The 127510-nt window shown below is 47.3% G+C and overlaps 28 protein-coding genes and 1 long non-coding RNA gene across 45 annotated transcripts in view; 13 read left to right on the top strand and 16 right to left on the bottom strand.

The window, feature by feature from the left end:
- The window catches only part of LOC9633482 (vacuolar protein sorting-associated protein 27), a 1541-nt gene extending 1430 nt beyond the window's left edge, over positions 1 to 111 (top strand). Inside the window, exon 10 of the mRNA XM_024675572.1 lies at positions 1 to 111. This exon is cut by the window's left edge and continues 40 nt beyond it. Within this exon, the coding sequence (XP_024531340.1) occupies positions 1 to 31 (31 nt within the window). The 3' untranslated portion in view covers positions 32 to 111.
- Positions 63 to 8784, bottom strand: LOC9632969 (translocase of chloroplast 120, chloroplastic). Its single transcript, XM_002970803.2, has 2 exons — positions 8718 to 8784; positions 63 to 2389 (listed from the first exon to the last, which is right to left on the bottom strand). Exons 1-2 carry the CDS (start codon positions 8721 to 8723, stop codon positions 167 to 169), a joined length of 2229 nt encoding a protein of 742 aa, XP_002970849.2. The 5' UTR covers positions 8724 to 8784; the 3' UTR covers positions 63 to 166.
- Positions 7746 to 8706, bottom strand: LOC112346503. 2 transcript variants are annotated; one of them, XM_024675574.1, is made up of 3 exons: positions 8511 to 8706; positions 8192 to 8439; positions 7746 to 8139 (listed from the first exon to the last, which is right to left on the bottom strand). In XM_024675574.1, the coding sequence occupies exons 2-3, from the start codon at positions 8307 to 8309 to the stop codon at positions 7826 to 7828; spliced, it is 432 nt and encodes a 143-aa protein (XP_024531342.1). In that variant the 5' UTR covers positions 8310 to 8439; positions 8511 to 8706; the 3' UTR covers positions 7746 to 7825. The 2 variants fall into 2 exon arrangements, with proteins under 2 accessions (XP_024531342.1, XP_024531343.1); XM_024675575.1 differs by having other exon boundaries at positions 8192 to 8309; positions 8367 to 8706.
- A 4813-nt stretch (positions 8785 to 13597) lies between the features above and the next one.
- Positions 13598 to 15601, bottom strand: LOC9632970 (U11/U12 small nuclear ribonucleoprotein 59 kDa protein). Its single transcript, XM_024675573.1, has 10 exons — positions 15369 to 15601; positions 15222 to 15305; positions 15099 to 15168; positions 14979 to 15051; positions 14687 to 14915; positions 14605 to 14643; positions 14371 to 14537; positions 14227 to 14299; positions 14054 to 14169; positions 13598 to 14001 (listed from the first exon to the last, which is right to left on the bottom strand). Exons 1-5 carry the CDS (start codon positions 15590 to 15592, stop codon positions 14791 to 14793), a joined length of 576 nt encoding a protein of 191 aa, XP_024531341.1. The 5' UTR covers positions 15593 to 15601; the 3' UTR covers positions 13598 to 14001; positions 14054 to 14169; positions 14227 to 14299; positions 14371 to 14537; positions 14605 to 14643; positions 14687 to 14790.
- A 5372-nt stretch (positions 15602 to 20973) lies between these two features.
- Positions 20974 to 22720, top strand: LOC9633485 (transcription factor MYB4). Its single transcript, XM_002970652.2, has 3 exons — positions 20974 to 21435; positions 21505 to 21634; positions 21800 to 22720. Exons 1-3 carry the CDS (start codon positions 21303 to 21305, stop codon positions 22686 to 22688), a joined length of 1152 nt encoding a protein of 383 aa, XP_002970698.2. The 5' UTR covers positions 20974 to 21302; the 3' UTR covers positions 22689 to 22720.
- A 137-nt stretch (positions 22721 to 22857) lies between these two features.
- Positions 22858 to 28820, bottom strand: LOC9633486 (RNA-binding protein 25). Of its 7 annotated transcripts, XR_002992481.1 has the most exons (16): positions 28613 to 28820; positions 28029 to 28297; positions 27814 to 27966; positions 27507 to 27754; positions 27357 to 27451; positions 26739 to 27299; positions 26251 to 26681; positions 26072 to 26182; positions 25929 to 26002; positions 25759 to 25847; positions 25546 to 25686; positions 23896 to 25487; positions 23610 to 23836; positions 23473 to 23552; positions 23297 to 23389; positions 22858 to 23235 (listed from the first exon to the last, which is right to left on the bottom strand). XR_002992481.1 is itself a non-coding variant. In XM_024675774.1 (9 exons), exons 1-9 carry the CDS (start codon positions 28767 to 28769, stop codon positions 25937 to 25939), a joined length of 2091 nt encoding a protein of 696 aa, XP_024531542.1. In that variant the 5' UTR covers positions 28770 to 28820; the 3' UTR covers positions 25799 to 25936. The 7 variants fall into 7 exon arrangements, 3 of the variants coding, with proteins under 3 accessions (XP_024531542.1, XP_024531543.1, XP_024531541.1); XR_002992479.1 differs by having other exon boundaries at positions 25790 to 25847; positions 25929 to 26182; XR_002992478.1 differs by having other exon boundaries at positions 25929 to 26182.
- A 112-nt stretch (positions 28821 to 28932) lies between these two features.
- Positions 28933 to 29989, top strand: LOC9633487 (actin-depolymerizing factor 1). Of its 2 annotated transcripts, none has more exons than XM_024675777.1 (4): positions 28933 to 29069; positions 29146 to 29188; positions 29269 to 29534; positions 29618 to 29989. In XM_024675777.1, the coding sequence occupies exons 2-4, from the start codon at positions 29186 to 29188 to the stop codon at positions 29781 to 29783; spliced, it is 435 nt and encodes a 144-aa protein (XP_024531545.1). In that variant the 5' UTR covers positions 28933 to 29069; positions 29146 to 29185; the 3' UTR covers positions 29784 to 29989. The 2 variants fall into 2 exon arrangements, with proteins under 2 accessions (XP_024531545.1, XP_002970699.1); XM_002970653.2 differs by having other exon boundaries at positions 28934 to 29069; positions 29162 to 29188.
- A 44-nt stretch (positions 29990 to 30033) lies between these two features.
- Positions 30034 to 31269, top strand: LOC9632972. The gene is made up of 5 exons (XM_002970654.2): positions 30034 to 30278; positions 30387 to 30546; positions 30605 to 30685; positions 30753 to 30876; positions 30943 to 31269. The coding sequence occupies exons 1-5, from the start codon at positions 30155 to 30157 to the stop codon at positions 30994 to 30996; spliced, it is 543 nt and encodes a 180-aa protein (XP_002970700.1). The 5' UTR covers positions 30034 to 30154; the 3' UTR covers positions 30997 to 31269.
- A 52-nt stretch (positions 31270 to 31321) lies between these two features.
- On the top strand, positions 31322 to 32995 carry LOC112346547. The gene is made up of 9 exons (XM_024675776.1): positions 31322 to 31754; positions 31821 to 31887; positions 31945 to 31984; positions 32032 to 32095; positions 32162 to 32230; positions 32296 to 32367; positions 32434 to 32514; positions 32574 to 32635; positions 32685 to 32995. The coding sequence occupies exons 1-9, from the start codon at positions 31338 to 31340 to the stop codon at positions 32761 to 32763; spliced, it is 951 nt and encodes a 316-aa protein (XP_024531544.1). The 5' UTR covers positions 31322 to 31337; the 3' UTR covers positions 32764 to 32995.
- On the bottom strand, positions 32983 to 34576 carry LOC9632973 (probable E3 ubiquitin-protein ligase BAH1-like 2). The gene is made up of 6 exons (XM_002970808.2): positions 34213 to 34576; positions 33894 to 34138; positions 33536 to 33826; positions 33340 to 33477; positions 33197 to 33255; positions 32983 to 33133 (listed from the first exon to the last, which is right to left on the bottom strand). Exons 1-6 carry the CDS (start codon positions 34391 to 34393, stop codon positions 33028 to 33030), a joined length of 1020 nt encoding a protein of 339 aa, XP_002970854.1. The 5' UTR covers positions 34394 to 34576; the 3' UTR covers positions 32983 to 33027.
- A 203-nt stretch (positions 34577 to 34779) lies between these two features.
- Positions 34780 to 38252, bottom strand: LOC9633488. Of its 2 annotated transcripts, none has more exons than XM_024675732.1 (14): positions 37838 to 38252; positions 37715 to 37789; positions 37558 to 37665; positions 37472 to 37504; positions 37317 to 37406; positions 37144 to 37260; positions 36934 to 37074; positions 36483 to 36872; positions 36300 to 36431; positions 36030 to 36236; positions 35709 to 35978; positions 35517 to 35651; positions 35156 to 35458; positions 34780 to 35058 (listed from the first exon to the last, which is right to left on the bottom strand). In XM_024675732.1, the coding sequence occupies exons 1-14, from the start codon at positions 38099 to 38101 to the stop codon at positions 34864 to 34866; spliced, it is 2460 nt and encodes an 819-aa protein (XP_024531500.1). In that variant the 5' UTR covers positions 38102 to 38252; the 3' UTR covers positions 34780 to 34863. The 2 variants fall into 2 exon arrangements, with proteins under 2 accessions (XP_024531500.1, XP_002970855.1); XM_002970809.2 differs by having other exon boundaries at positions 37132 to 37260; positions 37838 to 38251.
- A 108-nt stretch (positions 38253 to 38360) lies between these two features.
- On the top strand, positions 38361 to 39978 carry LOC9633489 (cilia- and flagella-associated protein 100). Of its 2 annotated transcripts, XM_024675710.1 has the most exons (11): positions 38376 to 38398; positions 38445 to 38494; positions 38577 to 38606; positions 38663 to 38730; positions 38797 to 38974; positions 39029 to 39238; positions 39280 to 39357; positions 39414 to 39590; positions 39646 to 39790; positions 39850 to 39899; positions 39946 to 39978. In XM_024675710.1, exons 2-8 carry the CDS (start codon positions 38471 to 38473, stop codon positions 39528 to 39530), a joined length of 705 nt encoding a protein of 234 aa, XP_024531478.1. In that variant the 5' UTR covers positions 38376 to 38398; positions 38445 to 38470; the 3' UTR covers positions 39531 to 39590; positions 39646 to 39790; positions 39850 to 39899; positions 39946 to 39978. The 2 variants fall into 2 exon arrangements, with proteins under 2 accessions (XP_024531477.1, XP_024531478.1); XM_024675709.1 differs by having other exon boundaries at positions 38361 to 38494.
- A 183-nt stretch (positions 39979 to 40161) lies between these two features.
- On the top strand, positions 40162 to 43505 carry LOC9632974 (BTB/POZ domain-containing protein At5g48130). Its single transcript, XM_002970656.2, has 6 exons — positions 40162 to 40369; positions 40430 to 40826; positions 40918 to 41314; positions 41361 to 41430; positions 41493 to 42623; positions 42683 to 43505. The coding sequence occupies exons 3-6, from the start codon at positions 41196 to 41198 to the stop codon at positions 43448 to 43450; spliced, it is 2088 nt and encodes a 695-aa protein (XP_002970702.2). The 5' UTR covers positions 40162 to 40369; positions 40430 to 40826; positions 40918 to 41195; the 3' UTR covers positions 43451 to 43505.
- Positions 43506 to 43684: 179 nt separating this feature from the next.
- On the top strand, positions 43685 to 50797 carry LOC9632975 (protein CHROMATIN REMODELING 5). 2 transcript variants are annotated; one of them, XM_024675620.1, is made up of 31 exons: positions 43685 to 43964; positions 44162 to 44512; positions 44579 to 44640; positions 44695 to 45114; positions 45161 to 45394; positions 45442 to 45525; positions 45575 to 45634; positions 45689 to 45789; positions 45840 to 45891; positions 45947 to 46010; positions 46063 to 46156; positions 46213 to 46300; positions 46348 to 46482; positions 46529 to 46711; positions 46763 to 46830; positions 46881 to 46962; positions 47017 to 47141; positions 47191 to 47254; positions 47307 to 47519; positions 47564 to 47806; positions 47856 to 47966; positions 48016 to 48105; positions 48159 to 48338; positions 48393 to 48473; positions 48526 to 48753; positions 48800 to 48952; positions 49003 to 49177; positions 49228 to 49409; positions 49456 to 49839; positions 49898 to 49991; positions 50043 to 50797. In XM_024675620.1, the coding sequence occupies exons 2-31, from the start codon at positions 44200 to 44202 to the stop codon at positions 50372 to 50374; spliced, it is 4695 nt and encodes a 1564-aa protein (XP_024531388.1). In that variant the 5' UTR covers positions 43685 to 43964; positions 44162 to 44199; the 3' UTR covers positions 50375 to 50797. The 2 variants fall into 2 exon arrangements, with proteins under 2 accessions (XP_024531388.1, XP_024531389.1); XM_024675621.1 differs by having other exon boundaries at positions 45947 to 46004.
- Positions 50798 to 54002: 3205 nt separating this feature from the next.
- Positions 54003 to 55298, top strand: LOC9632976. Its single transcript, XR_002992465.1, has 3 exons — positions 54003 to 54398; positions 54458 to 54819; positions 54878 to 55298. It is a non-coding gene; the product is annotated as an uncharacterized LOC9632976 (long non-coding RNA).
- Positions 55299 to 80646: 25348 nt separating this feature from the next.
- Positions 80647 to 81311, bottom strand: LOC112346531. The gene is made up of 5 exons (XM_024675687.1): positions 81283 to 81311; positions 81027 to 81207; positions 80927 to 80973; positions 80831 to 80884; positions 80647 to 80784 (listed from the first exon to the last, which is right to left on the bottom strand). The coding sequence occupies exons 2-5, from the start codon at positions 81175 to 81177 to the stop codon at positions 80704 to 80706; spliced, it is 333 nt and encodes a 110-aa protein (XP_024531455.1). The 5' UTR covers positions 81178 to 81207; positions 81283 to 81311; the 3' UTR covers positions 80647 to 80703.
- A 3774-nt stretch (positions 81312 to 85085) lies between these two features.
- LOC9633492 (UDP-glycosyltransferase 74E1) lies at positions 85086 to 87282 on the bottom strand. Its single transcript, XM_002970813.2, has 4 exons — positions 85951 to 87282; positions 85596 to 85771; positions 85412 to 85465; positions 85086 to 85266 (listed from the first exon to the last, which is right to left on the bottom strand). Exons 1-4 carry the CDS (start codon positions 87280 to 87282, stop codon positions 85086 to 85088), a joined length of 1743 nt encoding a protein of 580 aa, XP_002970859.2.
- Positions 87283 to 91340: 4058 nt separating this feature from the next.
- LOC112346491 (pentatricopeptide repeat-containing protein At4g02750-like) lies at positions 91341 to 92702 on the top strand. The gene has a single exon (XM_024675533.1). The coding sequence runs from the start codon at positions 91341 to 91343 to the stop codon at positions 92700 to 92702; it is 1362 nt and encodes a 453-aa protein (XP_024531301.1).
- On the bottom strand, positions 92671 to 93969 carry LOC112346509. Its single transcript, XM_024675627.1, has 2 exons — positions 93656 to 93969; positions 92671 to 93576 (listed from the first exon to the last, which is right to left on the bottom strand). The coding sequence occupies exons 1-2, from the start codon at positions 93947 to 93949 to the stop codon at positions 92758 to 92760; spliced, it is 1113 nt and encodes a 370-aa protein (XP_024531395.1). The 5' UTR covers positions 93950 to 93969; the 3' UTR covers positions 92671 to 92757.
- Positions 93970 to 94027: 58 nt separating this feature from the next.
- On the bottom strand, positions 94028 to 96563 carry LOC9633493 (probable mediator of RNA polymerase II transcription subunit 26c). The gene is made up of 9 exons (XM_024675626.1): positions 95754 to 96563; positions 95603 to 95668; positions 95438 to 95520; positions 95288 to 95358; positions 95142 to 95233; positions 95052 to 95079; positions 94460 to 94989; positions 94323 to 94395; positions 94028 to 94255 (listed from the first exon to the last, which is right to left on the bottom strand). Exons 1-9 carry the CDS (start codon positions 96318 to 96320, stop codon positions 94107 to 94109), a joined length of 1659 nt encoding a protein of 552 aa, XP_024531394.1. The 5' UTR covers positions 96321 to 96563; the 3' UTR covers positions 94028 to 94106.
- Positions 96564 to 97093: 530 nt separating this feature from the next.
- Positions 97094 to 97929, top strand: LOC9633494 (peamaclein). The gene is made up of 4 exons (XM_002970659.2): positions 97094 to 97226; positions 97291 to 97317; positions 97430 to 97469; positions 97574 to 97929. The coding sequence occupies exons 1-4, from the start codon at positions 97170 to 97172 to the stop codon at positions 97753 to 97755; spliced, it is 306 nt and encodes a 101-aa protein (XP_002970705.2). The 5' UTR covers positions 97094 to 97169; the 3' UTR covers positions 97756 to 97929.
- Positions 97930 to 98155: 226 nt separating this feature from the next.
- Positions 98156 to 99000, bottom strand: LOC9632978 (gibberellin-regulated protein 7). The gene is made up of 3 exons (XM_024675667.1): positions 98795 to 99000; positions 98602 to 98719; positions 98156 to 98512 (listed from the first exon to the last, which is right to left on the bottom strand). Exons 1-3 carry the CDS (start codon positions 98882 to 98884, stop codon positions 98331 to 98333), a joined length of 390 nt encoding a protein of 129 aa, XP_024531435.1. The 5' UTR covers positions 98885 to 99000; the 3' UTR covers positions 98156 to 98330.
- A 1721-nt stretch (positions 99001 to 100721) lies between these two features.
- Positions 100722 to 103177, bottom strand: LOC9633495 (ataxin-2 homolog). Its single transcript, XM_024675711.1, has 4 exons — positions 102647 to 103177; positions 102348 to 102530; positions 102051 to 102266; positions 100722 to 101965 (listed from the first exon to the last, which is right to left on the bottom strand). The coding sequence occupies exons 1-4, from the start codon at positions 102713 to 102715 to the stop codon at positions 101255 to 101257; spliced, it is 1179 nt and encodes a 392-aa protein (XP_024531479.1). The 5' UTR covers positions 102716 to 103177; the 3' UTR covers positions 100722 to 101254.
- A 1531-nt stretch (positions 103178 to 104708) lies between these two features.
- LOC9633496 lies at positions 104709 to 106213 on the bottom strand. Its single transcript, XM_024675664.1, has 4 exons — positions 105771 to 106213; positions 105496 to 105722; positions 105174 to 105389; positions 104709 to 105120 (listed from the first exon to the last, which is right to left on the bottom strand). The coding sequence occupies exons 2-4, from the start codon at positions 105679 to 105681 to the stop codon at positions 104785 to 104787; spliced, it is 738 nt and encodes a 245-aa protein (XP_024531432.1). The 5' UTR covers positions 105682 to 105722; positions 105771 to 106213; the 3' UTR covers positions 104709 to 104784.
- Positions 106214 to 107125: 912 nt separating this feature from the next.
- LOC9633497 (40S ribosomal protein S24-1) lies at positions 107126 to 107944 on the top strand. Its single transcript, XM_002970660.2, has 5 exons — positions 107126 to 107229; positions 107279 to 107320; positions 107390 to 107560; positions 107635 to 107721; positions 107787 to 107944. The coding sequence occupies exons 1-5, from the start codon at positions 107158 to 107160 to the stop codon at positions 107829 to 107831; spliced, it is 417 nt and encodes a 138-aa protein (XP_002970706.1). The 5' UTR covers positions 107126 to 107157; the 3' UTR covers positions 107832 to 107944.
- A 1016-nt stretch (positions 107945 to 108960) lies between these two features.
- Positions 108961 to 113525, bottom strand: LOC112346506 (probable starch synthase 4, chloroplastic/amyloplastic). Of its 2 annotated transcripts, XM_024675593.1 has the most exons (17): positions 113291 to 113525; positions 113060 to 113213; positions 112904 to 112991; positions 111746 to 112823; positions 111639 to 111690; positions 111467 to 111589; positions 111346 to 111421; positions 111110 to 111294; positions 110863 to 111057; positions 110745 to 110816; positions 110467 to 110673; positions 110290 to 110415; positions 110081 to 110230; positions 109965 to 110026; positions 109810 to 109885; positions 109409 to 109753; positions 108961 to 109344 (listed from the first exon to the last, which is right to left on the bottom strand). In XM_024675593.1, exons 1-16 carry the CDS (start codon positions 113494 to 113496, stop codon positions 109577 to 109579), a joined length of 3027 nt encoding a protein of 1008 aa, XP_024531361.1. In that variant the 5' UTR covers positions 113497 to 113525; the 3' UTR covers positions 108961 to 109344; positions 109409 to 109576. The 2 variants fall into 2 exon arrangements, with proteins under 2 accessions (XP_024531361.1, XP_024531362.1); XM_024675594.1 differs by lacking the exons at positions 108961 to 109344; positions 109409 to 109753; positions 109810 to 109885; positions 109965 to 110026; positions 110081 to 110230 and having other exon boundaries at positions 110342 to 110423.
- A 65-nt stretch (positions 113526 to 113590) lies between these two features.
- On the bottom strand, positions 113591 to 116998 carry LOC9632980 (CLP protease regulatory subunit CLPX1, mitochondrial). Of its 2 annotated transcripts, XM_002970818.2 has the most exons (15): positions 115712 to 116998; positions 115549 to 115628; positions 115366 to 115439; positions 115221 to 115300; positions 115118 to 115168; positions 114988 to 115062; positions 114848 to 114925; positions 114745 to 114801; positions 114617 to 114687; positions 114467 to 114566; positions 114316 to 114420; positions 114198 to 114260; positions 114015 to 114137; positions 113820 to 113960; positions 113591 to 113755 (listed from the first exon to the last, which is right to left on the bottom strand). In XM_002970818.2, exons 1-15 carry the CDS (start codon positions 116681 to 116683, stop codon positions 113714 to 113716), a joined length of 2112 nt encoding a protein of 703 aa, XP_002970864.2. In that variant the 5' UTR covers positions 116684 to 116998; the 3' UTR covers positions 113591 to 113713. The 2 variants fall into 2 exon arrangements, with proteins under 2 accessions (XP_002970864.2, XP_024531363.1); XM_024675595.1 differs by having other exon boundaries at positions 113602 to 113755; positions 114015 to 114260.
- Positions 116999 to 117470: 472 nt separating this feature from the next.
- On the top strand, positions 117471 to 119691 carry LOC9633498 (serine/threonine protein phosphatase 2A 57 kDa regulatory subunit B' theta isoform). Its single transcript, XM_002970662.2, has 2 exons — positions 117471 to 118969; positions 119043 to 119691. The coding sequence occupies exons 1-2, from the start codon at positions 117815 to 117817 to the stop codon at positions 119415 to 119417; spliced, it is 1530 nt and encodes a 509-aa protein (XP_002970708.2). The 5' UTR covers positions 117471 to 117814; the 3' UTR covers positions 119418 to 119691.
- LOC9632981 (polygalacturonate 4-alpha-galacturonosyltransferase) lies at positions 119573 to 122887 on the bottom strand. Of its 4 annotated transcripts, XR_002992455.1 has the most exons (10): positions 122268 to 122887; positions 122188 to 122216; positions 122096 to 122137; positions 121926 to 122012; positions 121708 to 121866; positions 121292 to 121623; positions 120877 to 121234; positions 120226 to 120813; positions 119797 to 120171; positions 119573 to 119736 (listed from the first exon to the last, which is right to left on the bottom strand). XR_002992455.1 is itself a non-coding variant. In XM_024675607.1 (9 exons), exons 1-9 carry the CDS (start codon positions 122416 to 122418, stop codon positions 119899 to 119901), a joined length of 1968 nt encoding a protein of 655 aa, XP_024531375.1. In that variant the 5' UTR covers positions 122419 to 122887; the 3' UTR covers positions 119703 to 119898. The 4 variants fall into 4 exon arrangements, 3 of the variants coding, with proteins under 3 accessions (XP_024531375.1, XP_024531374.1, XP_024531373.1); XM_024675607.1 differs by having other exon boundaries at positions 119703 to 120171; positions 121292 to 121572; XM_024675606.1 differs by having other exon boundaries at positions 119703 to 120171; positions 121292 to 121575.
- Between the last annotated feature and the right edge of the window lie 4623 nt (positions 122888 to 127510).

The raw sequence follows: 127510 nt of genomic DNA on the forward strand, positions 1-127510 counted from the left end.
AAAGCTCCTGGAAAAGCTTGCAAGAAGTTGAAAGGCATTTAATTTAAAAGAGAACAATCGTACGCCAGGGAAATAATAAGGTAGCTCTGTTTACCTCATTTCATCTTTCAAGTTTTATTTGTGAAAAAGCCGGTGTTAGATCTACAAACTTTGCTTCTTCTACTGCCTAGGCGAATTCCAGAGGAAACCATCTGCTTTGGCTCCTCCAGAGCGATCGAATAACAGGAAGCAGTCCAAGCAGAGCTAGCTGGATCCGATCAGTGCTATTCACCTTGATCGATATCTGTCCGGTTCCTCGATTGTTGGCGTTGCCGCGCACCACCATCGCCGTTCCTCCCAAGTGGATTTGCGAGTGTAAGTTGATTCCATATGCAATATCCTTTGCTGTCCAGTTCATGACTGACAATCCCAGCGTGCAGTTTGTTCGATCCACGGGATAGTCGGGCCCGACCACCGTCGCTTCCATGATCGCTCCGTAAGCTTTGTCACCCCGGGTGAGTGAAGTAGCCCCGCTCATCAGGATCTTTGCTCGCTTTCCTATCACCACCTTGTCTTCCAGTCTCACTCCGACCACCGCGTTCTCTCCGACCATTGTGATCCCCATTCCCGCCAGCGTCTTGTTAGACTCGTGGTTCTTGAACGTCGTCCCTCCCCACAGGCTGTAGCAAACGTCCCTTCCCACCGTCTGGATGTCGAGCCCTCCGGTAGAAACTCTGTTGGGTCCGTGCTTGATTGCTGCAGAGCCATCGAAAGTTACGTGGTACTCTTTCTTGTCCATGACGATCTGTCCCGAGACTGACACTGGGATGTTCTTAGCGAGGTGGAAGGACCTGTCCAAGTTGGCGGAGTTGAACCCGTTCTCGTGATCCCACCGCGAGTCGAGCACCGGGCGGACATTCCAGGACGCATCATCGACGTAGCGGTACCGGTGGCTTGGATCGTCCGAGCTGAAGCTCGTCGGGAGCGCGAAGTCGGGGGAGATCCCGGGGGCCATGTCGCGGTGCTGCTGCTGCTCGTCCTCGCCGTCCTCCACGCCCCTGTTCTTCATCTCCCGCCACCTCCGGCACTGCATCTTCCACAGCTTTCGCTTGAACAGCTTCTCCCGCAGCGCGAGCTCCTCGAAGTACGACTGCCGATTGTCCTCGTCCAGAGCGTCCAGTTCGTCCTGGAGCAGCCGGCGGAAAGGTGGCAGCTGATCAAACTCGGCCTCTCCATCCTCGTCCTCGTCGGGATCCACCTCGCCATACTCCTCCTCGTCCGGCTGCTGGACCTCGGATCGAGCCTGCAGCATCGACGCTAGCAGCACCGGCATTGGCGAGCCACTCCGCCGCTCGCACAGCCTCGTCAGCGGCATGCTCTCCGGGAGCTTGAGGTACGTGTTGGCCTCGGCCAGGATCCGGGCCGAGAAGCACAGCAGCAGGAGCTCGGGCCGCCACACCATCCCGTTTGGAAGAACTCTCTCGCCGGCTCGGTTGGTTCGACACGCCGGGTGGTTCTCAATGAGCGTCACTGGGTTGAGCAGCCGGGTATCGCCCACGGCCGATCGGACAGTCTGCTGGAACATCCGGGTTCTCTGGCCAACGTAAGAATCATACCGCAGCGGAAAACCATCGGGTCCATCGGGTGGCGACGAAGCTCCGTGCGTCAAGACGATGATCGCGTTGAACCAGATGGCCGGGCCGAAGCGATCGCCAATGTAGCGCATGAGCGCCGCGTCCTTGCTCTGGGAATCCAAGCGATCCACGTAGAGGACAATGTCGGGTGGGTTCCTGCGAATGCAGCGCTTGATCGAGGCCACCACGCGCTCGTTGTAGCGCCGGTCCGCCATGCTCGCGGAGAGCCCCGGCGTGTCGATCACTCTCATCCGGATCCCCTTCATGGTTCCATCGATCACTTCCACCTTGTTGGTGCCGCTGGAAAAGGCGCTGGTGCTCGCCATGGGCTTGCCGAAGATGGAGTTGACGGTGGCGCTCTTGCCCACCCCGGATTTGCCCAGGAGCAAGACGGTGCAGCAGAAGTCCAGCTCCTCGTCGCGCGAGGAGGCCTCCTCCTCCATCGCCACCGCGCAGGCCTTGTCGTAGCCGCTGGTGCTGTTGCGCATCTTGCCGCCCTTGAGCTGCTCCGCGAGGGCGAAGCGGTAGAGGACCTGCGCGGCAATGCCGTTGTCCGCGGATTGGCCCAGGCGGTGGACGAGGCGCACGAACTTGACGCGGATGTCCTGGAGCTTCTCGCACAGGATCCTCGTCTTCTCTTCGGTGTTACCTTGCGTGATGGATCGGACGATGCCGGCGAGCTTGGACGTGACGGAGGAGGGCGCCTGGGAGACTGCTGCTGCCGATGCCGCCGCGGCTGGGGCGGACAATGGCGCTACCAGTGCCCTGTCCGCGGCCTCCATTGGATCCGGTGGGAGAGACCCGCTAGAACCCTAAAACATTGGTTCCTCGCATTGCCTGGGAAAATATCTCGCGGTGCTTTCCTCGCCACGTCTTGGATAAGGTAGATATTTTTATGAAAAATGTTTAAATGGATCTACTTTTATAATTATTCTAGCATATTCTGTAAGAGTTGAGTAGCTTTTCCTTCTGAAATAAACATAAAACACTGGAATACACATGAAAAAATATTTTAGAATGCAAAAGTACTTTATCAACTTGTGCTAGTCATACAAAAGCTATAATTATATAAAACATGTTTAAGTAAATCCATTTTGAAATGGATTTACTTCTATAATCATTCGAGCATATTCTGTAAGAGTTATAAGCCCTATTTGCAAACTTCATATCCTACGACCAACTAAGATCCTTCCATCTGGTCCCAGCCTCACAAATTCAACTGGGACCTCATGGATTTGATTCCAAAAACTGAAAGAAACACAACATCGCTAGACTTCGATGTCATATACGCGGCGAGCCAGGAGCTTGGCCATGGACGATGTTTCACACTCCTTGTTGTGCTCGAGGAACCGTTCCTTGAACTCCTCGTCGTCAGTGGGCACCGCAGCCAGGCTTGCTGCAATCTCTTCCAGTGACATCCCGCGCTTGTCCAGGAAGCCCCGCCGCAATCTCGACATCCTCGCCATGTAGCAGCCGCGGCTCTCGGGCTCAAAATTCATTGGCGTCACGTAACGTACTGTGTACCTCGCCGGATCGGCGAGCTTGCCCAAGTATTTGCTCACTTCACCCTGCATCTCGAGGACGTAGAAGGTGGAGGGAGGCTGGCCCTGCAGCTGCCGTTCGGCTCGAGCGGATCCCTCACGAATCGCCTTGTCTAAAAACCCATGCATGAGCAACAAAGAACATCGATGAGTGCTGAAGGCTCACTCACATGATCCACTATCCGGAAGGGGTTCGACAGGAAGCTCTGAATAGCTGAGCCACAGCCGCGCGTCTAACACGGCAATATAGACGTTCTCCAGGTGTGTAAGGTACGGGCACACATTAATAAGAGGAGCAAGCCTTCCGCCGCGGTCACTCAGATCTAGCAGGAGCTGCTCCAGCTCCCCTGCACTTACAGTCCCTGTTGTTTCATTGCTTTTTGTCAGTATTTTGATCTGGAAACTTACATCGCTCGAGCGACATCCGTTCTGTGTTGCCGCGGGGGATTTCATCAAGCAAGAAATCCAGCTTTGATGACCACCACCCCTCCGTAGCCTTTGGGTGTTGATCTTTATACCGTGCATATGGGTTCCTTTCCTCCAGGCCCTACAGCAGCAAATTAAACTCTACAGCGAGAGAAAGACACAGTGTGTACCTTGGGATACTCCTCCAGGTTGAAACTGGGTACGTATTTCTCCATGTACCACGCCTGGACTGTCTCGAACAGAGCTCCACCCTCCACCTCTCTCGGCTGAACACCTTTTAGGGTTGGCCATATAGGACGCCTCTTCAAGCGTAGGGCTGCGCCGCCGGGCTTGAGAGAAGCCGTGGATGCGACGCTCGAGTTGCGGAGGGTCTCCTCCTTCAGGTACAGTTGCCTCCAGTCTAATGTTTTAACGGTCCCCAGACAGAAAAATATCCATCCGTACATAAAACTGGAATTGTTCCTTGCGTCGAATTCGTTTCTCACTTGGAATTCTCCTCCGAGGAAATCTGAGAAGCCCACGGGTCTCCAAAGCGCCATTGACGGCCTTCCGGTTGGCCTGAGAAGGAAGAAGCTAGCGTTTGATCAGTTTTAAAGTTCTCTAGAGATGTTACCAGGATCTTCTCTCGATCTTCGAGAGCGTCATTTCTACTGACTCGATGCGTCCAGTGCCGCCGCAGCACCCGCAAGAATCAGTGACACTCAGCCGGTCCTGAAAGCTCCATATCAAGTCAACTAGAGATACCCGTGCTCTCGTCATTTCCATGAGTCCGAACTCTGAAATTTCCAAGATAACAACTTTAGATCGGTCCCGCTCAATGGCCTTGCACTTTCATGACCTGCAGATATACCACAATATCTCAGCTCGCTGACAAAGTTTGGATTCTAGAAGCTTACTTGGACCCTCCGTGTCAACAACTATAATCCCACCAATGTCCCGTAGCCTCTGTCGCAATCTGCACAGAGAGTTTTTACCTGTCGAGGAGCAGCGAGATTTACTTCTAAGAACACACAGAAATATAAGTTCCCTGATTACGTCCAAATGTCTTCACCTTTTGGTATGTTTGAGACGAATCCCGACAAGCGTTTCAACCTGTATATACTCACTCAAAAAACGAAGACAGCATACTATGAAAAACCTTATTGTTGAAGAGATCACCTGAGTGCCTGTCCCATGGCCCTTTGCAATAACACAGGGACCGGGTCTTTTCAACCACCACCAGCAGCAACCTCCGCTGTCTCCACACGTCTCCATGAGGCGTGCCAAATCCTTCTTGAGCTCTTCACGACTGCGGCCAACAGCCTCAGTCCTCACGGTAAGACCAAATGCAGCTCTCTGGCAAGCTGCTTGAGCCGACTTCTTTCCAGCCTGTTGATCTTGCGAGTAACTCCAATGGTCGAAGCTTGAGGAAGCAGTACTTGCACTACATCTCTTAACTTCAATACTTCGAGACACTTACCCAGTATCGTCCCGCCAAAGTCACAGTTGCAGTCAGCTGTGGTCCTTTCTGCCGAAGAGCCTCCTCCTTAACTCGTTGACTTCCCTCCAGGCACCTATCTTCTGCAGGACAGTAGCCTGCAAGCTGCTTGACGACACCAAGCCAACTTGGAAGTTTAGTTGACAGGAGCTTCTTGTTCTCGACGACCTCGATTGGTTGCATGGTGCACGGAAGTTGATGAGCTATGTTGCGAGGTTCCGGAACTTCTGGCTCTCGCTCAGGATAATGTTCTCGAGCAGCCATGTCTCTTTCCGCTTTGGAAAGAATCTAAAATTTCGGGGACTTGGTCGTGGCGTCAGTCCAGAAACTTGCCTGATCATCTTCCAAAAACCTTTTGATCCGTGAAACTCTTGCAAAGCCGCCAGAAACGGGTCTTCTTCTCCTCTCGAGGAGAGTTCTAACTTCCGAGGGCGAAGTGTCGTGTGTCGGTACCCGGACAACGTAAGAGTTCGCACCTAGAAACTCTAGAATGAATGAATCAAGCTAGTGAAAATCTCTAAAAATCACGGACGAACCTGTAAGCCATTTGGAGCTTCAACGATCCATCATCTTTTCCCACGAACCGGCACAGGACCTGTGAGAGTTCTCCAAACTCTCTGTAAGCCTGCGCCAGTCCATGGAAAAACGATCCTAGATGGATTAGAATGACGAGGAAACTCAGAGCAAAGTTGTTCTCTATCGGGACAACGGCCGGTGTTGTGTTAGTGGAGATCACTATATCTTCAACTATTCTCATTTATCTGTTTTTTCCATGCTTCTGTGACTATGAGCAATCCTTTTTTTTTTCTTTTTGTTTTCGTTATGTTGATTGATCAATCTTTTATTTTCTTTTGCAGGTGCTAGTGGCAGACGTGAACATTGGATACGAGGACATTGTCAATAGTTGTTAAAGTTTGCTCGCCCGCTGAAAACTTATGTGGGCTTTGGCACACCAAGTACTGGCATTCAATGACACGAATAGCATTTAGAAAATATGGTGGAAAGCTGAAAAGAGGAATTTGTAAAATTTGATCTCAACCATCAACAGGTTCCATATGGATTCCCGGTTCTCGGGATTTATATTTTATACGTTAAATAATACGTTATTTAGTACGTTAAGTAATACAACAAAATAAAATATTAGATTAGTAAGGATTTAAAAATTGCAAGCAACACAACTAATGAGATACACTCGTCCAGACACTAAGAATTCTTTTGGATTTTGCTGATGGAAACTCGTTTTAATTTGTGAGTTAGGTAAATGAATCTCCTCAAAGGTAAATGAAGCAACAGGGAATTATAATTCTATTTTTTTGGGGTATATGTTTTCTTTCCCCATCTCACTCCACCATATATCAGTATTTCCACTTTCGTGAGGGTTTGGGTGTGCTTGATTTGGATCAAGCAAGAGAAATTGGATATCACCTTTCATTGATTATGATAACTGGAATACCTCCATATACATCTACAAGCACAACACAGGAAGGGTCTACCTTTTCTGCAGAAATCCGAGTTAATAGGCAATTGTTAAATCTTGCATTCTACTTTTTTAGTGCACGCGACCTCACTCTACAATGCTATATAGCATTGGCACCTCCAACTACAAGGGTTTCTAACAATTTAATCCACTTAACACTTGGAGATACCATGGACCGAATTGCTGATGAAATTCTTAATTTTCGTCCTGCCCTTGGCTTTGTGGTAATTGTTACTGATATTGGGGTGTTTGGAGTCTCTTACCTGATCCGCAATTATGTAAGACCAAACATTGGCACTAATGAAATTCCAAGCAGGATCAATCTTCAATCTTGCAACCCTTTCTCGGCCATGCTTATTAGTGGTACGAGGATTAACCCCTTTTCAAGACTTGGTCCTGGGGATCAAATTCATTTAGGAGGGCATACACAAATTGGAGTAATTGTATTGTTCATGGATTATACTTGCAACTTGATCATCTACATATATACTACTAGCAAGTCACTTTGGACCTCTGAAACTCATGGATTTGGGTTCGATTGCTATGTGCTCATGCAAGAAGATGGAAACCTGGTAATCTATGGATCACATGGAACATCATTTTGGTCAAGCTTTTCTTTTTGTGTGCCTTCTCCTGCATGCATTGCTCCATCATTTGTTGCTCTTGGACCCAAATGCAGGGTTGGTGTGTATAGATATGGTGCTCCGGCAGTTGAAGTCTGGTCACCAGGTGATTTTTGCTAAATTCACATAAAAAGTGCTTTGAATAAATTTTAAAGAATAAAATGTGAACTAAACCATTGGAAGTGCTTGATGTCTTGCAATTTTGCTAGTTTGGTAGAATTTTCCTCTTCCATGCATGCGTTGTGGATCGCCATTCTCGCGAGCGTCACCACTGGGCTTCGACGCATTCCTTGGCCGATGAATACTGTTTGAAGGGACACTACTTCTTTCACAGGGAGGAAGACTCGGCTTGCAAGGGAAAGAGGCTTCTGGATCCTTTTCGGTGCAGCAATCTGTGGATTTCATCTCTTTCGAGGCAGGGAGAAGAAGGGTCGAGCGCGCCATGCTTGCATCCAGCGCGGGTTTGGCCTATTTCCTTAGAAACTTATTTCGATTCGAGGTAAGCTTCTCTCTTCTCAATTCTTACTCCACAGTCTTACTTTGGATGCTTCTTTCTGCTTCCTATTGTCATCTTCGGGGCGTGGCCACTGGTCGCAAAACAATGAATGTTTTCATCTTTGCTGTATTCGAAAAACATTTGTTCTCTAGGCGATCACAGCCTTGCTTCTTCACGTCATTGCTGGACTCTTTCTTACGTCGTACACAGATTTGGATATCTCACAGAACTTTTGGAATTCTTCGTCTAGTTGATGCACGGATTTCTCGGCGTTGCCATGGGTGCTTTGTGGAGTCGCTCGCTCGCTTGCTAGATTTCCATTTTCTAACACGTTGCTGCTCAGATGGAGAATCAACTGGGGCGTCTCGATCCTTGCTTGTACACTGGTATGCACGAAACTCTTTGCTTTTGGCTCGATGTTCTCACTGTCTGGAGTTGCAGGTCCGTGCTGTTGGAGCGATTGGCTTTGTCTTTCTGTGCTCTTGGCTGGTCAAGGAAAACACCCTCAACTTGGTACAAAGAAATTCATTTGGCTGACCTTGACCAAATGTTCCTCTTCTCTTGCAGATCACCATAAACACCCATGCTTCGCTCTCGTACATGGTGGCCGCAATGGGGATCAATATCTCGCTTACCTCGCTTACAATGCCGACCATCTATGCTGTGTTCACGTCCTTGGTAAAGTTTCTCCCAGTTTTAGATCGAAAGCTGACCTCTAGCTTATCGTGAACTGCGCATCGCTTTGTTTTCCTCCTCCATGTTTTGTACGCGATTATTCTTCAGGGCCTGGGAATCAAGTCGTCACTGGCGGTTCCTGGCTGGATGTCGAGATCCATGTAAAATCAAAGGATGCTTACCCGGAATTCATCCTTTTGTACAGACACCATTTCTGGCGTTGATATAAAAATCGGGGATGGTGAAAATTCCAGCTTTAAGTTAGAGCACGTTCTCTCTGTTTATCAAGAAAGATGCCCAAGCCTCGCTCGAAGGAGTTACAGGCTGAACCCAGTGACCAGGAGTTCGGCTGGGGCGGACAATGGCGCTACCAGTGCCCTGTCCGCAGCCTCCATTGGATCCGGTGGGAGAGACCCGCTAGAACCCTAAAACATTGGTTCCTCGCATTGCCTCGCGGTGCTTTCCTCGCCACGTCTTGGATAAGGTAGATATTTTTATGAAGAATGTTAAATGGATCTACTTTTATAATTATTCTAGCATATTCTGTAAGAGTTGAGTAGTTTTCCTTCTGAAGTATGTTTAAGTTCGTAAGATATGAAGTTTATGTTCGTTAACAAATAGGGTTTATATTATGGAATCTCGTGGATAAAAGCTGTTTTGATTCCAACAACTGAAAGAAACACACAACATCGCTAGACCTCGATGTCGTATACGTGGCGAGCCAGGAGCTTGGCCATGGAAGATGTTTCACACTCCTTGTTGTGCTCGAGGAACCGTTCCTTGAACTCCTCGTCGTCAGTGGGCACTGCAGCCAGCCCTGCTGCAATCTCTTCCAGTGACATCCCGCGCTTGTCCAGGAAGCCCCGCCGCAATCTCGACATCCTCGCCATGTAGCAGCCGCGGCTCTCTGGCTCAAAATTCATTGGCGTCACGTAACGTACTGTGTACCTCGCCGGATCGGCGAGCTTGCCCAAGTATTTGCTCACTTCACCCTGCATCTCGAGGACGTAGAAGGTGGAGGGAGGCTGGCCCTGCAGCTGCCGCTCGGCTCGAGCGGACCCCTCACGAATCGCCTTGTCTATAAACCCATGCATGAGCAACAAAGAACATCGAGCGTGCTGAAGGCTCACTCACATGATCCGCTATCCGGAAGGGGTTCGACAGGAAGCTCTGAATAGCTGAGCCACAGGCGCGCGTCTAACACGGCAATATAGACGTTCTCCAAGTGTGTAAGGTAAGGGCACACAGTAATAAGAGGAGCAAGCCTTCCGCCGCGGTCACTCAGATCTAGCAGGAGCTGCTCCAGCTCCCCTGTTACAGTCCCTGTTGTTTCATTGCTTTTTGTCTGTATTTTGATCTGGAAACTTACATCGCTCGAGCGACATCCGCGATGTGTTGCCGCGGGGGATTTCATCAAGCAAGAAATCCAGCTTTGATCACCACCACCTCTCCGTAGCCTTTGGGTGTTGATCTTTGTACCGTGCATATGGGTTCCTTTCCTCCAGGCCCTACAGCGGCAAATTAAACTCTACAGCGAGAGAAAGACACAGTGTAGGAGTACCTTGGGGTACTCCTCCAGGTTGAAACTGGGTACGTATTTCTCCATGTACCACGCCTGGACTGTCTCGAACAGAGCTCCACCCTCCACCTCTCTCGGCTGAACACCTTTTAGGGTTGGCCATATAGGACGCCTCTTCAAGCGTAGGGCTGCGCCGCCGGGCTTGAGAGAAGCCGTGGATGCGACGCTCGAGTTGCGGAGGGTCTCCTCCTTCAGGTACAGTTGCCTCCAGTCTAATGTTTTAACGGTCCCCAGACAGAAAAATATCCATCCGTACATAAAACTGGAATTGTTCCTTGCGTCGAATTCGTTTCTCACTTGGAATTCTCCTCCGAGGAAATCTGAGAAGCCCACGGGTCTCCAAAGCGCCATTGACGGCCTTCCGGTTGGCCTGAGAAGGAAGAAGCTAGCGTTTGATCAGTTTTAAAGTTCTCTAGAGATGTTACCAGGATCTTCTCTCGATCTTCGAGAGCGTCATTTCTACTGACTCGATGCGTCCAGTGCCGCCGCAGCACCCGCAAGAATCAGTGACACTCAGCCGGTCCTGAAAGCTCCATATCAAGTCAACTAGAGATACCCGTGCTCTCGTCATTTCCATGAGTCCGAACTCTGAAATTTCCAAGATAACAACTTTAGATCGGTCCCGCTCAATGGCCTTGCACTTTCATGACCTGCAGATATACCACAATATCTCAGCTCGCTGACAAAGTTTGGATTCTAGAAGCTTACTTGGATCCTCCGTGTCAAACAACTATAATCCCACCAATGCCCCGTAGCCTCTGTCGCAATCTGCACAGAGAGTTTTTACCTGTCGAGGAGCAGCGAGATTTACTTCTAAGAACACACAGAAATATAAGTTCCTTGATTACGTCCAAAAGTCTTCACCTTTTGGTATGTTTGAGACGAATCCACGACAAACGTTTCAACCTGTATATACTCGTTCAAAGAACGAAGACAGCATACTATGAAAAACCTTATTGTTGAAGAGATCACCTGAGTGCCTGTCCCATGGCCCTTTGCAATAACACAGGGACCGGGTCTTTTCAACCACCACCCCCAGCAACCTCCGCTGTCTCCACACGTCTCCATGAGGCGTGCCAATTCCTTCTTGAGCTCTTCACGACTGCGGCCAACAGCCTCAGTCCTCACGGTAAGACCAAATGCAGCTCTTTGGCAAGCTGCTTGAGCCGACTTCTTTCCAGCCTGTTGATCTTGCGAGTAACTCCAATGGTCGAAGCTTGAGGAAGCAATACCTGCACTACATTTCTTAACTTCAATACTTCGAGACACTTACCCAGTATCGTCCCGCCAAAGTCACAGTTGCTTGGAAAGAATCTAAAATTTCGGGCACTTGGTCATGGCGTCAGTCCAGAAACTTGCCTGATCATCTTCCAAAAACCTTTTGATCCGTGAAACTCTTGCAAAGCCGCCAGAAACGCGTCTTCTTCTCCTCTCGAGGAGAGTTCTAACTTCCGAGGGTGAAGTGTCGTGTGTCGGCACCCGGACAACGTAAGAGTTCGCACATAGAAACTCTAGAACGAATGAATCAAGCTAGTGAAAATCCCTAAAAATCATGGACGAACCTGTAAGCCATTTGGAGCTTCAACGATCCATTATCTGTTCCCACGAACCGGCACAGGACCTGTGAGAGTTCTCCAAACTCGCTGTAAACCTGCGCCAGTCCATGGAAAAACGATCCTAGATGGATTAGAATGACGAGGAAACTCAGAGCAAAGTTGTTCTCTATCGGGACAACAGTGGAGATCACTATATCTTCAACTAACTATTCTCATTTATCTGTTTTTTCCTGTGACTATGAGCAATCCTTTTTTTTTTTCTTTTTTTTCTGTTTTCCTTATGTTGCTTGATCAATCTTTTATTTGCTTTTGCAGGTGGTAGACGTGAACATTGGATTCGAGGACATTTTCAACACGGGTAAAAGTTTGCTCTCCCGCTGAAAACTTATGCGGGCTTTGGCACACCAAGTACTGGCATTCAATGGCACAAATGTCGAGAACTTGAAGCATTTGGCAAATATGGTGGAGAGCTGCAAAGAGGAGTTTGTAAAATTTGATGTCAACCACCATATGGATTCCCGGTTCTGATTTATATTTTATACGTTAAGTAATACGTTATTTAGCACGTTAAGTAATACAACAAAATAAAATATTAAATTAGTAAGGATTTAAAAATTGCAAGCAACACAACTAATGAGATACACTTGTCCAGACACTAAGAATTCTTTTGGATTTTGCTGATGGAAACTCGTTTTAATTTGTGAGTTAGGTAAATGAATCTCCTTAAAGGTAAATGAAGCAACAAGGAATTATAATTATATTTTTTTGGGGTATATGTTTTCTTTCCCCATGTCACTCCATCATATATCAGTATTTCCACTTTCGTGTGGGTTTGGCTGTGCTTGGGGTGAATCAAGCACGACAAATTGGACACCGCCTATCAGAAATTATGATAATTTCAATGCCTCCATATAGGAGCACAACAATGGAAGGATCTACCTTTTCTGCAGAAGACCTTGTTGATGGGGTACTGTTTGATCTTGCATTCTACTTTTTTAGTGCACGTGACATCACTCTACAATGCTATATAGCATTGGCACCTCCAACTACAGAGGTTTCTAACCACATAATCCACTTAACACTTGGAGATACCATGGACCGAATTGCTGATGAAATTCTTTTGTTTCGTCCTGCCCTTGGCTTTGTGGTAATTGTTACTGATATTGGGGTGTTTGGAGTCTCCTACATGATCCACAATTATGGAAGACCAAAGGCTGGCACTAATGAAATTCCAAGCAAGATTAATCTTGAATCTTGCAACCCTTTCTCAGCCATGCTTATTAGTGGTACGAGGATTAACCCCTTTTCAAGGCTTGGTCCTGGGGATCAAATTCATTTAGGAGGGGATTCACAAATTGGAGTAATTGTATTGTTCATGGATTACAGTTGCAACTTCATCATCTACATATATACTACTAGCAAGTCACTTTGGACCTCTGAAACTCATGGATTGGGGTTCGATTGCTGGGTGCTCATGCAAGAAGATGGAAACCTGGTAGTTTATGGATCACTTGGAACATCATTTTGGTCAAGCTTTTCTTTTTGTGTGCCTTCTCCTGCATGCATTGCTCCATCATTTGTTGCTCTTGGACCCAAATGCAGGGTTGGTGTGTATAGATATGGTGCTCCGGCAGTTGAAGTCTGGTCACCAGGTGATTTTTGCTAAATTCACATGAAAAGTGCTTTGAATAAATTCTAAAGAATAAAATGTGAACTGAACCATTGGAAGTGCTTGATGTCTTGCAATTTTGCTAGTTTGGTAGAATTTTCCTCTTCCATGCGTGCGTTGTGGATCGTCATTCTCGCGAGCGTCACCACTGGGCTTCGACGCATTCCTTGGCCGATGAATACTGTGCGAAGGGACACTACTTCTTTCACAGGGAGGAAGACTCGGCTTGCAAGGGAAAGAGGCTACTGGAGCCTTTTCGGTGCAGCAATCTGTGGATTTCATCTCTTTCGAGGCAGGGAGAAGAAGGGTCGAGCGCGCCATGCTTGCATCCAGCGCGGGTTTGGCCTATTTCCTTAGAAACTTATTTCGATTCGAGGTAAGCTTCTCTCTTCTCAATTCTTACTCCACAGTCTTACTTTGGATGCTTCTTTCTGCTTCCTATTGTCATCTTCGGGGCGTGGCCACTGGTCGCAAAACAATGAATGTTTTCATCTTTGCTGTATTCGAAAAACATTTGTTCTCTAGGCGATCACAGCCTTGCTTCTTCACGTCATTGCTGGTCTCAAGGCTCTTTCTTACGTCGTAGGTGTTTCCTCACACAGATTTAGATATCTCACAAACGTTTGGAATTCTTCGTCTAGTTGATGCACGGATTTCTCGGCGTTGCCATGGGGTGCTTTGTGGAGTTCGCTCGCTCGCTCGCTAGATTTCCATTCTCTAACACGCTGCTGCTCAGATGGAGAATCAACTGGGGCGTCTCGATCCTTGCTTGTACACTGGTATGCACGAAACTCGCTCGATGTTCTCACTGTCTAGAGTTGCAGGTCCGTGCTGTTGGAGCGATTGACTTTGTGTTTCTGTCCTCTTGGCTGATCAAGGAAAACACCCTCAACTTGGTTCAAAGAAATTCATTTGGCTTACTTGACCAAATGTTCCTCTTCTCTTGCAGATCACCATAAACACCCATGCTTCGCCTCGTACATGGTGGTCGGAATGGGGATCAATATCTCGCTTACCTCGCTTACAATGCCGACCATCTATGCAGTGTTCACGTCCTTGGTAAAGTTTCTCCCAGTTTTAGATCGAAAGCTGACCTCTAGCTTATCGTGAACTGCGCATCGCTTTGTTTTCCTCCTCCATGTTTTGTACGCGATTATTCTTCAGGGCCTGGGAATCAAGTCGTCACTGGCGGTTCCTGGCTGGATGTCGAGATCCATGTAAAATCAAAGGATGCTTACCCGGAATTCATCCTTTCGTACAGACACCATTTCTGGCGTTGATATAAAAATCGGGGATGGTGAAAATTCCAGCTTTAAGTTAGAGCACGTTCTCTCTGTTTATCAAGAAAGATGCCCAAGCCTCGCTCGAAGGAGCTACAGGCTGAACCCAGTGACCAGGAGTTCGGCTGCAAGGAATGACCAAACAAACACCACACTTGCATCAGAAACTCAAAAAAGAAGATTCCAACGTACCTCCCACCCGGTGCAGTATGTGTCCCAGCCTCTTCGAACCTGCAAACTTGCTATAAGTACGAAATCCCAGGCGTACTCAAACCTCTATCAGCGTTCCCATGTCGATTCTGCTACCATAGTATAGTAGCGGTAGAGGTCGGGAGGCAATCGTTGATCCAGTTCCTCACTTCTTTTCGTGTTACTAGATTACGGTGGTGCTTCTTTGATGGTATTTTCATCGTCCGTGGAAGGATTCCTTGTTGTTTGCTCTTCGGCATTTGCAGGAAGCACGCTCTCCGTGAATGCATCGTCATCCTCTGGGAATAGATGGCCTGTGAAAACAAAAGCAAGAATATCAAAAAGAAAAAACCATAGATGAACGAAATGGCCCCAACCTTGCTTCTTAAGTTTCTGGACGCGAAGTGAACGCAACTCCTGGAGTTTTTCAACAACTAGCACCATTTCCATCTGCAAACGAAGACGGGATAAAGTGTAAGCGAGTACATAGGCTGCACCTCTTTCTCCAATCGCAACCTCGCCTCCTTAACGGTTTTCTTTTGAGCAAAATCGTTCATCTTTTTCCATCTGAGCAAACCTGCTGTCAAACAAGAAAGGAAGGAAGAAAGAAACTATCATACCCTCTTCTTAGCAATGTCTCTTGCAATCTCACGAGTTCTCCATTCCTCCGCTTGACGATAGGGTTCCTCGAAAAGTTTGTCCGCCTAACAACGAAGAATTGTAAGCAACGAAGCATAAAACTATAGAACAAAAGAGAAAAAGGAAACCAGAAAGAATTGTTACTCTCCAACTTGATCCTCCTTTCCCGAAATTTTGCCACAGCAGTGATGCCGCACTTCCATCCACGACGCCTTGCAGCGGCAGGAGAAGCCCCTCGCCGAGCTGCATTTACGGCCAAATACTCGGCCTTATCAATCTCATTGCTGTTCTTCCGGACCCCGAATCCCAACGATGTAGTGCTTCCTCGCATATTCACTGAAGAGGAGGGCATTGCTAGCGCGCGCCTCTCCCTGCCCCTGCCCCTCGGCTCGTCTTGCAGCGATCACTTCCACCTCCAGACACCTGTGATCGATCGGCGCCGGGCTCTCAAGAAAAGAAAATGGGATCCCTGCCCTCTAAACGGAGAGCTCCCAAAACTGTCCATAAACCCTAAACTCCTATTCCACGTGGAGCGATCTGAGCCGTTTGCTCTCAACGGTCGCGGTCTCTCTCATAATGTTAATAGAGCTTACAGATGCTCATCGAATGGAATCTCATGGGCAAAACAAGCACTACGTAGTGCGCCGACTCACCTGCTTATTAGCGAAGTGAGGTAAGGATGAAAATCTCAAAGGATACCTTTTCACAGAAGGTAGCAACACGAGCTGGAGCCAATGGAACAGGAGTGTTGTAGCTCGAATGATGAAGTGTTCCGTCCACAGCCAAGACAATACTCTTCAAGAATGGCGCAATGTTATACTAGAGTACCTGGCTTCGTTTGGTAGTTAAAGGTAGTTATTCTAACACGAAAAAAAAAGAAGCTTACTTCCCAGATATCTGGAAGAGGTCCCCCGCATTCGTCGTACGTGGCTCTCTTGGTCTTCTACGGCAGGAACAAAGATCGAATGATACTCGGCTTGACTCACGATGGGGGAGGATTACTTTGCAGACGATTCCAGTTACTCATACTTTCTTGCTTCTTAAAAAGCACTTTCAAGTCTGGCTCAAGACGTAGCATGCTGACTGCTCGGCAGCTTGTTGAATGTTACTTAGCATTCAACACCACGTCCATTAAAATCACGTTGGCTCCTGGTTGTGCTCAGGCAGGACTTGAAATTGCTCCAATTCATGGATAAGGGAGCAATCTACAGGATTCAGTAGCATCGCATGAGAGAATTAAGCATCAATCTAGTGAGGGCTTGGTCACGGCAGCGGCATGGATCGAACAGAGGGAGATGACGAGGGCAAGAACGAGAGGAATCGCGCGCAACAGAGGGACAAGAGGAATCACTTGCAAGAACGAGAGGAATTGATTGTAGCAGCAAGAGAATGGGAGTGGAATGCTTACCGAGCCTGTGGGGGTGTAGAGCGCCACTAAATCGCTCCACCTCGATTTTGCACACAAATCTAGTGGCTCCTCGAAAGCGTCACCTTTCATGCTCAGACAAAACATAACAACTGTTGAATGGAATGGATCAAAGTAGGCATCATAACCGGCGCCGAAAGGATGAGGAGGATGAGGCAACACTCCGAAGTCCTCCCCTAGTTAGAAGCTACTAGGAAAACAAACGTACCTCACCAGAAAGGTGTAGAGGATGACGAGCTTGTTGTTCGCTTTGAGCGCGCGCGATTTTTGTGTAGGGGTCTTCTGCTGGAGTTGCCGCTGATGTTGGTGTTGATATAGCCAGATTGCGGCCTGGAAGGCCTGTGCTTGTACTTGATCGGAGGCGAGAGCTGTAGCTCATGCAGAGCTTCTCCCTTCTGGAGACTTTTCAGCAATTCAAACTGTGTCACAGTCAGTCGAGAGAAAAGAAATCACTAGACTCCCTGTTTCCACATTGGTTCCCGTGCTTCGTTCGTGACCTTTCCCTTTACGATCTTGAGGAAAGCTCCCATTGTTGCAATTTGGATCCATGCCTACCATGCAAACCGGGCACCAGTTTGACTTCGAGTTAGTGTCCGCCATGCAGCTCATGTGGACTAAAACACATGAGAAAAATTTGATCTTCCACAAACGTGTGACTACAGATGCTGCAGCTGGCAGTCAAGGGACTTAATCCATGGACACTTTCAGTGTTTGAATGTCGTGAAACATGTCAGTTTCAAGTATCCGTGTAGGACAACAGTAAGTCCTTGTTAAGAATAAACTGGCCGTGACATCGTAAAGTTGGTCATTGAAGTATTCAAGAGTTATACAGAAAGCTTGTAAGATGAACAAAATTAGTTAAAGCACTGAAAGAATAAAAAGAAAAGAAAATAGGTGTTTTACATGTTCTTCTTAACAAGGTGATGGGAGAGATTACAGCCACCTGGAATTCTGTCAATGCAGTTCCCTTCAGATATCACGAAGTTAAAAGTATGGCGTGGTCAAGAAACATACTATAAAGTGCGGATACGTCGTCTCCTTTTCGTGTATAGACCAACGCGGGAACAATGCTTACCCGCATCAGGATGCCAGTCTTCCGCGGAAACCATCATATGTGGATGTCCATATGAATTCAATGGAGATTTTCTTCTATGGAAGGAAGATGTTGCATGTATGAAGTGATTGTCCCAGCCTTGGCTCTTGGCGCTGTGCAAGCCCCGTCATCCTAAACGAATCTCAGCTTGTACAGCCTCGAAGTGCACATATCCTCTACTACACACTTGAGAAATTTCCAACTCAAACACAGGTCATCAGTTCAAATTCTCTCCTTTCGCCTCTTTTATCCATCAAGATTTGCGTGCATGTAGTGAATGCAGTGAGGACCACAGTGTGTGCTCCATAACCTTTTCTAGGAGTGTCAAGTGTAACTTCTTCAAAACTTTATAGCCATTGTTCATTTTGCAACCTGGAGCATAAATATGATATTGGGGCCACATATAGATGGAACATTACATGCACGCAAATCTTCCTAGACAAATGGATAAAAGAGGAGAGAATTTGCACTGATGTGTCCTCCTGGCAGGCTTGGAAGCTACCCTGTAATCCTTTCATCAACACAATATAGCCAGCTGCAGTCTGTCAATCAAGAATAGAAAAAAAAAGGACATGTCTAGTCAGAGATTTATAAGTGGTTGTCAAAGTTTAACTTTATTAATACATTCCCATTTGAATACAATTAAGAATACAAAACTAAGTAAAACAAATTACATACCATTAAGTACAATTCTTTTATTTCCAACTATGTGCAATTCATGTACAAGCACCATGATAAATAGAAAAAAAAGAACAAATTATTCAATGTAATTTCTAAGTATATATATATATATATATATATATATATATATATATATATATTGTATATGTGTTTATATCTTACTTTCAACAACTAGGGAATTTAATAATATGTTGAAAGTTAGTTATTTGAAAGGGAGGAAATGCAAGTTAGTTTCCATAACAACCCTTTTATTCGGCAAAGATTTTGCAATTTAAGTTAGCTATGAATCCTTAGATTTTGTTGCACATTAATGTAATATATTTATTTAAAACAGTTTTGATTACTTTTTTTAAATTTTAAAAAATGGAATATATTAATAAAATTTTTATTTTAGAAAGAAAGATATACATGATTGTAAAGATGCCATAAAGTGGAAATATCTATATTATTTAATAAAATTAACTTTATTATAGTAAATGTTGAGCTTTGAAAGCCTTGTGTTACTGGTGAATCAAAATGCTTACATAATAATCACAAATTTAATATAAATGCCAACATTAAAATAAAATATATAATTTAAATTATTACAAATTTTTTTATAATATATTATTATCTCTTATTTTATAAAGAAATGGACATAAGATTAAAATATTTATAGAAAATAAGTTAAAGTATAATTTATGAAAAAATTATATATAAATAATGAGTATTTAGAGTCACACAAAACTTGATTTTAGTCATATAGTTTTAGAGCCATCTGAAAATTTATGAAAATATACATTGTTTAATATTTGTATGAACATATAAAGAAAGGTAAAACTTAAAAACAATTTGATTCTTTTTTAAACTTTGGAATCTAAGTTTTCAGTGATGATAAAAAAATTAGTAAAAATTATGGTTTCCATGTAATTTTTTAAATATTAATGGTATTTTAGCTCTTTTTATTATATTTTATAATATTTAAGTATTTCTATCATGTATATACACATGATAAAGCATGATACTCATCAATTAAATGGTAAAAACTAATAATAATATCTTTAAAAAGAAGTAAATTAGAGTATAATAAATTTTGACAAAATTAATATTAATTTTTTTATATATTTTAAATTATTTTAAAAATTAAATTTGGGTTTTACCTTGCCCAACGTAATCTTCCATATGTGCATGCTATTGCATCTTATTTAATAAAAAGGAGAAACGCTTCACAAATTGCGAATGAGGTTTCAATTTTGTATTCCAATCTTTAAAGTTTAAAATTTCCATTGCAATCAAGATTAAAAAGAGAAACCCTTTTCCATGATAAAAATAAATAACTCTATTATGTATTTTGTATTTTTATAGCTTATGTTTATAAATGTACTAAATAAAAATTAAATATTTTTTACTTAAAGAAGAATATTTTAAGTATTTTAAATATTCTAATTAAATATTATATAAATAATTTAATTTAATTTTTTCTTTATTGCAAATAATTTAGATAGAGAAGACAATTAAAAAGCTGAAAAAAGATATAAATTTGTTTTGGATAAGAAAAAATAATATAAACATATCCAAAAATATTTGTGTTAAGTAGCTATAATGGATAGATTAATATAAGCTTTGACTATGATAGGATCTTTTGGATTTGCCAAAACAATATAAGAATATACTGTATATGGTTAAATGGTCTATTTGATCATATATTTAATATTTAAGAGATTTTAGACAGTAATATACTTTTTTATATAAATACATCTTTAAAGTTTTATCTAAACACATGTATGCTAACATTAAGAGTGAGGTTTAAATTTTAGCTTAATTTTAGTCTAGAATTATAAAATCCAAATTATTGATATACTTTAGGGAGCCGGTCAACTTCACGGACTCGCCAACGTGTCAGCCCTCGTGTGCACTCTTTCTCTCCGCGTTCTCTGGCAGAGACGGGCTGTATTTAATGAAGGCTAGCGTCCTTGGTGTTAAGGACACCGCCCGTTGACTTGGAGCTGCCAGAAAGCCACGCTCTGTCGTTTATACGTACATACGCTTTCGGGGGCATACAGTGTCGGCGGCTCCATTTTACCCTTTACGTTGGCATCGTTCCGTACCGGGTCCGTATTGCTCAAAAGTTGAACGCTAGATGCATCGTCAACGCCGGTGGAGTACGGCGTCTCCACGCGCCAAATTTCATCCACTAGTCAACTCATATACGATGCTCTAATCGTATCGCATCTTCATTCATACGATAACAAGAAAGCCCTAAACTCTCCCAGTCGCACACGTGGCCAGCGAGTTGACGGCCGTGACGCAGTAAAGTCTACGCTATTATGGGCCACTGCCAATTTATACACATACGACAATCTCTACCCCTTTTTTTTGGCTCACGCTACACAGCTAAGACAGCGGAATGACGGGATTCCGCCAAATTAAACGGTAAAACGCCAGATTAGTGGAAATGGATTAACCGGGCTGGTTTAACTTTAACTTCGGTATTAATTAAGCGTGAAACTTCGTGTGTGCTGGGGTGTGCCAGGTATATAATTTTTTGGAGGAACTTCTTCCACGGCGGTCAAGAGAGAGAGGCGCAAACGAAGAAGAGAAAGAAGGAAGAGGAAGAAGAAAAAACTTTGTGTGCTATAGCTTGAGATTCGCTCGCTCGAAATTTCCGCTGGTGCGCCTCGCGTTTAAAGAAATCACTCTTTCCTCCCTTTGGAAATTGGAAGAAAGGCGTCGATTTTCTTGGGGATCTCGATGGTTTTGGCGTCCGGTGGGAGCTCACATTGCGAGGAATTCGATTTGGTGTGGCGGAGGAGTTGTGATCGGCGGCGAGGAAATCTAGCGTGAGAGTTGCTGCCGAGCGATCCAGAGAGTAGTATAAGGGAGATGGGGCGAGCTCCCTGTTGTGACAAAGCGGGGCTCAAGAAGGGGCCGTGGACGCCCGAGGAGGATCAAAAGCTCGTGGCTTACATCCAGAGGCACGGGCATGGGAGCTGGCGAGCATTGCCCAAGAATGCTGGTGAGCAATTTGGAGTGGAGCTTCTTCTCTCTCGAATCGTTTTCTCACAGAAATCGTGAATTCCTCCAGGGCTCCTGCGATGTGGGAAGAGCTGCCGGTTGCGATGGACGAATTACCTCCGCCCGGACATCAAGCGCGGGCGATTCTCGGTCGAGGAGGAGGAGATGATCATCCGGCTCCACGCGATTCTCGGCAACAGGTGTGGAAAAAAGGAGTTTTTTTTTGGTGGTCGTGGTCGTGTGTGAGATTTTCTTTCTCTTTGTTTGTTCCTTGCGCGTCCCTCTCATGTGTTCTTCGTGTTCTTCGCAAATTCCCCTCCAAGCACATCGCGAATTGGTGTCTCATGGCTGTGATTGATCTCTAGGTGGTCTGCGATTGCCGGGCATCTCCCAGGAAGAACAGACAACGAGATCAAGAACTACTGGAACACCCACCTCAAGAAGCGATTGCTCCAGATGGGCATCGATCCGGTCACGCACAAGGCGGCAGCCGCGGCGCGCATTGGAATGGGGATCATGGAGCACTGCCTCTTGGATCATCACCACGCCACCCTCTTCTCCAAGCCCGCGAGCTTCCTCTTCTCCTCCCACCTCTCCGCGGCCAATTCCACCTCCTCCTCCACCTCCTCGGCCAACTCCTCGTCACACATGGCACAGTGGGAGATCGCGCGCCAGGAGGCCGAGGCGCGCCTCGCCCGCGATTACATCCGCCTCGCCCAGCAGCAGCAGCAATCGCAAGGCCAGAGCGACGACCACGAGCTCCACCAGCATTTGTGGACGATGCCAGCGCTAGATCACGGGAATTCCTCGCCATCCTCGCAGCTCCAGAGCTCGGATCTGGCCTCGCAGCTCCAATTCCAGTTGCAGCTCCAGCAATTCCACCACAATCACGCGTCCCCGACCTCGACGCTGTGGTCTCCGGAGGGATCCGCGAGCCCGCCCAGCTCCACCACTACTCTGTTCGCCCCGGATCAATCCGTGGATAGCAGCGGCTTCTTCTGCTGGAATCACGCGCCCAAGCGCGAGGTGGAGGGCAGCGACGAGATCCTGGCTGGGATGGGAGGAATTCTCCCGGGTTTGTCCTCGGTGGTGAGCCCTGCCAGTGGGTTGGGCGAGGTGTTTGATCCTCTCACGGATTGCGAGCTCCAAGACCACAAGCAGGAGACTCTGGCCGTGCTCGAGTGGCCCGATGCCGGCCCATCGCACAGCAAAGATTACTGGAGCAACGTCTTGAAGCTGGTCGGATCATCGTGATCCATCACACCAACCATGGTTTTTCTTTCTTTTTTTTTTTCTTCTCTCTCTTGGTTCTCGTGATCCTCCATTCCGTACAACTGATCAAAGGATGGGTGGGTTCTTCCGTCAACTTAGCAAGCGCTACACTTTCATTTACACACTTTGGAGGATTGATGGACAGCGCACGGCAAAACGCTAACTTGTTCTTGTTTGGACTGGGAAGAAATCGTTTCCAGTCGGGTTTGCTTCTTCCATCATCGATCTCGCTCGTCTCGTTTAGTTTTTCGTCTCACCCGCCAGCTCCGCTTCCTCGATCCATCCCAAAATTCTCATTCATTTGGCCTGCGCGTCCATTTAATGCCCTCCGGGTCGCTTCTCTCCCCCGGCCTTGCTCCTTTTGGCTACAACACAACACCAAAGTTACAGAGCGGACGACTAAACAAAGCTGGCTGCTGGCGAGCGAAGCAAAATCCATCTTTGCTCTCTCAGAGATCTCTGGATTTTGTAGAGTCTTACTACGATTCGCGAATCCATCATCCAACCATATAAATATAAAGTGTAAATCCTGTTCGATCTTCTCGTGAGTAAAGAGAAGTAGTCTTAACTTTGAATGCTAGTTTACTTACCAGGTCCTTGTTCCAACTTCCAGGATCCGGGAATTTCCTCCATGCTTAGTTTATGCACACTTGATTTATTCAAGGCGACTTATTCCAAGTATCCTGGGACCTCAGGCAAGAACAAGAGAACAAAAGGCTTGCGTTAGCCATGGAGAAGGAAGGATTTGTGTGTGTGAACACATTACCTCTTCAAGCGAATCTACGTGTGCATGGACGCCGACTTATCCTTGATGGTTTTTGGTCTTCCGTCACCCTCCAGAGCTTTCTAAAGTCGAGAACACCAAAACAAAGTGAGACAAAGTAGACCAAGGATTGATTACACCTGCGTGCTCGAGGACGGAACCATCAAGGCGGCATAAGCACCAAGACAAAACGACCACACAAAGAAAATATTTTCCTTCTGCAATCGATTCTGGAGTGAGTGTGCCCCCGCTGGATCAACTTTTCGCGATCTTGTCCATTGACTTTTGCGCAGCTCTCTCGACAGCGAATGCTCCTGGGATCTCAGCCACAACACATTACCACCACCTCGATGGAAATTCTCGCGAGCTGGAAGCAAAAACAAGAGAGGTCACAAGTTTCAAATCCTTTCCTCTTTGTCAACGTACCTTTGTTTGGAAAAGCCACGCAGGAGCAACCACGCGGCCTGTGTGACGTTAGAAGAAATTGTACCACGCCTTTTGGGGCCGAGAGAGTGGGTTCCACTGTGTGATCGTCATCCACACCAGCCTTTACCATCGTCTTTCCAAGCATGCATGTCCGCCGGGAATTGGCTCCATTTAATGCCGTGAACTTTGAGTGGAACTCTCAGCCTTTGCCCCGTCGTCATCGCTGATTCACCGTCTCTGTGTTACTAGCTGTCTGTCGCGTGGACTTCATAAATCTTCTTCTGAACAGATCTCTCTCCATCCCCTGACTCTGTTTTTTTAATCCCTTCTTCTTCGTCGCTGCTGCTTCTTCTTCTTCTTCTTCTTCCACTTCGTCCCCAGCTATGATATGACCACCACCAAAGTCGTCTGGGCGGCGTAATTCCCATCCCGGAGCATAAACGACGACTTCGTGGAGGATGTGGGCTTGATGTGTGTCGGGACAAACCACCAGCGTGGACTAAGTTGCGATGCCATCACCGGCACTTCCGAAAGATACGGATTGATCTTCTGTGGTCCTCTTCTCCGCCTCAAAATCCTTTCTTTGCATCGGTCAAGTCAGTCGCGGTCGTCGTTGTCTTAAAAATAAAAGAGGAAGAGAAAAAGGTAGACCGCGCTGCCGCTGACGAACGAGTGAGAGCATAAACTTGGTGTTGTCGTCGACGTCGAACTTTCGCAACGCGAGATTTACGAGGGGGGTTGACTCTGGAGCTCAAATCTCAATGGCCAGCTACTGTAACCACTGCCACTGTTGCGGCTGCTGCTGTGTCTTCTCTGCTTTGTCAATCTTCGACAAAAAGCTCACTCTTTTCGGTCTTGGCGAAACAGTTTCTCGTCCCAGTCTCGGCGCCCGCAATCCGCGTCGGAGGAAAAGCAAAAAAAAACTCTCCGCCACCACCTCCTTTACGAGTGATGGAGATGGTCCGTCCGCGGCCCCATCATTTCCTCGTCTTCCTTCACACTCTACACCACTGCTGGCTGCTGCTCGTGCTGCTGGATCACATGATTCTGACCATGCTGCTCTGATCTCCCCCGCCCCTCACTTTCACCAGCGCGAGATCCGCACGCAACTTAAAAAAAAGGGGGAGCGAGAGCGTCGCAAGGACCTTCCAAAACTAGCTCTCGCGTCTTTCCCCTGTAACCTGTAGCCCATCCCTGCTAGAGCCTGTCCTGCCAGCTCCAAAAAGCGATAACGCCTCCTCTCGTCTCGACACTTCAGTGTGGTCCTCTCCTACGGAGTCCGATCAGCGGGAAAAAAAAAAGAAGCTTTTTTCCGCCAAAAGGACGTGTCCTCTTCCCTGTGCTGCTCCTCCATGCCTGCCTTCTCCTCTCCTTTGCATTGAATTGCGAGGGAACCATAGTTTAGTGGATCTAACTGATTTCGGTTGGTCCTCGCTCCTTGTCCAAAACAACCAGGCATTTATACCAAAAGCGGTGACTTGAATGACCAATCTTGCCTGTGCACATGATCTTGTCACCAGTTGTATCCCAATTAGAGCTCTTTGTGGAAGGAGCGAAGCACACGGACCACCATGGCCAGCTTTCCGTGCTCCCTGCCAAGAGTGACAAAACAATGTGAAGCTCAAATATCAGGTATGATGGGAACGGTACCGTGACAACCGAATGTGCAGTGTTGCCAAAGCGAAAGGAGAGATTCTTTTTGGGATTTTGAGAGTTTAATCTTTGTTTTTCTGGATGCCAGGAAGGAAGAGAGAAAATGGAGGTGGTGTTTTTTTCTTTTTATAAACACACCTGCGCAGTTCCACAAGGTACGCAGTTAGGAGGCGGAGCGTAGAAGCGAAAAAAACAAGAGGAAAACTCCACCTTTCTAACACGAAGTCCTCACAGCACTTACTTGCGAACGTACCAAGAATGACAAGAGCTCCGAAAAACACAGAGAGAAGCTCTCTTCACTTTAAAAAAACCAAAATGTTACAGCATAAACTCGTCAGAAGCAGCACTAGATACAAGCTAAAACGTTTATGGCAATTCACCTGGGAACTCAGGAGTTTGGTTTAGCCAGGCCTGTCTCAATGCGTCTAATCTCGAAGATAAGCATCCGCCACATCTTGAGCACAAACATTTCCGCCTCATCATCCAAGACAGAGAGCTTCTCCAGCATCGATTCAGCACTTACATGTTTGCAGGTGTTGTTCACAATGAAGTCGACGAAGGAAACTTCCTCCTCCCCCAGATACTCGGTTATCTTCTTTGAAATCCACGGTCTCATCTTCTCGTGGAGTTTATGCTGCAAGAAAAGAAAAGAGGAAAACGCCACGATGTTAGCGCGCCAAGATGAGATACAAATCCACGTACCTTATCATAAATCGCCCAGTCAACTCTGTAATTGAAAAGCTCCTCCTTTGTCTTTGGAATGCTATCTATCAACTGCTTGGCATCCATTATTTTCGAGTTCTCGTCCCTGTCCCGGTCCCGGTCTCTATCCTTTCTGCTTTTATCCCTGTGCCTCCGATCTTTTCTGTCATCCTCCGCAGATGGCGATCTCTTTGTTTTTACTGCTTGCATCTCCTCAGCAGAATAATCGATAGGAACAAGAGGACGTAGCATCCGATCCTTGGGCATCTCTTCTTCGTCCTCTTGGTGGAAAAGTGAAGGAAGAGTCGCACGTTTTCCAGTCCCCGAAATACCAAATCCCAACTTCTTCGGTATGTTTTTCATCTCTTGGTCGCTTTTGGCGGACTCTCCAGCAGTAGCTTCGTAGTCATCATTAGCTGGGCCATCCTCATCTGACAGGAAAGAAAACCATTAGAACACAACGATAAAACTGTTGAACAAGAACGTACTTTCACTGTCAATCTCCATTGTGACATCTTCCTTGCTTGCTTCAGCAGCCTCTTTCGCAGCACGTAGTGCGTCCTGCATCTCAAGCTCCACCTTACGCCTCTTTGCCTCGAGAAGTTCCTCTTGCTCTCTTATAGCATCAGCGATATCCTCTTCCTTTTCTCTCATCCTCCTCCTTCGTCTTTCCTCTGGCCTGTAACGCCGCTTCTTCCCTTCATCGTCACTATCGTCCTCCTGCTCCTTCACCTCCTTCTTTCTTTCACGTTCCCTTTCCTTCTCGCGCTCTTTGTCATGCAACCGCTGCCTGTCTCGTTCTCTTTCGCGAGCTTCCCACTCGCGCTCGTGCTCTTCATATGCACGATCAATGTCCCGATGCTTAGCGTTGCGGTCCCTGTCACGTCTAAACCTCTCCCTTTCCCGGTCCCTTTCAAACCTCTCAACGTCTCTGTCATTCTCGCGCTCCCGGTGGTCTTTATCCTTTCTTCCCCTCTCGGAAGAGCTAGTTTCCATTCTTTCCACCCTGTCACTGCTGTTCTCGTCGTCATTTTTGCCACTCAAATCATCTAGAGAAAAAACAATCAAACAGATTAAGATCATTTGCAACCATATAGATTGCTTACCTTTGACATCTGCATCTTTGGATTTGGCAGACGCGTCTCGAGTCGAAGGAGGGCGTCCGTCTGCATGGGGTCGGAACAAAGGTCTAGACCTCGCACTATTAAGCACAAAAACCAGTCGTAAAAACCGTAAGCAATGCTTTGCTACGTTACCGATCTTCAAGCAAGTGTTTCAATCTAATCAGTGCATCCTCATCGCCCTTTTTATCTGCCTCGTTCACAATGCCAAAAGCCTTCGGATTGCCGTCGGCACTCTTGACAGGTTTTTTAGAAGGCTGAACTTCTACACCAGGAGCGGTTTCGCTGTCTTCTTCCTGTGCCGCCTCCTCTAGGAGCTTGTCATTCTCTTTAGCTGCTACATATCTCTCGAGATACTCACGAGTATCCTTATTAACATTAAGCTGCATGATGGAAGCAGTTAAGACGCATGGAGATAGAAAAAACTTCAGTCAAGAATTACCACTAGCTCCTGCCCATCCAAGCTATTCTTGTTCAAAAGCCGCAGTGCACGAAGAACTCCTTCCGCGTTTTCAAATTCGCAGAATCCAAATCCTTTGGGAGCGCTTGCTGTTGGATCCTGAGCCCGTTTCCAGCTTTTAATAGGTCCACATAGCTGCATACAGGTTATAAGCCTCAACGCAAGCATGAAAACGAAGATAAACAAACCACTCTTACCTGGAGAACATTCCGTAAGAACGCATCCTCTATCGTAGGAGCAATTTTCCCGACGTAGACCGTTGTAAATGGTTTCTCATATGGACCAGCTCCGAAGATCGGCTTTGCGGACATGTCGGGCATGCCAGGAGGCTTCAAAACTGGCAAAGGTCGCATACCTCCAACCGGTGGTCTCGCCGGGCTCCCGGCAGCAATTGGAGGAGGACGGGGGAACATCGCTGGCCGAGGAGCCGGAGCGAATGGAGGAGCCGAGTACCTCGGACCAGGGACTGACCAAGCCGAGCGTTAGAAAGCATAAAAATCAAACTTTTAGTATGTCAATTGTTCCTTAGATATGGCATGAAGAAGATTGAGAGAGGAGACACTAGAATGCGGAGTTCAACTAGAACTAGGAAAATAAAGTTTTCTAAAAGCATACCAAAGACGACAATTCACGCCATAGAGATCGGGCGGTTTGTCCATGGAGAGCTGTAGGAGAAAGAATCCCGTCATCAATCGATTACCAAGCACGGACACACACATTCTATGCCAGTGCAAGAAAAATGCATCGATCTATCTAGCAACGAGGAGAGCAAAGCACTGACCTTGCCCGGCCGGCGGCGGCAAATACCCTGGCATTGGATAGCTTGGCAAAGCACGGACATTTCCAGGGCTGGGCGACGCAACAGGAGGATTTGGAGCCCGGATTCCTCCAACCACCGCCGACGCTGTGGCAAAGCTGTCGTGAGGAGATCCCGCCATTGCCGCTCCCTCTCAGGCTGCGAGCGCCATCGCCACAAACCCTAAACACAAAATCGAAGACCTAAAAATGGCAGTGGCAGGAATCGATCCCATGTCCGGTCCACCGCGTTCCGTACGTGGCTAGTGGCCACGTACGAATGGGCCCAGCCGCCTTGTCCTCTCGCTTTTGCTTCTTTCTCTCTTCCGTGTGTGGTGGGCGTGAGGGTTTGTGTTTGGGGCGCGAAGCTTTCGTGATCTAGGTTAGCGCCACCGCGGCGGCTGGAGATCTGAAGCTCCTCTTCCTCGATCTGCGAGAATAAGGTATCGATCGATTGATCGCTGCGCTCTTTATTCCAGCTTCTGATGGATCTGATTGAAATCATGTGGTGCCGTGCTGGATTTCGGGGGATCAGCTGCTCTAGCAATCGTCTTCCGTGATGGTAGGTTCCGATTCTAGCTCCTCTCGATCCAAAATTAGGTTTTTTTTCCTCTAGTCCGTGCTTAGCGAAGATTCTTGCAGGCTAATGCGGCGTCCGGTATCGCTGTCCATGACGACTGTAAGCTCAAGTTCATGGAGCTCAAGCGAAAGAAGACCCACCGCTATGTGGTTTTCAAGATCGACGAGAAAGCCCAGCAAGTAGTGGTGGAGAAACTGGGAGGACCCGATGAGAGCTACGAGGCTTTCACCGCCTCTCTCCCCGAGAACGATTGCAGATATGCCGTCTACGATTTTGATTTCGTCACCGACGACAATTGCCCCAAGAGCAAGATCTTCTTCATCTCCTGGTAAGTTGCAAGCCCAAGCTCCATCTTTTCTTCTTTTCTTCGTTTGGATCTCTATAGATCTTTTCCTCCCGTGGTTCTTCCAGGTCTCCGGACACCTCTCGAGTGAAATCCAAGATGATTTACGCGAGCTCCAAGGACAGGTTCCGCCGAGAATTGGATGGAGTTCATCTGGAGCTGCAGGCCACAGATCCAACCGAGGTCGATTACGATTGCGTCTTGGACAAAGCCAAAACCAACGCTGGACGCTGAAAAACACGAAAAACAAGAAGAAAAAAAAAGTTCCTCGGAGATGGCACAGAGTGACCACTTTTGAAAGGGGCCTAAGAAAACAACACGAATCAAGGCAAGCTTGCCAGTGGGGGGTGGTATTTGTTATTCTGTACATGGTGGTTCTCTTTTCTTTCCTTCCATTAGCTTTCGTTTAATTTGATTAAATGACAAGAGTTTTTGGATAATCCGAGCGTGGTTATGGCTAAACTGGTTAGGGTTCTTATGATTTGGAGGTTTCAGTACAGAGGGGATTAGGCTATGGCGACTTCCGGTCGTGCGATTCGCGGATAGGAGCACGAAATGGCGTAGCGATTCACGGTCTGTGAGCTCGAAATCTCCGGCGCCGTGTCATGGATCCCGCTGCGGGCACCGAAATTGCGGAGGGAAATCTTCTCCGCATTCGGACCAGCCTCGGCGACGATCTCCAGGGCCATGTCCTCGCCTTCGACAAGGCTCTCAACATGGTCGTGATTCATATCCTTTTGCTGCGCTCGATCTCGCGCTTCTTGCTGGAAAATCCGGAAGAGCCCTAATCTCGCGTGTTCGTGTTCTTGAGCTTGCGCTTCCTTGACTGGTATGAACAGGAGAGCGGGGACGTTGGTGTTCGTGGCAACCTTCGCTTCCTCAAGGCGACTTTCATCAAGGAGCTGACGGTGATCAAGCAACTGGAGGACTCTTTCGATTCCAGGCCGCGTTTCATCGACATTGCCAGCCTCAAGGCTCGTGAAGACGCTGCTTTGAAGTGGAAAATTGTGATCGTCTCTTTGTTCTCCAGTTCTCATTGTTTGCGCTCTTGGCAGGCAGGCTATGGCCGAGGCGGAGCGAATCGGCGTTGGAGTGACACAGGAAGCTCAAGACATCTTCGATGCTTTGTCCAAAACGTAAGCGTTCTCTTCTTTCGCTACGGCTATAGAACTTTGCGTGAGAACTTATTGTTCTTGATCCCAGGCTTCCAGTGCGGTGGGACAAAGCCACAATTTTGGTGATGGGGGACGTTAGAGTGAACGAGCCATACCTCCCAGAAAACGTTACTGGCGGTGCCACGGCGGCAAACGATCGAGTGAAAAAAGTGGTAAGCTCCGAAAACTTCGATCTTCCAAAAGTGGTTTTTGATCGATTCGATCGTGTCATGTTTTAGCTGGAACTGGAGAGAATGCGGCTCCAAGCTCGCAGTTCTTCCGCAAACCCGTAGGAGCGAGGCCGAGAGAGGTCACAAACGAGATCGAAAAAAAAGAAGGAAGAGATCGTCAACACCACCACCAACACCACAAAAAAAATCGTTCCGGGCAAGCTTGAGGCAGCAATGGCAGAGGAAACTTGCATCGATCGATCGATTGATCGTCTTCTAATCTTTCCTTTGTCACACTTTTTTTTCCTTTTCGGCTCCTCGGCGGAGCTGCTGATTCTCCTCACTGCTTAACACTGTAATCCCCTCGCTCTAAAATTCTTTGTAGCTTTTGTTGTAGCTTCTCTTTGGATGGAAAGCGAGAGAGAGAGAGAGATATTTTCAACTATAGCCAAATCGACGGTGGGATGGACGAAAGAAGAGAGGATCGGACGGTCCGGGAGCCATTGGTTCCCTCCATAGAATTTTTGGAGCTTGGAGCTATGGCGGCATTTTCGTGCTGGGCGAATTTGCCCCTGGCAGCGCGAATTCTTCCAGCGTCGTCCCCGCCGCTAGCTCCTGGCGCCTGCCGGGCAGTGGTGCCGGGCGTGAGATTGCGGGGTTCGCAATTCCAGAGGCGATCGTTTGATCCCGGCCACGCAGCGGTGATTCTCGCGGTTGTCGAGGAAGAACACAGGCCTGTGTGGGTGAAGCTCGCGGCTGCGGCCAGCGCCGCCGCGGTCGCGGTGATTCTATCGACGGGATTTGCCCTGGGAGACAAGATTGGCTACTACACGAGGTATGCCGCCGAGTACAAGAGGCGGGGGATGGAGCTCTTTGTGGAGGTATGGAAATTCTCGAAATGTAGCTTCGAATTTCGAGAAGTTCTCTTGGATTTCTTCGTGCGCCAGGGGGATTTGAATGGCTCGCTCGAGTTCTTCGATAAGTGTTTGGAAGTTCTCCCCGATGATTTGCCTTGTAAGTCGAGAAGTGTGATGATAGTTTTATCTCATTTGCTTGTTTCTGGCTATATAGATCTTTGGCAAAGAGGCCTCACGCTGTTCTATCTCAACAAGTAGGCACACGAATTTTCACGTTTTGGACTCCAACTTTCTGGCACAGGTTTGAGGAGGCGGCCACTCAATTTCGCGAGAACATCAAAGCTCGACCAGATGACACGGAAGAGGTTTTGTGGATTTGTTCGTTCGAGACTTGAGATTGTTGATCATCCTTTCTTGCGTTTTTCTTGTAGCTTGTGTGGTGCTTTCTCTGCGATGCTCACATCGATGGATTGGAGGAGGCTCGCAAGAGACTACCACCCGTAAGTTCGATCGAGATTAGAATTCTCCAACTCCTTTGTGAGTTTTTGATACAACAACAATGCAGATTGGCGACGATGACAGGCCCTTCATGAACAAGATCTATGAGCTCTACAAAAACGGAGGAGATCCACAACAGGTGAAAGAGAGAAAACTCTCAAACCGAGAGATGCTCTAACGAGGTTCTTGTGACGTCTCAAGGCAGATGCTCTCGGATTTGGGTGTTGACGATGGCCAGGAGTATTTCTACATGGCACTGTACGCAGCACTCTACTATGACGCTCAGGTAGCCAGCCATCCATCGTTTTAGAAACCCCGGGACTAACTTCTCTCTTGGATTCCTAGAAAAACTTGGAAGCTGCCAAAGCAACCATGGAAGCAGCTTGCCGGAGCTCTTATGGATCCAAGTAAGTTTTGCTGGAACAAGCATTCGTCCTCTACATTTATCTTGTGCAGGGCCAAGGACTACGTGGCCTACATTACCAAAATCCATAGCAAAACACGAAACTGGGAGCTTGTTCCAGCCACTTCGTGAACAGGAAGAGCAAGAGCCTTGGTTCCGCCACCTTAATACAGGAGAAAGATTTTCTCGCGAAGCTGTAGTTCGCACGACGCAACCATAGCGCTGTGCTTGCTGATCACGGTGGCTACTCGTCCAAGACACTGGCTGCGACCATATCAAACACCATGGTACTTTGCTGATCATGTGTTATAAAGTAAAAACCTGGACGAAAGAACAAAAATGAAAAGTTTGTACCTTCAAATCTTACGAGCTTGAATGTTATTGACAAAGGCGACTTTACATTCCGAGCACCACTTTCATTTGATTCTCCCAGTGCTCCTTAACTTGCTGGACGCGCTCCACGCGCTCTTTCTTGAGTCTCTCGTCCCAGTAATCCCTGCATCTGTGACACAAACCGAGAAAAAACTTTTACACTAGCACGAAATCAAAGAAGCTGAAAACCAACCTGTTTCTGATCATCAAGTTCAACTCCGTGAGTAAAACCGCCGTCAGGTACACGCCAGGCTGCACGGGGAAAGTCAAAGACAAAAGAGAAATGCAAAAAATAAGTTCACATTCTAACTGTGTGTTGATAGAGCTCCTTTTTACCTGTCGACAAAGCGGACACTTGGACTCCTTGGTGGCAGACTTGACGCCTTGAATTGTTGGAATGGAAGCCGCAGAACAAGCACAGGTGTTGCAAAAGAGATGCCCGCATCCCAGAGCGACTGGATCAAACAGCGTTTCCTAAAGGAAGAACAAAGCTCAAGCCATGAATCGGTGTTAAAAACCAATCGCGTCTTACCAGACAGATGGAGCACGTAAGATCCACTTCAAACGTCTGCGAGTCGACGAGAGTGCACTGGAGAGTAGCCTTGGAATCGCCAAATTCACAAGAGCAGTGTGACAGTCCCTCGGGAAAGGATAAGTTCTCACCACTGCTAGTCTCGCCATTTTCACCCTTCTGACCATCTTTTTTATCCTTGAGGTTGATGTAGAGAGCACTTAGCTCGATCAGCCATGGAGACTGGAGGAGCTCGACTTGCATGGCTTGGAGTCGTGTTCTAAAAGCTCGCCCAGCTACCGAGCAATGCACCTGGAAAGTGAAGCACCATCCAAACAGTGGAAAAAGAAGCAAGCAAGGCTTTCTAGCGAAGAAATACCTTGTCATACTTCTTTAGAATCTTGCGAATGGCGATGGCGTTCATCGAGGCATAGTTCACCAAGTTTCTTCCCTGATAGATCATCGCGCCGTGATCTCCACCAAAGTTGTGCCTCATGCGCAGTAGCATCCTCTGGAACTTGGAGGCGAGGTGGAATTCCAGGAGCTGCTGTGCTCGAGAGTTGAAACAGCCCATCACGGCCGAGATCTCCTTGAGCAAATTGGGGAAAAAATTCCCATCGCAGACTGGCTCAAAGAAAAAAAAAAAATTCAATCGCGATGAGAATGAATGTCACGCATCGCAGCGAAAATCCAATTACCTGGACACGCGACAGGGCAATTGCACGATGGATCCCCGGCCGATGGCGCCTTGAGGAGTTCTTGGCGGCCGCAACGCTTGAGAAGCTTCTTGTGGCGCTTGAATTCCACATACGAGCACCCCTCGAGAAGGCGCCGCCCTTCCTTCTCCACATACTCAGTGTATCTCTTCCCAAACTTCATGATCCACGATCCACACCCACAGCTCGCGATAGCGGCGAGATCGATCGGATTATCAAGAAAAGAAGAGATCGCGTTCGCGATGCGCCGGAGAGGAGGAGAGGAGGATCACATTCTCTACGCTAGCCCTAAAATCGGGAACACGCCGACCATGGCGCCAATACAAGCGCTCTCACGCCCAATCTCGACGGTCCGCCACTTTGAAATTTCACCTTTCACTCATGGAATCTTGTCAGTCAATTATTCGTTTAAGAGTGGTGTCACGTCCTAGTTCTTATCTTCCACCATGACTAAACGTTAAGTTTCTTATATCATCTAAGCTTAGATTTGGTCTATAAAAGAAGCTACATTGTCATGGAATTATTTATATTCGATTTGGTCAGAGAATATATGAAGAAATTTTCCAAATTACATTGTCATAGATTATATAGAGAATTTTTCTATACATGGAATTATTTTACTTTTCTCTTACGTTAGACGAGGCCAGTCATGGCTCTTTGGAGGTCTTTCACTTTGGATAGTAGCAACTCTTTCTCCTTGAGGAGCTGGAGCACCAAAACCTTTTGTTCTTGCTCGGCATTCACGAGCTCCTCTAGCTGCGCTTGCATTTGATCTTTCACGTCCTCGCTATCGACCATGCTAAACAGCCTCGAGACAACTTCCTGGACCTGGAAGACGATCGCAAAACCAAACAAAACAAAACAAAACAAAAAAAAAACAAAGCTTAGAAACTTTCTAGCATCGATCAGCTTACGATGAGCTTACTCTTCCGGAGACTTCTTCCACTCGGCTGCTTCGTTGTCTCTCGATCGCCGGCGGGTGTTCTTGCTTCCGAAGCTCCCTCCGCGTGATCTGGATGTGGATTTGTCCCTTAGCGACCCCTTGCAACGGGATCCATCGATCAACAGTTTGGTTTCGAGCCTGGCGCTGATAGTCCACGGCACAGTGGCCGATCGATGCGGTTGGCAAAATTGCATTGTAGTCTTTGACGTGGAGCTCCAAAGGACTTCCATCATCTATCAGATCCATGGTCTCGTTCCACAAGGGGCTGAGGCTCCTGTATATAACCTGCATTGCAAGTTTTCCTGTCTTAAACCAAGCACACGAAAGAGAAAGTTCTTAGTACCTTTGTTCGCTTCCTCACGGTACCATAGCGCACGCTAACGTATGGGTCACTAGTGCCGTTCCAGTCCGCGGCCACAAGGTCCCTTGCTTCCACGAGAATAAGTTCTAGAATGTATGTCATGTTATGATCCTCCGTCTGAAAGAAAACACTTGTAACTCACTTAGCAAGAACAAACAAGGTGTTTTAACATACCTCGGAGTCCCTCGTGTCAACTGCTTCAAGAATTAAGTGTATTTCTCCTGTGTCTATTTTCTCCAGAGGTATCCAGACGTCCCTGGGTGTGTTTGCTTCAAGGCTATGCAAGTTAATCCTCGCGCTTCCCATATTCTCGTCATTCATGAGCATGTCAGCATCGTAACACTTGATCTTTATGTATTCTCCATCCCCGTATTCGTCGAACTCGAACTCCTGGTTCCAAACGGGATTGAGGTTTTGTTGAATTGTCTTCGTTTTCCTTTGAATCTGTAAGTCCCAAATAAGCTCTTTACAAAGACAGTAAGAGATCAGTAGTACCTTGCCATATTGCAGTTTCAAGTAAGGGTCACTTTTTCCGCTCCTATCTTTTGGTGCTAGATTCCTTCCTTCAACTACTGTGACTTTGATCTTTCTGCCCGTGAGGTACCGCGTGCTTCGAAAAGCATCTAACTGCAAGAGTGGTGTCTGAGAATTTGTTGGATCGTCCGCGAAACACCATTCTTTTAGAACTAATTTCACGGTTATCTGTTCAGTCATATAAAGTTAGCACCGCGTTAAGGCAATAAAAGAGGAAGAATAAATAATTACCTCCCCAGATTTGTCCTCAATAGGAACAACCAGTTGAACTTCTCTGTCACACTGATCAACATGAGCGGCAATAACTCCGGGCTTTCGTCCTACAGCCCAAAATGTTGTGGAACCATCGAACACGTACTTGAACTGTTCCAACATAAACGTAAGAACTCAGTGATATCACAAAGGACACGTCACCTTTATCTCGCATGTCCCTAGAAAATCGGATTTAACTGACTGAAACCTTTGTTCGTAGACGTTCAAATGCAGTGTTGCCTCGCTACCGTGAAAAACCATGGTGATCGGAGCGTCCCACGTCGACTTTGGAGATGTCCCAGTCCTCCTCGAGAGATTTCCAAGAGTTAGCTCGACAAATGTTCCGCTGAAACTGCTGCCGTTGCTGGAATATCTGTCACCTGCTGTCGTCCTGGAGCTGTTTTCTGGCCTGGGTATGTTTGCAGCCGTCAGCACGGATACTGAAAGTACACCACCGGTGACACGCTTTTTCGAATCCCGTACAGGTAGGGAAAAGCATCGCATTCGGGGTTCAACCATTGTACGATTCAAGGTATCTAGAAGTAGCTTCTCCTGAAAGGGCAACGAAAAGACGGTGTAAAGAAATGCTTGACTAAGGAACTGCAAGACAAACCAGCCATGACGAAACGACAGGAAGTTCAGTAGCAGGAAGATGCTGGTTTCCGCTGCCGAATGCAACACCAAGTTTTACATCTGGTGTCGACTCAAACGCATATAATATAGCTTGTCCGTCAAGTATAGGAACAAGCCGGAGCTGAAAAGAAATGAAAACGTCTGAGAGCTTAAACATCAACGCAAAGGAAAGACTTACATCACCTCTTACTTGAATAGAGTTTATGTTTATACGTGCTACCTTCCCGGCAAAAGGAGCTGACAATTTCGCAGCGAGGAGAACACTCATTTCATTGCTGACCCATTCGAATCCCATATGCAAAACTGGCTGAAAACATCCCAAATGCAATCAGAAAGTAAGGATAAGAATAAAATGGTTCCAACCTGACAGTCTTCCAATGACCAGAATGTTCTTTGGAGCCCAAAGAGAGGAGGAGCTTTGCCCAGATCGAAATCATTCACTTCAATGGTTTGCTGTATATGACAACCACAACTGATTAACACATGAATCTGATAAAAACACCGAGGACAAAACTTACAATCGGCCTGGGCTTCTTTTCTTTGACTCTTCGCTAAAAGAGCACAAAAAAATGTTTGGCGGTATAGTAACGAAAACAAACCATACCTGTACAAGCGCTCGAAATCTCGAGGACAACCTTTTCTCCAGATAGTTTGGCCATATACACAAGACAAGCTTGTTAAACCACTCACAAGGCTCCAAAGGCGTGGTTGGCTGAGCAAATTCACGCGTTAGCGATGATCGAAAGCTTCAATCAAATTACCTGCGTGCAGAGAAAATGTCGCTTCCATCGGTTGTTTAGATCCTCCACAATCTGTTGCTGTCGATACCGTCCATACTAAAAACTCGATGGTTTTAATAACGAACTAAAGTTATAAAGACTTACCTGAATAGTCGCCCACACCGTGACACACACCGGGACCCAATTCGAGAATGGAACGATCCATCTCTCCAGCGCCCAGGCTAGAAGAAACACTGGTATGAGGAAGGGAAGAATCGGCTTGTCCCGGATCAAATGCTGCCAAACGCCAGTAAATTCGCTGCTGTGCCGCCGCCCGCCGCTCCCCACATACTGCCGAGGAAGGAATCTACCATAATCCACCCCATTTGCTTCCCGGATGACAGTCCCCACGAACTGATTCCTCGCCATCGCCGATCGATCCACTAGAGCTCCAAAACCCCTGCGAAATCTTACATTGCTGGAATTTCTTGGCGGATCTTTCTTAAAACCCTAGAGAAGCCGCTCGGTATTCCGCCAAAGCTCGTGTACTACTAGGCCATTTCATCTTTGGCGGCCCCGCCAACACTCCAAAGTTGACCGGCGGCGCCGCCAAGCGGCATATTACGTCAGTTTAAAGCACATTCTGTCTCTTTATTTTCTAGGGTTCTTAGTTTTCCATGTGGCCGGACATGGTTGGAGCATGCTTATAGCGCGCGGGGATCTGTGGTTTGTCCGGAAGATTGCTGCTGTTGTGCTGATTCACAGCTTCTAGCGTGCTGCTCGATCGCGCTATCCAGCATGGAGATCTACACGACAGGAATCGTAAGCTCCTTCGTTCCATTTTTTCCAAAAATCTCGGCATTTCTTGTAAATGTATGAGCTACATTGTTTGTGTGTGATGCAGCTCTCGCCGAAATCCTCTCGAAGCACAAAGGTACGCTCTCTAGATGACTTTTTGGTCGTTTCTTATTCAATACATTTTTTTTCCAGGATGGTTTTGGAACTTCTACGGACTACTCGGATCGGCAGCTTACAAGCCGGGAGTCCAATCTCAGCGAGTAAGAATTTCAAGTTTGCGTAGTTCTGTTTCATTCTCATTCTTTCTTTGGTGGGATGGTTCTCAGGCTATGGTCGAAAACACCATTCCAAATGCCTCCCGACGAAGAGGTGTTGAGGATGAGGTCTTTGGAGAAGGAGAAGCTCAAGGAGCAAAAGAGAAGGGAAAATCTGCTCCCAGTTGCTGAGAGGACTACGTTTGCTTCAAAACTTGGTTCTACGCGATGGTCCAAGGAACTGAGACAAGTATGCTTTTTCCAACTTTTCATTCTTCGTTACCGATTTGGCTTGCTTTTGCAGGACATGATAGATATCGACGAGCAAATTTCAAAAGAGATGGAGAAGCTCCGGAGCGTGACAATACTTCCGGTGGAACACTACCACAAAGAAAAAGAGAATATGGCCGAGTTCATTGCCAAGAAACGGGAAATTTTTCTTGTGCAAATGAGCTTGGACACGAAGAGGGCGGAGATCAGGAAGCTGGAAGACAAAATTTTCCAGAGAGAGGAGGTAAACAATTCTCTTTTACTTTATATCAAAGACCTTTTCAGGCCTTAAGGAAAAGCGAGGAAATGCTTGCAGAGGACAGCTTGGAGTTTGATGCGTTTCTAAAGAAGAACGATGAGAAGGTAAGGCCCACAAAAAGATTTTTCAAATCATAAAAGCAAGATGTTCATTTTGCCAGGTGCAAGAGGCTATCAGGAAGGCTGAAATGCAAACAAGGCTCAAGCAGGACAAGGCATGCGACCATCATACTCATAAAATAACAAGGACATCCACGATAACAAATTTCGCAATATAGGTTGCGGAGGCAAAAAGGTTGAACAGCAATATTTCAGCTCTGAAGCGAGATCTCAACAAGGTAAAGTTCGCTTTCATAGAGAGGAGCCCTGCTAAAACATTCCAGGTTGCTGCAGTATAAGGAGCAACTGGACGAATGTAAGAAGTACAAGGACTTTCTTGTAAGCCTTACGTCAAAAGAGTGGTTTGAAGAGCAAGCGCAGCAGAAAATATCACAGAAAAAGGAACCAGCAGCAGCTGAGAGTACCTCGGAATCTGGAGGTGATATTGTCTCTTTCATTGACATTCATTTATCTAATCAATGGGAGATGTAACATTAGATGGAGACGATGGCGAACAGGAGCAAATGTTTTTCCGCCATCCAAGCCAGGTCTGTTTTGTACATTTTAATTCCAAATATCTCAACTCTCTCGCAGCAAAATACTGCAGCTCTTGGAAATCTTTACCGAGCTCGAGGAGAAGAACTTGACGTTAATGCAAGAGTGTCAAGACAGTGAAAATGCTCTTGAAGATCTCAGAACCAAACTTCGGGAGACTAGAGCAACGAATGACAACAAGCTTGGGAACCTACGCCTCCAACTTCAAGTACGTCTTTTCTTTTTATCGCGTTTCTCTGAGTAACTCCAAAGTCAATGACACCGCCAGAGCTTGAGAGTGTCACTGAGGGGTCAAGAAGAGTCCCAAAGCAGGCTGCAAAACAAGACGCTTCTGAATATGGTCGACCGCAAGTACGAAATAACGTCCGAAGACATTATGGCCAAGGTAGCAGAAGTCTATGCTAGATCCGGATTCGAAATTGACCCTTCGCTGGGTGTGATACAAATGCTGACGAACATTGAGGTTCGTTTTTACTTCCGTCCTTTTCCTTGTCGTCCTGACCGCGTAGTAAATATGTTCCAGTCGAGGCTTGAAGAGAATGTGATCGCGCTGGAAGGGATTCCTCAAGACTTCATAGAACAAACGGAGAAGAGCCGGGAGAAGGAAAGGCGACTTAAAGTTCGTGCCGAGAGGCTGGAGAAAGTGAGGGAGGAGCAAGAAAGACGAGCAATGAGGAGCTTAGAACGAGCACAGGTGAAACTTCTCTGTGTTTTTTCGGAAGAAGCTAACAGTGATACTGCCAGGCTCCTGTTCACAAGAGAATTGGAAAGCCAGTGATGTTTCGATCATATCTCAAGAAGAAAAAGAAGGAGAAAGTCGAGGATTTGAGCAAAAGTGGAGACGAGAAGGACTTGCTGGACTTCCTGGCTCGAGCATACTGATAAGTTCTTGGTTTTCTCCGCGAGGTACTTGCCGTAAGGTAAGGCATGTTTTAAATTCTCTAGCCAGTCGTTGTAGAATATAACATGCTCGTGAATTCATTCAAGTTTTTATTTTTTTCTTTTGTACAGATTCCATGGAATCGTGATTCGTGAGTGTAAGTAAGCCAAAAGAAAACGGCCCAAAACATTGAAATCGCCATGCCAATCACCGGAGCATTCAATTTCCCACCATCTTTCTTTCTCACTCCTTTCGTTCCTTTTCTATTTTCCCAGCTAGCTAACCATCGCCACCATTAACTCTTGCCAATCAATGGCGACCATCGTCTCGTCGTCCTGAGCAAGAAGAGGGGTATTGTCCGTCCGGAGAAGAAAGCGAGAGTGGTCGAATTTTGGTTTCTCATCCTCTCATGGAGACCATTCACGAAGTTTGCGAGGAATCGTCTTCCCAGGCTGGAGATGAAGATAATCTTCCGAGCGTCGACTTTGGTGCACGTAGATCGGCAATGGAGAACAGCTCTTGCAGCAGGTAGAGAGGTTTCTACGTTTGATCTGTCCTGACGATGTCTTTCCAGGTGCAAAGCTTTGGGATCTCTCCAGTTCTTCAAGGTCTATGCTGGTCACAGCCATCTCGCGTTCCACAAGGTCGGTTTGTTTTCTTCCTGGCGACGGAACAAAAATGAAAAAGCTTGGTTGTTTGTGAGCAGTGTTTATTGGCTTCGAAGAGTGGATACCTGTCGAGGGTCTTGAAGAATTCTTCTCGGTTCAAGCTGCCCATGGATTTTCCAGGAGGAATGGAAGTGTTTGAGGCGGTGGTAGGCTTGTGTGAGAGCAACACTGGCAGCAGGACCAATGCCGCCACCAAAAATCCGCTTTTGGAACCGTCCAACGTTGCCATCCTCCACTGCGCGGCCGAGTACCTGGAAATGAACAGCGGAGCAGGAAGCCTGTGTGAGACAACGAGCTTTCACCTCAACCAGGCACTCACAAGTTGGTCGGACTCCATCCAAGTTCTCTCGAGTTGCTACTCCGGACAGCCCGAGTTGCTACAGCTCGCCGAGGAGCTCTTCATCGTCCAAAGATGCGTCGAGTCGCTGGCTTCGATGGTTTGCAGCGAGTTTGAGCAGAGCTGGATCATGGGCAGCAGCAGAGTCACAGCCAGATCGAAGCTCTGGATCAAGGACTTGATGCGAATGCCTTTCAGGATCTTCAGCCGGATCATCGTGAGTTGCACGAAGCAGGGACTCTCTCCCAAGAACACGAGCCAGCTGGTGGTCAAGTACGCAGAAAAATGGCTCTTTTCTGAGAGCTGCTGCTCCGACTTTGACGAGAACGACGAGCAGCGATCCCTGACCGACGAGCTCCTCCAGGAGATGCTCGATTGCATCGCCCACCTCCTCCCATTCGAGAGAGGCGCGGTGCCAATCAGCTTCCTCTTCGCGCTGCTCAGATACTCGGTCGCGATCGATGCCCCGCGCGACTGCCGCGTCCAGATCGAGAGCCGGATCGCCTGTCAGCTGGACCTGGCCACCATCGAGGATCTTCTCATGCCTTTCAAATCCGCCCGCCAGGCCCCGACGCTGCTGTGCGAGCTCGACAGCATGAAGCACGTCGTCGCGCTCTTCATGGCCCAGTGCCGGGCAGTGGATTCGAGCACCGGACTGGCCAACTGGGAGCCCATTGCCAACGTGGCTAGGGTGTGGGACGAGTACCTGACGGAGATTGGATATTCTGGCAGCATCACGCCGACGAAGTTCGCGGAGCTCATTGATGCCGTGCCCGGATTCGTCCGCGTGTCCCACGACCAGCTCTACAAGGCCATCCACGTCTTCCTCAAGGTACTACCGAGAGCCGTTGGATCCCCGTGCTAATCTCGTGACTATTCCGTGTGTGGTAGGCGCATCCCACGGCTTCCCAGTCGGAACGCTCGGCGATTTGTCGGCCGTTGGATTGCCAGAAGCTCTCCCAAGAGGTTTGCATCCATGCCGTCCAGAACGAGCTCATGCCGCTGAGGACGATCGTCCAAGCCATGTTTGTCCAGCAGCACCACACGAGAAGAGAGATGGATCATCAATTCACGCGAGGCCCGACGCGATCCACCAAGAACAAAGGCGTCGATCATCTCGATCTCTACGAGCATCATCAAGCGGAAGGGGGATGCGAGGAAATCCTGCCGTTCCTCGCGAGCTTGAAGCGCGAGAGAGACGATCACGACTTGAAAGCCAATCTGGAGGTGACAAATTCGAAGCTCGAGAGCCTGGAGCAGCAGCTCTTGATGATCCGGAGAGCCCTGGAAGAATCGAGCCACATTCCAGCGGCGGCAGCGGCGGAAAGATCAAGTAGCGGCGGCGTTGGGCGAAAGATCTCCAAGGCGATCCACAAAGTAGGCCTCTTGAGCGGCCTCTGCAAGGGGAATCCCCAGATGATCGTGGCGATGAATCCCGCGGAGCGATGCTTTCCCAATCGCAGTATCATCCACCCCGAGGACTATCACCTGCTTGGCGGAGAATCCATCGCGCAAGCTCCTCCCCGGCGATCTACATCGTCCCGCGACGACGCCGCCACAGCAGCAGCATCAAATCCCCTCGCCAAGAACGCACAATCCACAGCAAGGCGGCATTCCCATTCCCATTCCTCCCAATCTTCACGGTACTCCACGTCCTGACCAGGAGAAGCCCTAAAAACAGCATGGTTAAAACCCTCATAAATAACTGCCTTGATCCCAGCCGTCCATCGCCGCATCGACGGTGGGGGATCCACCGGGAGAAAATAACGAGCCGGTGGACCCGAATCCGACGGTGCCGCGCGCGCCACGTCACTGGAAGACGGCCGACGGAGACGGCGAAAGGCGCCGGCGGCAGCACAAACATTCCCCTATTAGGGCCCTTCTATTGGGGTTGATTTTTATCGTGGAGAAGGCAAGGGCGCCTTAGGTCATCCTCGCTTTCGTGGGCAATCTAGGGCACGTATTCCCACCAGTTATTAGGGTTTCGGATCCAGCGATAGCTCGGATTGGGGAACCGGGTTCCCATCCAGCAAAAGGCGCAAATTTCGATTTCGAAAATATTTCATCCTCTCCGCCTCGGATTCCCTCACGGCTGCGATCGATCGGCGCCTCCACAGCTGAAATTCTCGCCGCGATGCCGAGGTAGCGATTCGGCAGCTGGAAATCGCATCAGGTGAGGGGGTTCCTCCCGATTCTCTCCCTCCCGGCTGCCTTAGTTGGGGTTTAGGACTCTGGAGAGGCCTTCTTGCAGCATTTGTGTGGCTGGAAATCCATTTAGGCATTCTTTGCTTGACGAATATTTGGCGAGCTCCTCGATTCACTACACTATCAGCTTCAGGGCTCTTAAGAGTTTTTTTTCCTTCGATCCAGGTGGTGTGGGAGCATTTAATCGCCGCTGATACCTCCCTATGATGTCAGAGTATGAAGAGGCCGACGAATCCAATGAGAATGAGGATAGTTTTGTAGGACAACAAGAGCATTTCTCCAGTAGGCCGAGGAAATCTAGGTACGAGCCTTCAGACGGCGACGACGCGAGCCAATCTGATCATGGAGATCCAGAGTACAAAGAGGATTCGGGTGATGAGAATTACGAAGATGGTGGATACGAGAATGGAGCTGCTTCGTATAGGTATTCTACTGTAGAGTCCCGGGATTTTCAGCTCGAGCCCGAGGAGTCTGAAGAATATGTGATGGAGGAAGAGGAAGAAGACGATAATGGAGGTACTTCAGCTTCAAACTTTTTTTCCCTTCTTCCCAACTTCTCTCTCTTTTTTATCTACGTGATAGGTGACGACCCTCAAGACGCTGATTTTGATCCTGTGTCACCAGAGAACAATTTCTCGCAACAGGTACTTTTCATTCCGCTCTTGGAAGCGCTTGAGCTTTTGTCGGCTGCGTCTTAGGAAGAGGACGATGACGACGACTACAACGCAAGTGCTGAGGAGCAGGAAGAAGCCGCCAGCACTGGAGGTTTTGACGTATCCAGTGACGAGGAGCTCGTTCGGCCTGCGAATCCCAGAAAGCGGCCTGCGATCAAGATTGCGCAACCTCGATTCGGGTCAAATAACCAGAAACGGCATAGAATTGTGCAGAAGAAAGACTATCCGTCGGATGAAGAAGACTCTTCTGACGGTGAAGACCAGCGTAATCATCGTAAGGTTGTTGTTGCAAGCTCCATCAGACCTGTTGTCATCGCCCCAAGTCAACGAGCACCAGCAGACTTTTCCTCCAGGGAAACGAGAAGCAGAAGATCGATTCCTAGGAAATCTTACGTGGAGGAGGAAAGCGAAGAGGATGAAGAAGATCAAAAAGCAAAGAAAAAGGTATGTTGAACGTATGATTCAGCTCGTCGCTAACGTTTATATGCAGGTATCCCCGGATGAGATTGAAGAAGAAGACAGTGACAAAATAGAAAGGGTAGTGTGGCACCAGCCCAAGGGTATCGCGGAAGCAGAAATGTTAGAAGGCAGGAAAGCAGAACCGTTCATCCTCGATACAGATCCTCATGCTGATTTAGATTGGGAAGAACAAGAGTTTTACATAAAATGGAAGGGACAATCCTACCTTCATTGTCAATGGCAAGGTCTTGCTGATCTCCACCAGGTACTATGCTCTCTTACTTCGAACATCATATTAAAAGGCGTTTGCAGCTAAGTGGATACAAGAAGGTCGTTAACTACATGAAAAAAGTTGAAGAAGATCGGCAGAAGAGAAGAAACTTGAGTGGAGAAGAGGTTCTGATTCTGCCTGTTGGTGTGATCGTGTCCTAATACTTGCTGGCAGGCCGAGGTGCATGATTTGAGCAAGGAGATGGAATTGGATCTCTTGAAGCAGTATACCCAGGTGTTTGTTACTACTATCCCTGTGTATGATATTTTAACTGACTTTGGGATACAGGTCGAAAGAGTGTTCGCCGAGAGAATCGGCACTGTTGATGGAGAAGAATTTCAAGAATACCTTGTTAAGTGGAAAGGTCTCTCCTACGCAGAATCAACCTGGTATTCTTTTCTTGTTCTTTTTGTTCTATTCTCTTAACGACTTGCGCCAGGGAAAAGGACATTGATCTCGCATTTGCTCAAGATTTTATCGACGAGTATAAGGTACATGACAAAGCTGGTTACCGTACCGTGTTTTTAATCAATTTTTTTCCATCAGGAGAGAGAAAGTGCATCTAATTTTCAGGGAAAATCTGTCGATTTTCAACGGAAGAGAGGCAAATGTACTATCTTAGAAGTATTAACATCAGTAACAGTTGCCTTCTTTTCTTTCAGTGATCTTAAGAAAGCTTGAGGAGCAGCCAGAGTGGTTGAAAGGTGGAAAACTACGTGATTACCAGCTAGAAGGTTTAAACTTTCTAGTAAATGGGTATGTCTTCTTTCTAGATTAACAAATGAACTTCTGTTACCGAACTTATGTTGCAGTTGGCGTATGAATACAAATGTTATTCTTGCCGATGAAATGGGTCTAGGAAAGACCGTACAGTCGTTATCGATGCTGGGATACCTGCAGGTACTTGATTATTTTTGCTGAACTTCATAAATTTTCGTTTCTTTCAGTATAACCTGGAAATCTTAGGACCTTTTTTAGTGGTCGTACCTCTTTCCACAATCGCTAACTGGGCCAAAGAGTTTCGAAAATGGTTGCCCAACATGAATGTGCTGGTGTATGTTGGCAATGTGGCCAGTCGTGAGGTAAGAGTTTTCTGTTGATGGATTTTAGCTAAGTATTTTTATGTAGATGTGTCAAAAATACGAGTTCTTCACTGCATCGGGACGAGCTAAATTCAACACTTTGATCACGACGTACGAACTTGTATTGAAGGATAAAGACGTCCTATCTCAGTTCAAGTGGGACTTTCTGATGGTGGATGAAGCTCATCGTTTGAAAAACAACGAGGCAGCGTTGTATACTGAGCTCATGGTATGTTGTGTTGGGAAGCTCGTTTTGGTTATTAACATGCTTTTCAAGCAGAAATTTAGTGCAAAGAACAAAGTTCTTGTGACTGGAACGCCTTTACAAAATAATGTCGAGGAGCTCTGGTATGTCCTGTTTAAAGCTCATGGAAGTTCTTACTCTCGTTTATGACTAGGGCGCTTTTACATTTTCTTGATCCTATAAAATTTAGAAACAAAGACGATTATAAAAATCTGGTGTCATTTAACGAAGCTGAGGTCGGTTTCTGCCACCAATTTCCCACTTCATAGCTAATTGGTGGGATGTTTCAGCTAGCGAGGCTGCATGCCGAGTTGCGGCCACATTTGTTGAGAAGGGTGATAAAGGACGTGGAGAAATCTTTGCCTCCTAAAATCGAGCGTATTCTTAGAGTGGAGATGTCTCCACTTCAAAAACAGTATGGGGTTCAAATAAGTGTCCACGTAGTAATCCTCGTTCGTTTTCAGGTATTACAAATGGATTTTGGAGCGTAATTTCAGTGATCTGAACAAAGGCGTTCGTGGGAATCAGGTATTTTTTTGCGTCCTTTTTCTTTTCGCATTTTTGAACTCCTACCTTGCAGGTGTCTCTGCTGAACATAGTTGTGGAACTAAAGAAGTGCTGCAACCATCCCTTTCTTTTTGAGAGTGCGGATCATGGTTACGGAGCAAATGCAACTATGACCGACAATAGTAGAGTGCAAAGGGTTGTTCTCAGCAGCGGCAAGCTGGTTTTACTCGATAAGCTTCTTGTCCGTTTGAAGGAAACGGGCCACAGGGTTCTGATTTTCTCTCAGGTATTTTAGTCTTGCATTCACAGTTTTCTTAGCACATGTTACAGATGGTGAAAATGCTGGATATTTTAGCGGACTATTTACGTCTGAGAGGCTTTCAATTTCAAAGGCTGGATGGCAGCACAAAGCACCACTTACGTCAGCAGGCTATGGAACACTTCAATGCCCCTGGAAGTGAAGATTTTTGTTTCCTACTTTCAACAAGAGCGGGGGGCCTTGGAATCAATCTTGCTACTGCAGACACTGTGATTATCTTTGATTCTGATTGGAATCCACAGAATGACCTTCAAGTAAGTTTTCTTTTTGAAAATTCACAAGTTTATTCCACGTTCTATGTAGGCAATGAGTCGGGCTCATCGTATTGGGCAAGAGTTTGTCGTCAACATTTATCGCTTCGTGACATGTAGAAGTGTCGAGGAAGACATTTTGGAACGCGCAAAAAAGAAAATGGTATGTGTGTTTTTTTATTTGTCGTGTATTTCTCACTGTTCGCTTTCAGGTTCTTGATCATCTAGTCATACAGAAGCTGAATGCTCAAGGACGGCTGGAAATGAAGGAGACCAAGAAAGCTACAACGATGTTTGACAAGGTGTGTTCCATGTCTCCGATGAGCCTTCTATTGATCTGGATCTGGAACTGCAGAACGAGCTTGCAGCAATTCTTAAGTTTGGGGCGGAAGAGCTCTTCAAGGAAGAAAAGAAGAGCGAAGAGGAGGCCAAGAGCAAGCTGGAAAACATGGACATTGATGAAATACTTGAGAGAGCAGAGAAAGTGAGCGGCGATACCGAGCAACCGGGTGGCGAGCTTCTTGGTGCTTTCAAGGTATTGGCGTGGTTTGAAATGTCCACTCCACTGAGTAGCCTGTACTATTTTCAGGTAGCAAATTTCAGTCAGGGAGAAGATGATGCAGCATTCTGGAGCCGTCTGATCCCCGCTGAGACTGCAAAGGAAGCTCCAGTAAGTAAAAAAATTTAATTGTGATTTAATATTTTTCTTGCGGCTTTGGTAGGATTTGGGACCTCGTGCAGCAAGAAAAATACGAACCTACGCCGAAGATCTTCCCGCTGATAGGTACAGCAAGAGAAGAAAGAACGCTGAAGAAGTTGGCCGTAAGCGGTCTACAAGGCTGTCAAGAGCCCCGGAACCTCCTCCACGCGTGGATGGTGCTTCAGCCCATGTTTACGAGTGGGAGGGTACTACTATTTCAAAAAGGGACGCGAACGCGTTTGTTAAAGGCGTAAGTAAGCTTTTGAAGTTGCTCGTGCACTCATCCTGGTTTTCAGGTTAAAAAATTTGGTGACAAGAGCCGGATAGATATGATTGTTGTTAACACGGGATCAGCTATTGAAAACGCGTCTGAAGATTCTCAACTGGATCTCATGGACGCTCTTTTGGATGGTTGCACCGAAGCTGTGGACAACAGCCATAACCCGAAGGTGACATACTTTGTCCTTCTGTTTTCAATGCTTCTAATTGGCTTGTGCAGGCTGCTATTTTGGATTTTTTTGGAGTTACAGTTAAAGCTCAGGAGGTTCTTACTCGAGTCAAGGAGCTTACTTTACTTGGAAAACGCATCAGGCGATACCAAGACCCTGTTTCTCAGTTTCGTTTGCGTTCGCATTCCAAAAATCCGTCTTCAATGTGGTCGAGATGGTCTCAAGGTAAGGTTATACGTTATATTTTCCTCTGTTCGTCACCCTGTATTTTTCAGTCGACGACGCCAGGCTTTTACTTGGGGTTTACTACCATGGCTATGGAAATTGGGAGAAAATTCGAACGGATGAGAGGCTTTTACTAGGTAAGAAGATGGCTCCAGGCGGTGCGACGGCGGGAGAAACTTCTCTACCAAGAGCAACCCATCTGGATGCTCGGGTTAATACACTTCTACGAAAGGTTGTTATCATTCCATTTTGAACTTTCTACTCACATTATTTTTCAGGAGACGGAACTTGACAAGGGATCCAATGGCGAGACCTCGAAGAGCCGGTCGAAGCGTAATCAAGAAAGCTCCAGTAAACTGCGACAGGGCAAGGACCGGGCCAGCAACAGCAGCCGGCCTTCGGGGACACGAAAGTCGGCAAGGAATATCAACAGAGAGAACGCTGCCATAGCGGCTGCTGCGAGAGAGGAAGCAGAAGACAAGGAAGAAGGGGAGATCTCAGATGATGATGAAAGCACGCAGCGGCGACCAAAGGGTGTCACCGACGAGAAGGAAAGGGACCAAAGATGGCATAACTGGTGCGAGGGTGTCATGAAAGGCGAGGTGAGGACGCTCAAACGTCTCCAGAATTTGAAGTCCGCTCACTCCGAGTCCAACGAGAAGGTTCTCGCTTGCAGTTTTCATCTTCTCGACTTATTACTCACGTAATCTTTGGTTTCAGGTGGTAGTAAGAGTGAAGAAGTACCTACAAAAGCTCGGTCAGAAGATTGACAGCATCTTGGACGACAACAAGGGGGAGAAATGCAATCCTCAAAGTAAGCCTTTTCATTCAAAGACGCGGTCATATATATGCTTTTGTTTTGTAGAAATGGCCATGAGGTTGTGGAACTATGTCGCGAGGTTTTCAGACCTCTCCGGCCCCGATCTCTCCGACTTGTACCACAAGCTCAAACGTCAGCCGGAAGCAGCCGCGCCCTCCGCCGCGAGCGTCGAGAACAACAACGAAAACAACGGTACGTCGAGGGAGAAACACGAGCCTCTTACGTACAAGAGGCGGCACGGGCGGAAGGACAACGCAGAGTCGTCCAAGAGGCGGAGGAAAGGAGGGGACGAGGAGGAAACAGGTGCTAGGAACAGCTCGGCGGACAAGGCACACTACTTCTACGGCAAAGGGGACTTCTCGCAAGGACCATCTTGATCGAGCAGGGGAAGAGGATTAGCTTTGGGAGATTCTTACAACGGGGCGAGCAGCACGGAGAGAAAGAAGATCGCGCGGAATAACAAAACTAGAGATGGCCACACACACACAAGAAAAAAGAAATTTTTTGGGGATGCAAAAAGAGTCGCTTCGATCGAACGAGATGGTGATGACGATTTGCCGTGGTGGCCGAGAGAATTGTACAGGAGGGGGGATTGTCCATACAGGAGGAGAAAATGTAATGGAATTCCACATACGCAAAAGCTTGTATTTCTTGACAATCCTCGTCGACAAAAGTCCTATTTTTTGTTCTTGTTCTTGTCAAGCCAGGCGTTGCTCTTTTCTTCGGTTGGAGAGAGCGTCCTGTTCTTGGTGGTACGCTGAAAAAACACGAAGAACTTGAGATATCTTCGTTCCATTTTTTATCTTCTTTTTTATCAGAGATCGACAGTTTTTTTTTTCCTTGTGTACATCGAACTTAACTTTTGAAGCGTCCAGGGAAATAGGCCAGCTCGGCTTTCCTGCTACCTTGAGATGGCCATAATCACAGATCAAACTTGGGTGAGTTCGCAGAAAAAGAAAGAAGCCTTCTCTCATCCTGATCTTTTCTTTTGTATTTTACTTTTCTAGATGGCAACTTGAGAAACTTAAACGTGACCTTCACAACAAATGATGCTGTTGCTGCCGGTATGAGCTATCTTTCTCAAGACCTTTTCCTCCTAAGTCTTGCGTTGCTAATCCCTCTGTCCCGATGCTTAGGGAGAACACAAACTAATAATATCCAAGGATGTGAAGGTTCCCCTATATTGACTTCATAATCCTAACGAGAAGTATGGAACTTTTCCTTTCAGTTAACTTGATTTTGCAGAGTCTCTATAAACTCTGGCCAGAATCCGTTTAGACGTGGAAGTAAGGTGAAGCGTGAGCCGCAGGTGAGACGACCATTTTGATCTGGTTCTTTTTTTGTAAACATTCCAGCATTTTGGGTGCATACTTGCTACTTTACAGACACCAAAGGTGAGAACGTTTTGCATTTCATGCAATCGTGTTCTAAGGCTGCGGAGAGCAGACCATACTTGAGCTCGAGCTGAGCTTGATTTTCAATTGTTTGCTTCAATTGTAATTTAGTATAAACATTATAAACTTTAAAATTTTAAGTTTATGGTGAACCTAATAATTTCATAACTCTTTATATATTATATAGATAGAAATGTTCTAAAGGACACTTCTTGTTCTAATAATTTAAATATTTACTACATGCAATGATAGGGATGTTTGTTAGAACATAAAATAAAATGTTTGCAAAAAGAGTATTCTTGTCACTTCTTTAAATTTGTATTTTGTGCTTTCTGGCTAGTAAATGTCAAGTTTGTCAAAAAATTTAAATTATTAAATTTGAATTAAGATTCTATATAAAGCCATAGAACCATTTGAAAGGAAAAAAAAACAACTATGATAGTACATATACTCTCGCAACACATTGAAACATCACACACCCGAAAGATTACCATGAAATATTTTTTGAGATGGTAAAGAAAAAAATAGAGACTTATGAATACTATGGGCAATATTGTGAAAAGAACACTTGCAAAAATATGAAATGAAAAGTGAAATAAAAAAATATTTTTATTAATTATATAAGGTATAATAAGTTTATATTATTAATAGAGAATAAACATTGATAGTGTTGGAAAATCTAATTACCTCCAAAAGTTTTCTACAACTTGGCAATAGTAAGGCTTGTTTGGTGTATATGAATATTTACTTTAGGATCCTGGTGTATGATGTTGATGAAGATGTAATACATATGCTTGCAAGGAGCATATGCCTTCTCATGTTCCTCATGCTTAATAAAGTCTAGACATGTGCAAAAAGAAAAGTCTTGAATGGCAATTATATACTCTCCACCTTTTGTTTTGACTATGTACTCCTTTGCAAGCGCAATGATGTACTTCGTGGAGAGAATCTCACACTCAAGTGTTTGAGCTAAGTTTATTTTACCTTGCTTCTACTTGGAGATGGTACCAATAAATTTAATTGACTTACCTTTTCTTGCTGGCCTCTTGTGCATCTCTGTAGGAATAGTCCTGGTTTTTTCACTCATGTCTCCAACTCTCTTTTCAAAATTGAAACAAGATTTCTCAAGGTTTTCAATATCATCTGAGGTGAGTGCAACCCCATTAGCAACCGGCCATTCTTTAGGTACTACATCAGGTTTAGTCACTATAGTGTCTTCAAGTTGCTTTGTATGGTTGATATCAATGTTGTAGCAATATAGCCAACACCATCTTGAAAATCCTACTTGCTTTCGTTCCCCATGGAAACATGGGGCTGGAATAGAAGTAGACTTGTCACCATGGATCCAAGCTCAACACTTGCCCCTTGAAAGCATCCACATATACATTATATTTGATTTTGCTGGCACTTGACGGATTGCCCATTGTTTCAGCTCCATGCTACGATAAGCAATTTCAACCTGCTGTAATGCACTTTCTTCATCAGCCACTTGAGGTGGCTCGGTTTGGGGGCGATGTCTTGGAGTAGAATGATACTCAACATCAGGCCTGTGAGAGCTTTTTGCTCCAAGATCCATGCTAACATCTTCATCAGCAAAGGAAAAACGACGTTTTGAGCGAATAGTCTTCATGTCACCAATAGAAGCCCAAAGAGTGTACTCCATAGATGTGTCGTGGACCACTTCCTCCACTGCAATTGCCACTATTCGTGCTGGTGGAGTCACTTTCTTCTTCATCCACTTGTGTAATATCTCAACCAAAGGTCCTATTCCCTGAGAATCAAGTTCTTGGAGCAGAAGGCATGGTAAAACTGAACAACCACTTCTTTCCATTTTCCATCGCTCAATCTTTTCCATAAGTTTTATGAAGCAGTAGAGATGTACAACATGTTCTAGGAGCAGCCTACATTTCTGCTAGGCAGTGGCGATAGTGGCAATAGTAACGATCCTAGCGACGCCCATAGCGTTTAGTGTTGAAAGAGGACTCAGACCAATCTCATTGTAGCCACCCAATTCCAGAAGAGGGAAGACTTCCTTCACCACAGGAACCACAGGAAGTGCCAGATCGGCAGCATCCTAGGCATGGAGGTGGGTGATATGTTCTCGTGCCATGACAGGATCACTAGCATTGCCACCATCACCACCGTCGCCACTGCTCAGTAGTAATGTAAGCTGCTTTTGGAGTGTGTTGTGCACCATTACTACTTCATAGAATCTATAAAAAAGATTGAGAAAAAATGATTGATGAAAAATGGAAAAAAGTGGTTGTTCAGTCTTACTATCTTTTTTACTCTAAGAACTTAATTCTCATGGGCTCTATAGGCTTAGACTTGACAATTGTCATAGTGATCAACATACAAAAGAGCACCATTGAGCTCTAGGCCATGGCAAAATCAGCTGTGGAAGAAAGCTTTAGTACTACCTCCTCACCATGATTAACCAAGGAAACCTTTGCAGTCTCCACCAACACATCCTCCAATTTCAGTGCAGCTTGCCTTGAGTTTGAGCAATTTTCCACAAAAAGGTACACTCCTTACATGTGACTAGACCTTTAGTCTTCTTTTCTTCTGTTTTTATTGGTGTCGTCTAAAAAATTAGAAAACAATGGAACACACATTCACGCGCAAACATGTTGCATCATTTTGTATGTATGAACTCTCAAGAGAACATAGAAGATGTTATATGCTTGTGTTGAGCAAAATACAGAGCTTGTATCCATGCCCACACAGGTGTGCTAAGAGTGCTTGTTTCTGAAGCTGTCAAAGAAGTGATTGGGTTTGCCAAGTCTGCCATTCATTGCAAGGAGAAGTGCAGCGGGTTGGAAGATTCATTGACCGAAGCATCCGGGCAGCAGAATATTTCTTCATTTCACCTAGCAGCCGAGGGCTCTCTGAGCTCCTCACAACTGGATACCTCGCTGAAAGCCCTCAAAGCCAAGGTTGAAGAGGCTAGACCTCTTGTTCTTGAGTGCCAGTCTCTACAAAATCCCATTCTAGATGGCCTAAAGAGGTTGGTTGGTTGTGCTTCTCTTGGGATATTTCTGAATTGAGTTTGTGATTTTGTTTCAGGATAACACTTGCTACCAAGATCGAACACTGCTCCAAGGCGATCCATGGGCACTTGGCTGCAGCTTCTCTACATCTTAACGTTGAAATTCTGAACAGAAGAAGCAAAAGGAGGTGCTCTCTAATGTGGTTCCACAGGAAGAACAGCATGTTGTTCCTCTGGATAAGCACATTTTCGACATGGAAGAGATGCTAGAGCAGGTTGTAGCAGACTTGCTGGGGTCCCCTATAAGCAGCAAGTGGGTTGGTGTCCATGGAGCAAGAGGTGCTGGAAAAATACTCCTGGCCAAACGAGTATGTGACAACGATCAAGTCAAGGGGTGTTTCGATCCAGTTTTGTGGCTACATTCGGTCACTCGTTTCAGGTACATTCCTTATGCTTATAATGCAATATATTGAGTAGCGATGGTTGTATCTCCTCAGGTGGAAGCAAAGCAACACGAACTTGCCAAAAGAATCCGACTAGAAGGAAATCAGATCAGCATTGAAACACTGAGGAGGGGGCTTGATGGGAAGAGATGCTTGCTGGTGTTGGATGATGTCTGGAAATTCATCCATTTGGATTTCTTTGATGTGGTGCAAGAGAATGGAAGCAAGATCTTCATTACCACTCGAAAACGTGATGTGCTTGACAGTAAAGGTGCAATCAAAACCGAAATGGCTCTTGGAAAAGGAGGAAAGCACTTACGGACATTGAGGATCACAATTATATGTCTCTACTGGTAGCTAAAAATGGGTGTTTTACATGTTGCTTCAAGTATGTGTCTTTTATATGACGCTAATAGCAACACATCCTGAGCATGGTGAAGTGCTAGAAATTTAGATGCTAGATGGCGTTTTTTGAATTTTTTTCCTTATAAAACTCTTAGCCAATGTATTTGTCTTTTGGCTCAGATTTAAAGTTTTTTGAGAACTTTACCTTGCCAACCCAATTTCTAGTTCATATTATAAAAAGAAACACAATACAAGTTATGGTAATAAAAGTGAAGGTGTAAATTCTACGAAATTTGCTAGATTGGAATTTTCCTGAAATGGGAAAGCAACTGCATCTGTAGTAGATAAATTCAAAATGGTTGTAGATAAAGACTTCTCCTCCACAAATAAAACAGCTCCATTCAAACATATAGCATTGGATTCTTTACCAACACCTTTAGCCAGATTTTCACCTCCAACATCACCACCTGTATCTCCTTGCATATACCATAGCTGCATGCTGTTTTTGAATTGAGTGCAGCACAACACACCTGTCCGACCATGGCAGGAAACAAATAAACCATGATTCCTGTGTAGCCGCTCATCCCATGGCCAAGTCTGCTTTAATTCAAACCTCAACCCTTCCAAATCCAAAGTGAACAGACCGACATACTCTGGATCATTCAAATTCTTGTAGTGACCACAAAGCAGATACAAAGTAGCGTTGCCCACCATTTCCCCCATATTCTCCAACTGACACCATCCCAATGGTGTGCTAGCAGCCCTCCAGCATCCCAGTCTCGAGTTGTATACATGAGCTGTTGTAAACATTGTGTAGACACTTCTCACCTTACCTCTGATCTCAACTTTTTTTTCTTCACAAGAACGACTTTTTACAAAGCAGACTGTGTATTCCTTGAAGTCTTGACTGATGCCCATGTAAGAGGATGAAATCAGCCCTTTAGCCCTGAGATCTGGCAACGCTCTAAAGCATCCAGTGACTGGATTGCCTACTATTCAAAAAGCAGAGCAATCCACCAGCACTTCCTATAAGAAACCCCCCCTGTGGGCACGCTTCCATCTCTATCCAGTTGAAGGCGTTGCTGTTGTTAAATGGGTTGCCCCTGAACATCCTTCCGCGCAACGTGCCTGCAAGAACATAAGGAACAGCTGCTGGAATGCTTGCCTGTGCGTGCCGCACGCCAAACCCTGGGGAGTCGATCAATTCCCGCCACCGTTTGCACACTGCTCTCATCCGCCAGACATCGCGCAGCGGCAGCTGCTGCAACACCTCCTCCTCAATCACTTGATTCATTTGCAACCCCAGCGATCGTTCTACAAATTTCTAGAAATTTAATGTCTGACGTGGACTTTATGAGAAGTTTCGAGAAGCACATTTCGAGAAGTTCTTCTAGCTATTTCCACTGGTTGAGAGTCTCCATGACAACGTCCCTTGATGTTCGGCAGTAGAGGCTAGCTGCTGTCGGGCTTCTCCAAGCGCACACCACCAAGCCTTGAGCCGGGCGAAACCATTGGTCTCAGAACTCAAGCGATCCAGGACAAGGAGGGCCACGATGATCTGGAATGCCAGCGTCACGAGAAGGCCAGGTGCAGCGATGACGGAGAGCAAAGCCAAGTTGGGAAACTCAAACCAAGAAACACAAAATCAATAAGTGGAAGAAGGGAAGAAAAGAATTTGTATTGCTCGATCGAGCGATCTGAAGAGAGCTACGTTGACAATCTGGAGTTGGGGGATTATTTTTTGGAGTGTGTTGGAGGGAGGTTGTTCCTGGATTCGAAAGTCCGGCTCTACACGTTTCAAACCTCGCACTGCCACTCCGATTGAGCATCTGGAGTCAGAGACGTGGAACCGTGCAGAGTCCATAGTATTTTGGAGGCAAAGACCGGGAGGAGAAGGCAAAAGAATCACATCGTGTGATGCTTGAGTCAGCTGGAGAGGGCAGTGGAGGAATGCAAGGAGCAGAGCAGGGAGCTTGAGTTGACGAAAGCAACCTATAATCGCACAAATTATTGATCTTTTCAAGGTACGCAACCTTTTCTAGTGGTGGAAGTTGTCTTTGTTTTGGCAAGAACTTATGTCCCGTTTGCTAAGAAAGGAAAATTAAAGAATGGAAAGAGCCACCAAAGACATTAAGTACTTGTAAGAACTCTTCTTGCTGGTTTTGGAGATGTTCTACTAGTGAGTAGGAATATTCTCTGGATGCTCCGGTCCTTTCTTTAAGGCATCTTGATAAGCTTGAAACCTTGCCATCCCACTCTTGAAGCCGTAAGCGTATTCTGGAGAAGTTTCGCTCGTCTTTGGAGCATACTCCTTTCTAGAATGAACAGGTGGCATGACGAAAAATGTGTCGACCATTTACAACACTGAATTTAGAGAAAACATAAACTTAAAACAGAATGGAAGAAAAGAAAGTTGCACTCACCCCAAGTGTCAAACCACAGACCATCTTTGTCGCCAGGTAACAGCTTTAAACAGGTGGTGTGCGGTGGCTACGTCAGCAGCTCCAGGTATAGATGTTGTGATGTGAAAAGGGGTGGACACAACACTCATGAGCTCGTTCCACTCTTTTTACTCGAGGAACTGGGAAACCATCCCAACAGCATAGGCGAGATCTGGCCGTGTTCCCAACATCAGATACACTAAGCTCCCAACAGCTTGATGATATGGCACCGTGGCCATGTACTCTCTGTGACAAGGGCCATGTCACGGCTGAGTCTGTGATTTACCTCAAGAGGTGTGGCCACGGGAGAGCAGTCCAGCGTTCCAAGATCTCCCTTGCATAGTGAGCTTGTGTCAAGCTCAAGGTGCATGCTCCTCGATTGCAAATAATTTTGATGCCGAGGAAATGGCTGATAAGGATGAACAGGGTCTCGTTCATCACAAGAGGCTACAAAGGAAAACACACCCCCTTCTCTGGTATCCCCTAACTGCCCGCGCCTCTAGAGAGCTCTGGAGAATATGCTATATCAGCATATTCGTATCACTCCCACTCGAGCACTAAGGTGCTCGCTCAAGGAGCTCTCTCACCCCAAGTGCTTATACGTGTCGCTGGAACAAAGCTGGAGGTAACGCCTTGGTAAAAATATCTGCAACCTGCTCTGTTGTTCCACAATGGATGAGCTCCAAAACACGCTGGTTCACTTGATCTCGAATATAATGGAACTGCACCTGGATATGTTTGGTACGCCCATGGTACCTGGGATTCTTGGTGAGTGCGATAGCAGCTAAGGAATGTTGCTGGCTACGACAGCTTTTGGACGGCATCGGCTATTCTCAGCTAGCGCCAACAGTTATCTTTTGCGATAACCACATACTCTGCTTCGGTCGACGATAACGCTATAATTGACTGCCGCTTACTGCACCATGTGAGAGCGCCGCTGCCGAGACTAAAAATATAACCTGAGGCGACTTTGGAGTACGTCAGTCGAAAGATACGTTTGACTGCTAACCAATGAGGAAATCCTGGAGTCTCGAGAAACTGGGACACTGCTCCCACTGAAAAAGCCAAATCTGGCCATGTACAGACCATTAGGTAGACTAAGCTGCTAACCATTCTCGCATTCCTCGACTGTTTGTGGGACTTGATCTTTGCTGAGATGGAGGCCGGCTTCCATAGGAGTTGACGCTTCATTCAGCTCAGCAAGATGAAACCTCTCCAAAATATCGTCAACATACTTCTGCTGAGATAATTGTATGATGCCAGCCTGCCTGTCGCGTATAATCTCGATCCCCAAACAATATTTCACTGGTCCAAGATCCACCATCTTAAATCGTGCCTGCAGCTCACGCTTGAGCTGCTGCAAAGCTATGCGAGATGTACCGACTGACTTGCGAAGATAAACGTTAGAATCTGCTGAAATACTCACAAAACCGATGGAGAGTAGATAGCTGTTCATCTTCGCATACCACTGCGCTTTAATCCATATAAACCTTGGCCTTTGATGACGTATCCTTCTGGCTGAGGACGTAAACCTCCTCGTCAAGATCGCCATAGAGAAACGCTGTGGTGATGTCGAGCTGCTCCACTTCTAAATTCTGCTGGGCTGCAAGATTGAGTAACAAGCGGATAGAGGCCATTTTCACGACTTGTAGTCCACGCCCTCAACCTGTGAGTATCCCTTTGCTACAGGTCTTGCCTTGTACTTGAGAAGTTTCTTATCAGCTCCAGTCTTGATTCGAAAAAGCCACATAGTCTTGATTGGTTTCCTTCCAGGAGGTAGATCGACCAGGTCCCATGTCTCATTCTCCATGAGAGACGAATACTCAGAATTTGCTGCTGCTTGCCACTGCTCACGCTCAGGACTGGAGAGTGCCTCATGCGAATTCTTGGGAACCAAGATATCTCAGCCTTGACAAAATAGGAAAACTGGAGAAGGTAATTCCAGAAACGCCTGTTGCACTTCTGGAGAGTAGAACGTGTTGGAACCACTTAGAGCTGTCTGGGCACGCTCCCTAGCTTGAGCTTGCTGCCGAGAAGCTCGGCGGGCAGCCTGAAAGTCAAGCCGTTCTTGAAATTCTGTGAGTGTGCGGATCCGAGTAGATCGTCTAAGCACTGGCTGTGGTGAAGGCTGAGTACTCCCACTTAAGCCGATCTCTCCGCCGACTGGAGGCGACGTCCCGTTGTGTCGCTCCCACCCGTGCCAAAAATACCGCCTGCTGGTGGGTTGAGAGAATTTACCGGAGTGCTCCCACTCGCTTCAGCATCACCTACCGCTGCGTCTATAGAGGCGAGCTGAATGGATCCTGCTGCTGGAGCTGCACTTGCGCTAGGGTCTGCTTCCTCGTCACTGTCAAGAACCATAAACCGTTGACGGTTGACTGGAGGATCAAGAGCCAGGACAAACTGAAGAGCTTGTAGGCCTTCATATGATCACTGTAGCCGACTAGCCTTCACGCTACAATCTTCAAGCTTGGTGCGATGCTTCCTTGGCATAAATGCATATGCTATGCATCCAAAAATTCGAAGATGACTGAGATCCGGTTTTCTGCCATACCAACGCTCAAATGGTGTTCTTTTGGTGTGAAGCCGTTGCTGTTGCAGCTTATCTGCGAAACCGTCAGATCACATCAGCAGTGAGCGACGGGACTTGGGCAAACCAGCACCTCGTAATAAGGAGCGAGGTGCTTCCTGGAGCGTTCGGTTGGCTCGCTCAGCTGTGCCATTTTGTTGCTGTGTATCTGGAACTGAATACTGCCTCTCAATCCCAGCTTCGTCACAATATTTGATAAAATCTTTGGAGACGTATTCTCCACCACCATCACTTCGAAATTTCCTGAGTTTCTTGCCAGTCTGCAACTCTGCTCGAGTTCTAAAAAGCTCAGATTTGCGAGCTAGAAACTTCACTGCGATCATCCTGGAATAATCGTCTACAAAGGTCACAAAATAGATCTTCTTCTCTCGAGAAAGTACTGGCATCGTACACACGTCAGAGTGGACTAGCTCTAAAATCTCGGTAGCTCTTGTAGCAGCACCAGCCTTGAAAGGAAATCTGTGCTGCTTCGCGAGAATGCACGGCTCACAAAACGTCAGCTTCTGAGAAGTGATGTGAAGACCGTCAACCATGCCTGAACTCGCGAGTTGTTAAATATCTTGGCATCGCCGGCTTGGTCACACGAATTACCAAACCGCATGCTGAGGACCTGCAAAAAGAAGCTGCTCGCTAGGCTTGACTGGATACTCCACCTCTGCATTCAGCCGGTTAAGGCCAGCGTAACGCCTCCCACTGGCTATAACTGACTCGCCTCACATTATAGCGCACTGTGTCTTGGAAAAGAGAAGTTCGCAATCACGATCTGTGATTTTTCCAATGGAGAAAAGTGTCTTCTTGACACCAGGAACGTAGTAGACTGCTACAACCTATCCTGTGGCAAGTCGAACCTTGATCATGCCCACTCCACACACACTGTGTGAGTAGTCATCGCCGAGGTAAATTCGCTTCCCATCTGGAACGTCTTCTAAATGCGAGAAAAGGCTTGTGGGAGTGACAAGACCACGTCAGCACACAGCCACGTGAGCGATCCAGACGCCGCCACGGATCGTCACGATAAACCCATACATTTAACCATGTATCAACCGTCATAATAACAACACAGCCACTTACATTGGAAAGTTTAAAGCGATGATCACCGAGCTGAAGGAGGCGGAAGCGGCAATCACCATTGATCAAGCTAAGGCATTCCTTCTGAGCTCTGTCTCCCCTGATCTCCAACCTTTCGCATCGATGCTCTCGGCTGTGCCTGGAAAGGACTTGGACTCGCTCTACTCGGACCTGATCGAGGAAGAACGCAAGCAGAACGAGGGGAGACAAAAGGCGCCCTCTCAGGCTGCTCGGGTGGAGCAGGCCTTGATCATGGGAAAGCAATCGGGTGGGAAGAAACGAGATGGCCCTGTTCGAGGCCCTTCTCCCAGCCCTGGATTTGCAACCAATAAAAAACGCAAGGGCACATGTAACTACTGCGGCAAAGCTGGCCACGTGGAGCGTGAATGCCGGATCAAGAAAGCCGCAGAGAAAGCTCGCGCTGAAAGAAGCTCTTCTTCACGCCAACCTGACACGATGTTGATGATGACGCTCGCTGCATCTTCATCCACTGTGTCCGAAGCCGAAGTGCTCTGGATGGATTCTGGAGCCTCGATGCACCTCACACCATTGAAGAGAGCTTTTCACAAGTACAGGCCACTGGAGCAGGAGAAGCAAGTCTTTGTAGGAGACAAATGCCCCTTAACAGTGGAAGGACAAGGAACGGTCATCATAAAGTTGGAGAGTGGAGCTGAGAAGCTCATGAACCATGTCTACTACGTACCAGAAGCAGGACAGACAGTGTTCTCAGTTGGTGTAGCAGCAGATCAAGGCTTCTCAACACTCTTCAACGCAGACGGATGCACCATCTTTGACGAGACTGGCCATCCAGTAGCTTTTGGTAGACGAGCTGAGACTCTTTACAAGCTCAATGCTCAGTTGATCCTCTCAACTCACGAGCAGGGGCATTTGCTTGTAATTCACCTCAACTCCTAGGCTGCCAACTCTCTCCAGCTCTGGCACGTTCGGCTAGGGCATGTTAATTCTTACGACATCTAACTACTTGTTAACCACAAACTTGCTGATGATTTTACCCTCATCAGTGCCGGCCAACTGGGAGTATGTGAGACGTGCCAACTGGGTAAGCAGCCACGGCTACCCTTTCCTCGCAGAAGTCCAAAAGATGGCACCTCAGGATTTCTTCAGCTAGTACACACGGATGTGTGCCATGTGCCAGCAGCAACTCTCAGTCACAAGCGGTACTTCGTTTCGTTCATTGACGACTACTCACGCTATGCGGTGGCTGTTCTCATGGCACACAAGGGAGAGGTCTACCATCACTTCCAGGTCTATAAAAGCTGGGCAGAAAATGCCATTGGCTGTACCATCCAGACACTACGTTCAGATGGCGGCGGTGAGTATATGAGCAATGAGTTTCTGGCATTTCTTGCTCAGGCTGGCCAAGGTGTTTTGGGGAGAGGCACTCAACACAGCAGTGTACCTCCGGAACCGGCTGCCAACGCGTTCCACAGGACAGGTGCCGTTTCAAGTATGGACTGGGAAGCGCGCGCCCCAAATTAGGGCACTTGAGGGTGTTTGGTTGCATAGCCTACGCCCACATCCCCGATGTTCAGCGGCGGAAGCTGGATCCCAAGAGCGAGAAATGCATCTTCATGGGCTATCACACCCAGGTAAAAGCCTATCGACTCTTTAACTGCCAGCGCAGGAAACTGGTGGTGAGCCGAGATGTGGTGTTTGATGAAGCTCATCTTTATCGAGATACCCTGAGACTCCCTCCTGTTTCTCCACAATCTCTGGTGGATCTTTCTGAGATTTTGGACGACGTTCCACATCTCCACCCAGCGCCAGACAATCCAGCCGCTGCAGAGCCAGGAGGAGTTGCTGAAGGAGCGCCCGAAGGAGGAGCTGATCACGGTACTTCTCACCTCCTCTGACGACTCCACAGGCATGAACAGCCAGATCTTTCCACGCTTGTGGCTGACCTGTTCGTTGGCGACGAGTTATATCAAGATGCCACCACTCCTCCCAGCATTCCCAAGCTACCACCTCCTCCAGCCGGCACAGCAGTGGTGCCACGCTCGGGTCGTGTCGTGAAACCATCTCTTAAAGCCAAGGAGGCGATGCCTATAGGAAAGCGTGCCTACTTCTGGGCTCTGTCGGCTCCACCTGCCTCTCTCAGTCCCCAAGCGGCTCTACATGGACCAGAAGCTGAACACTGGCAGGCAGCTATGCAGGAGGAGTATGATTCTCTCCAGAAAAACAACACTTGGTCGCTGGTTGAACTTCCAGCTCGCAGAAAGCTCGTCTCATCCAAGTGGTTGTTTAAGAAAAAGTACAACGCTGATGGAAGCATTGAGCGCTACAAGGCGAGATTTGTGGCACGCGGATTTTCTCAAGTTCATGGGCTGGACTACTCGGAGACTTACAGCCCGGTGGTGAAACTCACAACCATTCGTATGCTACTAATCTTAGCTGCAGAATTGGATCTCGAGCTCCATCAACTTGACGTTTGTACTGCGTTCCTTAACGGCGACATCGATGAAGAGGTGTATGTGGCTCAGCCTCCTGGTTTTATCCAGCCTGGAGAAGAACACCTCGTTTGCAAGCTTAACAAAGCTCTCTACGGACTCAAGCAGTCGCCACGCCAATGGTACACGAAAATAGATTCTTTTCTAATTTCCCTTGGTTTCGTGCGCGGTGCTGCTGATTGTAACCTCTACATATATTTTGACGCTGAGGGCTATTTGTTCCTTGCGCTATATGTGGACGATGCTATTCTCGTGGCAAATCAGCTACGTTTGATCCACAAATTTAAAACGTACCTTGGCCATGAAAGACCTCGGTGAGTTGCATTTCTGCCTTGGTATCCAGGTGACGCGCAACAGGGAACGAGGCACTCTGGAGCTAAGCCAGGCAAAATATGTTTCCGACGTGCTCCAGAGGTATGGCCTTGCTCATGTTAATCCGGTTGCTACTCCCACGAAATTATCTGCTGAGAGTGGAGAGTACCTTGATCAATCTCCCGAGGAGGAGACAGCATCTAGAGCAGTCTATCGCTCTATGGTCGGCAGCCTGATCTACCTGGTAATCTCCACTCGGCCTGACCTTGCGTATGCTGTGGGAACAGTGGCGAAGTACCTGGACCGTCCCTCCACAGCACACTGGCAGGCTTTGAAACGTATTATGAGGTACGTGGCAGGGACTAACCAGCTAACTTTAAAGTACTCCAGAGGCGAGAGCGGCAACAAGCTGGCTGGTTACTCTGATGCTGATTGGGCCGGGGATCCAGACAACAGGAAGTCAACCACAGGCTACGTTTTCCTGCTAAATGGAAATGTCGCAAGCTGGTGCAGCAAACGACAGGCTATTACAGCGATGTCGAGTACCGAGGCTGAGTACATAGCTGCAGCAGCTGCAACCAAGGAAGCAGCGTGGCTGAAGGGACTTCTACAGGATCTACAAATCAACACGGGCGTGGTCAAGCTATTGTGTGACAACCAGTCTGCAATAGCTTTGACCAAGAACTCCAGGTTCCACTCTCGTACTAAACACATTGAGCTGCGCTTCCATTTTATACGAGAGCAGATCCAGAGAGGAATGATCGAGCTGGAGTTCTGCCCGACAAACTCCATGCTAGCGGACGTGCTGACAAAACCACTTCCTCGTGTTAAACATGAAGTCTTCACGAAGGCTCTTGGGCTGACTTTAGACGTTGGCCTTGAGGGTGAACAAGACAGCACACAGCCACGTGAGCGATCCAGACGCCGCCACGGATCGTCACGATAAACCCATACATTTAACCATGTATCAACCGTCATAATAACAACACAACACCGTTTCATAATACCACACAAGTAGATCAGATACAAAGGGACAAGAAAGAGTCTGCCAGCCAAAGCGAGATTCAGAATGGCTCCTCCAGGACTGTCTTGGGACCTCATAGCTTGGATCTGTTCAAATGATCATCCAGATATGTTTTAAGGGTATCAGTGGAAATCTCTTCCAGAATCAAGAGTTACTGCTTGGCTTGTGACGTTTCCTTGTGCTCCTTGAACGCCTTTGCGACTTGCTCTACAGGAGGAAATTATTTAGCAAACCGGGAAAAGGAATGCTGAAATTTCTCTCTCACCTCTGGATCGCAGACATCAACACTCAACGAAGATGGCAAAGGGAGGATTACGATTCGTCAGTTAATGGTGCTCCTCTTTTACCAAGCTCAGTGTTCACAGCCCATTCTCACATGGCAATTCCACAATCGTGATGGTTCCACTGCGCATCGCAAGTGCCAGCACCCTCCCTGGAAAAGACAATTCGTTCGAGTGAAAGTGAGCCAATGATGAGAACTTATTCTCTCGGCTTTTTTTCTCTTTGCTGTGTGTGCCAAAAGAGGAGACATACCAATGCCAGTGATGAGGACGCAAGAGCCACCTCCAACCTTCATCTGCTCGTTCAAGAACGCATTATAGACGTTTTCAAAAGAAAGGTATAAGCTACCTGGGTTTGAGGATTTCAATTTTTGCCAGCCAACTTTCTCGATAATGACATGCTCTCAGGAAAATTGGTGTTTAAAGGGAAGGATGATGTGATGTAGAACACTAGCCCAGCCTCCACATTTTCTGGTTTCAGTTGTTTGTCGTTCCATCTCCTTTGAAATTGTGCCAAGACATCCCAATGTATCGTTGTCCAAGTTTTTATAAATGTTTTCACATAAGCAAGCCTGATGTTTGGATCGCCTCAATGATGGCAGCCCAAGGGACACCAACAAAGGAAGGAGATTGAGGTGTTCAGGGAGACATGCACGCAAAGGGAGGCTTAGGAGGCTTGTGTTCCTTAGCTAAGATTGCTCCTTAGTGCGTGTTGCGGCTTCCATCCATTTGCAACTTCCACAGGTGAGGCATTGGGCCCTAGAGTGGACATTCCATGGCTGCTGACTTCACAAATTGAGGGAAGCGATCGTCGGTGAGGAAGGGACCATCATGTCTAAACACACCAATATCACCTTTGCTTCCATGCTGTTCACAAGGTTCCCCCTTAGTGGGAGGCAATAAGTCATCCGTCCTCGTCCTCGTGGACAGTCCTGGAGGAGCCATCATGAATCTTGCTTCGCGTGTGCATTCGATGGCTGCCATGATGTTCAAGCTCAAGACCTTACGCCATTTGCTCACGAAGTCCCCCTGCTCGACATGACGCACGCATCCAGTCTCAAGAATGTTTTGTGACTTGCTCTACAGGATATAAATATTTTTAAAAACAGGAAAAGGTGTCTCTTTCCAGACGAGAAATTCTTATTCTCTCTTCTTTCTCTTTTTCTGTGTGTGCCGAAAAAGAGACATACCAATGCCATATCCAGAGCCAGTGATGAGGACGCAAGAGCCCCCTCAGACATTCATCTTCACCTCATCTTGTAATTCAAGAACACATTATAGACATTTTTAAAAGAAAGCTATAAGCTGCCTGGGATCACAAGTTTTGCTAGCCACTTACTCAATATAGTAATTGGTGATTAGGCTGTGCCCTGATAATTATTTTAATAAGATAGAGCTAATTTAAATCTGTTGCGAGGTCCAAATGTACAGTTATAATTCTGTATAAATATTAGCATAGTAGAATTTTGGTAGCCGTTGGATTAGTTTCAATTGCTCCGATATATAAACTAGGGTTTTTGGGTTAATTGATATGCACATTTTTTATATTCCCTTTCCATATTCTATATACTCACACATTCTTTAATTTATAAATATTCTTTAAATTATTAATATTTATAAATAAAATCTTGTCTAGAAGTCTTAGATTGCATGTTATTGGCTTCTCTTATGCATTATTATAGTAATTAGTGCTCAGAGAAGGATGATGATTTGGAACACTATGATCACCATGAGAGAAGTATGTGTAAATGATTATATTTTTCATTCTACTTTAGTCACTTAACCACACCCTTGACCATCTAAAAGAGTCTTATACACAACTTCCATAAGTCTTATTTTGGACTTGTAGACTTACTAGCCTTGAGAATAACATCTATACCATTTAACCTTTTCATTTGGTCTAAGTGCTTTATATATTTGATCTTATGACTAACACCCAAAAGTACTATTGACATATTAGTTCGTTATACTAAGGCTATGCTTATTCACCTTTGTCACACTAGTGGTGACAAACTAGTGGTGACAAACACCATTTGCATCACAGTTCCATCTCCCAAAGATTAAACCATTTGTCTATGGCCAAAGATATGGGAAACACCCTTCCCCAATGTCCTTTCTTCCGTCCCTAGCAAATCCCTTTTTATCCATAGCCATGTTCACCAATATAGCCATTAGGTAAAGGCCTAAAAGCCCGACTATTAAGTCTCACTGTCTTTTGGAACTTCCTCACCATGTGACTATATCTTTGGTCACTACATTAAAAAATTGTTCCATTTCCTTTCTATAGTCTAGGACTTTAGGACAATATTTCAAAACACTATAGCCCTATACGAGCCTCATAGGTACTCTCCCCACCTTTAACCTTTATGTGCCTTAGCTCTGTGGCTAGAGCAAAAGTTTGATAAGCCACACTAGGTATCCAAGTAAGTAGTGCTACTCACACTTAGATTGGAAGTATTAACTATTCAATTCCTAAGGGAGTTAGAGCTAACTCTTAAACACTTCACTAAACTACCTTGTTTATTTATTCGTATTCATTTTAGCCTTGAACTCCTCAATAATTATATCATCACTCAATACATGAGTATAATCTTCTTTGGTCACACTAACCTTTCCTAGTTAAACTAGCTCCATTGGAGTCCTCCCTTTATTATATTTTTGGAGTTCACTAAAACCCCTTAGGGTCTAGGAGATGGCTTTTACCTTAGACTTGGATTCGGACTTAAACTTGGACTTAGACTTGAACTCGGTCTTGGACTCAGACTCGAACTCAGTCTCAGACTTAGTCTCGGTTTCAGTCTTAGTCTAAATCTCGGTCTCGATCTTGACCTCGGATTCCATCTTGGGTCCATCTCAAACTCTATCTTAGGTCCATCTCGGACTCCATCTTAGACTCCATATCAGGTCCCTTTTGAACTCTATCTCAGACTCTATCTTGGACTCCATCTTGGACTCCATCTTGACTTCATCTCGAATTTCATCTCGGGTCCATTTTGGACTTTATTTCAGATCCATCTTAGACTCCATCTCAAGTTCATCTCAAACTCCATTTTGACACTTCCATATATAATATGTTGATCCTCTTGTGTCCCTTTTCTAGAAACTTGTTACTTGTTTCATGCTTGTTCTTCGAGCACTTCGTTAAAAATTCCACTCCCACTCTTGACTTTCCAAATCAAAGCTTTTAATCCAAACATATTACGCTTATTTAGCTTCTGCTTTGGCCACTACCATGTGGCCCCCTTTCAGCTCTACTTTGATGTCTCACAACATGCTTAGAATGGCCCATCAAGATTAACAAGACAATTGTGTCAGATATGAGATCTGCAAAGATTTCTTGCGTGAAGATTTTTTCTAGAGAATCCCATGTAACATGGATGATCCTTGACACCCTGCTTGTTCAGACAACAAAAAATTTCTACTTATACTGATGATTATTTTAATAAAATAAATATTAGTAGAGCTAATTTTAAATCTGTTGCCTTTCTTCTTGAAGATCCAGTTAGAGCATAATTGAAAGTACCAAACATAAAAAAATTAATGATGGTGGGAATGAATTTAAAAAAAGGTTAAGTTTTAATCTTTATTCACTGCCATAGATCCTTTCTCCCATGCTTCAACTTGATGCGCTCAAGACGTTTGCATAATAGATACTAATACTACAATTAATACTAAAATGATATTAATACTGGTATTAACTTGGGCCACCCAAGAGGATGATAGCCAAGACTCTGGCAGTGGTGAAATGAAAGTGCCAAGCATCTCTTTCTTAGGTCTTGTATTCTCTTCTCTCTCGCACCTGGATTTGCCGGTCTTGGGAATGGTGACCAAGGCCACGGAGGTCCGCCAACATCTGCAAACCTTGTAAACAAACAAGTTCTTTCACACTCGTCCTTTCCCAAGCTTGGTCTTGTCGCCATCTCTTTTCCCACTCGCTCACGGCTAGTCTCTGTGCTCTAGCCTGATCCTTACCACCATTCTCCCTTTTACTTCAGAACCTTGATCTAAATTGGTAAAACTATCATCGGCTGCGTGGCTTGAGCGGGCTCTCTGTCCTCTTTGAGAAAATGGTACCTGGAAATGTTGTAAACTTGTGAATACATGTGGTGCCTAGAGTTGGCCTGGAAAACAAAACAGCAAACTCGTCAAACAAGAACAAGAGAAGCAGCAAACTTACATTTCTAAAGTTGGATAGAGCTCCTCAGGTGTCTGGTAGTTCTTACCATGCACCGTCCTGTCTTCGAGGACGTAGCTCAAACGTTAGCCAAAAGCAGCTGCGCCTGCCGCCGCGAGCGTCGAAAACAACAACGACAACGGTACGTCGAGGGAGAAACACGAGCCTCTTACGTACAAGAGGCGGCACGGGCGGAAGGACAACGCAGAGTCGTCCAAGAGGCGGAGGAAAGGAGGGGACGAGGAGGAAACAGGTGCTAGGAACAGCTCGGCGGACAAGGCACACTACTTCTACGGCAAAGGGGACTTCTCACAAGGACCATCTTGATCGAGCAGGGGAGGAGGTTTAGCTTTGGGAGATTCTTACAACGGGGCGAGCAGCACAGAGAGAAAGAAGATTGCGCGGAATAACAAAACCAGAGATGGCCACACACACACACACAAGAAAAAGTTTTTTTTTGGGGATGCAAAAAGAGTCGCTTCGATCGAACGAGATGGTGATGACGATTTGCCGTGGTGGCCGAGAGAATTGTACAGGAGGGGGGATTGTCCATACAGGAGGAGAAAATGGAATGGAATTCCACATACGCAAAAGCTTGACAATCCTCGTCGACAAAAGTCCTATTTTTTGTTCTTGTTCTTGTCAAGCCAGCGGTTGGAGAGAGCGTCTTACGCTGAAAAAATACGAAGAACTGGAGATCCATTTTTTTATCTTCTTTTTTATCAGAGTTTTCTTTTTCTTGTGTACATCGAACTTAACTTTGTATCGGCTTGGCGGCTTAGATCGATGCTGTGACGGGAGCATTGAAGAGAGTCTCTCATCCTAGATGGCAGCTTGAGAACTTAAACGCGACCTTCACAACAAATGAGCTATCTTTCTCAAGACCTTTTCCTCGGAAGTCTTGCTTTGCTAATCCCTCTGTCCCGATGCTTAGGGAGAACACAAACTAATAATATCCAAGGATGTGAAGGTTTCCCTATATCGCTTCATAATCCTAACGAGAAGTATGGAACTTTTCCTTGATTTTGCAGGTGAAGTTTGTCTTGTCTACGTCTAAATTTTCTTAAGCTTCTGCCAGGCTTTGATTTTAGAGAAGTTCCCTTGCCATGAAGTGTGAGCCGCAGGTGTGTGATAAGACACACCAGGTTCTTTTTTCGTAAACATTCCAGCATTGTGGGTGCATACTTGCTACTTTACGGATACCAAAGGTGAGAACGTTTTCCATTTCATGCAATCGTGTTCTAAGGCTCCGAGGATAATCACGCCACTTCGACAAGTGGCTTGTTAGATTCAAGGCCGACAAGGAAGATTAAGCAGTACGACAATGTTACTCTTCCCTATCACGCCAAGGTGGTGGTGCTGTTTACAATGGATTATTATATGCACAGCTTTGCTGAGGTATAAAGTTAAACAATTGTCATCAATCAACGATCAACATTTGTTTGCTCACGCTCTCCATTCTTAGGTCAATCTCATTGTCTACTATATGGACGCAGAGCCCCGAGAGCTACGATAAGTTCTTCCCGATTCGTCCATTCGAGAACACACTCCTCAACTTGGACGCGGATCATGCAACAACAGGCTTATGCTCTTTCCAAAAGAGTTATTCGACCATTTCGAGATGGTTGTGAGTTATCCTCACAACCATCTTGTTGCGCGAGTGAGCAATTCTATCGAGTGTCGTGCGTCCACGGCATTGCATTGAGACCCGTCAAGGACAGCAGCGTTCTGGATGTTCTCGCGAGGTCTGGAAGGCTGGAGGACACCGAGGAGCTCATCCACACGCCATGCCATTCTTTCCATATCACATCTCCTGGGCTTTCGTTCCTCCCGGCTTGCAAAGTCCACCTAAAGCCGCTCCCATGTCTATATAAGCAGGGGTTTGTGCTGTGATGAAGCATAGCATATTTAAATACCCGGTCACCGGGGCATGCTGCATGAGGTTTTCGTCTCTTGGGCTGATCCCCCACAGCCAAGAGCCCGAGGCCTCCATTTTCTTAAAACTAAAACTAAGAAGGAGCTTTTGGTTTTCTGTTTCTGAGGATATTTAGCACAATAGAAACATGAAAACTAGTTCGATCAGCGCTAGTATTGAATGACAAATGAGAAGAAATTTGTACACTGGATTTTTCATTGGTATAGTTGCAGCAATCATCTCCTTGGCAGTCATGGGCGTTTCAACATACTGAAACATCAGCAATAGTTCGCTAATGATCCTGCAAAAGAAAGTAAAAAGGATGAACTCCAAGCCCAGGGATACAGAACGTTTGCTCATATGCCTTCGCTCTGTTGTTAAAGAAAACAAATTTAGAAGGATGTCGAGAAAAAGAAAAGAACGTAGTTACCCTTGGATGCCGAGAAAAAGAAAAGAATGTAGTTACCCTTGGATGCCGAGTAGGTCGGATACAAAGGGACAAGAAAGAGTCTGCCAGCCGAAGCGAGATTCACGATGGCTCCTCCAGGACTGTCTTGGGACCTCATAGCTTGGATCTGTTCAAATGTTTTTAAAGGTATCAGTGCAAATTACTGCTTGGCTTGTGCATTCGATGGCTGCCATGAGGTTCACCCTCAAGACCTTACACCATTTGTCATCGCTCACGAAGTCCCCCTGCTCGACGATCCCTGCACAGTTGACGCATACATCTAGTCTCAAGAACGTTTCCTTGTGCTCCTTGAATGCCTTTGCGACTTGCTCTACAGGAGGAAAATATTTAACAAACTGGGAAAAGGAATGCTGAAGTATCTCTCTCACCTGGATCGCAGACATCACACTCAACAAAGATGGCAAAGGGAGGATTCGGATTCGTCGGCTCGCTTACCAAGCTCAGGGTTCACAGCCCATTCTCACATGACAAATCCACAATCCACCGCGCCTCGCAAGGTCCTGGAAAAGACAGTTCGATCAAGTGAGCCGATGACGAGACGAAGAAACTTATTCTGTCCGCTGTTTCTCTCTTTGCTGTGTGTGCCAAAAGAAGAGACATACCAATGCCAGGTCCAGCACCAGTGATGAGGATGCAAACCTCCAACCTTCATCTTCTGCTCACAATTTTTGCCAACCTGCTCAAAATTTTCAAGTACGAAGGAGTGATGTGCTCGAATCCGTGCCCCAACATTCTTGGGAAAATAAAAGGGAGTGATCAGTTTGTTTTATTTGAGGGTCCCTCTTCTTCGGGTGGGTTCGAACCCGGGATCGGCTCTACAAGACTATCCCTCAGGTCCCTGGGCTGGCCAGTCTTCCCAAGGTTGATCACTTACAAAATATTGCGCCCCTCCTCTACATAACTCGTGAACTAAACTTAAGCCTTGGAACGAATATTCTAGCGAGAAGAAGAATATTGGGAGCGAAGAACTGGATCTTCAGAGCATGGGTATGAACAAGTCGAGTTTCTATGCTTTAATCTATGTCGGCTATGAAATTCGGATGCTGTCCTTGGATTGCTACTTCCCCACTCTTTCCGCAATCTCAGGATATCATCCGTGAAAGTGGAGCCCGGCGTCCCGTTTTGTGCAGCATCGCTACCAGCTACCACCTTTGCAACCAAAGCAAAGTCGAGCGTCAGAAAGAAGAATTTTTTGCTTAGGTCGCTCACCTCGTTATCAGCTAGCAGGCCTTTTCTTTGCAGGATCGCGTCCCATTTCTCTCTCGAGTCGTGCTGTGGCCTCTGGATCATTGGAACGTCAGGGCCGAGCAATTGCTGGAGGAGAGTGATCTCGCTCTCCGCTGCGTCCGTGGAGATGTAGATCACTCGGGGCTTGGCCTCCTGGATCTTCCTCGAGATGCAGCTGGCAGCTTGAGGAATCGGGAAGAAGCAGCTCTCATTCTTTACATTGCTGCCAAAAAAAAGAGAAAAGATCATAAGAAGAAGAGAAAAGGTGGCGAAGCTCTTCTTACCAGAAGCCATGCCGACGAAAGTGGAGCGCCATGAAGTTGGATCCCAGGAAAGTTTGCACGAACCTTTCCGCAGCCGGTTTGGACGGATGATCGTCTTGCACGAGTGCTGCAATGGATCACCAATCTGTGCTACGAGCTCCGACTCCACGTCCGAGTAGAACACGTCCCCTATGCCGAGAACCTCGACCTCGCAAGAGAACGTCGCCACGAATTCGCTCGCGCGAGGATGAGATGGATAGCCTTTGAGAGAAGCTTCTTCAGGCCAGGCATCGGTCTTGGAACTCCAGGAAAGTCCCAAAGCTTTAATCTTCTTCTCGTGATCTTCGTCCAAGTAGCAGCCACTCATGTAGCACAGGAGCCGGATGTCCGTCTTGTTCTTGCCGAGAAATTCATGGAATGTGAGGAGAGTTTTCTCTCCTAGGCAGCTGCAAATGATGTCGAGCGTCTTCTCGTACGAGTAATCGACGCTGGAAAAACGAGCGTCCGATCGAGCAGCGCCGCGAAGAACATGTGCTTCTCGAGGCAGATGAGGTGATTGGAGATCTGGCCGGAGGTGCAAATCACGAGAAGGAAGCGATCCTCTCTCGGCCGCCATTGGACGAGCTTGCCGTGGCGTCTGAGAAATTCTGGCCCTGGCAGCCCCGCATTCCCGGATCGTATCCATGTCTGACGCCTGATACCAGCTGCTGGATCTGGTGATTGAGCTCGATCTGCGAGCCCAAGGCATCGGCCTGAGAAAGAAGAATCGCGTGTCGCATTCCAGATTTCGAAGAGCCCCTGCTCCTGTCCACAAGACGCCCGAAATCTTGTGCCAATGCTCGATGTCGCTCGTCAAGTAGATGACTTCCACTGTTCTTGCAATCTTTGCTCTTTTCATCGTCTCGCTGTTTTCTCAGTCTGATGCGATCCGATCGCCCAAGGCGGGCTCAATCTGTCCCACTGCAGTCTTTACATTCGCAGATTCTCTCAGCGATGGTGGCAACCGCGACATCGAGGCTGGCGGGAAGACTCTCTCGGGCATGTATCCCTATGGCGTCACCTACGGAAGGCCCACCGGACGCTACAGCGATGGGCTCGTCATCCCCGACTTTCTGATCCAGAAGCTCCACCTCGAGAACTTGGGCATTTCGAGCCTCGAATTCAATGGCACCGAGTTTGTCAGCCTCAACTTTGGATACGCCGGAGCCACCGTGATCAAGGTCGAGAACCAGCCATTCTCCAGCCCGCACATCTTCTCTGCCCAGGTTGACGATTTCGTGCATCACCGCTCCAAGGTCGTGGGTGAATACGGCCGCGAGGATAGCTCTCCATGGTGCGCTCTACATGGTCGAGATTGGAGGTGACGATATCAACTTCGGGCTGCCGCTGGGAGGTGGCTACGTGATCAATGTCACCATTCCGGCCGTGATCCGGGGCCTGGCCGATGGAATCCACAACTTGTACGCACACGGAGCTCGCCATGTCTTGCTCTACAACATGCCCCGCGCCGATTGCTCGCCAAACTATCGTCAGTCCTTCCAGCAGTTCCCTGAGGGGATGTACCACTACGACAAAGATATTGTCGAGATTGCCCAGCTTATTCAACTCACAACTCCAGGCTTTGGCGGCCGAGCTCACCCAAGAGTATCCCGATCTCAATGTTTACTACTTTGATTGGTTTGCTGCCAACACCTACATGGAGGAGTTTGGCTTCACGAACTCGCTCCAGTCGTGCTGCGGCGGCAAGTTTAACTGTGATGGAGATGGTCTTCGCGGTTGTGCGCCATTGAGCCAGACTGTCTACACGGTGTGTGAGCATCTCAGCGAATACTTCACCTTCGATGGCCTTCACTGCACAGAACACTTTTACAAGATTATGTCCGACTTTATCTTGGCTGGAAACTACATCACGCCCAGGGTGAGGTTGGACAAGGGATGCAAGGTCATTGTTTAAATAGTCGTTACCATAGTTGTTTTAAGTTGACATTGATCATACCATGAAAAAGTCTTTTGAACCAAAATTAGAGCTTCACGCTAGGAGCATTGCCTTGATTTCAGCCTTCATGATCTTATGGTACTCGTCTTCTAGTGTGTCTCATTCATGAAACTCTAGTCATCCAGCTCAAACGAGCGTCCAAAGTAATGTTCAAAGCGCCACTGCGAGCGCGTCGTTGCAAGTTTGAGTTGAGTTGATACATTTTGGTTTAAGTACGAAGGAGTGCTGTGTTCGAATCCGTGCCCCAACATGCTTGGGAAAATAAAAGGAGTGATCAGTTTGTTTTATTTGAGGGTCCCTCTTCTTCGGGTGGGTTCGAACCCGGGATCGGCTCTACAAGACTATCCCTCAGGTCCCTGGGCTGGCCAGTCTTCCCAGGGTTGATCACTTGAAAAATATTGCGCCCCTCCTCTACATAACGAGTTAACCCCGGTTAACGATACGACCAGCTTTCTTCGCTTACGCTGCCGAGGTGGACGCCAAAAATCCATGAGTGGGGAGCGTGGTGATCGCCAGGCTTGGCAAGAGCTTTTGAGGGGATATCGCTTTTAACTCGCAGGATGAAGGTGTGGTTTTGTATCCGGATCCTCGGACTACGCCATCCTGAGATTTTGTTTCGAAGACCAGGGAATAAAAGGTTGTGCGAGTGGTACAGGAGAGAGCTCACGTAGAGATTGATCGCAATGATCGCCAAGAAGTGCCAAACATCTCTTTCTTCGGTCTTGTCCTTCAAAACCTTCTCGCACCTGGATTTGTCGAAAAGATTTAAGAGTGCACCAAGGCGGGTCTAGGTAATGGTACCAAGGGACTTGGATCATGGTGATCGCCACGGCGGTGTCAGGCTTATGCTCTTTCTGAAGAGATATTCTATCATTTGGAGATGGTTGTGAGTTATCCTCACAACCATCTTGTTGCGCGATCATTGCATTGAAACCCGTCAAGGATCACTACAGCATGATCTGGATGCTCTTGCGAGGTCTGGAAGGCTGGAGGACCCCGAGGAGCTCATCCCCATGCCATTCTTTCCAGATCACAACCTAAAGGCTAAAGCCGCTCGACCAGCGTCTAGCTCGAGCTATAGAACTTCCACAAATCCTGGAAGTAGAGAAGCTAAGGATCTAGCAGCGAGGGTGCAAATCCTCGGGGATCTCTGGAAAACTTACGTCACAAAAGCTCACTGTCCACAACTCACATTCGCAATCGATTGTTAGTCCATCTACCTGGACAAGAATCAACGCCAGAAGATGAGAACCGCCTGGAATCCTGCTGGCTCCAAGAAAGTGGGAGCTCCGTGGGATTGTCTGCGAGTTATAACTGGCGGTTGTCTCGCGGTTCCGATCGAAGAGGACAGATCCCCGACAGATCCCGGGAATCTCCAATGAGATGCTGAGGCCTGCCACGTGGTAGGGGCGAGGTCTCTCCCAAGTCTATATAAGCAGGGGTTTGTGCTGTGATGAAGCATAGCATATTTAAATACCTGGTCACCGGGGCATGTAGTGTAGGATTCCCTCTGCTGCATGAGGCTGCGGTCTCTGGGGCTGATCCCCCGCCCGAGGCCCCCATTTTCTTAAAACTGAAAACTAAGAAGCAGCTTTTGGTTCTGTTTCTGAGGATATTAGCACAATAGAAACATGAAAACTAGTTCGATCAGCTCTAGTATTGAATGACAAATGAGAAGAAATTTGTACACTGGATTTTTCATTGGTATAGTTGTAGGGATCATCTCTTGGCAGTCATGGACGTTTACTGAAACATCAGCAATAGTTCGCTTATGATCCTGCAAAAGAAAGTAAAAAGGATGAACTCCAATGGGATTTTGCTCATATGCCTTAGCTCTGTAGTTCCACAAGCACCTTTCATCATTAAAGAAGAAAACAGGAGGTCGAGAAAAAGAAAAGAATGTACTTACCCTTGGATGCCAAGTAGATCAGATACAAAGGGACAAGAAAGAGTCTGCCAGCCAAAGCGAGATTCAAGATGGCTCCTCCAGGACTGTCTTGGGACCTCATAGCTTGGATCTGTTCAAATGATCATCCAGATATGTTTTAAGAGTATCAGTGGAAATCTCTTCCAGAATCGAGAGTTACTGCTTGGCTTGTGACGTTTCCTTGTGCTCCTTGAACGCCTTTGCGACTTGCTCTACAGGAGGAAAATATTTAACAAACCGGGAAAAGAAATGCTGAAATTTCTCTCTCACCTCTGGATCGCAGACATCACACTCAACGAAGATGGCAAAGGGAGGATTAGGATTCGTCAGCTAGCTCCTCTTTTACCAAGCTCAGTGTTCACAGCCCATTCTCACATGACAATTCCACAATCGTGATGGTTCCACTGCGCATCGCAAGTGCCAGCAGCCTCCCTGGAAAAGACAATTCGTTCGAGTGAAAGTGAGCCTTATTCTCTCTGCTTTTTTGCTCTTTGCTGTGTGTGCCAAAAGAAGAGACATACCAATGCCAGTGATGAGGACGCAAGAGCCACCTCCAACCTTCATCTTCTGCTCGTTCAAGAACGCATTATAGACGTTTTCAAAAGAAAGGTATAAGCTACCTGGGTTTGAGGATTTCAATTTTTGCCAGCCAACTTTCTCGATAATGACATGCTCTCAGGAAAATTGGTGTTTAAAGGGAAGGATGATGTGATGTAGAACACTAGCCCAGCCTCCACATTTTCTGGTTTCAGTTGTTTGTCGTTCCATCTCCTTTGAAATTGTGCCAAGACATCCCAATGTATCGTTGTCCAAGTTTTTATAAATGTTTTCACATAAGCAAGCCTGATGTTTGGATCGCCTCAATGATGGCAGCCCAAGGGACACCAACAAAGGAAGGAGATTGAGGTGTTCAGGGAGACATGCACGCAAAGGGAGGCTTAGGAGGCTTGTGTTCCTTAGCTAAGATTGCTCCTTAGTGCGTGTTGCGGCTTCCATCCATTTGCAACTTCCACAGGTGAGGCATTGGGCCCTAGAGTGGACATTCCATGGCTGCTGACTTCACAAATTGAGGGAAGCGATCGTCGGTGAGGAAGGGACCATCATGTCTAAACACACCAATATCACCTTTGCTTCCATGCTGTTCACAAGGTTCCCCCTTAGTGGGAGGCAATAAGTCATCCGTCCTCGTCCTCGTGGACAGTCCTGGAGGAGCCATCATGAATCTTGCTTCGCGTGTGCATTCGATGGCTGCCGTGAGGTTCATGCTCAAGACCTTACGCCATTTGCTCACGAAGTCCCCCCGCTCGACATGACGCACGCATCCAGTCTCAAGAATGTTTTGTGACTTGCTCTACAGGATATAAATATTTTTAAAAACAGGAAAAGGAATGCTGAAAGTGTCTCTTGACCTGGATCGCGGACATCACACTCGATGAATATGGCAAAGGGAGAATTCAGATTTGTCAGCTTTTGGTGCTCCTCCTTCACCAAGCTCAGAGTTCGCATCCCATTCTCACGTGACAAATCCACAATCGTGATGTTTGCACCACCAGCGCCATCCCTGGAAAAGCCAATTAAAGTGCTTTCCAGACGAGAAATTCTTATCTCTCTTCTTTCTCTTTTTCTGAGTGTGCCAACGAAGAGACATACCAATGCCAGATCCAGAGCCAGTGATGAGGACGCAAGAGCCCCCTCAGACATTCATCTTCACCTTGTCTTGTAATTCAAGAACACATTATAGACATTTTTAAAAGAAGGCTATAAGCTGCATGGGATTGAGGATTTCACAAGTTTTGCCAGCCACTTACTCAATAATGACATGCTCTTAGGAATATAGTAATTGGTGCTTAGGGAAGGATGATGATCTGGAACACTATGATCACCGTGAGAGAAGCATGCTTAGAATGCCCCACCAGGATCAACGAGACAATTGTGTCAGGCACGAGACCGCAAGGATTTCTTGCGTGAAGATTTTTTCCAGAGAATCCCACGTGAGATGATGATCCTTGTTCAGACAACAACATGATTATTTTAATAAAATAACGATTAGTAGAGCTAATTAAATTTCTTCTTGAAGATCCTAGAGCATAATTGAATTTATAACATAAAAAAATTAACGATGGCGGGAATGAATTCTAAAAAAACGATTAAGTTTTAATCTTTATTAGAATTTGACTGATATTTACCGAGAGCATTCACCGCCACTCTGCCATGCTTCAACTTGATGCGCTCAAGACGTTCGCATAATAGATACTAATACTACAATTAATACTAAAATGATATTAATACTGGTATTAACTTGGGCCACGCAGGAGAGAGCTCAGGTAGACATTGATCGCGATGATAGCCAAGACTCGGCAGTGGTGAAATGAAAGTGCCAAACATCTCTTTCTTAGGTCTTGTATTCTCTTCTCTCTCGCACCTGGATTTGCCGGTCTTGGGAATGGTTACCCGCCGACATCTGCAAACCTTGTAAACAAACAAGTTCTTCAAGCTCGGTCTTGTCGCCATCTCTTTTCCCACTCGCTCGCGGCCTGACCCTCACCACCATTCTCCCTTTTACTTCAGAACCTTGATCTAAATTGGTAAAACTATCATCGGCTGCGTGGCTTGAGCGGGCTCTCTGTCCTCTTTGAGAAAATGGTACCTGGAAATGTTGTAAACTTGTGAATACATGTAGTGCCTAGAGTTGGCCTGGAAACCAATACAGCAAACTCGTCAAAGAAGAACAAGAGAAGCAGCAAACTTACATTTCTAAAGTTGGAGGATAGAGCTCCTCAGGTTCTTACCATGCACCGTCCTGTCTTCAAGGACGTCGCGTGGTACAAGTCGGCCCCTCCGACTTGTACCACAAGCTCAAACGTCGGAAGCAGCCACGCCCGCCGCCGCGAGCGTCGAGAACAAAAACGACGACAACGGTACGTCGAGGGAGAAACACGAGCCTCTTACTTAAAAGAGGCGGCACGGGTGGAAGGACAACTCAGAGTCGTCCAAGAGGCGGAGGAAAGGAGGGGACGAGGAGGAAACGGGTGGAACAGCTCGGCGGACAAGGCACACTACTTCTAGGGCAAAGGGGACTTCTCGCAAGGACCATCTTGATCGAGCAGGGGAAGAGGATTAGTTTTGGGAGATTCTTACAACGGGGCGAGCAGCACAGAGAAAGCAGATCGAGCGGAATAACAAAACCAGAGATGGTCACACACACAAGAAAAAGAATTTTTTTGGGGGGAACTTGGGCTGCAAAAAGAGTTGCTTCGATCGAACGAGATGGTCTGGTGGCCGAGCGAATTGTACAGGGAGGGGGATTGTCCATACAGGAGGAATGGAATTCCACATACACGAAAGCTTGTATTTCTTGACAATCCTCGTCGACAAAAATCCTATTTTTTGTTCTTGTTCTTGTCAAGCCAGGCGTTGATCTTTTCTTCGGTTGGAGAGAGCGTCTTGTTCTTGGTGGTACGCTGAAAAAACACGAAGAACTTGAGTATGGAATCGAGTTTTTCATACCTTGATGTATTCGAAGTAGTCTGTGTAGTTGCGTTTGTAGTAGCTTTCCAGCCTCTAAATCACAAGAATGTGAGTGATCTTATCAAGAGAACTTACTTCTCTATCGTTCTTCTCTTTGTTGGCTTTACTTCTTTCCAGGAGCTCTGCCAGTGGCAAATAAGATTTGCTCCAACTGATAAGATGCTGTGGCACTTACTTTGGACGAATTCGTTCTTCTCCGCTGGTGGCGGGCCTTGCGGAAGAATCGCCGCGGCGGCGCAAGAAGAATTTAATGCCACTCCAAAGCCACAAATCGAAGCCACCATTTCTCTTCTAGAACACAAGCAGCCATGGCAGATTGCCGCCATGGAAGAATCCTTGGTGCTAGGGAAAGCTATCTGCAATTATATTACACTGAGAGTTATCAATTGTGTGACTTTAATCAATGGTCATAGGAAGGATCTCGCGCATACAGGCGTCCAGAGAGGTCCCTGCCAATGGACTCGGAAGTTGATGGAACGAGTGCGGCATCTGCGCGTCTTCCCATGCAAAAGCTCGATTTTTGTACCGAGGGTTAAGGCCTAACTAAACTCGTTATGTAGAGGAGGGGCGTAATATTTTTCAAGTGATCAACCCTGGGAAGACTGGCCAGCCCAGGGACCTGAGGGATAGTCTTGTAGAGCCGATCCCGGGTTCGAACCCACCCGAAGAAGAGGGACCCTCAAATAAAACAAACTGATCACTCCCTTTTATTTTCCCAAGAATGTTGGGGCACGGATTCGAACCCATCACTCCTTCGTACTTGGAATTTTGAGCATGTGAAAGCAAAAGTTAACTGCATTCTTGAACGAGCAGAAGATGAAGGTTGGAGGTGGCTCTTGCGTCCTCATCACTGGTGCTGGATCTGGCATTGGTATCTCTCTTCTTTTGGCACACACAGAAAAGAGAGAAACAGCGGAGAGAATAAGTTCTCGTCATCGGCTCACTTTCACTTGATCGAACTGTCTTTTTCCAGGACCTTGCGAGGCGCGGTGGAAACATCACGATTGTGGATTTGTCATGTGAGAATGGGCTGTGAACCCTGAGCTTGGTAAGAGAGCCGACGAATCCGTCCCTTTGCCATCTTTGTTGAGTGTGATGTCTGCGATCCGGGTGAGAGAGATACTTCAGCATTTCTTTTCCCGGTTTGTTAGATATTTTCCTCCTGTAGAGCAAGTCGCAAAGGCGTTCAAGGAGCACAAGGAAACGTCACAAGCCAAGCAGTAACTCTTGATTCTGGAAGAGATTTCCACTGATACCCTTAAAACATATCTGGATGATCATTTGAACAGATCCAAGCTATGAGGTCCCAAGACAGTCCTGGAGGAGCCATCCTGAATCCCGCTTTGGCTGGCAGACTCTTTCTTGTCCCTTTGTATCTGATCTACTTGGCATCCAAGCGTAAGTACATTCTTTTCTTTTCCTCGACCTCCTGTTTTCTTCTTTAATGATGAAAGATGGACTCGGTTCACAAGGTCGCTTGTGGAACTACAGAGCTAGGGCATATGAGCAAAATCCCGGGGTTTGGAGTTCATCCTTTTTACTTTCTTTTGCAGGATCATTAGCGAACTGTTGCTGATGTTTCAGTATGTTGAAACGCCCATGACTGCCAAGGAGATGATCGCTGCAACTATACCAATGAAAAATCCAGTGTACAAATTTCTTCTCATTTTTCATTTAAAGAGGCTTAAGAATTTTCTGTGCTTAATGCATTTGAGCCAAGAAAATAAATATCTTTATTGGAGTAGGATCTTTTACTATTCAACTAGGAGGATTCTTCATAATATAGCTACAATGAGGGATAAAAATTATAAACAACAACTAAAAGAGGAGAGGTGAGGTAATTTGGTTTCACAAGAGAAAAAGAGAATCATCCAAATTATGAAAGTGAGTTATATTTCTATTGCTTTAAACATACTATTACAAAGATTTGAGTGAGAGCCATAGAAAAGTTGGTGTTTCTGATTTCCCAAATGGTGGTGAATATAATTATTGTATGAATCCAATGCCAAGGAGAGAAATAATTTTAGCAGTTGCGGATGCTATTAAAGAGGAACTCTTTTTAGAGTTATAAGGAAGTCCATTTTTTAACTTGATGTTGAACAAGAATATATATAATCAATTTAAACCACATTTAATTCTTTATATGTGAGCTTAAAGAAAAGTGTGTTCAAACTACAAAGTTCATTTAATTGTTATCTTTTCAAGATGGTATAGCTAAATCAATCCTAATTTAAGTGGCAGAGAGCTTAAATTTAAACTTGAACAAACTTGTAACTTTTAGAACAAATATATATAACACTATATTGGATTTTATTATAAGAGTTGTCTAATTTTAAACTTAAATATAATATCAAATATATAAGGAAGGTCGAAGGGTAGAGTTAAAAGATAGTTTTTTTATTTATAAAGTTTTTTTCCCATTAATAAGAAGGCTAAAAATTATATTAAAAGATTAATTATATGGATGTTTTTTTTTCTTTGTACCAAATTTAAAATGTTTTACACCAATCCACATCATCCTGATTAGGAGAATTTATCGATATTATTATCAATTAGTCTGCAATATTTTTGTAGTCTTTAAGTGCATTTATACCTTAGACTTGTGGGTTTGTGGCTTGAACAGCCTTGCTAGTACCAATTGACAATCTGATTTGAGAAGATTTGGGCGACTGTTGTCCATATAGAAAAACAAAATAAATTGGTTTATGGTTGGAGGAAGTGTCTCGCAGACAACTTCAGCAAGACGTCACAGCACTGGCTGTTTTAGCCTCGACGAGAATGGTGTTGGGTCAATAGCACATGGAGCCAGCTTCCATTGAGATTCTTTTTACATTCTTTTTTATGGAGAATATCAAAGAGCCCATGTAATTAGGAAAGGATGGTTCGCATATTGCAAGAGGATCATGGCGAGGAGATTCGAGAATGCAGGAAGAAAGACATCCACAGTAGGTAGTGTGTGATTCGCATTTTTTTCTTGATCAATCGGTTTGATGAATCATTCTCTTGTTTTTCTCTTCTCGTTTTCCTTGGCAGTCTTGATTGGATGGGATAGAAACCAGTGGAGCGTTTTCGCCACCAAGCTCTCGGTGGTGATTTACTCGCTGGGACTCGTAACAACTTGAAGCACTGGAAGGACAGTGGGAAATTTGTGACTGGAGCGCCACGCAATGGCATCTTGGCTTTTGGACACGGCCGGTCTTCGTTCCATTTTATCTTTTCGGCTTTTTCAGAGATCGAGAGGTGTTTTTTTGTTTTTTTCCTTGTGTACATATAACTTAGCATTGTATCAGCTTGTTGCAGGACCAAGCGGCCGCTTAGCTCGATGCTAGCGTCCAGGGAAATAGGCCAGCTCCATCAAGAAGGCTTTCCTACTACTTTGAGATGGCCATAATCACAGGTCAAACTTGAGTTCACATAAAAAGAAAAAAGCCTTCTCTCATCCTGATCTTTTCTTTTGTATTTTACTGGGATACTACGGTCCAAATAGCAGGTTGAGAACTAAACGTGACCTTCACAACGAATGATGCTGTGAGCTATCTTTCTTAATGTCCCGATGCACAAACTAATAGGGAAAATATCCGGATGTGAAGGTTTCCCTATAATAACGAGAAGTATGGAACTTTTACTTTCAGTTAACTTGTATTTGCAGAGTCTCTATAAACTTTCTGTTTGTTTTCGATGTGGAGGTAAGGTGAAGCTTGTATTGTCTACGTCTAAATCTTCTTAAAGTTCTACTAGGCTTTGATTTTAGAGCAGTGGAAAACGTTCCCTTGCATGAGCCGCAGGTGTTTGATAAGATCTGATTCTTTGTTCATAAACACTTGTTACTTTACGGATACCAATGGTGAGAACATTTTCCATTTCATCCAATCGTGTTCTAAGGCTGCAAGGATAATCTCACCACTTCTACAAATGGTTTGTTAGATTCAAGGACAACAATGTTACTTCCCTATCACGCCAAGATGGTGGTGCTCTTTACAATGGATTATCATATGCACGGCTTTGCTGAGGTATAAACTTAAACAATTGTCATCAATCAATCAACATTTGGCTCATACGCTCTCTCCATTCTTACTATAAATCCAGGTCAATCTCATTGTCGCCCCAAGAGTTACGATAAATTCTTCGCGATTCGTCCATTCGAGAACACACTCCTCAACTTGGACGTGGATCACGGTGATCGCCACTGGCGGCGTCAAGCCAAACAACAGGCCTATGCTCTTTCCGTGGCACACTAGCGACAACCAGCTGTGGAGTTCATCGACGCTTGAAAAGCAACAAAAGAGTTATCCTCACAACCATCTTGTTGCGCGAGTGAGCAATTCTGTCGAGCGTTTTGCATCCATGGAGGCGGATCATTGCATTGAGACCCGTTAAGGATCACTACAGCAGCGTTCTGGATGTTCTCGCGAGGTCTGGAAGGAGGACGCCGAGGAGCTCATCTACACGCCATGCCATTCTTTCCAGATCACATCTCCTGGGTTTTGTTCCTCGCGGCTTGCAAAGTTCACGTAAAGCCGCTCGAGCCAGTGCCTAGGTAGCTATAGAAGTTCCACAAACCTTGGAGCTCCAGATTTAATCATTTTTCCGAGGATGCGAATCCTCGAGGATCGTCTGGAAAATTTACATCACAACGATCGCAGGGTCAAATAAGGATTAGGGCTCTTGAGGACTAAAGGCTTTTTCTATCGCTCTACATTGGCAACGCTGACGATCGGCATGGATCCTCATGGATCCATTTTGCCTGGGTGATGGCTGCGCGTCGCCCTGCAGCTCCCGGCAAGATCGTCCCGTTGGTAAGAACATAACCGCTGCGGGAGTGCCTGGGTCCATCTTTGCTCGAATTCTCGCAAGAAATCCTGCGTTGAAGCGAATCCCCTCCTTAGCGCCTCGTCCAGGCCCCTCGTCACCACCGACGCGCTGCGAGAAACAACGCCAATGCAGGGACGAGAACAATCACCCCCTCCACCCCTCTGTTACAAGATCGTGAGCTCGAACACAAAGCTATGGAGTATAAGCTTTGCAAGAGAGAATGTGTATGATTTGAAACTTCCAATGTCAAGGATCTAGAGAAGCTCCTTTAGACGAGCGCGGGAAACCTCCATGGCCTCCATGGCCTTGGATTTGATTTCCTTTGCTCGTTTCCTCAGCGTTTCACTGCCCATCAGACTCCTGGCTGCTCGCTCGACTTCGCCCCTTCCAACAATCCTGGAGCTTCCATCGCTGCTGCTCTTGCTCTCGATCCTCACCCCGGCTCTCCACACGTCCACCATGAACTTACAGTTGATGGGCTGGTCGCCCATGATCGGCCACCCGATCATCGGGACCCCGCAGCTCAAGCTCTCGAGCGTCGAGTTCCAGCCACAGTGCGTAACAAATCCTCCCACGCTCGGGTGCCTGAGAATATCAATCTGCGAGCTCCATGACACGATCAACCCCCGGTTTCCAATCCTCGTCCGCAAGCCCTCGAGGAAATCCCCGAGCTTCCGCTGGGAGCTCTCAGGTAGGACCCAGAGAAAGCTCTGCTGGCTTGCCTCCAAGCCATAGCCGACCTCCATGACTTGTTCTTCCGGGAGCTCCAGCATTGTTCCAAAGCACACGTACAATGCGGATGAAATCTCTTGTGCGTCGAGCCATTCCTTTTGGGTGTGATCTTCCAGATTTGATCCCTGCCCGACGGGCAAAGGTCCAACGTTGACAAGCTTGCGAAATCCCTGCTCTCGCAAAGCACCCAAAGTTTGCTCCTCCACCTCGTCCAAAGTATTGACGAGCAGCCATGGAGCCTTGAGCAGCGGGTTTTTGAGCTTTCTCATCGAGCTAAAGCCCACTGGATCCAGAGGGTCCTCGGGGATGTCTGTGAAAACCGAGAGCTCGCAAGGAACGCCTGGTATCACGGACGAATCCACCACTTTCTTCTCGGGCGATCGATCATTCCTGGAGAGCGGAAGGAATCCTTTCTCCAGGAGCGTCTCGACGTTGACAGAGATGTGGAGCATGGCCGCCGACGACGTCCAAAACGCAGCAACGTTGCAATCTAAGCTCTCGAGAGGCTCGACAAGCAAGAAGTCAATGATGGCCAGGGAAACCGGCCCGAGCTCGCGAGCAGAAGCCGCGACGAGCTTCTTAATCTCGTCCGAGTTCCTGGCCATGATCTCGATGCTCTCGGGGAACTTATAGCCTTCGCTGCGGTTTCTATCGACTTCCAGAGCCTGAAATCTAATGGCTTGCCTCAAGTTTTGGTCGCCATCGCAGAGATGATTGAGGGCCGAGAGTGATGCTCGGAGAGTGCTGCTCGTTGTGATGAATGTGATGTCGGATCCAAGGGACGCTAGCTGCACAGAGAGCTGGAGCAACGGATTAGTGTGGCCAGAGATTGGAAGAGGAATCACCACAACGTGAGACGGATTGGTTTTCGTGCTTCCGGACGCCATAGCTGACAAGCTCTCTCGGCTTGAGAATGAGAAAATGACTTCACAACAAAAGAGTTAGGTTTGATATTACTTCTGACCATTTGCTTGTTGCTTGTTGCTTCCTTGCTCTGTGAACACTCCCGTGTTTACCGGATCTCTTCATACGTGGCTAGGCTCAAGCCGGGCATTCAACGGAAGGTGCCAAAGCGACGCCATTCCAAACGACAGAAGAAAATCTTGGCGAATCTGCTGAAGCTAATGCCTTACTCTTACATGCTTATCAGGTAAGAAAATGTTTTAAGTGAGTTGTTGAGATTATATGCATATGTTGACATTTGTGCCAAGTTGGGCCATAAACAGCATCCACGGTATGGATCACTCATTTTCTCGCAGCTCTTTGGAAAAGTTTAGTCGATGGTTCATCTACCTGGACGAGAATCGACGCCAGGCGATGAGAACCGACTGGAATCTTGGCCAGGATTTTGGCTCCAAGAAAGTGGGAGCTCTGTGGGATTGTTATAGCTGGTGTTCCGATTGAAGGGGGGGCCACAGATCCTGGTTTAGGTCTGTCACGTGGTAGGGGCTTACATTTTTCTGCTGGATGTTCTAGCAGTCTACGTAGAAGCAAACTATTTTTGTGATCAAACGCTACTTTCATCTGATCTTGCTAAGATCGCAGGGCCAGTAGAGGGCACCGGTTGAATAACCCACAGGCATGCGCCAGCTTGTTTCTCGTCCTCGATCAGCTCCAGTATCGCTGCGAACAAGGCAAAGAGAAAGAAAAACATGACAAATGAGTACATGAAAGATACTGTATGCGTTACCTTGAATGATCTTTTCCATTGGTATGAAGCCACCAGTTGCAGCGATCATCTCCTTGGGGACAATGTCAGTCATGGGCGTTTCAACGTACTGAAACATCAGCAATAGTATCAAGTTCGCTTACGATTCTGCAAAAGAAAGAAAAAAGGATGAACTCCAAACCCCGGGACACAGAACGTTTGCTCGTATGCCTTCGCTCTGTAGTTCCACAAGCGACCTTGTGAATATCACAAGTCCACCTTTTATCATTAAAGAAGAAAACAAACTAATGTACTTACCCTTGGATGCCGAGTAGATTGGATACAAAGGGACAGGAAAGAGGCCAGCAGCCGAAGCGAGATTGACAATGGCTCCTCCGGACCGTCCTGGGACATCATAGCTTGGATCTGTTCAAATGATCATCCAGATATGTTTTAAATGTATCAGTGGAAATCTCTTCCAGAATCGAGAGTTACTGCTTGGCTTGTGCATTCGATGGCTGCCATGAGGTTCACGCTCAAGACCTTGTGCCATTTGTCATCGCTCACGAAGTCCCCCTGCTCGACGATCCCTGCACAGTTGACGCACGCATCCAGTCTCAAGAACGTTTCCTTGTGCTCCTTGAACGCCTTTGCGACTTGCTCTACAGGAGAAAAATATTTAATCGGGAAAAGGAATGCTGAAGTGTCTCTCTCACCTGGATCGCAGACATCACACTCGACGAAGATGGCAAAGGGACGATTCGGATTCATCAGCTCTTGGTGCTCCTCTCTTACCAGGTTCAGGGTTCGCAGCCCATTCTCACATGACAAATCCACAATCGTGATGTTTGCACCACGCCTCGCAAGGTCCAGCGCCAGCGCCCTCCCTGGAAAGCCAATTCGATCGAGTCAAAGTGAGCCGATGACGAGAACTTCTTATTCTCTCTTCTTTCTCTTTTGCTGTGTGTGCCAAACGAAGAGACATACCAATGCCGGATCCAGCGCCAGTGATGAGGACGCAAGAGCCACCTCCAACCTTCATCTTCAGCTCGTTCAAGAATACATTATAGACGTTTTAAAAGAAAGCTGAGGGTTTCACAAGTTTTGCGAGCCACTTTCTCGATGATGACATGCTCTGAGGAAAGTTGGTGCTTAAAGGGAAGGATGATGTGGTCACTGTGATGACCGTAAGAGAAGGATGCTTAGAATGCCCCGTCAGGATCAACGAGACAATTGTGTCGGGCACAAGACTCGCAAGAATTTCTTGCATGAGGATTTCTTCCACAGAATCCCGTGCGAGATGATGATACTTGAGAATAGCATTGGGCTTTATTTTTCCCTGCTCTTGGTCTGACAACAGATTTCATTGAACCAATGGTGATATATATTGTAAACTTGAATAGATTGATCTGCTTTTAATAAAATTTAGATTAGTAGAGTTAGTCTTAGCTAAAGTGAAGCACTAGCAGCTGGCTAAGTTTGAAGTACCAGCTTATAGCATTTTTCTCTCTTTATATTTGCGCACTTTGATTGAAATATGGTATTATTTTCAATATAAATTGAAAACTTCCTTTTAAACAAATTAATTATCCAATACGAATGAAGCTCTCTGGAAACAAAGTCCAGATACGAGTGGAATTTCTGCTACCTTTGAGCCACCCTTTGAATGCCAGTGCAATCCAAGACTTCTGGAATGGTTGTGACTGGTTGTTGTAGCGACATGTTGAGGTTTATATCGAGTTTCACTGTGCATGGCAATCATGCCACCACCCTGTATGGTGACTGTCTGTCAGTTGTTGAGAATCCTGAATAGCCGCATAGACACATCGCTCCATGTCATCCTTTTGGGCACTAAGGATGAATTGGAGCGTGTCTCACCAAGCCCGGGTTTCAATTGGAAGAACACCAGCTTTCATACCAATCAGCCTGTACTGAATTGGGCTGCAAAGTTTCGGTGGGTAACTTCTAGGTCTGCCCAGCCTTTCTTGTGTTGTCCCAGAAGGATTGCCAGTATCTGTGTAAGAGTTGGCGACGAGCATCCCAGTGGACGATGTTGTTTTGACGAAGGGCCCGAGCATGGGCGTTAAGGTTCTGGATCCTCCTCAACATATCGTGGGTGCTGAGTTGGATGACGCTCCACGGTGAGATGAAGTAGGATCCACGATATCAGCTTCAGTCGTGGTTGCGTGCATGTAGCTGATGGTGGAAGTTGTTTATCCTTCTCGTGGGGACTGCGGTGTAGAGAGGCATTGACAAGGGTGATCACCGTTGCTCAGTTGCTTTGCTTCTGTATCATACAGTTGGGCATGGTGTCAGTTTCCATTTGTGTTTGAATGGCAATGTTGCAATTCAAAGAAGCTACTTGATATGCCAAGGTGAGGATGGTGTCCTGTTGGGTGTAGTCCCTGAGCTCCATCATACTCCGGCTGATGAGTGCTCGTGATGGGAGTGCCTGTGGCTATGGGCAGGAGCAAACTAGATGGCACCAATGAAGCGTGTTTTAATGGGCATGCTTGCGATTCATTTGCGCTCTCTTTGTGACCAAGGGTGAGAGGAAGATTGGGCTCTACCCTTCAGTTTGTCTTATAAACTGGCGAGAGAAAGCGAAGCACCGAGATAGGGGTTGTTTTCTGAGATTTCGGCTTGAGCTCCCGCCTGATCTTCGCTGCCATGTCTCGTTGCCATAGCTATCTTGGTGGCTCCTCATTATAAACATTGTCACTTATACATTGTCTCATGGTTCCTGTTATTACCATCCACACTGTTAATTTAGGTCATCAATACTTATCCCGTAAATTATTGCAAATTTTTTTTATATGCCTTCTTGACCCTAAACCCGTAACACGCCCACGTGGCAGACCTAAATTCGACGTTATTTACTTTGGAATATTCCCACGACACTTTGTTTTAGGGTTTATGAGGAGCAGTGACGCAATTGTACAACACATCAAAGCTTGCGCCAGGCTCCCCAATCTCGATCGAGCAGCCCAGATCCATCGCCACATTCTAGACGACCCACACCTCCAGCACGATCGCCTCCTCGCCAATCTTCTCATCAATCTCTATGCCCAATGCGGCAGCCTCAGCCACGCCAAATCCACCTTCGATTCCATCCAATCCCCAAATCCCTTCTCCTGGAATCTCCTCCTGCAAGCCTATGCCCAGAGCGATCGCCTCCAAGATGCCGCTGCTGCCTTCCGCAAGATGCCGGCCAGGGGCATTGTTTCCTGGACCTCGATCCTCGCGGCATTTTCCAGGAGTGGGCATTTGGAAGAGACCTGGAGCTTGTTCTTGGAGATGCCCTGCCGGGACGTGGTGGCCTGGACGACGATGCTCGTGGCTACGATCCAAGCCGGGCTCGTCAGCCACGCATCCCAGATCTTCCACAAGCTGCCCCAGTTCGATGTGATCTCTTCCACCGCCATGCTCCAATCACTCGCCAAGGACCCGTCGATGCAGCGCCACGCCAAGGAGCTCTTCGATTCCATGCCCGAGCGCAACGCATTCTCCTGGAACGCGATGCTCCAAGCCTGTGTTCTTCACGGAGGCAGCGATCAAACGAGGGATTTCTTCCACCAGATGCCGCAGAGGGACGCGGTGTCGTGGAATCTGCTCGTCGCGGCCGCGGCCCAGGCAGGGATGAGCGATGAGATGACCACGACCTTCGAGAGAATGCCGCAGTATGATATTTCGACCTGGAACCAGCTGCTTGGATGCTTCTCTGATCTTGGAGAGCTGGAGCAAGCCGAGACGATCTTTTTCACCCGAGCTCCCCAGCGCAATGCGCTCTCCTGGATGTCGATGATCCACGCCTACAACCGCAAGAATCTCCCGGACAGAGCGAACTCCACCTTCCATCGCATGCCGGCATGGAACGATTTCGCCTGGGTCGCGATCATCCAAGCCAACGCTGCCAAAGGCGATCTCCCCCAAGCGCAGACCCTGTTCCACACCATGCCGGCCAAGAATCTCTTCGCCTGGAGCGCCATGGTCCAGGCAGCGGCATCCTCGTCCTCGGATCACTCCCAGCGCCTCGCCCGGCGATATTTCGATCGAATGCCGCAGCGGGACGTCGTGTCGTGGGTCGCCATGGCCGCATCGAGCGCACGGCTGGGAAACCTGGAATCCGCGCTCGAAATCGTCGAGCAAATACCCGACAAGAACATCATCTCCTGGACCGCGATCATCCAGGCGCTCATCCGGAGCGGCTACCATGCCCAGGCGCTCGATCTCTTCCTCGCGATGCAGCAACTAGGGATCCATCCCAACGAGGTAACCTTCCTCGCGGTTCTTACTGGCTGTAGCCACGCCGGGCTAGTGGATCGAGCCCGCGACCTCGTGCTCTCGATGGGCCAGTCGTACGGGATGTGGCCGTCCATGGACCTCTACCTGTGCATGGTGGACGTGCTGGCACGGGCAGAGCGGCTGGAGCTGGCCGAGGAGCTCATCCGTACAATGCCGTACTTCCCCGATGACGTGGCATGGACGTCGCTACTGTCCGCGTGTAACTCCAACGGCGACCGGGCAGGCGGTGCCCGAGCTGCCCGAGAGATCGTACGGATGGTCGCGGGCGATGGCACGCCGTACGTCCTTCTCTCCAACACGCATGCTCAAAGCGATGGCAATGGAGCTTTAGATTTTTCGTCCTTCGATTTGTGACAACTATATAGTAACAAACAGTGTGAGGTTTTGTATACTGAAAGATCTTCTCCCATCACTCTTCCGTGATCCTGGATCGATAGCTTCGACTTTTCTGGTTCTTGGAGCTCGGCTGTGCGTTTTCTTCCATGGCCACACCCTCGTCTTCCAATCCTCTAGCGGCGAAGCTCACAGAAGTAGCGCTGCCGCTTGGAGTAGTCGAGTCCTTGGTCGATCCACCAGGCTTGGATGATCCAGCTCTCTCTTTGTTTGCTCGAGGAACGAAGGGGACGTGCTGTGGAAGCTCAAAAGGCTGCTCTTCTTCTCCTTCATTCTTAGCAGAATTGATGGCCGCCATGGTGGATTGCCACGCCTGGACGTTGTTGCTATTGCCTTCTTCCCCCCAGTCAAGAGTGTAGTGCGTATACTTCTCTGGATGCCTTACGTGATGAGGAACGTTTCTGTAGCGATCGATCCCAGCTCTCTGGCGATGACCACCATCATCTCTCGGAGTTCTTCGCGTTTTCTGGTTCTCCTCCTCTACTGCAAACCTGACCTTCTTCTGTGGACGATCGTCACGGCTTTCGTTCTTCCTCTTGTCACTAGAGTCTGAAGTCCGAGTTCCACTACTTTTCGGCCTGGAACTCGAACTTCTCCTGTGCAAATCCTCGGTCCTATGCAAATCCGGTGTGGTGCCATTGATCTTGGCTTCTCTCGCTTCTGCGAGACGATCTGCTGCTGCTGCTTTGCGCGATGCTAGATCATCTCGAGCCATAAAGCTGGCGCCGGAAAGAACACTCAAGCTGTCAAAACTTGCCTTGACATCGCTTGTGTAGAGCCGATCACCAGCGCCCTCTCTTCCCACAGCCACCTTATCATACTCGTCCTCTTCATCCTGGGGTATATGAAAGATCAAACAAAGCAACAAAAAACTAAGAACACTGGGCATTTTTCTCCAAGATTTTCTTGCTTACCTCGTAATCCAGAGTGGTGTCCATGCCGACCATAGCTTGCACTCGAATCATCTCTTCTTCTTCGTCCACATTCTCGTCCCCATTCTCGTCCTGCCTCACCCTCTTCGTCGCCTGCTCCTCCTCAGACCTAAAACTCGACGAGCAAGTCGGCCCTTCGTCCTCGTCGTCACTGTTCGCCGCTGGCCGCCATTGCTGCCGCTCCAGCTGCGTGCCACTGACGGACCACAGCGATGGCGCGCTTCCATTCCCCAGCCCGCCAAACACCTGATCCAATCTGCTCTGGAATCCCTCCATTTTTCCCAAGAACCCTAACTTTGCCGGGGACAAAACTTTAAACCCTATGTCAGATCCACGGTCACAGAGCCCGCCACGTGTCACAAATTCAAATATTTGAATTTTAGGGCGAGTAATTTGCGAAGATGGCTAGAGATCTTTCGATCTTTGGCATTGATCACCGCCTGCCGTGGATCGAATTGTATCTATTGTTGTGTTGAGCGTGATGCAATTTGCTGCTCGCGCTGGCTTTCGCGGCCTTTGGACCTCCTTTCCCTTTGGGAAGATCCGTGAGCTCCATCACTTGAACTGTTCTTTGCTTCTTGGCTACACACATCGAGTTGCAAATCTCTCAACACCTCGAGCAAAGAATCAAAAGAGATGAGAAATTTACCATGCTCTGCCTGTTTGTAGCCTTCATGTAGCTTTCTCTTAGCAGCCGCAAGCTTATCAGTCGATCCACCGGCCTGGAAAGTTTGCCAAAGTTTTTCGAGCGAAGAAAAACTCCAGGAGATGGAAGAGAAAGAATACCTTGCTTGAGCTGCTCATCTTGCAGCTCTGTATCCTCTCATCAACACTCCTCTTGCTGGCTGATGGAAGAGGCGTAGACGACGATTTTGGTTTCGAGACGGACGCTACGCCGGGCTTCATCGAGCGAGACGTGTTGCTCGTCGCTGCCCTGTGTCTCTGATCGTCCGGCCTTTGCTGCTTCGCAGCAACACTGCCGCTACCAGAGCTGTGCTTCCCATTCGCAGCAGCAGCTACTGCTCCTCCTGCTTGGCTTCCTCTAAATCCATTTTGCTGTTGCGAAGTCGACACTTTTGCCCTGCTCGATTCCCTCTCACCGCTTCTTTTGCTGTCCGAGTTCTTCGAGCTATCCTTTCTGCTAACGCTAACCTGTTGCTTGTTTTTTCTGTCCGCCTCCGACTCGCCAGTCTTCCTGCTTACCGCCGCTGCTGGCTTTGTCTCTTCCGGCGAGTGCGCGTCCTCATAAATTCCTCTCACCCAGTCGCCAGAGCTTCCTCGTCGGGGCTTCTCGTTCATATCTCCGGAGCCAGCAGCTGTTACATTCATTAACACAACATGTGAGGAAACTCGAGCTGGAAAGGAAGAGATGACTTACACATATCATCCTCAATAAAATCGAAGAGCTGGAGAAAACGATCACTTAGACTAAGAGGACAAAGTGCTATTAGCTAGCTCGAAAGCTTACCTTGTTGACTTCCAAAGGAGCCGTCCCGGCAGCGAGGAGCTCGCCTTCGTCAACAGGTGGAGAAGGCAATCCATAGTTATTGTCAAAATGGCCTGCGGATTAAATTGAGAAACACAAAAGAAGCGAAATTTCATTTAATCACGAACCTGTAGCATTAGTACCACCAGCAAAATGCTCTGCACTCTTGGTCCATTCTTCAGCAAGAGTCTTCCATCCACTGTTTATAAGAAGAAAAGAATTTTTTCCAGAGTTTAGCTAGAGAGAACTAAAGAAAGAAGAAGTCGGGCAAAGAAAACCTGACGAGGCGTTTCACAATGGATCGTACTCTCAAGGACGGATGCTTGCGCAGATTGTTCACCGGTCTTCCAATCTCAGTAGCCTGCGCGCCACCAAACAAACGTCACAAACCGAGCACGCAAAGGAGCAAAGCAATGCACATAAAAATCTCCACTCCACGCTACCTTGAGAGCCTCGAACGAGATGTGCATGCTCTCCAATCTCTCCAGCGCCTCGCAGAGATAATCCTCCTGGAAGAAGAAGAAGAGACCACAAAGTTACTTCTTCCAGTCGATCGATCACCAATAAAAACGAGTAAGAGAAACCAAGACCAACCTCGTCTGCGAAGTGGGAGATTTGGTTCTTGATCCGGTTGATCTCTTTGATCCTCCGAGACTCCTCCTCCATCTCGTCCGTGAGAGCTTCCACGTCCATGTAGCTACAATCCGCCTTGGATTTTCTCCTGTTTCTAGACTGTTCTTGGTCGGCATTATCATCCTGGTCGTCGTGTTCTTCCTCCTGGTCCTCCTCTTCGTCCACGACCTCCACCTCCTCCTCCTCCTCCAAATCCTCCTCGTCCTCGCGAAGAGCTCCTCCTCCCGACACCACCAGCTTGTTCTCCACGACATCATCCTCCTCGTCCTCGTCCTCGTCCTCCTCGCCATCGCCACCGTCGGATCTAGACATGGCTCCTCCGCCATTCTCCTCCTCCTCCCCCTCGCCATCGTCGCACTCGCACAGCCCTGTGAGATGCGCCGTCGGGCAGAACATCTTCTCCGTGAACTTGTCCCGCCGCGCGCGCAGCTCCGCCGGCTGCTCCACGGCCGCGATGGTGATCGCGCGATCGATCACGGTCCAGATGTCCGATCCAGAGCTCTGGAAGAAGGATTTCCACTTGTCCATGGGCTCTCCCGCGCGGCGGCGCCGCCGGGAATTGGATCGCCGCGCCGCCCTTTTCCTGCCCGCCCGCGCCGCAAGGGAATCACAAACCTTTTTCGCAGCTGCCGCGATCAATGCACGCCATATCCGGTCTCCTCCTCTCTAGCGTCGCGATCCAACCCTACTTACACCAAATCCAAGCCTCCATTCCCAATTCCCCCACTGCGACAAAAATCCTGGGGATTTGATTTTGGGGGTTTGGGTTTGTGGGAGTTTTTTCTTGGTTTTCCTTTTTGCCCTTTTTCTTTTTTGGGTGGTTTTCTCAGTAAAATTCTCCAACGAATATTCGACCATCGTTCACGCGCATGCGTCCGTATCTACACATGTAGTATTTTGCTTGTATGTGATTTAAGAACATCTAAGTAAATACGTCTGTCAATCTTGTGGCCGGGAATATTCGACTACGGAACCAAGTTTCACGCGCATGCGCTCTTCCGATACGTATATACACGTTTTTCACTACCTAGTACAGAAAGCTCGCAAATTAAAAAGAACTAAAACGTAGAAAAAAGCTAACCATTGTTTTACTGTCGATCCAACACCCGGACAAGCGCAACCGCACTGCCGCCTCCACAGAGCCGCGTAAAAACTCTCAGTGCTAGCTGTCATGGCCGAATCGCAGCCGCAACTTTTTTGTCCACATGGCAAAATCTCCGGGCCCCTCCGGTACGGTGCAGGGAATATACCCAGGTTTGAATATAAATGCGCAGGGATTTACCCCGGTGTGCGTTCTACACACGGAGAGAGCGAGCGGCGAAGAAAAGGAGGAGAGAGAGGGCGGGTTTTGGAAGAACAGAGTGCTGCAGCGAAGCTATGGCTTCTCGAGTGCTGGGTTTTGCGATTCTCGTCTTCCTGGTGGCAGCATTCCAGGTCTGGATGGTATTTCTTCTCCCATCTACTTTCTCATCTCTTTGCTCTTTCTTGCCTGTGACAGATCTCCGCTGTGTCCTCAATGATCCAGGTTCGAGCTTCACTCCCCAGCCTCGAGCTCAATCCATTGCCGTAGATCGAGGCAACGCCCAAGTTGTGTGTATTGACAAAGACGAGTGTGTTTTGTTGTGTGGTTTTGGCAGGGTTCTACGGGCCGGAGCCGCCAACTTCTGGCCAAGATAGGTGAGAAGATCGATGGGGAGTGTCCCATTCTCGGGAAAACTTCGCTAAAGTTCTTGGGTTTTGTTGCTCTCCACTCGATCGTGAACTTAGAAGCTGTCTTGCAGATTGCGCGCAGGCTTGCACCTCTCGGTGCGCGGTGGCGTCGGTTCACGACCGGTGTATGAACTACTGCGGGATCTGCTGCCAGAGCTGCAACTGCGTGCCGTCGGGCCACTACGGGAACAAAGACGAGTGCAGCTGCTACCGGGACAAGAAGAACAGCAAGGGGAAAGCAAAATGCCCCTGAGCGGCATTACAATCAAAACCAAAGTGAGGCAAACGACTTGTGACTCTACATTAACTAATACATACTAGGCTCGTTTTTTGTGCTTCTTTCCCGAGACAAAAGCTACAAAAAAGCGTTGTATCCACCTGGAACTCTCAGCTTTTTAAAAAGTAATCAAATCTGGAAGTACGGAAATGAGGAAAGAGAAAATGGCTTCCAGCCATGATGGCGGGCTTCTCTTTCAGTAGCAGAATATTCTATGGCTCTCCGATCTGTGAGCTATAAGATGTGATGTGACACTGCACAAATGTCACCAGCTGTTTTCCTTGCGATTACATTAACTTTGGAAGGGGAGGACTGAAGTCTGGACTGGAAAGTGAGAGCATAATAATAATATCAATAATAATAATAACTATTATTATTATTACTAATTATTATTGAAGAAGAATAGAATTTCTACATGAAACCAGCTACCGACAAACAAAAACTCTATTATACTACCCAGGTCCTCGACAAGAATTCGCTCTCGTAGCAACAACACACCGATACTAATCATACAGATCGAGAGCGATGGGAAAAGCTCTTGCAAATGCCACTCACGGGCATTTGTCACCGCCTCGCGAGTTCTTCTTGTCTCGGTAGCAGGGGCACTCGTCCTCGTTTCCCGAATGCCCCGACGGCACGCAGTGGCACTCGACGCAGCAGATGTTGCAGTACTTGAGGCACCGCTTGTGGAGATTTGCGACCAGGCACCTCGTCTCGCACGCGGACGTGCAGTCTACAAATGCCACAGAGCAGATCTACATAAGCTTCGGCGCGCCAGAGAAACAGAAACAAAAAAAAGAAGAGAAACCACAGAGAACGTACTTAATGGAGCTGCTGGAGCTGGAACTGGAGAGACTGGAGACGGAACTGGAGAGACTGGAGCTGGAACTGGCGCTGGGGATGGAACAGTAGCAGGAGCAGCGGGAGTGGTGTCTAGAACCTGCATTCACCATAAATGGGGAGATCTCGTTCATATCACCCGCTCTGGAAACTTTAAGGAGGCATAAAAATGTACCTCCCGAGATTCCTCGTTCGATCCGGTGGCCGCTGCTGCTGCGCAGAGGAGAAACAGCAGCACCATCGCGTTGACAAACGGGGAGGCCATGATATCTTGTCTTGAATCGGACTTTCTCTTCACCAAAACGTTGGAATCTAGCGAGGACTAAGACTCTGTATGTGGGGTGTGTGGTCAACACACAAAACACTAGTAAGACTAGGAAGGAATATCTCCAGGCCGTCTTAAATATCCACGCCTCGCGACACAGCTGCGCCCAGCTGGAAAAGACGAACGGAATATGCCGCGAGCCAAAGATGCCGGAGCATATCCCGAGGTCGCGTCAGCCCTAATATGCCGGAGGCATATTCGCCCCTGCCGGCCGTTATCGTCGCGTCAGCCCTAATATGCCGGGGCATATTCGCCCATGGCCTGGAGGGCGACACATGTCAACTAAGTCAGAAGTGGAGATTTGGAATGGATCGATACATCGGTATTAGGTGTCGACTATTTATCAAGTCGTGTACGTCTGATCGAAGGTTGGCGGAGACGCCTCCTTTGGTTTTTTCGTTCCACATTGACGCCATAGTTATTAGGGGATGAGAAAAAAAGCTGGCAAGAGATTGATCTCATCACTCGCTATCGTTCACTCTTGGCGCTCTCAGGGTAGAGCCGTGAGGAGCTATCAAACAATTTGACAACACTCCCCAAGAGATAAAGAGGAAGAGTACACCCTCCGTACGCCCACCGTTTGGTTTTTTTTTCTCCTAGGCAGCTGCCACTGTGGCCCATTTGGAGTTAAACCCTCTCACACACAATTCATGTGTGGAGCCCCAAGCCCTAGAAGAGTCAAAACACATGGCTCCAGATAACTCCAACAAGTGACCCATGACACGGAACTTTCGCGGGTTCTTTCCTTGGCGGCAATAATTTCAAAAAAAATCGAAAGTTTTTCGAAAATTTGAAAACCTAAACCCTATCTGGCGCGCCATCGTTGATCCAGCGGCTCAGGTACGGGGAGTGTCGCCATTGTGGCGCGAGGGCCACCCCTCCAAAACCCCACATCCTTCTCTCTTTTTTTTTGCTCTCTCACTCGACGCGCGTGGTGGCGGCCTTTCCTTCGTCTCTGATCTGGCCCCTTTTCTTTTGTCTCATCCTTTTTCTCGTGTCGATCAATCCCGGGCCGTGCCAAATGTGCGGCAACGATTTCGTCCAAATGGAGCGATCGAGAGCTTGATCCTATAGGTGGCGCCCTGGAAGCCCAATGCCACGAAGAACAGAGAGCGCAAGCCCTGCCAAAATCGCGAAATCCCAAAAAGCTGGCGCAGCCACGCCAAAACCACGTAAGTTTCTGGAAAGGGCGACGGAGGAAGAAGGTCACCAGATCACAGCGCAGAGAAAATGGAATGGATTGGGATTGGACCACCCGAGTCGAGCGCAAGAAAACGAAAACATAAATATGAGCTAGAGTCGGCAACTTTGACGAGGCTCGCAACATCCTCCATCCTCGAGAATCTAGATGTTTCAAGCCAGGCTTTTGTTTGATTCGGGCAAGCATAGACGAAATCATAGCTTTTAGTGATTCGGAGAACAAAGAAGTTGGAACCACGAAAGAACAAGCCTCGCTGTGAGTGTTCCTGGCGATAGTGGACTGCCGTCGTGGCGAGGCTCGCGACGGAGATTCCCTCACACCCGGGATGGGAGATTCCTCGCAGTATAATGAAGATCCTTGCGTGCGATCCAAGCGACCCACGGAAACAACACGGACAAAAAAAACCCAAGACCCATCGAATCGGAGGAGTTCACATTGTCCACACCACCCAAGTGTTTAGCCTCTAATCTAATCCTCTCAAAAGAAAAAAAAAAAGTGATTTTGTCCGCTTAATTCGCATCTCCTTGTCAGTGTGGTCCCTAAACAAGCCCTACAATCCGATTCCAAATCCTGCTATGACTTGTAAAGCTCCAAAACAAAGAAAGAAGAGAGTTTTGGAGTGAATTCTATGTCATCAACTTAATCGTTTCTACCTATGGATTCATCCAGAGAACGATTGCTCTGCCGGTGCATCGGGTCCAGTACGTATGGACTCCCCCGCAAACCGTGATGACTATACAATCTATGATCTCCTCTTCGATCGATGGATCCCTCCTGGGCGATCGATTGAGGAGGAGGAGGAGGAGTAGCGGCCTACGTATGATCCAAGCCGAGAGGAGTAGAGAGAATGCACAGATATCTACAAAATGGTCGCGTGTCGATCGATCGGCCGGCTTGTAGAAAGACCCACCACCACCGTGTACGAGACGATCCCAGCGTGACGATCGATCGGTGACGAGACGACGAAGGAGTTTGGATCGCGAGTGGAGGCGATATCCAATCCGATCTTGCGGTGTGTGTGATGATCGTATGGTTGATCTTACGTGAGTGTGAGTGTAGACGTGAGTGTAGTGTCTAGTGTATGATCGTAGGCTTGGTGTGGAGTTCTTCTAGATGGCGCTCCCAAAGGGGGCTCTGTGAGGAGTCCCCTTTCGCCGCTTGGCGGTCCTGGTGGGCGGCGGTGTGGGCGGCGATAGCTCGGGCGAATTCACCGCCATGGGACTCCCCGGAGGCTTCTTGGATTTCACCACGCGCGCCGCCGCCGCCGCCTCTTCCATGCTCACGCTCGGCGAAGGCGATGGCGATGGCCGCCCCAGCTTGAGCGTCCCCAGGCTCCTCTGGATGGAGCTCGTGTCGTGATCGATGACTGGAATTTGCGGCCGAGAGGCGCTCTTGGCGATGGTATCCGCTAGATGATCCTCGTCTTCCTCCCGCGATCGCGAGCTCTGGCTCTGCTGCTGCTGCTGCTGCTGCTGCTGGTGATGATCGATGTGGTGCTCGCCCGCGGTTGTGCCGCTCTTGCGCGACGATCGCGTCCTCTTTCCTACAATCGTGCTCCCTCCGGAGCTCGTCTCCTCGGAGACGACGCTGCTCCTCGTGGGAACCGCCGGCGCTAGAGGGCTCTCGACGTGATCCACAGCCGCCATGGCGGTCGTGACGCTTCCTTGCTCGTGAGAAACCTCTTGTTCTTGGCCGTGATGATCATCGGAGACTTGCGGATGGTGATCCTCGAGAATTTGCTGCTGCTGCTGCTGTGGCGGCTGTGAATTCTTGGGCGGCAAGTGGAAGGTCATGTCATTGTGGCGTCGGATTCCGGTCAACTGGAAACGATCAAAGCAAAACTTTTAGTTGGAGATCGAGCAAAGCTTCTCGGTGGAATGGAAAGAAATCCGGTGTTTCTCTTACCTTGCAGCCGAGTGAGCAGTAGCGAAAGGTGTCGAGCAAGCTCCGGTCGCAAATCTCGCAAGTTTTGGTGACGCCCTTGGCGTGGCGGGGCTGCGGCCGCGCGTTTAGAAACACCACTCTCGCGCTGTTGATGATGTATGTTTGCACTCCTCCCAAATCCAAGACCTTTTGGAGCTCCGATACGCGGACAACGTCGTGGTAGGACGACCTCCGGATCTACACTCGCCAAATCGCACAGAAAGATTAGAACTTTAGCTCAAGAACAGTGGTTTTTTGAGTTGATCGATCGATTCTCACCTGGACAACGTGATGATCGCGGTGCTGTGGCGAGCAGCCCGAGCAAAGCGCCTCTCCTCGGCAATCCAGGCAGTAGAGATTGCACTCGTTACGGTTGCTGTCGCCATGGACCTCGCAAGTGTCGAAGAATTTGGTGGTGAGAAGAGGCCGCAGCCACAGCGGTCCAATTTGGTATCCGGGCTTCTGGGAAGAACAAAAGAGAGAAAAAAAATCGGTGAGATTCTCGGCCAGAGTGAAAAGAATTCTCGCTTTTACCAACATTCATCTACACTAAAGAAATCTACTCGGGGGAAACTTACCAATTTCTCCAATTTCGTGGGCAGGAGGAGCTCCGCGTTGTAAGTCTGGCGGTCGAAATTCACCACCATCGCTCCCAAGCTCGATTCTTCCTCCCGATCGATCGATGAGGTGCTACGATCGCACGCGAGAATCGCGTGGAAATTGGGTGCTCTGTTCTTCCCCTTGTGTGGCGGCGAATTTCCGGTCCCCGCGTAATGCACGTCAATGTAGCTCTCGCTCTCACAATCGCGAGCGCTGCGATCGCTCACGCCGCCCTGGCCGCCACCACCGACACGAAATGTGAGCTAATGCAGCATCGCCGGGGCCCAAATCCGCACTTGGGCGCTGCCAATTCGCCCCGAAATCGATCGAATTCTCGCGCTTCCTGCTCGTGGGCCGTCGCGGCGCGAGCGTTTCTGCCCAGCCAAGACGAAGATTTTCCCTCGACTGGGAGCAAAGGAAAAAGCAAACGCCTCGCGGCTCGCGAGAGAGTGGAGTGAAAAAAATCGGCTAAAAACTAGGCTTTGCTTCTCTCCACAATGAGGGAAGACCAAAGAGTAGAGGCGGCCCCCTTAGAGGCACAGCCTCTTTGGACCGCGCCAGGCGCATCCGACGGTCAAGGCGACGACACGTCGCTGGCCAAAGCAAAGGAGAAGATTCTCGCGCCTGCTGTCGTGGCGCCCGGCTATTGCGTCTCTCCCGGCTTCTCCGATGCCCGGCAACTTCGCAAGCCATAGCATGATCGAATCGGAGGGGCACGGGATTCCCACGTGGACGAATCGCGTGCGATGATGACGTGGTGTGCTGTCATCCCCGTGGCGGCGGGGGTTTGGTGAGGCAATGCTGCCGTGGCTTGCCACGACGGACGTTGATGTGGACGTGGCCAAGGTTATAAAGTCCAAGCTGGCGCGTGGACTGACTGGACTAGCGTTGACTCTCTACTTTTCATGTTTACTTCGAAGCTTCATGTCATAGCTTCCTTTTGCCGACTTTGAATGGTCGTATCACTATGAAGCTGCAGTGTAGCTTCATCGTGGAAGCTTTTTTTCTTGTGGGAAAAGAAAATACATTTCCCCAATCCTTGTGTATGTGAATCTCCACAAGCCGTCGTAGAAGATCCTACTTACAAGTTACATGCTTTTCCACGTCTCTCGTGTCTCCAAACTACGACAACGCACACACACACCTTTGTAGATAGATAAATAGATAACTGTTTATGAAGGTCATGGAGATAAAAACGAAAGAAAACAAGAGTAAAACGATGGCTTTGAATTTTACCCATCGCACAAAAAAATAAAGATTTGATCACATCGACTCCTCTCTCTCTCTGTGCTTGATTGATGTCAAGCAAGGATAGAAAGCGGCAATTTGTGCAAAGTTTAGACACGCAAGGATGATCGTTAGGTGTGTGACCACAAGGGATTCGCATTTCTTCTTTCTTTTATCTCGGCGGCCATGTCATTACGGAAATCCATGGGTGACACGGCACGACGACCACGGCAGCCAATCCCCGCCCTTGGCGCCTTTTACACGACACGTATTCCAGAGTTGACCCGGAAGCTACGAGGTCAGCCACGGTCAACCCCGCGTTCTAAGGAGCTTTCTAGGGCTGGCTTCGCCAAACAAACTACCACAAGTGAGGATTCATCTGGGTTTGGTAACGCTCTGGTTTAACAAGAAAAAGCTTTTGCTTTGTTGGTGAACTAACGGACAGCACAGGTTTGGTCGTCTATAACACTTGGCATTTTAAAAGGTCCACGTATATAACCAAAGGTATATTCGTATACTGTAGAAAGGAAGGGAATAAATCTAAATAATAAACTAGATTGCAACCAAGGATAAGATCAACAACGTGTTACTTATATCCTCCATGCAAAGCAAAGGAACAAAAAAAGAGACTGTGGTGGAGGAATTGGGGGTCCAGTGTGACATCACAAATCACGCCAACAATTGGCAATTTGGCGGGCGGATTTTAAGTGGAACTCTCTTCTGTGACTATGCTCTTCTGCATCTATCTATCTTTCTTTCTTTCTTTTTCTCACTCTCACTCATTCATGCATTTATTAGTATAATTTACAATAATAGCTGGGTAGATTGTTCCACAGGAAAATTTATTATTGATATAGAATAGTGTTTTTTGGAATTTTTTTTTGGATTTTTAGAGAGGTGGCGCCCTCTGAGGTAAACCTTTTCGTCGGCTGGGATTCCTTCTGTCAATGTTTGCGATAATGGGTGGAGGCGTTGGAGGCGACAAGCCGAGCAGTGTGGAGTCTGGAATTTTAGCGGCATTGATCCTGCTGCTGCTGCTGCTGCTGTCGGTGGCACTGGCACCATCAACTTTGCGATGATCCATGAAATCCTCGTATGCTTCGTGATCCAGTTGCTGTTGCTGTTGTTCTTGGTGTTGCTTTGGTTGTTGCTTGTTGCCACCATTCTTGTCTCGCTTGGGTTCCCGAGGCACGAATTTCTCGTTGAGATGGGTGATCCCCGCAAGCTAATCACAAATCCATGGCAAGCATTACGGAGAGCAAAGAAAGGAAGGCGAACCTTGCAAGCCAGGGAGCAAAAGCGGTAGCTTTGTGGCAGGCTCCGCTCGCAGATCTCGCAAGTCTTGAGCGATGGTTTCACGGGCTTGATCTGCGGCCTGTGGTGGAGAAACACGACGCGGGCGCTGTTGATCACGTAGGTTTGGACGCCGGTGATGTCCAGCACCTTGTGGATCTCCGAAACTCTAATCACATTGTGGTAGGACGAGCGTCTGATCTGGAAACAATGATCCAAAGTTATAGCTAGAAAAATTAAAACCAATTTTCTATGATGGTGATGATTTGATCAAAACGTGATCATCACCCACCATGATATAACTTGCCTGGAGCATACGGTGATTTCGATGGTCAATCGTGCACGGGCAGCAAATTGCCTGGCCGGGGCAATCCAGGCAGTAGAGATTGCACTCGTTGCGGCTCAAATGTGGGTGCTTTTGGCACGAGTGGAAGAAATTGGTGTGGAGGAGTGGCTTGAGCCATCGCAGGGGATCATCGCAATTCCGGGACATCCCAATTGTTTCTAAATCAAGCAATCGATCGATCGAATCTCCTACAATGGCCACATTGTCACCTAGATCGCAGCGAGATTGGCGCATACCTTTCAAGTCTCTGCTCGATCAATCAATGTGGATCGGAGGATCGAAGAAAACGAAGTCGCCTGAGTGTGAGAGCGCGCTCCTCTCTGCTCGATCGTGCAATGTGGGGAGGAATTGGAGTGGCGATTTTGGGGAATTAGGTGAAGTGGGGGTGTCAAGAGTGGAGAATTAGGCGAAACCAACCATCGCCATCCCCGCGATTTACCCTTCGTGCGACTGCGGCAAAATGTAGGAAGCTACCGCACCCGAAAATTCCATACCGCGATCGATCACTCACGATTTCGCGCGCCGAGGGAGAGTTCTAGTGCGGCGATAAAACCATGACGATTCCTGGCAAATCTAGGGCGCAAAAGAAGAGAAAGCCGTGGCTGCTACCGCCTCCTCCATCATTGGTGAGGAACGAGAGCACTGAGGAAGAGGGAGACGTACGGAATGTGACCGGCTGGAGCCGGTTTGCCCGCGGGAGAGATTCTCCATTTTCATGCCACGTCATGAGCTTTATGGACGGCGGCGGACCAGGTACTCTTTTGGCCGTGGGGCTGACGTGGCAAAAGCGACCCAAATAATTGGCCAGTGGAGGACCCTTTCAAAGTTATGAATTTGGGATTACAAGGCTTTAGAGGAAGAGAACTGGACGAGGTCTTTTCTCTTTGATTGTTTGACCCAAAGACAAATTTTTTTTAAAAAAAATTTAATTTTTTTTTTTTTTGTTTTTTGTTTTGGCGCTGAGAGATTGAGTGCTTGGTTCGTGCTGCTGGTCCCCCCGAAAGATTGGGCCTTTCCCCTTTTTTTAATTTGGCGAGAGAGCAAATGCGGTGTCGTAGCTATCAAAGCCAAAACGAACGAGAACAAAATTGGAAAAGCCGAGCGTACTACATTAGATTGCGAGCTAAACTACACGCAAGAACGACGAGCCATCCAATTCCAGGCTCCAAAAGTGGCAAAGGATCGCATATAGATATAATACTTTGGGGAAGTGGAAGCTCCTAGCCCCCTTGGGCTGGAAATCTGGAAAGGGAGAATCTCTAGAGAGGAGCTAAAGCTGTGAGAAGCCTTTGCACGTACGGGAAAGAAGAATTGGAGGCTGGGAGATGAGCTAGGTATCGCTATTGCAAACATGACTCACTCTGATCATGAGCAGCGATCAAGAGCCACATTGTGGAGTTCTCATTCCATCTCCAATTCGTCACAGCAAATGGTTTGGGACCAGATTACCATAAGCTTGGTCGATTCCCTGGCAATCTGCCCTTAAGCCATGGATCATCGGTGTTGGAGATGAAAGGTTTGCTCTTTGACACGTGGCAGACACGTAAGCGCCACGTAGGCAATAAAAGTTTTTAGGGCTTTGGCCGTCATGAGCCCTAATCCAGGGAGAGGGGAGAGCGCGCGATGGCGGATCGCAACTACACTGTCCGCACGCGCAAGTTCATGACGAATCGTCTCCTCCTTCGCAGGCAATTTGTAAGTGCCGATCGTCAGTTTTTCGAGCTGATTTAACACGGTTGAGCAGGTCGTGGAGGTTCTTCATCCGGGGCGAGCCAATGTTTCCAAGGTGGGATGGATTTGTAGATTGTTTTCGAGCCTAGGCTAAGAGAATGTGGGTTGTGGATCGGTCGGACAGGCTGAGCTCCGGGAGAAGCTGGCCAAGGTTTACGAGGTCCGTGATCCCCAGGCGGTGTTCGTGTTTGGGATGAGAACCAAGTTTGGCGGCGGAAAGTCGTCGGGATTCGGTCTCATCTACGACTCGGTCGAGGCTGCCAAGAAGTTCGAGCCCAAGTATCGGCTTGTCAGGGTGAGTGAAGTGAGCTCATGGTTTCTCGACTTGCGCTCTAACTCTGGAAGCTTTTCCCCTTGCATCTTTTGCAGAACGGACTTGCAACCAGGGAGCAGAAGTCGAGGAAGCAGCTCAAGGAGAGGAAGAACAGGGCCAAGAAGATCCGCGGAGTGAAGAAGGTCTGCTCTCTCTCTCTCTCTCTCTCTCTCTCTCTCCATTGATGTGCTTGCTTGCTCCCATTCAGGTCAAGGCTTCTGGAGAGGCTCAAAAGGCAGGAAAGAAGAAGTGATGTGATTTCCAGGTAGTTTTCTTGAAATTAACCGGGCTTAGCGCGAGGCTTTCTAAGTCAAAAGAAGAAGTGTCGAGATCAAATGTATTTTCTCTCTCTCGCTTTCTTTCCAAGCGTCAAGCGTCTCGTGGTGTGTATTTACTTTCCAAGCGTCAAGCGGCTCATGGTCTATGAGTTTTTCGCTGCGTCAAAGGTTATGGATACAAGAGCGGAGATAATTCGTGAAGAACTTCAAGGTTGAAAAGATTTGGATCCAAAGAAGCAAGACCACCTTTTCTTTGTGTGATCGTGTCTTTCGACTGTCGTGACAATGTATAACATGCGACAACAAAGAGGAAAGCAATTCTGACAGTGATTTCAATAGGATTTTAGAGAAACCTGCCGGGAGAATGTTCCTGAAAGTTTACATTGAAAATATCTTAATCGATTTCGGACCATAGGTTTTTATAGAAAGGTGGGATGGATAGATTTAGCACCAAGCCTTTGTATAAATCCTGAGAAATTCTAAACGTAAAACATCTTTCATTTGATCAATCAATTTTCTAATGGCAACTTCAGTGGTGTCTTCCTTGGTATTTTTCTCCTTGTTGGCTCAAGTTTCTGTGGGTTTGCTGGTACAGTACGGTTCCACCACGGTCGGGAATGGCAATTTCATCCCCTTGAGCAGTACTGACGCGGCCCCCACTGTTGATATCCAAGGATTTGGGAAGAATGGCACTGCTCGTCTTTTCTCGGTGGTCATGGCGGATCAAAAGGCACTGGTAGCACCAAACAAAGTTTACCCCTACATCAACTTCTGGATCGCAAACATCCCAGCGGGTAGCACTGGTAAGTGTAGAACAAGACTAAGACAAATCTATTGATCATGGCTTGGCTTTGCAGGAGCTGTGAAGAGCAGCATTTTGGAGCCTTATGTTGCTCCTTCCAATACCAGCAAGAACATCCCATACCAAAATCCATTCAGTGCAAAGAACCATACTTACGATTTTGTGCTAGTCCCGCAGAGGAATCCCTTGGTGAAGCCCATGGATAGTCGAATTGTCAACTCGCTGGCGGATATAATTCAGCAGTACCATTGTGGAAGCCCTCTCCAGACTGTCTCCTTCACCACCTCGCTCGCTTGATGTCATTCACTAAAAAGTTGATATTTATCAACTTAACTTAATGAAATATAATACTTTTCTGTTATATAGATCGATCAAAGAATTAAAACGTGTTCTTCAGTCTCCTGCGATTATGTTGATCATGAAAGATGAATCATGAAGCAAACATCCAGCTTCAAACTTCCAAAAATGGGCGTGGTGCGATGTTCTTGTTGATCACAGCGCGCATTCCATGAGTTGCAATCATGCACAAGGTTTCGATGCGTGTGCTCCTTGAATCAGGCATGCATGATACGACTGATCCGCCAGTAAGTGTGAAATTTGTCTCCCTCGACACTTTGTATCACTTGAAATGTCCATGGATTCCAAATTCACACCTCTTGCTGACCACCTGTTTTTTATGCTCGTACCTTCGCAAAACAACATAGCAATAGTTCAAGAAAAACAAATGAAAGAAAAAGGACATAGACGTACCGCATACGAGAAGGGACTACGTCCATCCAATTCCAGGCTCCAAATGTTGCCATTCTTGTCGAGAATTCTATGGCCCGGCCCAGGAGAGACTCTTCCCGTTTAGCCTACAGCTCCTCGTAGTATATACACGCGTTACGTAAAAAGAGGAATGGAGCGAGAGAATGCCTATTATGCAGGTGCCCTGGACCTTGCGCGATTGATAGCTTGCCTGTAAAGCTCGATGTACTGATCAGCGGAGGAGTCCCAGCTAAAGTCTAGCCGCATTGTCTTCTTCACAAGCTGTTGCCACCACCCGGGCTTTTCCAAGTAGTACTTGATTGCACGATCTAGTGCGTAGTTCAATCCCTGCGATGCAAACAATGGTTTATGGAAAAAATATTTCAGAAAACAGCTAGTTGTACCTGAATTTCGGCCGCCGAGAAGCTAAATCCATTGCGTTTTTCTTCCGGAATCGTCGTGTCATCGACGTCAAAGACACTGCACAGCACGTAGGACAGCGTCAAGCAGCTCGTCATCATGCATTTGAAGGAGAAAAGAACAAAGAGAAAAGAAAGACCTGTCATTTAGACCGCCTGTTCTACGTACTACTGGGATGGACCCATATCTCATGGCAATCATCTGCGCGACAAGGAAAGGATCTTCTTAGTTTGACAAGTGAGAATAGCTACTTGCCTGAGTCAGTCCACATGGTTCAAACACCGATGGAATGACGAAAATGTCCGAAGCCGCGTAGATTGAATGTGCCAAAGGCTCGTCGTACTTTAGCAACAACCGCACATCCGAATGGCCTTCAAACTTGTAAGAAAGTTCTTCAAATTCACGCTGTAGTTAAGTAAAATGTCAGGAACTGAAAAGATGAAAAGAAAGTCACTCGAACGCACCTGAATTTCAGGAACAGGACTAGACCCCAGCAGAACAAATTGTCCACCTTTTTCTGCAGTGTGATATATTGCATGTCTTATCAAATGTACGCCTTTCTGGGGTACAAGCCTAGTGATGCATCCTATCTGAAATCCTGGTCTTAAAATCTCACAAAACAAGAATAGAAAAAAACTTACCAAGGGCCGTTTTTTGTCGACATTTAGTCTCAATTGAGATTGAAGAGAAGCCTTGTTGGCTGCTTTGCCACTCAAATCTTCTGCACTGTATTGGTGCTGCAGTATAGGATCATATGAAGGATCCCAGGCTTCAACATCAATTCCATTCAAAATTCCATAGAACTTGTTTGAATGTACAGAGAGTGCGACTTGCAGTCCTCGGCCGGCCTGCACAACAAAGTCGTCAAGTCAAGTCATACGTAGTGATTAATTCTATTCTCAGTGAGTCAGATGTGTACCTCCGGCGCTCTGACTTCTTGAGCATAAGTTGGAGAAACGGTCGTGACAATGTTTGAGAAAACGATACCTCCCTGAGAATAAAACATGAGAAAAACAGGAGGACTGTAAAAATACCACCTTCAACAGGTTCACTCTATCATGCATGAAACTGTCCTGCATTCGATCCTGTCTGAATTGCTGCTGCACGTTCAAGCCAAAGGCAGCCAAAGCTGCAGGAGATTCCGTGCCTTGATACTCAAAATTGTGGCATGTGAATGCCAACCGAGCTGAATTCAATCCTAAAGGAACATAAATGTCCCAATATAATGGTGCCTGAAATGTGAAGTTAGTCCGAAACCAAGTTACATAAGAGTAAAATACATACTACTGCTGCAGAAGTCCAGTCATGGCTGTGGATTATGTCAGGCCTTTTGTTGCTTTGCAGAAGAAACTCTAAAGCAGCACGGCAGAAATACGTAAACCTCCTAAAGTCGTCTCTTTCACCATAGACGGTGCGCCTCGTGAAGAAATTTGCCGGATGAAAGGGCTCAATAAAATAAACAGGGAGACCTGCAAGCGCAAATTGCTCAAGCGTAACAAGTATGACGAGATTCTGGTCACCTTCAACAGTGCCCAGCCAAACTTTGTTTTTGAAAGTTTGGTTGTCGAAAAACGATAAAAGCTCCATATCTAGAACCTATCAAGTAGAGATGGCTGAGGGACCGGTAGAAAAAATCAATACCTTCAAGTTTTTTATGCGATCGTAATCCATGCAGTCGTATTTGGGAAGGATGATCTCAACCAAGTGGTCTTTCCTTTGCAAGGATCGGCTTAAACCAGTCACAACATCCCCCAGGCCACCAACCTGGTAATATCAAGATATCCATCAGACGCTTATACAACCACAATTTTACCTTCGCAACTGGTGCCATTTCTGCTGCGATGTGAACAACGTACAGTCCCGGTCTGTGAGTGAAGAATGCAAGAATGAAAAGGAAGCACTCTCATTCCAGACACTAACCTCTTTCGATCGTTGACAAGCTTCAAGAGACCAGACATGATCTCCTCGTTGCTCTTTTCCTGCAGCTGGACAAATGCATCTCGAAGTCGTGCATCTCTGCGCCATGCCATTAGCCTTAGTTCCTCGCCATCCTCAACAGTGATAACTTTGTCCAGCATCCACGCATCTATACGAAGATGTATACCCGTCCAGAAATCCCATGGCATTTCTCCTGCTGGAACCTGTAATATCCCCGACTTCTTTTCTGATTTCAGACGCTCAAGCCTGGCCTGAAAGCCTTCCACCTCCGCTTGATAAGTTTGCAGCTGTGTTCGTATTTCGGCATCCGATTCCAGTAGCCGGTGCTGTAACAGCTGAACCTGTTCCTTGAGAGCTTTCTTGTCAGCTTGAGCGTGTTCTAGAAGTATTTTCTGACTCTCGGCCTGAGCCAATTGCACTAGCAGCTTCTTGACCTGTTCTTGTAGCATGCGGTTCTCCAAAAGTAGCCTATCGTTTGTGCTTCCAACAGCTTCCGAGCCAGTCGTCGTAGGAGAAAGCTTTTGCTCGGACAGTTTGAATGCTTCTGTAGCTGATAGCTCGGCAACTTGAAGCTCCATTTGCAGCTTACGAATATTTTCCTTGAGTGTATCGTTTTCAGCCTTTGCGTTCTCGAGGTCCGTAAGGGACACCGTGTTCTCTTCCAGCCTCGACTCTAACGACTGGAGCCTGTCTTGAAGCTCTGTTTTATCAGTTCGTAGTTGTTTCAGCAGCTCATCCTTGCTTCTCAGATCGGCAAGACTTGATTTCAGTGATTCCACCTCCTCCTCAAATTTAGTACCTTTGATACTAGAGCTTTTGGTTGTCAGGGCCTGTTGTTGCGAGTCCTCTTTCTCCTTCAGCTTCTTTTGCAGGATTTGCACCTCGTCCTGGAGCATTTCATTCTTTAATTTCTCTTGCTCGGCCAGCTTTATCTTTGCACTTGACTCGGCCAGCCTCGTCCGCAACACCTCTACTTCTGCTCGCAAGCTATCCTTCTCCCGGCGAGATTCCTGGAGGTCTTTGAGCGCTCGAGCTCGGACCTGGTTCAAGAGTAGAATATCTTCAACCAGAACATTTCAATCAGGACGTGAACACGATCGAAAACTCAAGGCCTGGGCTATGGTTAAGGACAGTACCCACTTTTTTCGGCTTCTCTGATCATTAGCAGCAGGTCTTCAATGCTAACACTGAAGGACCGCTTCTCTTCCACGTCCAGACTTTCCTCAGTCTATACAAAAAGAAGGAAGAAAAGAACGTATGAGAAAGTTGGTATTTCAAACTGCTGCTATGGAGAACCTTGGAGTCCTTCGATGGAAAGAATGGACCGTTTGCCAGCATTTGGACATTCTTCTCTCCCTCGGAGCCCTCATCTCTCGCCTCTTCCGATGGAAAATCCTCGGCATCAACCGCGAGACGCTCTCGAGCGCTCTTCTCCGCTTGTAATCTTTTCCTGCGAGGTAGCGAGTCAGAGAAGAGAAAGAAGAAAAGCGAGAAAGAAGGCTCTACAAGGATTTCGATGGATAATACCTTAGATTCTTGTGGCGCAGCCGGCAGGACGTGAAAACGAGCCTCGGGCATGGATTGCAATGGCCGATCCAGGAGTCGCCGTGCAGCTTCCTCAAGCTGGCGATGGAGCTGAGCGATCGCGCCGCCGCGACGGTAATCATCCCCCCGGTGGTGAGCGCCATCTCTGTGCTCATCCAGCGAGAATTTGGGGCGGCATTGGCGATCATCGCCCCGCCTCCGCCATAGCCACAGCGAGCCAACCACAGAGTCACGCTTAGGGATTTCGATAAAAAAGAATCGCTAAACTATACCGTACTACAATAGTCACAGCATTCCGTACAATGGAAGTTTGTGAAATACTAAAACACTGTTCTTTCAGCATCATCATCATCATCATCCTATAGACAAGGTGGTGTTTTTGTGATGGTACAAAAGCATCAATTTTTACATGCTCGCGGCTCTTTCGAGCTCCAATTCTTCCTCCGCCTGAGAAGAGATTTCCAAAAGAGAATGAGGACGATCGGAAGTAGCAAACTCTAGAATGCTTTACCTGTGTCTCCAAGTATCGCACAAACGCGCCGTCTCCACGCAAGATCTTGGCACCCGAGCCGCTGTTCTCGGGAGTTCCTACTGATGCTTCGTCGATCACCACGGCGTCAATGCGCTCAATCGCGCTCTGGGACTCCGGGATCTGGAGAATAGCTAAAAAGTGAGGAGCAGAGAAAAGAGAGAACGTTAAACGCACCTCAAACATGGCATCGGTGAGGATCTGTTCCATGAGGGAACGTAGGCCACGAGCACCTGTGTTCTTGGCCATTGCTTTCTGAGCAATCTTTCGCAGTGCACCATCCGTGTAATGTAGTCGCGCCTGAAAGAAGAATCCATCACCGTGTAGAGAAGTTTTGCAAAGAAAGCACGGTGTACTTACGTTGTTCATTGCAAACATTTTCTTATACTGCTTCCCAAGAGCGTTCTTCGGCTCCACTAGAACCTGAAAAGCAAGGCCGTCCGTCAGAACTTGTTTTCTGTTGTAGAAGTCAAGTTACCTGCACAAGCTCGTCTTCTGACAACGCTGCGAGACTTACAAGAACAGGAAACCTCCCAACGAATTCCGGAATTAATCCGTATGCTATAAGATCGCTACTCTCAACCTGTGTAGAGCACCGGTCAGATTGCGTAAGAACGTTAGTTTAGCACCTTCTCAAGAAGTGACGATGTTACAGCCGCACTAGAAGGGCCACCAGCCCTCATATTTGCTCGGACAGGTGCTCCAAAACCTATCGACGAGTCCTGTCTCCTGAAAACAATCTCATTGTGAGCCGATGTTCAAGTTTTCGAAAGATAAACCTCTCAGAAACTGTCTTTTCCAGATCAACGAAAGCTCCTCCACATATGAACAAAATATCTTTCGTATCCACCTAAAAACAAGACAGATTGTAACGGTTATTCACTCAAAAATAGACGACCGCACTTGCCTGGATATGATCCCCGCGAGGATGCTTTCTAGCACCTTTCTCGGGTACATTGACAATCTGCAGGATAATCACACTAAGCTGGCAGTGGAACAGCAGAACTAACCGTTCCTTCAAGCATCTTCAACAGAGCTTGCTGAACGCCTTCGCCGGAAACGTCCCTACTTATGTTGAGACTCTCCGCCTGTGACGACAAAAGGAAAAAAATTTGTCAAAACCAAATTTGACCGGGCAGAAAAGCAGTACCTTTTTCGTTATTTTATCAACTTCATCGATATATACAATGCCCTGCTGAGCTGCTGGAACATTAAATTCCGCAGCCTGGTAGAAAAAAGAAACCAACATCTGAAGCTACAAGAAATAAAAAGTAATGTACCATCAAAAGTTTGTAGAGAATCGACTCCACATCCTCCCCGACATATCCTGCCTGCACACAGAATTATTATTTCACGAACCGGGAGAGAAAAAAAAGTCCACACCTGCGTTAGAGTGGTTGCGTCCGCAATAACAAAAGGAACATTTACAAATCGTGCAAGGGTCTTAGCCAACAGCGTTTTTCCTGATCACGACAAAGAGAGGGGTGATCAAGTTACCAAACAATTTAGCAAGAACACTCAACCTCACCTGATCCTGTAGGACCCATGAGAAGAACGTTGCTCTTCTCAAGCTCCACATCGCTGTCATCTCCTTCATCGTCGCTGCCAACAAGTTGGTCCAGTCAGTGCTCAGAGGATCACAATCATGAAAGAAAAAGCAAAAAACGGAAAAGAAAAAAGAAAGAAAAACAAAAATCAAACAAATATCTACCCTTCAGACTTGTAGTTATTCTTCTTCGTCGTCTCGTAGTAAATCCGCTTGTAGTGATTGTATACTGCAACCGAGAGCACCTACAAATACAAAAACCAACGCAGCCATTAGCGACGTCTCGAAGCGGCCGAAACAATAAATAAGAAAGATCTCAATAGCTCACCTTCTTGGCACGTCCCTGGCCGATGACATACTTGTCAAGAGCATCACAAATCTCCTTCGGCGTGGGTAATTCCTTACCCAAGTTCGAGCCACCCCAAGTGTCCTTCACACCGTACGAACCACTCCCTCCAGATCCTCCTCCCGATCCAAGCTGCGCTCTCACCAAGTTGGTATTGGGAGGATACGGCGGGCACGGTGGCTGAGACATCGCTACCACCGGAGGCAAATTCACTCCAGCGCCCTGCTGCCAATGCTGTGGATTGTCTCCATACCTCCTCGACCCTTCACCACTTGCTCTATCAAAATCAAACGGTCCTCCTCCAGTAGCCTGGCTCTCACTTAGAACCAAAGACTTGCCCCGCCTCGGGAACTTGTTCTCCAGATCCTTGAGTACGTAGCATGGCACCGGGAGCGACCAGTATGCTCCACAGTTCGGGCAGCAGCACATAGACTCGGCCACTTTGGACGAATCCTTGCCGGTTCCTCCTCCCTGTTGCAAGCTGCCCGATATAAACACCGGCAAGCTCGACGTAAAAGTGAGCGTCAAACCGGTCAGGCAAGTCGGGCACCGAGAAGAGGCCCTGAAGCTCCAACACCGCTCGCCCTCCTGCTCGACCAGCGAATTTTGCCTCTTCTTATCCACAGCATCGCTGACAGGAGTGGAGGATGGCGGCGATGGGGGTGTCACCGTTTTCTTCCTGCCTCCTTTGGGCAATCCCATGGCGCCCCCGGGATTTAACTCGTCGCCCTTGTGCGTCGTCGATACCGCGGGAGTGGTGTGGAGCCAGGCTGAATTGGAGAGCCCGAATGGATTGCCGAAGAGCGCCGGGCTCGCGGCGGCATTGCATGATACGGATTGATAGGCGCCCGATTCTCGAGAAATGCTGGCATCGGGTCTCGAGACGTACACCAGAGCGAACCTGGCGGCCGCAATATCGCTCAGCTTCCTCCACCGCGTCAGAGATCCCGCCATAGCACTTCTCGAGCTGCCCGGACAAACCCTACGTGCGCATTCTCGGCTGGGAACAGAAAATCCGTGAAATTCTGGATCCCGATGGAGCTGCCAATCGGGGAGGGAAGAATTTCGAGCGAAATGGATCTAGAGCCCCGATCTTGACGAGAAACTGGCCGAATTCCTAGATTTTCCTGGCGGCATCGATCAAATACCCCACCTGGCCATCGCCGCGACAAGATTTGAGACGACGCGCCAACGCTCCAAGACGCCGATGGGGATCTAATAATCCAGCCCTCACAAGAAAACTCCTCTCTTTCTCCTCCTAGCCCAAGAGAGAATATTCAGTCAGTGAAAATGGGTATATTCACCGCCGTTCAGTTCATGCATGTCTTGGCCACCGGCACCAGGCAGTCATCCGGTAAATCACCTTGTCTATTCACCGTTTTACCAGCGCTCGATCTTATCCACATACCGGCTGCCGCCGGTGTTTTGCGGCCAGCTCCGAGTCTCCGCCATGTGGCTCATTGGCCACTGTACATACGATTAAAAGATAATGGCGTGGTTGGTACATGGTTTCCAAAGGATATGAATGTTCCAAATGATTTTCTTGCGCCATACTCCATGCCCGATGGCCACATTTTCCGTGCGTACGGAGATTTGACCAGCGTTTACTTTCCATTCCAGTGGAGAAATCTCCGCCTCGAGCTGCTGGCCGTCGGATGCGCTCCTCCCATCGTGGCCGCCCACATCGTCACAATAAAATTAGTGTGGAACCAAAGAAGGGTTCCGCCATAGCCGATCGGGGAGGAGGACAAGGGCGCCGCGCCGATGCTCGTCGCCGCCACTGCCGCTGCCGCCGCGCCGATCTCGATCTCCACCGCCTCGCCGCCGCCGCTGCCGCCGCCGCTGGAGCACAGGATTTCACAGCCGGAGCAATCCCCGGATCGATCATGTTCTCCCCGGAGCGGCAGCAGCAGCGGCAGCAGTGAATCGAGGGAAATCTCACGAGCACAGGCAAGTGTGTGGGCTTTGCGACTGCTAGATGCGTAGGCCGGTGGCGCGAGGAAGGGAAATCTCGAGCAAGAAGGGGTTTTTGGGCAGCACATCCTAAAGAAGGGTTTTTGCTTGCTACCACCAGGCAGTCCAGACATGGTCAACATAAAGCTCAAGCAATTAATTCGCAAGCCGTCGTCCAGGAATGATAGCAGCATTGAGTCCTCGATTGGCGCTCCAGCTCCTCATCCAGGCGGCATAATGCCGGGCTCTACCAGTGTTCCTTCCAATCCTGGCTCTCGATCTTCGTCTTCCTCCTCCGGGCCGGTGAATGGGCTCCTCCCACTGACCAACTTTGAGCCGCTGCCGCTCTTCCGCGACGTTCCCAGCTCCGAGAAGCAATCGCTCTTCGTCAAGAAGCTACATTTGTGCTGCTGCGTGTTCGATTTCACTGACCCCTCCAAGCACACGCGAGAAAAGGAGATCAAGCGGCAGACACTCCTGGAGCTCGTCGACTACGTCACCTCGGGGTCGGGCAAGTTCACCGAGAACGTCCTCGAGGACATGACCAAGATGGTGTCGGCCAACTTGTTCCGGAGCCTGCCACCCTCGTCCCGCGAGAACAGTGCCGTGTCCGAGAGCTTTGACGAGGACGAGGAGCCGGTCATGGACCCGGCATGGCCGCATTTGCAGATCGTCTACGAGTTCTTACTCCGCCTGGTGGTGTCCACCGAGACCGACGCCAAGGTCGCCAAGCGCTACATCGACCACTTCTTCGTGCTGCGGCTGCTGGATCTCTTCGACTCGGAGGACCCCCGAGAGAGAGAGTACCTCAAGACCATCTTGCATCGGATCTACGGCAAGTTCATGGTCCACCGCCCCTTCATCCGCAAGGCCATCAACAACATCTTCTACCGGTTCATCTTCGAGACGGAGAAGCACAACGGCATCGCGGAGATGCTGGAGATCCTGGGCAGCATCATCAACGGGTTCGCGCTGCCGCTCAAGGAAGAGCACAAGCTGTTCCTGGTGCGAGCTCTGGTGCCGCTGCACAAGCCAAAGTGCGTGGCCATGTACCACCAGCAGCTGTCGTACTGCATAACGCAGTTCGTGGAGAAGGACTGCAAGCTCGCGGACACGGTCATAAGAGGGCTGCTCAAGTACTGGCCTGTCACCAACAGCCAAAAGGAAGTCCTCTTCTTGAATGAGCTGGAGGAGGTACTGGAGGCGACGCAGGCGTCAGAGTTTGAGCGCTGCATGGTTCCCCTGTTCCGACAGATTGCCCGCTGCCTTAATAGCTCCCACTTCCAGGTAGGCATTCTCGTCTTTAAAGTTATTCTTCCTTGCCTTTGACTCTCTTTTCCGGTTTTTTTTCTTTCCCCAGGTAGCGGAACGAGCACTCTTTTTGTGGAACAACGATCACGTCGTGAGCTTGGTGGCACAGAACCGGCAGACGATACTGCCACTGATCTTCAGTGCGCTGGAGATGAACAACCGGAACCACTGGAACCAGGCGGTGCACGGGCTGACTTGCAACGTCCGCAAGATGTTCTCGGAGATGGACCCGGAGCTGTTCCAGGAGTGCCAGCGGAAGTTCCAGGAGGACGAGGAGAAGTCCAAGGGGATCGAGGAGAAGCGCGAGATAACGTGGAAGCGGCTCGAGGCGGCGGCGGCCACCAAGGCCGTGAGCTCCGAGGCCGTGCTGGTGATGGGAATGGCACCGTCGTTTAACCAGCAGAGAACCATGGTAGGCGTCTAGAAGATCGAGCCCAGCGTTCCCTGTTCTTGTTGGAGGATCTATCTCCACTGACCGGCTGCCCTGTAAATCGCCACCAATCCAGAGAACCAGTCCCGGTGTACACAAAAACCAGTAAGTTCGTCCGAGAGAACCGGTCGGTGTCGATGAACCAGAGCTTGAGAAGAATACTGCGGCTGGAGTTGTTTGAATATTTACTCCTGTTTATTGGTTGTTCTGTGTGTGTTTGTAGAAAACAACGCTCTCCCCTTTCTATACGAACCATCCTCTTTCTATACGAGCCACTGCTTTGCCGGAAAATTCTTTCTCTGTGCATTATTTTCTTCGGGAAAAAGCAGCAGCCATTTTGTTAGAAATGAGCTGCGAACTTACAAAAGAATACCTTGATCCGTATTTACAGCACAGGTGCCAGGTTGATGGAAGGATGGAGAACAAAACTTGGTCGGTCGATCGATCTGTTTGTTTTTCTTTTTTTTTTCTTGGACTACTGGATGTTGCACTCCTGCAAGTAAGGATGATCATACTTCACGTACCTCGACCAGTAACCTTTGAATCTCGAGAGTCCAATTTCTAGCCAAGGTTTAAGGTTCCCATTGTAGTGGACAACGGCGGCAGCGTCGATCTCCTCGGGATCCACACCGGGGTTGTAACCGAGTCCCAGGACGTGCCAGGATTTGTCGAGCGGGTACGTGAGGTTGTAGAAGGTGATGAGTCCCGGAGGCAAGGTTCCCAGCTTCCAGAGTGTCCTATCCTTGTTCTGCAAGAGAAAGAGCTTAGCCACATCGTTTTAGACTTTCCAGAAAACGCTTACCATCGTTTGCCACTTGTGGTAGATTCCTGTGATGTCGCGCTTCTTCCACTCCTCCAGGTCGAAGATGTTCATCCCGTAGGCCCAGCCACACGCGTTTGGATCGAAGTTCCTTGCGATGTGAGGATTGGAGAAATTAAGATACTTGTCGAATCGATGGAAGCTGGCTCCACAAGTCTCCACTGCACCGTTCACCTTGCCATGGAGGTCCACGGACCACAGCGGAGTCAGGTCCTTTTGCACAACGATGTCGTCGTCCAGGAACAGGATCTTGCTCAGTCTCGGGAACACCTCCGGGAGATAGAACCTGAGATGGTTGAGCATCGACAGGTACTTGGGGTTGCGGTACTTCAGATTGGACGTCCCAGAAGTTACGCTCGTTGTCTGGTCCGGTTTGAAGTAGTAGTCCTTCATCGCTGCAGATTCCAGTTGCCGTAGGACGGGACAGTAGGAAGAATTGAGCCACGTAAAGTCGTCGATATTTTGGACGTGAATGGTGGCGTTGCCCGGGGGATTGTCCAGAAACCACATCTTCATGGCCCCAAAATTTAGGCGGTCTGTAACCAGATGAAACACATGCTTGTCGGGTTCCTGCACGAACCAAGACACATAGGTCACATGTCTTTACAACTCCTGAAAAGTAAATGTACGTACCTCGGCGTGGAGGACAGTGGAATTGACCACCACTGCTGCTGCAAGGACGTTGTCCGAGAAGAGCGCATAGTGATACAAGTCGTCGTCCTCGAGCTTTTCCCGGTTCGGGAACTGACGCTCATCTGGGGGCAGTACATGATACTGTACGTTGAGGCGCAGCGAAAGGCAATGCAGGCCTTTCGGCATGGTCTTGGCAGCAAGCTGGCTCAAGAACGCACTTTGCTTCCTGAGTGAGCGCGCGTAATCTTCAGCTCCATGCAGCATTGCTCGCAAACCTTTGACTAGAGAGTTACAGTCGTAATTCTGCTGCCTTGCCTTGGCCAAAACCTGTCCCATGGCACGGATTTTATCGGGAGCACTGCAAGATAGAGACGCTAAGTTCCACTCGTAAGGTACTGCAAGGAAGAAATATTACCTCCGTGGTAGCTCAGCATCAATGGTTGCGTCACCCACGACACGCTCGCTGTCTCTGAGACGGATTCTCAGATCGCGAAGAAGCCTCTGATTGTTGCGAGCCTGAGCAACCCCAATGTATGCTCTGGCCATAATCACTTGATCGCGAATCAATCTGACCAGGGAGTCTGAGTTTTCGTTTTCATCCCGCCTCCAAATGCTGTACTTGCCGAGTATCGCCCCATCCACAGCTTTGGAGCGTTTGATAGCTTCCTCTTCCAGCCGTGCCTTTTCTCCTTCATCCTGCTGGAGAAGCTCTGTCAGCCTTTTCTCATGCCTACGCAGTCTCAGTTGCTGCAAATCGAAAAATAAAGTGTGCATTTCAACATGCAACCGATATGCAAACATTGTCAATCTGCGTAGACTTTGGGAGCTTACCTTTCGGATCTCAGCAGCTGGATCGGTCTTTACTTGAGAACTCTCGTCGGCAGTAGCGACAGTGGTATTCACATCTTCTCCATGAGGCAGGTTTGGATTCACCACAACCGTTCCCTGGTCCTCAGCTTCCGCAGTTTTAACATCCTCAACAACGTTCTCCTGAACAAAAATAGCAATAGAATTTTACAAGCTGTAGGTGGCATCGCCTATTTATTTACCTTCTTCGCGACCTCTTTCTCCGAATTCTCACGTACTAACGAGGACGAGTGAGATACCTCGGAGTTTGCTATTATAACGTCGAGTACCTACATGCACAAAGAAAAAAGGGAGTCTCTTGCCATAAGAATCTCTTGCCGAACTCCTCACAACCAAAAGACTTAAAACTTACTTGATCCGCCACAGTGGCTTTCTGCCCGTTACGCGAGTCATCCTGGAAGTCGAGAATTAAAACACGGAACAAATCTATAAAGCCAAACTCACATTGCTGGTTTGCGGCAATTCGCCCTTCCCTGTGTAGTTAAGTTAAAACCCCACGATAAGCAAAAAGAAAAAGATCTCACCAAACGAAGTGCTGAAGATCGCGATTCTTGGCGCAAGGAAAATGAGTGGAGCGATCATAGAAACTGCAAGAAGCACCCCCACAGAGATCCGGAACTTATCATTTCTCACGCGATGCTGGGGACCTGCCGCTGGTCCTCTTTTGGATCGCATGGTAGTCACTACATGTGTGATCTCCTCCTTTCACCGGCGCTGCTGGAGCTAGATCCAGTGATCACGAACCCTAGCCTGGAACAGTAGGGGCCTCTTCCCTCTCTCGCCGGAGACAATGTCCCCGAAATACCCCCGACGAGGATCAATACCGAGAATGCTGCTGCGCAAGAAGATCCAGGCCACGGCTGTGCGCAATCTGGCGCTGGGGAATGCCGATTCCGAGCGGGGAGAGAGGCTGGGCTGCAAATCTTGGCGAAGACGAGGAAGAACCAGCAATGTGGAGCTCCCGGCACCGCCGCAGCCAGCGCGGCGTCACACCTTTGCCCTAAGAAGCGCCATGGCTGTGCCCCCAGCTTCGAGCCTGACGAAGAAATTTCCACGCCCAGAGAAAAATGCAGGTACGTGTGGGAGAATATTCTCTTAGTCAGTGCACGAATCTGTTATTTACATTTTCTCCAAACTAGGTACTTTTCTTACTAAGCAAAATACGTTGTGTAACCTGATCTTGCGAACGGTCCAGATGCAAACTAAATGTGCTTCAAGACTAGCATTATATGGGTATATTCATTTTCTTATTTTTATTATGTGGCTGAATGTTGCTATGTGAGTGCTATTAACTAGCCCAAAAACCTTAATTTATATACAAAAGTGAGTAGTTCAGATTAAAATCAATTCAATAGTTATCAAAATTCTATTACATTAATATTAACATATAGCATTATAACCATACACTTGGACCTCACATCATCCCTTCCTCTCGAAATGATAGAAGATAATTAGGATTCTCTAGTGGACAAACTAGAATATGAAGGAACATCAAAAGAAGGCATTGGTAGATATGTTAGTGGTATTAATTGTTTTTAATCCTTTTGTATGAAGCATTTTGCTACTGCATATACACAATTTATGGAGGATCAATTTATTAGTCATTATGCTAAACTTTATAAACTTGCAGCTCAATTTACCACAATACTTGATACAGTCCCTTTCACTGAGAAAAGAGCCTCTTAGATAAACCACATACTGTAAGATTGGGAAAATAGATTAACACTAAAGCATTCATTTTGTACTCTATATGTGGATAATAATGAAAGTTATAATGTCATTGTTGCCTCACTTATATACGACTCAAGTGTTTACTAGACTTTGTTTAAATTAGTGGAAGAATGCTTGTCAAATACTAATCCCAAGACATAACATTGGTAGCTTGTGGCAATCGCAAAAGTAAACTCAACTCCGTTAGTAGTATCAAATCATAACCATATAAGAGTTTATATGGTGAAGCATCAACAAAACTTTACACCCCTATGATATATGCATATTAAAAAGACAATAAATAACCATTCCAATTCAAATGTTGAAAGTTTATATACTTTATAATTATCCTTTTAAAGATCTAAATGAGCCATTCCACCAAACTATCAAATTATGGATAATAAGCATTTGTGAAAGTGTGACTTATCCCCAATTGAGACGTTAAAATGTGAAATGCCTCAGCCATAAATGTGGGATTATTATCCAAAAGAATTTGCTTTGGATAAGAATACTAGAACACCACTCGATTGAGGGGGAAGTATCTAACAACAGTTGCAAACGCATTAGCAAGAGCTCCGACTTCCTTTAGCAAGTTAAGTAGTCAAAAGCAATAATGACATACTCAATGCCAACAATCTATTATGGAAAATGCTCTATTAGATTAAATGCTACCAACTCAAACGGATAAGAAATTACAATTAACTCCAGCTGTCCTTATTATGAGTTTAGCATCAAACATAGCTATGCACATACCGGATATTATGTCACATCTCTACCAATAAAAAAACTTGTACAACTTTTCAGTCATACAATGATATCCTATATGCTTGCCTATAATAGGAGAATCATGGTAGATGTGGAGAAAGCATGGAATAAAGATCAAAGGCACCATCAACTATAAATGATCATCAGAAAATAGTTATCCTCAAGGTAATATTAAGAATGTAAATACCGAAATGGTAAGTCATCAATAAATGATGCAAAATTCTCAAATCCATCATAAAACTTTCGAATTCACAACTTAACTATTTAAGCCTCATCAAAAAAAGGTAAATCTTGCTTCACATCTTATGGACATTGAACATCAAACATAACAATTATTGGTGGCATAGAATCTTTATTTAGAAAATTCACAAATGTTAAAATAATAGGCTCGTTAGAAATATGGGAATAGAGCAAAAAAGGAAAAAGAGTTCAAGAAAGGGCATTAGTATTAGCCATAGAACTCTTTAGGTGATGAATAACATCAAAATCATATTGTACAACTAAATTTTCCATTCTACCTTAGTCACTTAACCATACCTCTGACCACTTGGAGGAGTCTCACTCACAACCTCTAGAAGTCCTATTTCGGACTTGGGTTTGCTAGCCTCAAGAATGGCATCCCCGCCACTCAACCTTTGCACTTGGTCCAAGTGCTCCATGTGTCCAATCCCATGATCGACACCCCAAGGTACCATCGATATATTAGCCTATTATGCTAATGCCATGCCCCTTCACCTTGGTCACACTGGTGGTCTAACACCACCTACATCACAATCCCGTCTTTCAAGGATTGGGCCATCCATCTATAAGTGATCATCCCAAATTCACTCCTTAGCATCCTTAGGATGCCTGCAAACATGGGGAATAACCTTCCCCAATATCCCTTTTCCGGTCCCCACCAAGTCCCTTTCTGCCTATGGCCGTGTTCGCCAACACTGCCACTGAATCGAGGCCCACAAGCCCAACCACTAAGTCCCACGGTCCTATGGGACTTCCTCACCACACGACTGTGTCCTTGGTCACTACACCAGAGGACTACTCCTTTTCCTTTTCACAGTCTGGGCCTTTGGGATAACATTTCGGAATACCATGGCCTTACACGAGCCTCATGGGTACTCTCCCCACCTTCTGCCTTTGGGTGCTCTAGCCATGGGCTTAGAGCGAGGTTCTGTTGAGCCATGCTAGATATCCAAGTAGGTAGTGCTACCCACACTTGGACTGGGAGCATCGACCATTCGATCTCCTGGGGGAACTAGAGGCAGCTCTTGAATACTTCACCAAGCTACCTTGCTTGTCGGTCCGTATTCATTCTAGCCTTGGACTTCCCAATGGTCAGCTCATCACCCAACATTGGGTATGGCCTTCCTGGGCCAAACTAACCTTTCCTAGCCAAACTGGCTCCACTAGGCTCCAACCCCCACACTCTCCCTACTATACTTTTGGAACCCTGCAGCTCCCCCCCCCGGGGGACGATCACTTTGGGCTTTCACCCAACTGCCTGTATTAGTATTCGGACTCGGTCTCAGTCCCAGTTTCAGACTCGGACTCGGTCTCAGTCTCAATCTCGGTCTCAGTCTTAGTTCCATCTCGGACTCCATCTCGGGTCCATCTTGGACTCCATCTCGGACTCCATCTCGGATCCATCTCGAACTCCATCTCGGGTCCTTCTCGGACGCCATATTGGATCCATCTCAAACTCCATCTCAAGTCCATCTCGGACTCCATCTCAAACTCCATCTTGGGTCCATCTTAGACTCCATCTTGGGTCCATCTCGAGCTCCATCTCGGGTCCATCTCGGACTCCATCTTGAGTCCTTCTCGGACTCCATCTCGGGTCCATCTCGGACTCCATCTCAGGTCCATCTCGGACTCCATCTCGGGTCCATCTTGGACTCCATCTTGGGTCCATTTCGGACTCCATCTCGGGTCCATCTCAGACTCCATCTCAGACTCCATCTCGGACTCCATCTTGGACACTTCCACGTGTCATGTGTTGGTCCTTTTGGGTCCCTTTTTGGAGCCTCGCTTATTGCTCGCTTCGTGCTGATTCCTCGAGCACTTTGTTGGGAGTTCCACTCCTGCTCTCGACCTTTCAAGTCGGAGCCTTTTAGTCCAAATGTGTTACGCTCATTTGGCTTTTGCTTCGGCCACTACCACGTGGCACCCTTTCGGCTCCACTTTGGGGCTTAGGGATTTGTGTCTCACAATTTGGTGGCATTTGATTTGATAGGGTCTTTTCCACAATCAGACTCCATTTTGGGTCCTTCTCGGACTCCATCTCGAGTCCTTCTCGGACACCATCTCGGGTCCATCTTAGACTCCATTTCGGGTCCATCTCGGACTCCATTTTGGGTCCATCTTGGACTCCATCTTGGGTCCATCTCAGACTCCATCTCGGGTCCATCTCGGACTCCATCTCAGGTCCATCTCAAACTCCATCTCAGACACTTCCATGTGTCATATGTTGGTCCTTTTGGGTCCCTTTTTGGAGCCTCGTTTATTGCTCGCTTTGTGCTCGTTCCTCAAGCACTTTTGTTAGGAGTTCCACTCCCGCTCTCAACCTTTCAAGTCGAAGCTTTTGGTCCAAAAGTGTTACATTCATTTAGCTTTTGCTTCAAAGACTACCTCGTGGCACCCTTTCGGCTCCACTTTGGGGCCTAGGGATTTTGTGTCTCACACATATATCTGAAGCTTTAAAGCCCATCTAGCAATATGATCAACCAAGTTCTTTTGCTTTAATGACAAAGTAACAACAACATGATCATCTTTTAGTAATGTTCGAAAACCATGTAGATAGGTATGAAGTTTTTTGAAACCTTAAATTTTTCCTAAACACTCTTTTATTGTGGAATAGTTCACCTCTATGGGTTGTAATGTACATCTGATATATACAATGAGATGGCATTGACTAGGCACATTTAGACTCTTTTGCATCAATATATCTCCAAGATTGATATCAAAAACATCCATACGCAAAATGAAAGGTTGAATGTAGTTAAGATATACCAAAATTGAATGAGTCATCAACAACTCTTTGAAATCCATAAATGCTCGCTTACAATCCACGGACTAGATGAAAGATGATGTTAACAACTTCAACAATATGCAAGTAATTAAAAATAATGACTTATTGAGATGATCTATATGGGTTCAAATATAAAGAGAAAAAGGCTTATGAATAAAAGTGCACCCCCTTTTTCAATTGGTTAAGGGTTTTCTGGGATACTTAGGTTTAATGGTCTTGGGATACTTAAGGTTAAATGTCTTTAAGTTTGAATAGTATTGGGTTGGA

The sequence above is a fragment of the Selaginella moellendorffii genome, unplaced genomic scaffold (genome assembly GCF_000143415.4).
Source record: "Selaginella moellendorffii unplaced genomic scaffold, v1.0 SELMOscaffold_15, whole genome shotgun sequence".
NCBI classification, from domain to species: domain Eukaryota; kingdom Viridiplantae; phylum Streptophyta; class Lycopodiopsida; order Selaginellales; family Selaginellaceae; genus Selaginella; species Selaginella moellendorffii.

Excerpts from the sequence above, each read along its gene's own strand:
- LOC112346503 (XM_024675574.1), bottom strand. The coding sequence starts at position 8,309 with ATGGTCGGCATTGTAAGCGAGGTAAGCGAGATATTGATCCCCATTGCG. Across the intron at positions 8,140-8,191 it reads AAGAGGAACATTTGGTCAAG|CCAAGAGCACAGAAAGACAA; the intron begins GTCAGCCAAATG and ends TTCCTTGACCAG.
- LOC9632970 (XM_024675573.1), bottom strand. The coding sequence starts at position 15,592 with ATGCCCTCCTCTTCAGTGAATATGCGAGGAAGCACTACATCGTTGGGA. Across the intron at positions 15,169-15,221 it reads GAGACATTGCTAAGAAGAGG|ATGGAAAAAGATGAACGATT; the intron begins GTATGATAGTTT and ends AGGTTTGCTCAG. Across the intron at positions 14,916-14,978 it reads CCAGAAACTTAAGAAGCAAG|GCCATCTATTCCCAGAGGAT; the intron begins GTTGGGGCCATT and ends TTGTTTTCACAG.
- LOC9633485 (XM_002970652.2), top strand. The coding sequence starts at position 21,303 with ATGGGGCGAGCTCCCTGTTGTGACAAAGCGGGGCTCAAGAAGGGGCCG. Across the intron at positions 21,436-21,504 it reads AGCATTGCCCAAGAATGCTG|GGCTCCTGCGATGTGGGAAG; the intron begins GTGAGCAATTTG and ends GAATTCCTCCAG. Across the intron at positions 21,635-21,799 it reads CACGCGATTCTCGGCAACAG|GTGGTCTGCGATTGCCGGGC; the intron begins GTGTGGAAAAAA and ends ATTGATCTCTAG.
- LOC9633486 (XM_024675773.1), bottom strand. The coding sequence starts at position 28,769 with ATGGCGGGATCTCCTCACGACAGCTTTGCCACAGCGTCGGCGGTGGTT. Across the intron at positions 27,967-28,028 it reads TCTTACGGAATGTTCTCCAG|CTATGTGGACCTATTAAAAG; the intron begins GTAAGAGTGGTT and ends ACCTGTATGCAG. Across the intron at positions 27,755-27,813 it reads TGGATGGGCAGGAGCTAGTG|CTTAATGTTAATAAGGATAC; the intron begins GTAATTCTTGAC and ends TCCATCATGCAG.
- LOC9633487 (XM_024675777.1), top strand. Across the intron at positions 29,535-29,617 it reads AAGATCTTCTTCATCTCCTG|GTCTCCGGACACCTCTCGAG; the intron begins GTAAGTTGCAAG and ends TGGTTCTTCCAG.
- LOC9632972 (XM_002970654.2), top strand. The coding sequence starts at position 30,155 with ATGGATCCCGCTGCGGGCACCGAAATTGCGGAGGGAAATCTTCTCCGC. Across the intron at positions 30,547-30,604 it reads CGTGAAGACGCTGCTTTGAA|GCAGGCTATGGCCGAGGCGG; the intron begins GTGGAAAATTGT and ends CGCTCTTGGCAG. Across the intron at positions 30,686-30,752 it reads TTCGATGCTTTGTCCAAAAC|GCTTCCAGTGCGGTGGGACA; the intron begins GTAAGCGTTCTC and ends TCTTGATCCCAG.
- LOC112346547 (XM_024675776.1), top strand. The coding sequence starts at position 31,338 with ATGGACGAAAGAAGAGAGGATCGGACGGTCCGGGAGCCATTGGTTCCC. Across the intron at positions 32,368-32,433 it reads ACGGAGGAGATCCACAACAG|ATGCTCTCGGATTTGGGTGT; the intron begins GTGAAAGAGAGA and ends GTCTCAAGGCAG. Across the intron at positions 32,515-32,573 it reads CACTCTACTATGACGCTCAG|AAAAACTTGGAAGCTGCCAA; the intron begins GTAGCCAGCCAT and ends TTGGATTCCTAG.
- LOC9632973 (XM_002970808.2), bottom strand. The coding sequence starts at position 34,393 with ATGAAGTTTGGGAAGAGATACACTGAGTATGTGGAGAAGGAAGGGCGG. Across the intron at positions 33,827-33,893 it reads TTCTAAAGAAGTATGACAAG|GTGCATTGCTCGGTAGCTGG; the intron begins GTATTTCTTCGC and ends TTCACTTTCCAG. Across the intron at positions 33,134-33,196 it reads AACTTGATGATCAGAAACAG|ATGCAGGGATTACTGGGACG; the intron begins GTTGGTTTTCAG and ends TTTGTGTCACAG.
- LOC9633488 (XM_002970809.2), bottom strand. The coding sequence starts at position 38,101 with ATGGCGAGGAATCAGTTCGTGGGGACTGTCATCCGGGAAGCAAATGGG. Across the intron at positions 37,261-37,316 it reads GGTCATTGGAAGACTGTCAG|CCAGTTTTGCATATGGGATT; the intron begins GTTGGAACCATT and ends GGATGTTTTCAG. Across the intron at positions 35,979-36,029 it reads TGAAACTGCAATATGGCAAG|ATTCAAAGGAAAACGAAGAC; the intron begins GTACTACTGATC and ends TGGGACTTACAG.
- LOC9633489 (XM_024675709.1), top strand. The coding sequence starts at position 38,471 with ATGGAGATCTACACGACAGGAATC. Across the intron at positions 38,731-38,796 it reads CGGGAGTCCAATCTCAGCGA|GCTATGGTCGAAAACACCAT; the intron begins GTAAGAATTTCA and ends GATGGTTCTCAG. Across the intron at positions 39,239-39,279 it reads AAATTTTCCAGAGAGAGGAG|GCCTTAAGGAAAAGCGAGGA; the intron begins GTAAACAATTCT and ends AGACCTTTTCAG.
- LOC9632974 (XM_002970656.2), top strand. The coding sequence starts at position 41,196 with ATGGAGACCATTCACGAAGTTTGCGAGGAATCGTCTTCCCAGGCTGGA. Across the intron at positions 41,315-41,360 it reads GAGAACAGCTCTTGCAGCAG|GTGCAAAGCTTTGGGATCTC; the intron begins GTAGAGAGGTTT and ends ATGTCTTTCCAG. Across the intron at positions 41,431-41,492 it reads GCCATCTCGCGTTCCACAAG|TGTTTATTGGCTTCGAAGAG; the intron begins GTCGGTTTGTTT and ends GTTTGTGAGCAG.
- LOC9632975 (XM_024675620.1), top strand. The coding sequence starts at position 44,200 with ATGATGTCAGAGTATGAAGAGGCCGACGAATCCAATGAGAATGAGGAT. Across the intron at positions 46,157-46,212 it reads TTAAACTTTCTAGTAAATGG|TTGGCGTATGAATACAAATG; the intron begins GTATGTCTTCTT and ends CTTATGTTGCAG. Across the intron at positions 47,142-47,190 it reads ATGTCTCCACTTCAAAAACA|GTATTACAAATGGATTTTGG; the intron begins GTATGGGGTTCA and ends GTTCGTTTTCAG.
- LOC112346531 (XM_024675687.1), bottom strand. The coding sequence starts at position 81,177 with ATGGCGGCAATCTGCCATGGCTGCTTGTGTTCTAGAAGAGAAATGGTG. Across the intron at positions 80,885-80,926 it reads AAGAGAAGAACGATAGAGAA|AGGCTGGAAAGCTACTACAA; the intron begins GTAAGTTCTCTT and ends CTTGTGATTTAG. Across the intron at positions 80,785-80,830 it reads ACTACTTCGAATACATCAAG|CGTACCACCAAGAACAAGAC; the intron begins GTATGAAAAACT and ends GTGTTTTTTCAG.
- LOC9633492 (XM_002970813.2), bottom strand. The coding sequence starts at position 87,282 with ATGGCGTCCGGAAGCACGAAAACCAATCCGTCTCACGTTGTGGTGATT. Across the intron at positions 85,772-85,950 it reads AGGCCATGGAGGCCATGGAG|CGCGTCGGTGGTGACGAGGG; the intron begins GTTTCCCGCGCT and ends TGTTTCTCGCAG. Across the intron at positions 85,267-85,411 it reads ATTAAATCTGGAGCTCCAAG|ACCTCGCGAGAACATCCAGA; the intron begins GTTTGTGGAACT and ends TCCTCCTTCCAG.
- LOC112346491 (XM_024675533.1), top strand. The coding sequence starts at position 91,341 with ATGCCCTGCCGGGACGTGGTGGCCTGGACGACGATGCTCGTGGCTACG.
- LOC112346509 (XM_024675627.1), bottom strand. The coding sequence starts at position 93,949 with ATGGAGGGATTCCAGAGCAGATTGGATCAGGTGTTTGGCGGGCTGGGG. Across the intron at positions 93,577-93,655 it reads ACACCACTCTGGATTACGAG|GATGAAGAGGACGAGTATGA; the intron begins GTAAGCAAGAAA and ends CATATACCCCAG.
- LOC9633493 (XM_024675626.1), bottom strand. The coding sequence starts at position 96,320 with ATGGACAAGTGGAAATCCTTCTTCCAGAGCTCTGGATCGGACATCTGG. Across the intron at positions 95,669-95,753 it reads TCTCCCACTTCGCAGACGAG|GAGGATTATCTCTGCGAGGC; the intron begins GTTGGTCTTGGT and ends TTCTTCTTCCAG. Across the intron at positions 94,396-94,459 it reads AGATGAGCAGCTCAAGCAAG|GCCGGTGGATCGACTGATAA; the intron begins GTATTCTTTCTC and ends CAAACTTTCCAG.
- LOC9633494 (XM_002970659.2), top strand. The coding sequence starts at position 97,170 with ATGGCTTCTCGAGTGCTGGGTTTTGCGATTCTCGTCTTCCTGGTGGCA. Across the intron at positions 97,227-97,290 it reads TCCTGGTGGCAGCATTCCAG|ATCTCCGCTGTGTCCTCAAT; the intron begins GTCTGGATGGTA and ends TGCCTGTGACAG. Across the intron at positions 97,470-97,573 it reads CCAACTTCTGGCCAAGATAG|ATTGCGCGCAGGCTTGCACC; the intron begins GTGAGAAGATCG and ends GCTGTCTTGCAG.
- LOC9632978 (XM_024675667.1), bottom strand. The coding sequence starts at position 98,884 with ATGGCCTCCCCGTTTGTCAACGCGATGGTGCTGCTGTTTCTCCTCTGC. Across the intron at positions 98,720-98,794 it reads CGAACGAGGAATCTCGGGAG|GTTCTAGACACCACTCCCGC; the intron begins GTACATTTTTAT and ends TGGTGAATGCAG. Across the intron at positions 98,513-98,601 it reads AGCTCCAGCAGCTCCATTAA|ACTGCACGTCCGCGTGCGAG; the intron begins GTACGTTCTCTG and ends TGGCATTTGTAG.
- LOC9633495 (XM_024675711.1), bottom strand. The coding sequence starts at position 102,715 with ATGGTGGTGAATTTCGACCGCCAGACTTACAACGCGGAGCTCCTCCTG. Across the intron at positions 102,531-102,646 it reads CCACGAAATTGGAGAAATTG|AAGCCCGGATACCAAATTGG; the intron begins GTAAGTTTCCCC and ends TGTTCTTCCCAG. Across the intron at positions 102,267-102,347 it reads GCGATCATCACGTTGTCCAG|ATCCGGAGGTCGTCCTACCA; the intron begins GTGAGAATCGAT and ends TGGCGAGTGTAG.
- LOC9633496 (XM_024675664.1), bottom strand. The coding sequence starts at position 105,681 with ATGTCCCGGAATTGCGATGATCCCCTGCGATGGCTCAAGCCACTCCTC. Across the intron at positions 105,390-105,495 it reads GAAATCACCGTATGCTCCAG|ATCAGACGCTCGTCCTACCA; the intron begins GCAAGTTATATC and ends CATTGTTTCCAG. Across the intron at positions 105,121-105,173 it reads TTTGCTCCCTGGCTTGCAAG|CTTGCGGGGATCACCCATCT; the intron begins GTTCGCCTTCCT and ends ATTTGTGATTAG.
- LOC9633497 (XM_002970660.2), top strand. The coding sequence starts at position 107,158 with ATGGCGGATCGCAACTACACTGTCCGCACGCGCAAGTTCATGACGAAT. Across the intron at positions 107,561-107,634 it reads CCAAGTATCGGCTTGTCAGG|AACGGACTTGCAACCAGGGA; the intron begins GTGAGTGAAGTG and ends CATCTTTTGCAG. Across the intron at positions 107,722-107,786 it reads AGATCCGCGGAGTGAAGAAG|GTCAAGGCTTCTGGAGAGGC; the intron begins GTCTGCTCTCTC and ends GCTCCCATTCAG.
- LOC112346506 (XM_024675593.1), bottom strand. The coding sequence starts at position 113,496 with ATGATCGCCAATGCCGCCCCAAATTCTCGCTGGATGAGCACAGAGATG. Across the intron at positions 111,422-111,466 it reads ATCGCATAAAAAACTTGAAG|GTTCTAGATATGGAGCTTTT; the intron begins GTATTGATTTTT and ends TCTACTTGATAG. Across the intron at positions 109,754-109,809 it reads TCTCGGCGGCCGAAATTCAG|GGATTGAACTACGCACTAGA; the intron begins GTACAACTAGCT and ends TTTGCATCGCAG.
- LOC9632980 (XM_024675595.1), bottom strand. The coding sequence starts at position 116,683 with ATGGCGGGATCTCTGACGCGGTGGAGGAAGCTGAGCGATATTGCGGCC. Across the intron at positions 115,169-115,220 it reads ACGCAACCACTCTAACGCAG|GCAGGATATGTCGGGGAGGA; the intron begins GTGTGGACTTTT and ends TTCTGTGTGCAG. Across the intron at positions 114,567-114,616 it reads GAAAAGACAGTTTCTGAGAG|GAGACAGGACTCGTCGATAG; the intron begins GTTTATCTTTCG and ends GATTGTTTTCAG.
- LOC9633498 (XM_002970662.2), top strand. The coding sequence starts at position 117,815 with ATGGTCAACATAAAGCTCAAGCAATTAATTCGCAAGCCGTCGTCCAGG. Across the intron at positions 118,970-119,042 it reads TTAATAGCTCCCACTTCCAG|GTAGCGGAACGAGCACTCTT; the intron begins GTAGGCATTCTC and ends TTCTTTCCCCAG.
- LOC9632981 (XM_024675605.1), bottom strand. The coding sequence starts at position 122,418 with ATGCGATCCAAAAGAGGACCAGCGGCAGGTCCCCAGCATCGCGTGAGA. Across the intron at positions 121,235-121,291 it reads GATGCTGAGCTACCACGGAG|TGCTCCCGATAAAATCCGTG; the intron begins GTAATATTTCTT and ends TCTATCTTGCAG. Across the intron at positions 120,814-120,876 it reads CCACTGTCCTCCACGCCGAG|GAACCCGACAAGCATGTGTT; the intron begins GTACGTACATTT and ends TGGTTCGTGCAG.